The 144179-nt window shown below is 43.3% G+C and overlaps 3 protein-coding genes and 1 long non-coding RNA gene across 5 annotated transcripts; 1 reads left to right on the top strand and 3 right to left on the bottom strand.

Annotated features, from left to right (window-relative positions):
• Positions 1 to 74976: 74976 nt before the first annotated feature.
• Positions 74977 to 78755, bottom strand: LOC115173808 (ADP-ribosylation factor-like protein 4A). Its single transcript, XM_029732232.1, has 2 exons — positions 78532 to 78755; positions 74977 to 77664 (listed from the first exon to the last, which is right to left on the bottom strand). The coding sequence occupies exon 2, from the start codon at positions 77540 to 77542 to the stop codon at positions 76931 to 76933; it is 612 nt and encodes a 203-aa protein (XP_029588092.1). The 5' UTR covers positions 77543 to 77664; positions 78532 to 78755; the 3' UTR covers positions 74977 to 76930.
• A 1092-nt stretch (positions 78756 to 79847) lies between these two features.
• On the bottom strand, positions 79848 to 90608 carry LOC115173807 (adseverin). Its single transcript, XM_029732231.1, has 16 exons — positions 90286 to 90608; positions 87905 to 88059; positions 86994 to 87155; positions 86318 to 86467; positions 85963 to 86055; positions 85758 to 85890; positions 85546 to 85634; positions 83991 to 84206; positions 83615 to 83736; positions 83404 to 83494; positions 81973 to 82143; positions 81556 to 81733; positions 80894 to 81015; positions 80741 to 80818; positions 80585 to 80645; positions 79848 to 80400 (listed from the first exon to the last, which is right to left on the bottom strand). Exons 1-16 carry the CDS (start codon positions 90476 to 90478, stop codon positions 80231 to 80233), a joined length of 2184 nt encoding a protein of 727 aa, XP_029588091.1. The 5' UTR covers positions 90479 to 90608; the 3' UTR covers positions 79848 to 80230.
• Positions 90609 to 95540: 4932 nt separating this feature from the next.
• Positions 95541 to 116356, bottom strand: LOC115173805 (transmembrane protein 106B). Of its 2 annotated transcripts, none has more exons than XM_029732229.1 (8): positions 116228 to 116356; positions 111121 to 111303; positions 103994 to 104057; positions 103680 to 103839; positions 103214 to 103354; positions 101401 to 101450; positions 97748 to 97801; positions 95541 to 97611 (listed from the first exon to the last, which is right to left on the bottom strand). In XM_029732229.1, the coding sequence occupies exons 2-8, from the start codon at positions 111293 to 111295 to the stop codon at positions 97470 to 97472; spliced, it is 786 nt and encodes a 261-aa protein (XP_029588089.1). In that variant the 5' UTR covers positions 111296 to 111303; positions 116228 to 116356; the 3' UTR covers positions 95541 to 97469. The 2 variants fall into 2 exon arrangements, with proteins under 2 accessions (XP_029588089.1, XP_029588090.1); XM_029732230.1 differs by lacking the exon at positions 116228 to 116356 and adding an exon at positions 111439 to 111508.
• On the top strand, positions 115143 to 119966 carry LOC115173806 (uncharacterized). Its single transcript, XR_003871667.1, has 3 exons — positions 115143 to 115430; positions 119346 to 119620; positions 119776 to 119966. It is a non-coding gene; the product is annotated as an uncharacterized LOC115173806 (long non-coding RNA).
• The last annotated feature ends 24213 nt before the right edge of the window (positions 119967 to 144179 follow it).

Raw genomic sequence — 144179 nt, 5'->3', positions numbered from 1 at the left:
ACCTGCTGTTTTCAACTCGCTAGAGACAGCAGGAGCGGTAGAGATACTCTCAATGATCGGCTATGAAAAGCCAGCTGACATTTACTCTTGAGGTGCTGACTTGTTGCACCCTCGACAACTGTGATTATTATTATTTGACCATGCTGGTCATTTATGAACATTTGAACATCCTGGCCATGTTCTGTTATAATCTCCACCCGGCACAGCCAGAAGAGGACTGGCCACCCCTCATAACCTGGTTCCTCTCTAGGTTTCTTCCTAGGTTTTGGCCTTTCTAGGGAGTTTTTCCTAGCCACCATTCTTCTACACCTGTATTGCTTGCTGTTTGGGGTTTTAGGCTGGGTTTCTGTACAGCACTTTGAGATATCAGCTGATGTAAATACAAATACATTTGATTTGATTTGATTAACTGTTTCTGCCTGGGACCAAGGACTTAGGGACCAAGCAACTTCATCAAAACGGGTTGAATTGAGCCCCAGGTTACTACCTTTGAAGTTAGGTATTTCTGAACAGACAGGGGAGAAGGACCACCTTGTTTGTTACTATACCAACCGCTTTCCCTACAGGCCTTGTGGGGACGCCCATAGAGATCCTTGGGGTCCTAGATGCTGTGAATGTCCATTTAGCTGAAAGAGGAAGTGGTCACAGAGAGCCGGGTGTGTCGGTGTTGATTTATTCATTTATGTTTGATTTATCCACACCCCTCTGTCAGTGTGTGTGTACTGTGTGTATGTCAGTCCCTCCAGGATTTCACAGAGATTATTTGTGATACTTGCGAGCAAAAATGTTTGACTTTGCTGGGACAATTCTGATATTTTGCCGATTTTGTCGAATTTGTAGAGAAAGTGTGCTGAAGAGGGAAAACGTTTGTTGACGCGTGGCTTGATTGAACCAAATTATGCGATAAATGTGCTGTGATTGGTTGAAATTAGGAGCCCTCTATTTGTACTATGGCGATGGGTCAGTTTTGTGTGATAAAACTGCAATGATTTTACTGTTTAATGCAGAAGTGCAGTGATTGGTCAAATGTACAAGACCTTGCATAATATGCAGGGAATTGTTGATTTTGCAAAAAAATGTGTGATTGCAGAATCCTGGAGGAACTGGTTTGTGTATTCTGTCTGCATCCGTGACTGTGTGTGTGTGTGTCTACCAGATGTGCAGCAGTGAGAATCTCCAGCTCTGTAGGCGGTGAGTGTTGCTGAACATGTCAGCAGCAATGTGGAAGGAGGGATTTGGAAACATCCCATTACAAGTCATACAGCAGAAGCCTGACACACACACACACACACACAGTACAAGTTGTACATCAGAGGGTTGACAGGCCTCATTCCGGCCTGTTTTCATTTCAGTCAGGAGTGCAGCTGCTTCTCCAGAGTCCCAGACTGACCCAGGTTAACATTTCACCCTCTGGACCTGGACCCCACCTCTCTGTAATGTACAATAGGTAGTGTCTATTGTCTAAGCTGTTGGTCTATTGTGGAGGAGGAGGAAGAGGAAGAAGAAGTGATGGGATTGATGATACCTCGATGTAGAGGTGTTGTTCAAACTATAGCATACACTTTTAAAGGTGTGGAGTTTCTGAAAAGACCATCACCACATGTCCACAGTCTATTGTCCACAGTCTATTGTCCACAGTCTACTGTCCACAGTCTACTGTCCACAGTCTACTGTCCACAGTCTACTGTCCACAGTCTATTTCTATGTGGATTTTAGATCAGTTCCAGTCAGTTCTCCCCTTTTCCCAAGTCCAATTCTGAATGGTCTGGCCAGGGGAACGTTTTACAGTATCCACTGGAAACTTGGTCAGACTATACACCAGGATGTGCACCATGTGGTCCAACTTTTACAATCCCACAATGCATGTGGAAACAAACACAAAAGATCCCCTGAATTAGACTCCATCAGTTCCGGCTCACGTACAGTGGGACGGTAGAACGAATCAGGACAAAGTTCAGAAATGCAGCACGCCACATAAAAGATGTCAGATTACACCTTTCTCTGGACATACTAAACCATCCTTATCTCACTCAGGGGACTGTCTCAGTCCAAACTGAATAGGATTTCTGTTTTTCCTCCCAGAAATATGAAGATGTTGAAAACTCCAGGCTATCGGAGCTTATCTAAACCAACTTTTTTTAATGTTATTTTCTGAACTCCATTTCTCCTGTTCTGTGATCTGTTTCAAACAGCACAGCTCGCCTCCCTACAGGCCTTGCTTTTCCGACCAATGCCACACCTTGTAACGCAGCTCTAAGTCATCCTCTAGTCTTGTGAGAAAGAGTTGACGGCTTTGGTAAACACACACACAGTCACTCATGCACACACACACGCACACACGCACGCCCTTTGCTGATGTCTTGATCCCAGATTACACCTGGCAGCTTGAGGAGAAGAGAAACACAGTGAGAAAACCCAGAGAGCACCACTGTTCTTCATCTGCGTGCGCGTGCGTGTGTGTGCGTGCGTGCGTGCGTGCGCATCCATAGGCTGGCTGGGCTATCTAGGGGATTTCTTCTAAACTTTAACGTCTGGGGAGTTTTGTTATGCTTGGTAGGAAAACTGACAGGACAGAAGTGAACTGTGAGAAAAGTACATTTCAATCTTAATACAATAATATACACCTTCAATTATAAAATAAAGTTGACCCTCAATTAAATTAGATTATTTTAAGAAAAATCCTATTTATTAGAAAAATAGAATAGTGGTAATGTATTTGCTCCCCGTGACAAAAAAAAAGAAACGTTTTTGTGATTTATTTAGAGGAACTTTGTAAGTAGCTGTGAACTTTGAGAAGCAGCTGGTTAACTGGTTCATCAGTGTCACTATTAGTTAAGAAATCCTCATTGAGCCTAACAAAACCTTAAACATTATTAGACTGATTAATAGACAGCACCCTCATCTGGGAAACCTTGGAACAGAATGTCTGTACCGTTAGGTTTCAGTCAGATTATCTTAGTTTCCCCCACTAGATGGCAGCACAGTCTTTGCACTAAAACAGAGATGTTCACTTTGCGATAGCTACCTCAAATTTTAATATGGACCATGAAGCCAGTTCCACAGTTTTTTTCATTATTTTATTCTTTCATTTTAATCAGGGACTGATTTAGACCTGGGACACCAGGGGGTGCAATTAATTATCAGGTAGAAGAGAAAACAGTCATCCGGACCTCGTAGGGTAATACCTCGTAGGTATTCTCTGTTATAGCTGGCCTTTACTATATTAGTTTGAGAGGAGGAAGAATCCATCTTTATGCTCTAGTTTTAATGAGCTCTCACTTACAGCTCCAGAGAAGAAGAGAAAGGTCTTCAAAGCTGTATTACTGTGTTGATATTCTAATTTGAAGCATTCTCTCTGTCCGCCTCTCAGATAGCTGGCTACCCTCTCTGAGAGCTGCTCGTAGAACCTACTGCTGAGATTACTCAATCAGTCCTGTCCACTCCTTTTACATCTTCATAAAAGCTCTTCCTCGTAAATGTCCACCAGTGAGAATAAAAAGTCATCATTTTTATATAATCACTGTATCCACCATTGAAGTAGAGCAGAGGGCTTTCAAACTGGTGGTGGTCGTGGGTCAAACAAAATAGTATTTTTGGTCCTAAGGCTCTACAGTAGTTAGAGGATGGTTTGTATGGGTCTCAAACTTGGTTCACTTGGCTCATTCCATTCTACGCCCCTTTTATCCACTCTTATGAAAAAGAGGACATCCATTTTTATTAAAAAGGACATTGTGTTTCATTTTATAACAAGCGTCCTTCGACAGAAGAAAACACCTTCCTGAGACAAAATGAAGGGATCATCTCCAACCTTGTTTGTCTACCTAGTAGTTTGACCTCAGGGAGAAATTCCTGACTTCTGAGCAGCATGTGGAGGAAATGTCAGAGGAAGACTGGAGCGTTTTGAAAAGAACGTCCTGCACAATGCACTAGCAAGGTATTAGTAGTTTGGCCAAATGACTTTTGTCACACATTTTGAATTACATTTAGTTAATTTAGCACACACTCTTCTGCAGAGCAACTTACAGTCAGTGTATTCAACTAAGGTAGATAAAACAACCACATCACAGTCATGGAAGTAAAAACCATCCACAATAGCTAGGCTCTTCATATTACCTACCTACAATGCTCCTTCTAGATGTGTGAGTAGGGTGTGAACGGTATGAATGTGTATTTATTTAACTAGGCAAGCCAGATGACGGCCTACCCGTCCAAACCCTAACCCGGGCGACGCTGGGCCAATTGTGCACCACCCTATGGGACTCCCAATCACGGCCAGTTGTGATACAGCCTAGAATTGAACCAGGTGCTGTAGTGACGCCTATAGCACTGAAATACAGTGCCTTAGACCGCTGCGCCACTCAGGAGATTCTGAATATGCTGTGATGAGAGTTCACCTGGAACTAAAATAAAGAAAGAGATTCTCATCATATATCATAATATGTTACATGATACATAGTGTCTAGAGGAATTATTCACACCCCTTGACTTTTTCCACATTGTGTTATGTTACAGCCTGAATTTAAAATTGAGATTATGTGTCAATGGCCTACACACTATACACCATAATGTCAAAGTGGAATTATGTCTTTCAAAATGTTTACAAATAAATAAAAAATGAAGAGCTGAAATGTCATGAGTCATTAAGTATTATATCACTTTGTTACGGCAAGCCTAAATACATTCAGGAGTAAAGATTTGCTTAACAAGTCACAATATAAGTTGCATGGACAACACTCTGAGTGCAATAATAGTGATTAACAGGATTGATTTTTGAATGACTACCATAACTCTGTACCCCACACATACAATTACTGTATCTGTAAGGTTGAGCAGTGAATTTTAAACACAGATTCAACCACCAAGACCAGGGAGGTTTTCCAATGCCTCGCAAAGAAGGGCACCTATTGGTAGATGGGGAAAAAAATCATATTGAATATCCCTTTGAATATGGTGAAGTTATTAATTACACTTTAGATGATGTATCAATACACCCAGTCACTACAAAGAGAGGCGTCCTTCCTAACTCAGTTGTCATAGAGGAAGGAAACCGCTCAGGGATTTCACCATCAGGCCAATGGTTACTTTAAAATGGTTACAGAGTACAATGGATGTGATAGGAGAAAACTGAGGATGGATCAACAACATTGTATTTACTCCAGATCAACAACATTGTATTTACTCCACAATACTAACTTAAATGAAAAGAAGGAAGCAAGTACAGAATAAAAATATTCCAAAACATGCATCCTGTTTGCAATAAGGTACTACAGTAAAACAAAAAACAAACTTGGCAAAGAAATTAACTTCATGTTCTGAATACAAAAGTGTTATGTTTGGGGCAAATCCAACACAACACATCACTGAGTACCAATCTTCATATTTTCAAGCATGGGGGTGGCTGTGCCATGTTATGGGTATGCGTGTCATCGGCAAGGAATAGGGAGTTTTTTAGGATAAAAACAAACGTAATAGAGCTAAGCACAGGCAAAATTCTTGATTCAGTCTGCTTTCCAACTGACACTGGGACAAATTCACCTTTCAGCAGGACAATAACCTAAAACACAAGGCCAAATACACTGGAGTTGATTACCAAGATCACATTGAATGTTCCTGAGTGGCCTAGTTACAGATTTTAATTAAATCGTCTTGAAAATGTATTGTCCAGCAATGATCAACAACCAACTTGACAGAGCTTGAAGAATTTTTCAAACAATAAAATGCAAGTATCATACAATCCAGACGTACAAAGCTCTTAGAGACTTACCCAGAAAGACTCACAGCTGTAATCGCTGCCAAAGGTGATTCTAACTGTAAGGCGTGGGTGTAAGCTGACGAGGAATCAAGTGCAGGAAGCAGCGATGCAGGGTATTGGCTTTAATAGGCACAATGGCTTAAAACGACAAGCCAACCCAAACAGCGCACAGAGCGCACTACAAAACAAAGTGCCCCAAACACAAGGGACAAAACACAGCTTGCGCAAAACACACACACCACTGAAAATGTACAACAACAGCGTGTCACCACGCACAGCATACAATGAAATAATCCCGCACAAAGAGCAGGCGGGCCTACTGGCTAATAAAGCCCACTAATCTGCCCAACTCACAACAGGTGCACCTAATAATGAAAAGGGGGAAAACGAAAAGGGAATCAGTGGCAGCTAGTAGGCCGGTGACGACGACCGCCGAGTGCCACCCGAGCAGGAGGGGGCGCCACCTTCGGTAGGAGTCGTGACACTAACGTATTGACTCAGGGGTGTGAATACTAATGTAAATTTCATATTTCCGTATTTAATTTGAAATAAATTAGCTAACATTTCTAAAAATGTGTTTTCACTTTGTCATTATGGGGCATTGTGTGTAGATGGTTGAGAAAAATAAATGTAATTCATTTTGAATTCAGGATGTAAAACAGCAGAATGTGGAATAAGTCATGAGGTATGAATGCTTTCTGAAGGCTCTGTTTCAAAGCAGAGCCGCACCAATATTCAATTCAAAGGGCTTTATTGGTATGGGAAACATATGTTTACATTGCCGAAGCAAGTGAAAGAGACAAGAAACAAAAGGGAAATAAACAATCAACAATTAACAGTAAACATGACACTCACAGTTTTAAAAGAATATAGGCATTTCACATGTTATATTATTGGCAATGTTGTAGCAATGTGCAAATATCTGAGAGATAATCTGTCCTTTTTTATAGGTTGTTTTCCAGTCGATGTGGCTGTTCTACACCAGTTTCCCGGCACTCTGAGTCAGGGCTCTACATGACATATGAACGTAATTATGATTATTCCATGCGGTTCAACCTTAGTTGTTCTGATTTATTTACAACCTGTGTGAAATGTTACGGCAGGATGCCAGGAGAGAGTAGGAGAGAGACGGGGGGAGAGAAAGAGGGGGGGTGAGAGAGATAATTGAATTTAATGAAGAGAGAGCAAGCGAGGGAGAGAAAGAGAGAGATAGAGAGGTCTGGGAAGGGAATGTACCACAGGCTCCTGTTAAGGAGAGATGTAAGATGAGCTCACAGAGGAGTGAAAGGTGAATATTCCAGAGGTGTAGGGTTAAGGTAAATATTTTAGCTCTTTTAAGCTCTTTTTAAGAGTGTGGGAGAACACCACACTAGGTAGTGGTAAAGGGCTTTGCTCTCATCTTTTACTTCCATTTCACTTAATTTCGGACCCCAGGAAGACTAGCTGTCGCCATTGGCATCGGCTAATGGGGATCCTAATAAAATCATAAATATAGGGGAGGGAATTAAGAGGAGGGTTATTCTGGGTTACACACATCTCTTGACATGATGGTGAAGTAGTGAGTTCAGCTGGAGAGGCTGCGAAAAGAGAGGGTTTGCTTGTTTTGGCTTGGGAAGTACTTCCACAGCTTCTAAATTCCACTCTCATCTGAGTGGGAAGCCAACATAGAGTGGGTAGGAAGTACTGTGGCCTGAGAAAAGGGCGAAAAGTAGAATGTGGTTGTAATGTAAAAGTCAGTAAGTACCCATATAAAAAAATACTATATTATACTATGGTGTAAATACTGTAGTATTACTATATTTATATACTATACAATTCACTGTAGTGTTTTTGCAGACAAACACCACAGTGAATACTGTAGTATTTACTGTAGTAGAATGTAGTATACTGTAGTATTTACAGTTAACTATACTATAATACTGTAGTGAAAGAAAACTGTAGTATATACTATAGTTATTAATGCTGTGTTTTTGCGGATTGTAGTATACTGTAGTATTTAATGTAGTGTTTGTGCGTACTGTAATGTACTGTAGTATTTAATGTATTATTTTGCAGACATACTTTGGTGCGTACTTTGGTGCGAAAAGTGCAAATCAATCCCAGAACAACAGCAAAGGACCTTGTGAAGATGCTGGAGGAAACAGGTACAAAAGTATCTATATCCACAGTAAAACGAGTCCTATATCGACATATCCTGAACGGCCGCTCAGCAAGGAAGCAGCCACTGCTCCAACACCACCATAAAAAGCCAGACTACAGTTTGCAACTGGACATGGGGACAAAGATCATACTTTTTGGAGAAATGTCCTCTGGTCTGATGAAACAAAAATAGAACTGTTTGGCCATAATGACCATCGTTATGTTTTGAGGAAAAAGGGGGCAAGCCGAAGAACACCATCCCAAACGTGAAGCACGGGGGTGGCAGCATCCTGTTATGGGGGTGCTTTGCTGCAGGAGGGACTGGTGCACTTCACAAAATAGATGGCATCATGAGGAAATAAAATTCTGTGGATATATTGAAGCAACATCTCAAGACATCAGTCAGGAAGTTAAAGCTTGGTCGCAAATGGGTCTTCCAAATGGACAATGACCCTAATCATACTTCCAAAGTTGTGGCAAAATGGCTTAAGGACAACAAAGTCAAGTTATTGGAGTGGCCATCACAAAGCCCTGACCTCAATCCCATAGAAAATTTGTGGGCAGAACTGAAAAAGCGTGTGCGAGCAAGGAGGCCTACAAACCTGACTCAGTTACACCAGCTCTGTCAGGAGGAATGGGCCAAAATTCACCCAACTTATTGTGGGAAGCTTGTGGAAGGCTACCCGAAACGTTTGACCAAGTTATACAGTGAAAGGCAATGCTACCAAATACTAATTGAGTGTATGTATTACTTCTGACCCACTGGGAATGTGATGAAAGAAATAACAGCTGAAATTAATCATTCTTTCTACTATTATTCTGACATTTCACATTCTTAAAATAAAGTGGTGATCCTAACTGACCTAAAACAGGGAATCTTTACAAGGATTAAATGTCAGGAATTGTGAAAAGCTGAGTTTAAATTTATTTGGCTAAGGTGTATGTAAACTTCCAACTTCAACTGTACATACATACATACATACATACATACATACATACATACATACATACATACATACATACATACATACATACATACATACATACATACATACATATGGGGCGCTAAACTGATTGTTCAGTGTTCTGCTGTTTTCTATAATCTGTAGGTAACACAATATGGTCTATACTTGGCATGTAGGTTTCTCACTTATGGGTGGCACAAATTGGGATATGGGGGAGGAGAATGGGCAGGGTATATGCTATTAAATACTTCAGTATTTACTATAGTATGTAGTGTAGTTTTCCACATTACATCCACATCTACAAAACTGAAAGCACGTACCACTGCATTTAACCATGGCAAGGTGACTGGAAACATGACCAAATACAAACAGTGTAGTTATTCACTCCGTAAGGCAATCAAACAAGCAAAGCGTCAGTATAGAGACAAACTGGAGTCGCAATTCAATGGCTCAAACAGGAGACGTATGTGGCAGGGTCTACAGACAATCACAGATTACAAAAAGAAAATCAGCCACGTCGCAGACATTGACGTCTTGCTCCCAGATAAATTAAAAAACTTCTTTGTGCGCTTTGAGGACAATACAGTGCCACCGAAGACTGTGGGTTCTTCTTCTCTGTAGCCGACGTGAGCAAAACATTTAAAAGTGATAACCCTCACAAGGCTACCGGCCCAAAAGACATCCCTAGCCGCGTCCTCAGAGCATGCTCTGACCAGCTGGCTGGTGTGTTGTCGGACATACTCAATCAATCCCTATCCCAGTCTGCTGTCCCCACATGCTTCAAGACGGCCACCATTGTTCCTGTTCCCAAGAAAGCTAAGGTAACTGAACTAAATGACTATCGCCCCGTAGCACTCACTTCTGTCATCATGAAGTGCTTTGAGAGACTAGTCAAGGATCATATAACCTCCACCCTACCTGTTATCCTAGACCCACTTCAATTTGCTTATCGCCCCAATAGGTCCACAGACGACGCAATCGCCATCACACTGCACACTGCCCTAACCCATCTGAACAAGAGGAATACCTATGTAAGAATGTTGTTCATTGACTACAGCTCAGCATTTAACACCATAATATCCTCCAAACTCATCATTAAGCTTGAGACCCTTGGTCTCGACTCCGCTCTGTGCAACTGGGTCCTGGACTTTCTGACGGGCCGCCCCCAGGTGGTGAGGGTAGGAAGCAACATCTCCACCCCGCTGATCCTCAACACTAGGGCCCCACAAGGGTGTGTTCTCAGCCCTCTCTTGTAATCCCTGTTCACTCACGACTGTGTGGCCATGCAAGCTTCCAACTCAATCATCAAGTTTGCAGACGACACTACAGTGAAAGGCTTGATTACCAACAACGACGAGACAGCCTACATGGAGGAGGTTATGGCCCTTGGAGTGTGGTGTCAGGAAAATAACCTCTCACTCAATATCAGCAAAACAAAAGAGATGATCGTGGACTTCAGGAAACAGCAAAGGGAGCACCCCCCTATCCACATCGACGGGACAGCAGTGGAGAAGGTGGAAAGTTTTAAGTTCCTCGGTGTACATATCACCGACAAACTAAAATGGTCCATTCACACAGACAGTGTGGTGAAGAAGGCGCAACAGCGCTTCTTCAACCTCAGGAGGCTGAAAAAATGTGGCTTGTCACTTTTACAGGTGCACAATTGAGAGCATCCTGTCGGGCTGCATCACCGCCTGGTACGGCAACTGCACTGCCTACAACTGCAGTGCTCTCCAGAGGGTGGTGCAGTCTGCACAACGCATCACCGGGGGCAAACTACCTGTCCTCCAGGACACCAACAACACCCGATGTCACTTTAAGGCAAAAAAGATCATCAAGGACAATAACCACCATAACAATAACCACAATAACCACTACCTGTTCACCACGCTACCATCCAGAAGGCGAGGTCAGTACAGGTGCATCAAAGCTGGGACAGAGAGACTGAAAAACTGTTTATATCTCAAGGCCATCATATTGTTAAACAGAAATCACTAACACAGAGAGGCTGCTGCCTACATACAGACTTGATATCATTGGCCACTTTAATAAATGGAACACTAGTCACTTTAATAATGCCACTTTAAGAATGTTAACATATCTAGCATTACTCATCTCATATGTATATAATGTATACTGTATCCTTCACTATCTATTCTTTACTATCTATTGCGTCTTAGCCGCTCTGTCACTGCTCATCCATATATTTTATTCTTATTTATTCTCATCCCATTCCTTTACTAGATTGTGTATATTAGGTTTTGTTTGATATTAAGTTTTGCTGTGGAATTGTTAGATATTACCTGTTAAATACTGCTGCACTGTCGGATCTAGAAGCATAAGCATTTCGCTGTACTCGCTACACTCGCAATAACATCTGCTAACCATATGTATGTGACCAATACAATTTGATTTGATTTGATTTACACAACATCCCCTAATGCACTAATGCAGGGTTGCATTATTGAAGATGAGCAGGTGAAAATAAGTATCGTCTCTTTGGGGGGTTGAAAGATAATGAATAAGAGTGTTGAAGGATAACACCATGTTAGAGTCATGTTAGAAGTGGATCTAAAAGGGAAGGGGAAACATCATGGATTACCATACACTCTCCTCTCCCCACCTATCCCCACCCCTCCTCTCCTCTCCCCATCTCTCCTCTCCCCTTCCCCCCTCTTCTCTCCTCTCCCCACCCCTCCTCTCCTCTCCCCACCTCTCCTCTCCCCATCTCTCCTCTCCCCTTCCCCCCTCTTCTCTCCTCTCCGCACTCCTCCTCTCCTCTCCCCTCCTCTTCTCTCTTCTCCCCTCTCCTCTCCAGAAATACAGCAGCCCTATCTTTGATATCTGCTTGTCTGTCATTCCAGAACTGGGCCCATGCTTTATTATGGAATGGGGAGGGGGTTATATTTCAGCGCTGAAGATAGAGGGGTGTGCAGATCTGCTTCAGACGGAGGGAGGAATGGAGGAAGGGAGCAAGGGAAGGAGGAAGCGCAGTAACAAAAATCCACAAACAACCTTGAACCAGTCTAGGCAGGTGAAAAACAACCAACCAACATGGAGAGAGAAACAAACACAGATTCCTTGAAGTTTCCACGGTGTATGAAGCAAGCGGCTGTTTTTCTGATTTTATCTCAGGTGCAGCTGGTTATCATATGGTATGGATGACATGGTGGAATGATAACACGCCATCAAGGGACTCACTCCATATCTCCCCCATACCTCCCCTACTACCTCCCCTAATACCTCCCCGATACCTCCCCTAATACCTCCCCTAATACCTCCCCCATACCTCCCCCCATACCTCCCCTAATACCTCCCCCATATCTCCCCCATACCTCCCCTCATACCTCCCCTCATACCTCCCCCATACCTCCCCTAATACCTCCCCCATACCTCCCCTAACACCTCCCCTAATACCTCCCTCATACCTCCCCTCATACCTCCCCTAATACCTCCACCATACCTCCCCTACTACCTCCCCTAATACCTCCCCCATACTTCCCCTAATACCTCCCCTAATACCTCCCCCATACCTCCCCTAATATCTCCCCCATATCTCCCCCATACCTCCCCTCATACCTCCCCTCATACCTCCCCTCATACCTCCCCCCATACCTCCCCTAATACCTCCCCCATACCTCCCCTAATACCTCCCCTAATACCTCCCCTAATACCTCCCCCATACCTCTCCCCATACCTCCCCTAATAGCTCCCCCATACCTCCCCCATATCTCCCCTCATACCTCCCCCCATACCTCCCCCATACCTCCCCTAATACCTCCCCCATACCTCCCCCATATCTCCCCTCCTACCTCCCCCATATCTCCCCTCATACCTCCCCCATACCTCCCCTAATACCTCCCCCATACCTCCCCCATATCTCCCCTCCTACCTCCCCCATATCTCCCCTCATACCTCCCCCCATACCTCCCCTAATACCTCCCCTAATACCTCCCCCATACCTCCCCCATATCTCCCCTCTTACCTCCCCCATATCTCCCCTCATACCTCCCCCCATACCTCCCCTAACACCTCCCCAATACGTCCCCCATACCTCCCCTACACCTCCCCTCATACCTCCCCCATACCTCCCCTAATACCTCCCCCCATACCTCCCCTAATACCTCCCCCATACCTCCCCTCATACCTCCCCCCATATCTTCCTTCTCACCTCCCCCCATACCTCCCCTCTCACCTCCCCTCATACCTCCCCCATACCTCCCCCATATCTCCCCTCATACCTCCCCTCATACCTCCCCCCATACCTCCCCTAATACCTCCCCCATACCTCCCCCCATACCTCCCCTAATACCTCCCCCATACCTCCCCCATATCTCCCCTCATACCTCCCCTCATACCTCCCCCCATACCTGCCCTAATACCTCCCCCATACCTCCCCTCATACCTCCCCTCATACCTCCCCCCATATCTTCCCTCTCACCTCCTCCCACACCTCCCCTCTTACCTCCCCTCATACCTCCCCCATACCTCCCCCATATCTCCCCTCATACCTCCCCTCATACCTTCCCCCATACCTCCCCTAATACCTCCCCCATACCTCGCCCCATACCTCCCCTAATACCTCCCCCATATCTCCCCTCATACCTCCCTCTCATACCTCCCCTAATACCTCCCCCATACCTCCCCTCATACCTCCCCTCATACCTCCCCCCATATCTTCCCTCTCACCTCCCCCCATACCTCCCCTCATACCTCCCCCATACCTCCCCTCCTACCTCCCCCACATTCCTCCCCTCATACCTCCCCCATATCTCCCCCCATACCTCCCCTCATATCTCCCCTCATATCTCCCCCATACCTCCCCCCATACCTCCCCTCATACACCTCCACCCATACCTCCCCTCATACCTCCCCCCATACCTCCCCTCATACCTCTCCCCAATACTCCCCCCATATCTCCCCATACCTCCCCTCATACCTCCCCCATAACTCCTCCCATACCTCCCTTCATACCTCCCCCATATCTCCCCCATACCACCCCTCCACTTCTATTCTTCTTTCATACCTTCCCTCCTGATACATTTGAAGTCGGAAGTTTACATACACCTTAGCCAAATACATTTAAACTCAGCTTTTCACAATTCCTGACATTTAATCCTAGTAAAAATTCCCTGTCTTAGGTCAGTTAGGATCACCACTTTATTTTAAGAATATGAAATCTCAGAATAATAGTAGAGAGAATGATTAATTTCAGCTGTTATTTCTTTCATCACATTCCCAGTGGGTCAGAAGTTTTACATACACTCAATTAGTATTTGGTAGCATTGCCTTTCACTGTATAACTTGGTCAAACGTTTCGGGTAGCCTTCCACAAGCTTCCCACAATAAGTTGGGTGAATTTTGGGCCATTCCTCCTGACAGAGCTGGTGTAACTGAGTCAGGTTTGTAGGCCTCCTTGCTCACACATGCTTTTTCAGTTCTGCCCACAAATTTTCTATGGGACTGAGGTCAGGGCTTTATGATGGCCACTCCAATAACTTGACTTTGTCTTGAGATGTTGCTTCAATATATCAACATAATTTTCTTGCCTCATGATGCTATCTATTTTGTGAAGTGCACCAGTCCCTCCTGCAGCAAAGCACCCCCATAACATGATGCTGCCACCCCCGTGCTTCACGGTTGGGATGGTGTTCTTCGGCTTGCAAGCCTCCCCCTTTTTCCTCCAAAAATAACGATGGTCATTATGGCCAAACAGTTCTACTTTTGTTTCATCAGACCAGAGGACATTTCTCCAAAAAGTACTATCTTTGTCCCCATGTGCAGTTGCAAACCATAGTCTGACTTTATGCCGATTTTGGAGCAGTGACTTCTTTCTTGCTGAGCGGCCTTTCAGGTTATGTCGATATAGGACTCGTTTTACTGTGGATATAGATACTTTTGTACCTGTTTCCTCCAGCATCTTCACAGGGTCCTTTGCTGTTGTTCTGGGATTGATTTGCACTTTTCGCGCCAAATTACATTTATCTCTAGGAGACAGAACGTGTCTCCTTCCTGAGCGGTATGACGGCTGCGTGGTCCCATGGTGTTTATACTTGCGTACTATTGTTTGTAGAGATGAACGTGGTACCTTTAGGCATTTGGAAATTGCTCCCAAGGATGAACCAGACTAGTGGAGGTCTACAATTGTTTTTCTGAGGTCTTGGCTGATTTCTTTTGATTTTCCCATGATGTCAAGCAAAGAGGTACTGAGTTCAAATCAAATCAAATCAAATTTTATTTGTCACATACACATGGTTAGCAGATGTTAATGCAAGCGTAGCGAAATGCTTGTGCTTCTAGTTCCGACCATGCAGTAATATCTAACAAGTAAACTAACAGTTTGAAAGTAGGCCTTGAAATACATCCACAGGATACCCCTCCTGTTTAAAGGCACAGTCAGCTTAGTGTATTTAAACTTCTGACCCACTGGAATTGTGATACAGTGAATTAAGTGAAATCATGTCTGTAAACAATTGTTAGAAAAATTACTTGTGTCATGCACAAAGTAGATGTCCTAACTGACTTGCCAAAACTTGTTTGTTAACAAGACATTTGTGGAGTGGTTGAAAAATGAGTTTTAATGACTCCAACCTAAGTGTATGTAAACTTCCAACTTCAACTGTATCTCTCTCACTCTCTTTCTCTCTCTGTTTGTCTTCCTGTATCTCTCTTAGTACTATATAGATGAATGTATAGTATAGTACAGTCTGTCATGCTGGTATGCTCTGGGCCTCCCTGTGCTTTTCTTCAATGAGGCTTAACCTTATAACCATAACTAAGTCCATAACATGTAAAGCAGGTTATACAACATAGGCTCTGGCTGTAACTGTGTGGCTTCTTAATTTGTGTCCCAAATGGCACCCTATTCCCTAATTAGTGCAATGCTTTTACAAAGGGACATACGAAATGGGGCGCCATTTGGGACGCAGACCTAATGGCAGCAGAAAGATAATCATTACAGAGCAGTTTCCCAGACTTTACCAAAGTGATTTTGCATTTGATCAATGGGTGGATTTGGAATGGATTTTATATTGGATGATCTTTTCCAATCACTATATTATGGAAATAGAATGTTTCTGAGAAAAGCATGCCAGGTGATCCAACCTCTATGTGTCCCTAATATGTGAATGAGACTTACTCTAATCTGGCCATATTGTCCTGGTAGTGGGGTTGAGGTCAATATGCTGCTGCAGTTAGCAAAGTCTGCCTTTGGGCTTGCCTCACAGTCCATGTTGTTTGGAGTACTGATGGACTTTGTAGACAACAGGTGTAGACTAATTGTAAAATACTTACAAGTCCTTTTCCAACAATGCACAGATAAAGATAAAACATTTAAAAATATATATAAATAGTGACACAATGAGTAAATACAGAGTGAACAACAAACACAAATTACAAGTGAAAATAACATGGCTACATATAGTGTCACAGAATATGTCGTACATGAGAGAGAAGGACCAAGGCGCAGCGGAAGTGTGGACACTCATTCTTTTAATTGGAAAAAGGCAAAGCATCCACCGGAAAACAAAACAATAAATTATACTCACAATATGGACAGTCTCACAGGCTATGCAAACGCAGTGCAAGAACAACCACCCACAACCCCAAAGAAAAACACACACACACACACACACACACCTATATAGGACTTCCAATCAAAGGCAACTATACACACCTGCCTTCAATTGGAAGTCCCAATCATCCACACAAACATTCCCAACACAAACATGCCACGTCCTGACCCCAAAACTAAAACACTAGCTCCATCTGCTGGTCAGGACGTGACAGTACCCCCCCCCCCCCCCCCTCAAGGTGCAGTCCCCGGAATGCACCTACCAACAGAAAAACACCAACAAAAAACCCATAAACAATAACCCCTAAACAATAAGGGAGGGAAGGGAGGGTGGCTGCCGTCACCGACGGCACTGTGCTACACCCTCCCTCCCCAACCCACCTATCCTGGAGGTGGCTCAGGTGCAGGCCGTTCCTGGCTGTCGGGGCAGTCTGGCAGCTCGGGGCGGTCTGGCAGCTCAGGGCAGTCTGGCAGCTCAGGGCAGTCTGGCCACTCCGGCAGTCCAGCGCAGTCTGGCGGGCAGCTCCGACGACTTGACTGGCGGGCAGCTCCGACGACTGTTGACTGGCGGGCAGCTCCGACGACTGTTGACTGGCGGGCAGCTCTGACGACTGTTGACTGGCGGGCAGCTCTGACGACTGTTGACTGGCGGGCAGCTCTGGCGACTGTTGACTGGCGGGCAGCTCCTGCCCCGTCACACAGCCCTTGTGCCCCCCCCTAAAAATTTCTTGGGGGTGCCTCTCGGTCTCCCAGTCCTCGCCAGCCTTCTTCCGCTGCTTGGTCCTGTGTAGGTGGGTGGTTCTGTCACAGAATATGTCGTACATGAGAGAGAAGGACCAAGGCGCAGCGGAAGTGTGGACACTCATTCTTTTAATTGGAAAAAGGCAAAGCACCCACCGGAAAACAAAACAATAAATGATACTCACAATATGGCCAGTCTCACAGACTATGCAAACGCAGTGCAAGAACAACCACCCACAGCCCCAAAGAAAAACACACACACACCTATATAGGACTTCCAATCAAAGGCAACTATACACACCTGCCTTCAATTGGAAGTCCCAATCATCCACACAAACATTCCCAACACAAACATGCCACGTCCTGACCCCAAAACTAAAACACTAGCTCCATCTGCTGGTCAGGACGTGACATATAGAGAATAGAAAACAACATGGCTATATATAGGGAGTAGAAAATAACATGGCTATATATAGGGAGTAGAAAATAACATGGCTATATATAGGGAGTAGAAAATAACATGGCTATATATAGGGAATAGAAAATAACATGGCTATATATAGGGAGTAGAAAATAACATGGCTATATATAGGGAGTAGAAAATAACATGGCTATAGATAGGGAATAGAAAATAACATGGCTATATATAGAGAATAGAAAATAACATGGCTATATATAGGGAATAGAAAGTAACATGGCTATATATAGGGAATAGAAAATAACATGGCTATATATAGAGAATAGAAAATAACATGGCTATGTAAAGGGAGTAGAAAATAACATGGTGTCAATGGTGTGCGTACTGGGAGTGGAGTCAGGTGTGTGTACTGGGAGCGGAGTCAGGTGCAGGAGAGCAGAGAGTTGTGAACAGGCGCACACTTTATTTAGGCAGGAGAAACCAATAGACGGACACCACTGTGTCGAAACCTCCATCCAATATGCCAAAGTGCAAAAACGCGCAAACAGTCACAATAATAAAGTAGAAACAAATAAACATACCTCGTTATATAAGGGGTGTAGAAAATTATATGACTATATATAGGGAATAGAAATGAACATGGCTATATAAAGAGAGTAGAAAATAACATGGCTATATACAGGGAGTAGAAAATAACATGACTATACTGTCATGTCCTGACCCTTGTAAGAGGTCATTTGCCATAGTAGAGTGGTCAGGGCGTGACAGGTGGTTGTTTTGGGTGGTTTTGGGTTTTCTGTTTATATGTGGGGTTTTTCTAGATTTCTATTTCTATGTTTTGTTTTCTATGTTTTGGCCGGGTATGGTTTCCAATCAGAGACAGGTGTCTTTCGCTGTCTCTGATTGGAAGCCATACTTAGGCCGCCTGTTTTTCCTTTGGGTTTTGTGGGTAGTTGTTTTCCGTTTTGTCGATGTACCTGACGGAACTGTTGGCTGTCGTGTTTGTTATTTTGTTTAAGTGTCATCATAAATAAAGGAAATATGAGCACTTTACACGCTGCACCTTGGTCCCCTTTCGACGACCCATGGGACATATACACAGGAAGTAGAAAATAACATGGCTATATACAGGGAGTAGGAAAGAACATGGCTTTATATAGGGAATAGAAAATAACATGGCAATATATAGGGAATGGAAAATAACATGGCTATATATAGGGCGTAGAAAATAACATGGCTATATATAGGGAATAGAAAATAACATGGCTATGTACTGCCAGTAGAAAATAACATGGCTATGTACAGGGAGTAGAAAATAACATGGCTATATACAGGGAGTATCAGTACTGAGTCAACGTGCAGGGGTACTAGGTATTTGAGGGGGCAGAAAATATTTGGCATGGGCCTTCAGATCTTCAAAAAGTTCAACAGCTGCACCATTGAGAGCATCTTGACTGGCTGCATCAAATCAAATCACATTTTATTCACCTTACAGTGAATTGCTTACTTACGAGCCCCTAACCAACAATGCAGTTTAAAAATAAAAAAGACGGATAAGAATAAGAAATAAAAGAAACAAGTAATTAAAGAGCAGCAGTAAAATAACAATAGCGAGACTATATACAGGGGGTAATGGTACAGAGTCAATTTGCGGGTGTGGGTAGAGTAATTAAAGTGACTATGTATAGATGATAACAACAGAGAGTAGCAGCAATGTAAAAGAGGAGGGGCAATACAAATAGTCTGGGTAGCCATTTGATTAGGTGTTCAGGACTCTTCTGGCTTGGGGGTAGAAACTGTTTAGAAGCTTCATGGGCCTAGACTTGGTGCTCCAGTACCGCTTGCCGTAGCAGAGAGAACAGTCTATGACTAGGGTGGCTGGAGTCTTTGACAATTTTTACGGCCTTCCTCTGACTCCGCCTGGTATAGAGGTCCTGGATGGCAGGGAGCTTTGCCTCAGTGATGTACTGGGCCGTTCACACTATTTTCTGTAGTGCCTTGCGGTCGGAGGCCGAGCAGTTGCCACACCAGGCAGTGATGCAACCAGTCAGAATGCTCTCGATGGTGCCGCTGTAGAACCTTTTGAGGATCTGAGGACCCATGCCAAGACGTCTCCTGAGGAGGAATAGGTTTTGTCATGCGCTCTTCACGACTGTCTTGGTGTGCTTGGACCATGTTAGTTTGTTGGTGGACACCAAGGAACTTGAAGCTCTCAACCTGCTTCACTCCAGCCCCGTTGATGAGAATGGGGGGGGGGGGGGGGGGGTGCTCGGTCCTCTTTCTCCTATAGTCCACAATCATCTCCTTTGTCTTGATCACATTGAGGGTGAGGTTGTCCTGGCACCACCCGGCCAGATCTCTGACCTCCTCCCTATAGATGTCTCGTCATTGTCGGTGATCAGGCCTACCACTGTTGTGTCATTGGCAAACTTAATGATGGTGTTGGAGTCGTGCCTGGCCGTGCAGTCATGAGTGAACAGGGAGTACAGGAGGGGACTGAGCACGCACCCCTGAGGGTCCCCTGTGTTGAGGATCAGCGTGGCAGATGTGTTGTTACCTACCCTTACAACCTGGGGGCGGCCCGTCAGGAAGTCCAGGATCCAGTTGCTGAGGGAGGTGTCTAGTCCCAGGGTCCTTAGCTTAGTGATGAACTTTGAGGGCACTATGGTGTTGAACGTTGAGCTCCAGTAAATGAATAGCATTCTCACATAGATGTTCCTTTTGTCCAGGTGGGAAAGGGCAGTGTGGAATGCAATAGAGATTGCATCATTTGTGGATCTGTTGGGGCGATATGCAAATTGGGGTGGGTCTAGGGTTTCTGGGATAATGGTGTTGATGTGAGCCATGACCAGCCTTTCAAAGCACTTCATGGCTACAGACGTGAGTGCTACGGGTTGATAGTCATTTAGGCAGGTTACCTTAGTATTCTTGGGCACAGGTCTGCTTGAAACATGTTGGTATTACAGACTCAGACAGGGAGAGTTAGAAAATGTCAGTGAAGACACTTGCCAGTTGGTCAGCGCATGCTCTTAGTACATGTCCTTGTAATCCGTCTGGCCCTGCGGCCTTGTGAATGTTGACCTGTTTAAAGGTCTTACTCACATTGGCTTCGGAGTCCATGATCACACAGTCTTCCGGAACAGCTGGTGATCTTAATGCACGTTTCAGTGCCATTTGCCTCGAATCGAGCATAGAAGTAGTTTAGGTAGTCTGGTAGGCTCGTGTCACTAGGCAGCTCTCGACTGTGCTTCCCTTTGTAGTCTGTATTGTTTACAAGTCCTGCCACATCCGACGAGCGTCAGAGCCGGTATAGTTCGATTCGATCTTAGTCCTGTAAGTGACAAATACAATTTGATGTGATTTGATTTGTACGTGTGGAGTAAAGGTGGTCCAGAGTTTTTTTCCCTCTGGTTGCACATTTAACATGCTGATAGAAATTTGGTGAAACAGATTTAAGTTTCCCTGCAATAAAGTCCCCGGCTACTAGGAGCGCCACCTCTGGGTGAGCGTTTTCTTGTTTGCTTTTGGTGGAATACAACTCATTCAATGCTGTCTTAGTGCCATCCTATTGTGGTATGTAAACAGATACGAAAAATACAGATGAAAACTCTCTAGGTAGATAGTGTGGTCTACAGCTTATCATTAGATACTCTACCTCAGGTGAGCAATAGCTTGAGACTTCCTTAGATATCGTGCACCAGCTGTTATTTACAAAAATACATAGTCTGCTTGGTATGGCAACTGCTTGGCATCTGACCGCAAGGCGCTACAGAGAGTGCGTACGGCCGAGTACATCACTGGGACAGAGCTCCCCGCCATCAAGGACCTCTATACCAGGTGGTGTCAGAGGAAGGCCCCAAAAAAACTCCAGCCACCCAAGCCACAGACTGTTCTCTCTGATACCACATGGCAAGCAGTACCAATGCACCAAGTCTGGAACCAAAAGGACCATGAACAGCTTCTACACTCACACACACAGACACGCACAGATACAAACACACACATACGTGCACGTACACACACACACACACATACAAACACACACACACACTATGTTGTGTGTTGCTTCTGTTCTGTCTCTTCTCCTCTGGGCTTTGTCAGTTCACTATAGCTCTCTTCACCATAATATTACACAACATACAGACTTTCCTCATGGCCCGAGTGTCCTGTAGTAAGACAGCACATTCACACAGAGATATACCCACCCCCTTAAAGGCTACGGCTGGCTGACTGTCTGCTGTGACTGAGACACATTGCTGCCAGGGGCGAAAATCTGATATCAACTTTGGAGGGGACAATTACATTAAATTTTCTCAAGAGCAATTCCTGAGGGGGACACCAAAAGTAGTGCTGTAACACATAGCCTACATTGTAATATGGTAAATGTATATTGAGGAACCAAAGAAATAAGGTGTTTGCCGTACTCCTAACTACCGGTACCCAAAACTACACAACTAATCACAACAGCAATACCATTGCCTTTAACAAATCTTAGTTCAGTCACCAGTTTAAGTTGAGAGTGGGGGTATCCATGGCATTTTCCAATTATGTTCCTATTTTACAAGTCCAAAAAATGGAGAACCTTTCATAATGTTGCCAAACAAAGACTCAACAAACTTACCTGAGACTCCCTGTCTCTGCCAGTCTGTCCCTGCATATCTGTCCCCAACTCTGCTGTCTGTGTGCCATCTGTTGCCTGCTCTGCCTAATGACATCATTGTGAAACATTTCCATTAGAATTTCATTTCTTTCTTATGAACATTTTATCAACTAGTCTTTGAGATATTAGGCTACTAGGGTTCTTACTTTGTGTTTTGGTGTACTGAAAAATACTGATACTGATGTCTGTCTTTTATTTTTCTGCCATTTTTCTACCTGGCTGGCTGGCTGGCTACACACACACACAGTTATTTACAGTAGGAGATGGGCTTCTATCATCTTATCTTTTATCATTCTATTTGGGCTTCGATCTAAAAGGTAGCTAGCAAATGTGAAATGGATTAAAATGACAAGAGTTGACAGCTGTATGAGTTCACCATTTACACAACATATGCTGCAATCTTTTGTAATTTTAATAGTTTGTTTCATATTGGCTGGCTTCCAACAATAGCTGAATTTGCAAAGCTAGCGAGCACCAATTCCGTTTCAGTGGTGTTTGCTATAATCTTTGCTACCAGGGTTAAATAAAGGTGAAATAAAATAAATAAATAAGAGTTCCCTTGCGATAATTTATCCTTTGCAACGAGACCATTAAATATATTTAAGACAATGGTAGAAGAGAGTGTAGTTCTGTTCAGTTTGGACTTCAGTTTATCGCTAACCTTATCGCAGGGACTTTGAAGCACTAACTTACATCATCTGCATGCTGATCTTGGAATAAATTGACGATAGCAAAGATTCCATCTTTTACGAGGCCACATAAATGGAATAGGTACTAACTAGCTTAATAGTTAATATTTGCGCGCTAGCTCTGCATATTCAGCTAGTGTGTGTGCGCGATTGACTGGATTAACCTCACTTCAGTTACGTTCATTGAGTGCCTTTCAGACAGTAGATACGACCCCTCTGTTACCTTGCCAACTAAGGAACTGGCAGTGGATCAAAACATTGTGAGGCAAAGGGTGGGAGGTCACAATCTTTTGAAACTTAAAAACGCGCTATTAAGTGTCTATAATCAGCACAATTGCTTTCATTGCATATTATTAATATTATTTAAATTACATAGTTATGTTTCAGTGATATATTGGGGGGGACAAATCATATTTTTCCAAGGATGGAGGGGTCGTGTCCCCCCCGTCCCCCCCGGGATTTCCGCCCCTGAGTGCTGCTGTAGGGCAGCATTTATTTGTCTGCTCCTGTAAATGGGCCCTCAAAAACACTGCTCTCTCACAAACATTGTAAACCAACAGCTAAATATAATTATAGTTCCAGGTATAATACTGTTTTTCATGTGTATGTTGCGGGTGGGGGGGGGTTCTGTCAGTGTTGTTTTGGAGACTGAAAATATTGTCAGTGGCATTCACATGCCTCTACTGGCTTATGGCTGCGGTCACTGGCCAATCTGTTACAGTACTCTGTCTCATAATCAAAAACCATGAACACAATCCCTGGAGATTTCTTTTCAAGGACGATGATGTAACATCATATACAAACACAAACATGTTAGGAAATCAAAGACCACAATATCTCGATCTGGCTGTTGATGTCTTGGTGGTGCTAAATCTTTGATCCCGGTTTTAGTCTCGGGGGAGAACTAACCTCAGCATCAAATAGACCAAGTGGATGTACTGTACTGTAGGCCCACTAGGTACGCTGCAACACCATCTCTGTGTCAATACCTTGCTTTCGCTGACTCACTTCCTGTTTGGCACTGGCCCTTAGCTTTTCCCTGGGCACACGCTCAGTCTGGACCCTACATTGGCTGCCTGATGCTGTGCCTCGTTAAAACTCTGACTCAGCCATGACCCTATACCGGGGAGGATGCACACCATACGGTTGCCATTGGAAGAGAGTAAACAACAGACAGGAGGGGTGTTTATGTTTTTGTTTATGTCTGAATCGCCATCCGTCCATCTGTCTCTCGTCAGGGCTGTCTGTTTCCTCTGAGGAACCCACGCTAACAACACAGTTAATGATATAACAAGTCTGCCGTCCAAAAATATCTCAGCACAAATAGTTTGACTTTGCAGTGACATCTATGTATACACACACGTTCCCTCAGAACGCTACGTTTGGGTCTTAAAAACCCACTTCAAAATCTTTTGGAGTCATTCACATTTTCTGTGACTTATTTTTCACTTAAAGTTGGTTTCTTGCCTTCTCTTCTGCGAGTGTCCTGCATTCCAAATTTTTAGGTATGACAAGAGAGAATCTATGACGACTTTGAAGATCTCTCTCTCTCTCTCTCTCTCTCTCTCTCTCTCTCTCTCTCTCTCTCTCTCTCTCTCTCTCTCGTATACTGCCTCTTGGCTAGGAGTGGATCTGTAGAAGGAATAGAGATGGAGAGGGAGCGAGGGACACAAGGAGAGAGAGAAAACGAGATGGGATGAGAGAAGAGAGAAGAGAGAGGGTGGGCCAAACTGATCTCAAAACCATGTAGCTACATCAAAGCTAAACTTCTAGGATCAACATGAGTTCTACCGTCCTTCCTCACGTAATTGAAATTCTTCTGTCATTGCTCCAGGCCATGTATGATCCTCATCCAAGTCTGTTTTTGTTTTCATAGTTCTACATGGCTCATTCCACTTAGTTTTCTAATCTAACTGTCTGTTTGTGTGGTGGTGGTGGAGGAGGGTACACAGGGAAGACTTTGTGGTCACGGAGGCAGTAGAACCCGGGAGATATTTTCACAAGTAAATTAAATGGGTTCCAGTAAAGCGACTAGTGGCTGGCAGTCTGTTCTCCATATCTCCTTCAGATGTTTGGAGAGTGTTTACATAAAATGTGTTCCCGATAGAGGTGATGAGGCTGTATTCTCTTGGCTCTGCGGTTAATCTGTTGCTGTTAGAAGTGTTACGTAGAGAAACATTTTAGATACAAACAACAATTTCCAGTAGCTTCAATAATCCTCCTCTCCTCTCCTCTCCTCTCCTCTCCTCTCCTCTCCTCTCCTCTCCTCTCCTCTCCTCTCCTCTCCTCTCCCCTCTCCTCTCCCCTCCCCTCCCCTCTCCTCCAATGAGTGATTCCAGAGGTTATACTGTTTTTTTTTTTAAAGTATGAAATGTATGCATTCACTACTGTAAGTCGCTCTGGATAAGAGCGTCTGCTCAATGACTAAAATGTAAATGTAAACACAGAACCACAGCAAGCTGTCTGGATGTCTATCAGGGGCTAAAGGGGCAGTGACATCACCAGGTCATTAGGTCAGGGACCCCCGCTGTGGACATGGACCCTTGAACTTTACAACTGTCGTCATTCAGAACCAAGGTGGTTGAAGTCTGATTAGAGTTTAAAGTTAATCTGACAGCTATTTTGCATTGTTTCCCAATGGCTTTAGTCATCAATCTAGCAAGAGGGCAACATTTTATTGTCTCCCTGCCCCCCCCCCCCCACCGTATAAGAAAAAAACACTTTTCAAACCAAACTATCTAGTACACAATAAAAGTAAAAAAGAACATATACAAATATGATATGATTTAACAAAACAATTGGAATAGATAAGCTTTTTCATACTTTAGAATATGTCCATATATAGTTATAATATGTTTAGGAACATCTACCCAAAATATTTCACCTTCTTGTTTACTTCACCAAACATATCATGACATTTAGTGATAGTCAAAATATGTTAACATCTAAATCAACATTTGGGCCATTTAAACAGTGTGTGTCTCTCCTATAGACAAGGGGAGAAGGGCTATGTAAAGGGATTGATTTTGTCATCAACAGTGAAGAGGCGACTCCGGGATGCTGGCCTTCTAGGCAGAGTTGCAAAGACAAAGACATCTCAGACTGGCGAATAAAAATAAAATATTAATATGGGCAAAAGAACACAGACACTGGACAACTCTGCCTAGAAGGCCAGCATCCCGGAGTCGCCTCTTCACTGTTGACATTGAGACTGGTGTTTTGCGGGTAATATTTAATGAAGCTGTCAGTTGAGGACTTGTGAGGCGTCTGTTTCTCAAACTAGACACTCCAATGTACTTGTCCTCTTTCTCAATTGTGCACCGGGGCCTCCCACTCCTCTTTCTATTCTGGTTAGGGCCAGTTTGCGCTGTTCTGTGAAGGGAGTAGTACACAGCGTTATACCAGATCTTCAGTTTCTTAGCAATTTCTCGCATGGAATAGCCTTCATTTCTCAGAACAAGAATAGAATGATGAGTTTCAGAAGAAAGTTCTTTGTTTCGAGACATTTTGAGCCTGTAATCGAACCCACAAATGCTGATGGTCCAGGTACTCAACTAGTCTAAAGAAGACCAGTTTTCAGCTGTGCTAACATAATTGCAAAAGGGTTTTCTTATGATAAATTAGCCTTTTAAAACGATAAACTTGGATTAGCTAACACAACATGCCATTGGAACACAAGAGTGATGGTTGCTGATAACGGGCCTCTGTAGATATTCCACAAAAAATCAGCCGTTTCCAGCTACAATAGTCATTTACAACATTAACAATGTCTACGCTGTATTTCTGATCAATTTGATGTTATTTTAAATGGACAAAAAATGTGCTTTTCTTTCAAAAACAAGGACATTTCTAAGTGACCCCAAACTTTTGAACGGTAGTGTACATATTTTTTTAATGAGGTTATAATAAGATATTATAACTGCATAGTAAGAGGTTACAACTGCTGTGAAGAGAGAGAGACAGATGGAATATGTCACAGGCATCAAAATGAGTAGACCAAGGTGCAGCGTGGAATATGTTCATCTTTATGTTTAATGAAAAAATGAACACTTACAAATTAAACAAAAAATGACAGCAGACAGTCCCGTCAGGTACTTTACAACTAAACGGAAAACAACTACCCACAAAACACAAAGGAAAAACAGGCTGCCTAAGTATGGTTCCTAACCAGAGACAACGATAGACAGCTGCCTCTGGTTAGGAACCATTCTCGGCCCAACACAAAGAAATACAAAACATAGAATGCCCACCACACACCTTGACCTAACCACATAGAGAAACAAACCTTCTCTCTCAGGTCAGGCCGTGACAGAATAGGCTTTTTTCTTTATTTTCCTTTACTTTTTACTCCTTTTTTTCTGTGTATTTCATGCTGCCCTCAGTCTAAGTAGGCTAGGCTTTATTTTCTCACTTCTGATTAATTTTAAACCCTTATTCATCACAAGATAGAAGTTCAAGCGCCTGTAGATACACTGCTCAAAAAAATAAAGGGAACACTTAAACAACACATCCTAGATCTGAATGAATGAAATAATCTTATTAAATACCTTTTTCTTTACATAGTTGAATGTGCTGACAACAAAATCACACAAAAATAATCAATGGAAATCCAATTTATCAACCCATGGAGGTCTGGATTTGGAGTCACACTCAAAATTAAAGTGGAAAACCACACTACAGGCTGATCCAACTTTGATGTAATGTCCTTAAAACTAGTCAAAATGAGGCTCAGTAGTGTGTGTGGCCTCCACGTGCCTGTATGACCTCCCTGCAACGCCTGGGCATGCTCCTGATGAGGTGGCGGATGGTCTCCTGAGGGATCTCCTCCCAGACCTGGACTAAAGCATCCGCCAACTCCTGGACAGTCTGTGGTGCAACGTGGCGTTGGTGGAAGGAGCGAGACATGATGTCCCAGATGTGCTCAATTGGATTCAGGTCTGGGGGAATGGGCGGGCCAGTCCATAGCATCAATGCCTTCCTCTTGCAGGAACTGCTGACACACTCCAGCCACATGAGGTCTAGCATTGTCTTGCATTAGGAGGAACCCAGGGCCAACTGCACCAGCATATGGTCTCACAAGGGGTCTGAGGATCTCATCTCGGTACCTAATGGCAGTCAGGCTACCTCTGGCGAGCACATGGAGGGCTGTGCGGCCCCCCAAAGAAATGCCACCCCACACCATGACTGACCCACCGCCAAACCGGTCATGTTGGAGGATGTTGGAGGCAGCAGAACGTTCTCCACGGCGTCTCCAGACTCTGTCACGTCTGTCACGTGCTCAGTGTGAACCTGCTTTCATCTGTGAAGAGCACAGGGCGCCAGTGGCGAATTTGCCAATCTTGGTGTTCTCTGGCAAATGCCAAACGTCCTGCATGGTGTTGGGCTGTAAGCACAACCCCCACCTGTGGACGTTGGGCCCTCATACCACCCTCATGGAGTCTGTTTCTGACCGTTTGAGCAGACACATGCACATTTGTGGCCTGCTGGAGGTCATTTTGCAGGGCTCTGGCAGTGCTCCTCCTGCTCCTACTTGCACTAAGGCGGAGGTAGCGGTCCTGCTGCTGGGTTGTTGCCCTCCTACGGCCTCCTCCACGTCTCCTGATGTACTGGCCTGTCTCCTGGTAGCGCCTCCATGCTCTGGACACTACGCTGACAGACACAGCAAACCTTCTTGCCACAGCTCGCATTGATGTGCCATCCTGGATGAGCTGCACTACCTGAGCCACTTGTGTGGGTTGTAGACTCTGTCTCATGCTACCACTAGAGTGAAAGCACCGCCAGCATTCAAAAGTAACCAAAGCATCAGCCAGGAAGCATAGGAACTGAGAAGTGGTCTGTGGTCGCCACCTGCAGAACCACTCCTTTATTGGGGGTGTCTTGCTTATTGCCTATAATTTCCACCTGTTGTCTATTCCATTTGCACAACAGCATGTGACATTTATTGTCAATCAGTGTTGCTTCCTAAGTGGACAGTTTGATTTCACAGAAGTGTGATTGACTTGGAGTTACATTGTGTTGTTTAAGTGTTCCCTTTATTTTTTTGAGCAGTATATATACAGATTGAAAATATAAAGTGTGGTTTGTGGCTATACAGTTATTTAACTCAACCTCTCAATCATTTTAATCTGATTATGGTCAGGCTGTTTGTCAATGATGCTTTTTCTGTACTATATTAGAATATAATAGCATGGTGTGTGTGTGTGTGTGTGTGTGTGTGTGTGTGTGTGTGTGTGTGTGTGTCTTTGCACCTGTGTATGTGTTTGTGTGTGTTTGTGCAGGCGCGCATGCATGAGTGTGTACCTGCACGTGTGCAGTGTGTGTGTGTGTGACTGTAACAACTAAAGACCAATTCTTCTCGGTTCCTAAACAAGTTTATTTTATCCTCTTCTTGATCTACGTATGATAGAGAGAACACATGACATTATTGTTGTTGCCTAAAGCCTGTGTGAAATGCTGGGAATGAGGCCAGGTCAAAGGGCAAATGGGGACGTGTGGTTCCAGATGGTAGTAAAGGATCATTCGCATTGTTGCTATCTCAGTCCTCTCTGAAATATACTAACTAGCTCCCTCCTACTAGACAGTGTAATGACCATTGTTGTTATATTTCAGCTGACATATGTTATTAGGTTGCATAATGTGAGCCCGGGTAGTGTATAATAATACAATGTGCCAGTATACACTCAGTGACCAGTTTGTTAGGTACACCCATCTAGCACCGGGTCGGACCTCTCTTTACCTCCAGAACTGCATGGAAACAGTGCTTAATTGGTGTCAAGGGACCTAACATGTTCCAGGAAGACATTCCCCACACCATTACACCACAGCCAACAGCCTGTACTGTTGACATCAGCCAGGATGGGGCCATGGACTCATGCTGCTTATGTCAAATCCTGACTCTGCCACCAGCTTGACGCAACAGGAACCGAGATTCGTCGGACCAGGCAATGTGTTTCCACTCCTCAATTGTCCAGTGTTGGTGATGGCGTGCCCACTGGAGCCTCTTCTTCTTGTTTTTAGCTGATAGGAGTGGAACCCGGTGTGGTCGTCTGCTGCAATAGCCCATCCTGGACAAGGACCGACGAGTTGTGAGTTCAGATATGCCGTTCTGCACCCCACTGTTGTACTGTTAGCTTGCACAATTCTTGCCCTTCTCCTTCGACATATCATTAAAAAGCTGTTTTCGCCCACAGGTCTGCCACTGACTGGATGTTTTAGTTTGTCACATCAATCTCGGTAAACCCTCAACAGTGTTGTGTGTGAAAATCCCAGGCGGCGAGCCATTTATGAGATGCTGGAACCGTGGCTCCTGGCACAGACAATCAAACCACGCTCAAAGTCGCTTAGGTCACTCGTTTTGCCCAGTCTAACGTTCAATCCAACAGTGACTGAATGCCTCGATGCCTGTCTGTCTGCTTTACATAGCATGCCACGCTGTAAAACCTGTCTGTAGGAGCGAACCATTTTTGTGAACGGGGTGTTGTACTTAATAAACTGTCCACTTGTGAATATGCCGCTAAGTAGAAGCTTTTAGCCCAAATAGTTACCTTACTACCTTCACATCCTGATCTGATTATCAGAAATGCACAGCACACTGAATTAACCTGAAATTTGATTTACACTTATTTTGATCAACTGAATTTGCTGGAGGCTTTAGAAAACAGAGTTCATGGTTGTAAAGGTCGTGGAAACTTGACAGGGTATAAGCGTGTATTTGTGCTACATCAAATTCTATATATGTTTTTTGATGCCAAATGCTTGTGTTCATGCACTTCTAGAGCCATCTGTGATTTTACACTGTGAGCTCCAAAAGTATTGGGACAGTGACATACTACACATGTAAGTGAATTTGTCCCAATACCTTTTCTCCCCTAAAATGGGTGGAACTATGTACAAAAAGGGCTGTAATTTCTAAACGGTTCACCTGACATGGGATGAAAATACCATCAAATTAAAGCTGACAGTCTGCCCCATAGTCATTGTATAATTTCAAATCCTTTCTCTGTGTTTTCACTCCCTCTCTCTTCCTGTCTCATCTCTCTTTCTCTTTTTCTTTCTCTCTCTCTAGCTCCTCTCTCTCCCTTTCTCTTTCCCTTGCTCTTTTTCTCTCTGTTTCTCTCTCTGCTCCTCTGTCCCTTTCTCCTCTCTGTCTCTCTCTCTCTCTCTCTCGCTCTCTCAGTGTAAACACATTCTGGCCAGGCCACAGCTCCCCACAGCTCCCCACATGCTCTCACATAACGCTCCCCCTACAAGTCTCTGCTAACATTCTCACTCTATGATTAGAGAGATACACTTCCAGGGCCACCCACGCTCAACTAAGACCACACTCCATCCCCTACACAGAGTGTGATGTCTGCCCCCCTCCACACATTCAGTTTAAAACCATACTTTACAAAACCACATTGAATCCCACACAGTGTGCTCTCAGGCCTTAAACTAATGTGTAACCACGTAGCTAGCTGTCGAGTCCACCTGGGAAACCAGACTGGGTTAGGGTAGATTTTGTGGGTTTTATTCCCTTCAGTCTGTGCATGGTTCTCATCACTCTATGATAGGTTGTGTATCTATGATCGTACAGACTGGGCTGAATCGGAGGCAGATAGATCATGTTTCCGACCAAACAGAATTTGGGTTAGGTTGGATATACTAAACAGTGTCAGAGTAGAGACCAACAGCACATTCAAGTTGAGTAACATGTAATGAGCATAACTGTTGCGCGTATAATTACTTATAGTCTATTTTATTTCCATTGGCGTAAATGAAAGACAAAAATACATGAAATAAACATATGATGACCCAGACAATGATCCATAAATAAATAATGTGAAATGTTTTATAAGCGCCTGGACCCAGGTTAAGTCCCCAACTGAAACGACACTCAGAGCAGAGTACAGTGTTGTAGTTTTAATGTGTTTGTCATGTCTGCACAGAGTGGTCAAAGAGGAGGAGGGTCACAATTATGGGAAGTATGCTCCCACTATGACTATCTCCTTCCCTCTCAGCCAGGACTGCTGAACTTCTTAGCAACTGACTGTCAGTGGTGGAAAGTAAAAATACTTTTAAGAACCACTTCAGTATTTTGGGGGGGGGGTTTCAATACTTTACTATTTATATTTTTGACAACATTTACTTTTACTGCACCGCTTTCCTAAAGAAAATGTGTACTTTTCTTTGACACTCAAAAAGTTCTTGTTACATTTCCAATGCTTTAAGCGGGACAGGAAAAGGACTTATTAAGAGAACATGTGGTCATCCTTACTGCCTCGGTTCTAAATACACGCTCTTCGTTTGTAAAGGATGTGTGGGGGTTGTAGTGTGCCCCCGGCTATCTGTAAGAAAATTGTGCCATCTGGTTTGCGTAGTATAAGGAATTCATCAATCTCCTCTTTCTTTCTCTCCCTCTCTTTCTCTCAATCTAACTGTCCATCCTCTCATCTCCTCTATGATTGAAGAATCAACAGGGGATAGTCTGTCTTGTTTGCTCAGATTGATTGCATGGGTGCATATTTCTATATTTGTCCATATCTTTGTGGATGTTTGGCTTAGCCAGAACAACAGCACCTCATATGTTTGGATATGGTTTTGTCTTGGTATCCAATATTGGTCAGGATAATATCCCTTTACATCACAGTGGTTTAGTCTGTAGGGAATCTGGGGAATATGTTTGTGCTGTATCAGTATGTACTGTATCTCTCTCTCTTAGATTTGACCTAGTTCCTCTGCCCACACGTCTCAGAGAGAGAGAGAGAGAGAGAGAGAGAGAGAGAGAGAGAGAGAGAGAGAGAGAGAGAGAGAGAGAGAGAGAGAGAGAGAAATACACACACAACCAGGTGTAGGATAATTTCTGTTGCATGCAGACCTCTGGCAGAAGGCCATAGAGCGGAAAAATACAAAAATACATTTCTTTTTTCACATTATTTACAAGGGTGTAGACCTTATGCACTTTCTATTTTCCACTACTGATCATTTAAGGTGTAGAATCCATGTACCAGTGCCCACCCAGGGCTTTCACTTGCTTCAGAAGGCCATATAAAGTCATAGATAGCTACTGTATGTGGGCCATGTTAGTACATGATGGATCTGCATCTCAAATGAGCTCATGTCTGTTACCAGGCTGTTTACCCAGGCAGGTGGGCAGGCGGGCAGACTGACAGGCAGGCATGCGGGCAGGTGGGCAGGCGGGCAGGAAGGCGGGCAGACAGACAGGCAGGCGGACGGAGGTAAATAAAGTTCCATGGAGAATCAGATTACAGTATGTATTTACTGTATGTAGTCCTCCTCTTGATTTCACTCTCACATGCCACCCGCAGACGAGCTACATTAACACCCCTCATGCGCGCACACACACACACACACACACACACACACACACACACACACACACACACACACACACACACACACACACACACACACACACACACATCCAAATAGGATCATCAACATTCAGACATATAAATGCCACTAGTTTCGTAACTTTGCAACTTTCCCTATTAACAGCCACTGTCAGAGAATATACTGTATGTTGACATGTATTAGTAGCTAAAAGAGAAAAGTCAACATTACAGTTTTGGACAATTGCTTCCAAATGATTTCTGAAACTATGGCTCCTTTTCTCTAGACTCTACACACAAAACCCCAAAACACACACACAACATGCAAAATGTCACACATCTCTTGCAAAACCAAACACTTCATTCAAAACTATTTTAACTCTTCTCAAAATTGTGTTTTTGGGTCAAAACATACACACAAACCATAAAATGATTAGGTCTTATACACGCCAACTACACACGTATGTGACAAACGTAAAACACCACTATCTCGTGTCTTTTGCATGTTCAGTGTGCAGTGGAGTCCCCGGCAGTTTGTCATAGCACTCACACGTACATGTATGTGCACAAATATATACATTATGTATGTATATTCAGTATATATTTACACTATAAACAGAAATGTTCTTTCTCAAAACATTGTATTTTCATCCAGATTTCGGGATGAACAGTAGCAGACAAAACAAATACAGTAGAAGATAAACAAATAGGCTTGTTACTATAAGGAAAACAACTATTAGGGTGCATCCTGTCTCCTATTTGGGTCTGGCCACAGCACCTCATCAACGTCACAAGTGATGTTCTCTCTGGCTAAACAGCGGGGGAAGTATCGTCTGGAGTGGCGTATCCAGCCCTCTCTCCAAAATTGGCCTCCATTGTTGTCCAAACCAAGAAAGCCAACCTGAAGCCTAAGTGAAGAAATTACACGCTGGGTGTAGGTCATCGGTAAATGAGTGTGGCATTTTGAATTGCAGTGTTTTCCAAACCAAACACAAGACCTGTTCATTTTGAATGACGTGTCTAATGTAGAGAACTGTGTTTAGTGTTTTGCAAAAAGTGTGTTTTACATTTGCAAACTGAGTGTAAAGCAGATGTGTAAAGCAGATGTGCTTGCAGTTTTGCAGACTTGGTCTGAAGATTAGGTACATGAGTTAATGGTTTCACTGAGTGTGCCTCAAGTACCACTTTTAGTGTGTAAGAGATTGTAAAAAACTCTAAAATACTCACTGTGTAGCATTGTGTCTGTGGACATAAAAATGTGTTGGAAATACAACATGCTGTGACTTTCTAACAACAAATGCAATTGAACCATTGCCAGACAAATATGCCTGTTGGTATATTATTGTATGCTTTGTTCTAGATATTTCTCTGTCAGAAACTGTACTGAGATTTAATGAGTGCTGTGTTGTGCTGCAGGGTTCATCCTATCCTTGTTGTCGTTATTGCTATTTATATCTGGATTGTGACTTGTTTGTGAGGTTTGTGAGGTGGCATCAGCACTCACGACCCGTCAGACAGACAGCCAGCTGCTGTCACTCAAACACTGATCACTAGACCTCCAGACCTGGAGCAAATACATACCTAAAATACGAGAGCTGCACGCGGAACCATTGGAATAGTCCTAAAAGTGCAAAATAAGATTAATGAAGCGTATGTCAAAATATTTGCTACATCTTTGATTACATTAAACTTCATAGGTGATTACTGTGTAGCTACCATGTCAATATGTACTTTCTAAGTAAATATATACTAATTTCTGTACCATTAGATGAACCGTGTTGCTACTCTAATGTATGATACTGGTCCTTTTGATATTCCGAAATATGAACACAGTTTTTTGCGATTGCTTGCACACTTGCTACAGAATTTGGCTCATTGTGTCAAAACTCTACACACAAGCCAAATATGACACAACACATGGAGATGAACATCTCACTTCTATGTCAAAATGAAACTCTGCAATCAAAACCTAACAATCCTTTTTCAAAATGGCATTTTTGCAACGAAATGATACACACATGCACCATTTGAATTACTCTTTCAAAGCAGCAACACACTGCTGTTTTCAGTACACCTTTTTCATTTTATCATACAGGCTTCTGTGAAAGATTGTTCCAGTACAGTACATCTACTCACATTTAATGAACACAAAAATAGAAAAGCTTCAGAAAAAAAATATGAAGCTTATTTTTTTTGCCATTGCAGGTTTTTACAACAACAAAAAAACACAAAGAAAAATAGAATTACAGTACAGTAATCAATACAATATGTTACTGTAAACTCAGTGAAACAAAAATAATTTGAGTAAAATTACAGTGCAATGGTAAACAAAAAAAATCAATTGTAAGGGATTGTAAGGGAGGGGGTGGATGGTTTATGGATCCCGCCTTCTGTTAGGGTCTGGCCACATCACCTCATCCACATCACAGGCAAAATCATCCCTGGCTAGGCAACGGGGAAAATATCGCCTTGCGTGCCATAGCCAACCCTGGACTGACCCCACCTCAATGTCTCTGCATGCCTCTTCCATGTGATTGGCGGTCATACACTTTCCAACGCCAAGCCGAAAATAATTCCTCAATCGGATTGAGAAGGGGTGTAAGGGGGCAAGTATACAACTGTGAAGTTATTGTGGTTGGTGAACCAGTCCCTGACCAGAGCAGCCCGGTGGAAACTAACATTATCCCAGATGACAACAAACCTGGGCTGCTCCGGTCCGTCCTGTACAACTGCATTATGTAGTGCATCCAGAAATATGATTATGTTTGCAGTATTGCAGGGACCTAGGGTGGCATGGTGATGGAGAACTCCTTGCAGACTAATGGGGGCATACAAGGTGATATTTCCCCCCACGTTGCCCAGGGACATTCACAACGGCTCTTTGTCCTATAGCATTTCGGCCCCGTCGCCTGGTTTTGGCTAGATTGAATCCAGCTTCATCAATGAAAACAAACTCATGAGGCTGTGCAGCTGTATCAAAGTCCAGGACTCTCTGTAACAGAAAATGCATACACTGTACGGTGAATATGGTGTAACTCAAAACACAGGACTACAATGTCTACATTTTCACACAAGGATGGGGGTGGGGGTAGGTGGTGGGTTGGGATGCCCCCACCAGGTGCCCCCAACCCCCCCACCCCCAGGTACCCCCACCCCCCACCCCCAGAATGGGGGCACCTGCCTAGGTCACATACTGCTTTGTCTGAATGTATCTATGCAGTGCCAATAGGACACAATCTACTGCCATTACTGTATTACAGTATAGTACAGTGACACTTACTTGCACATAGTCATAGCGAAGGTCTTTGACTCTAACGCTGTTCCTCTCAAATGGAACTCTGTACAGCTGCTTCATCGTAAGTTGGTGCTGATTCAAGACGCGGCAGAGTGTCGACATACTGACATGGTTGATATTATGGAATGTTGTGTGATCTGCAATGATTTGCTCACGTAGTTGATGTAGGCAGATGGTGTTGTTTGCCAACACTAGATTGACAATAGCCAGTTCCTGTTCATGGTGAACAGACGTGGCCTTTGACCCTCAGGAGGTCGTCTGGCAGTTCTGTAGAAAATGCAAGAATATCATGTCATTGGTTAGGTTATTTTTTACATCGTGTACTGTCATACTGTACACAGTAACATCAAAACTGTATTACTTCACAGCACTATACCTCGTTTTTTTTATTCACTGAGGAGCATAGAACTAATATTGTAGGACTACATTGTATTGTACTGTGATGCAGAATGATGTGCATGTAACGCCCTGGCCATAGAGAGGGTTTTTTGTTCTCTATTTTTGGTTAGGCCAGGGTGTGACATGGGTGGGCGTTCTAGGTTTCTTTTTCTATGTTGGTGGTTTTCTTTGTTTCGGCAGTGTATGGCTCTCAATCAGGAACAGGTGTAGATCGTTGTTGCTGATTGAGAGTCATACATAGGCAGCCTGTTTTTCCTTTGGGGTTTGTGGGTGAATGCTTTCTCTTTAGTTGTAAGCACCTGACGGAACTGCCGGCTGTCATTTTTGTTTAATTTGTAAAGTGTTCATTTTTGCATTACATTTCAAGATGAACACATCCTCCGCTGCACCTTGGTCTCATTCTGACGACAGCCGTTACAGTGCAACAATTACATAGGTACAGTCTAGTGTAGAAAGTTGAAGACATACCTGTTCTCCAGTCTAAATGTCTGTGTCATGGATGATGTCGTGTAGCGACTCAGGTTGGGCTGGACTCTCTGCCCAGCCTCCCTCATCGTCAGGCCATGATTTATGACATGTTCCAACAACGTGACCCTAATGTCGTCGGAAACATGTCTCCATCTATTGCCTGGTCCCCTTCTTTGTTCTTGTCCTCGTCCTCCTCCTACTCCTGTCTCTCTTCCTCTACCTCTTCCTCTTCCTCTCGCTCTCACTGCCTCCATTTTTGCAAAGTTCTCACAAAAGAGATGAGCTTACCTGAGGTCTATTTGTAGTGCTAAGGCTCAGACTAATTGGTGTTCAATTACTGTAGAGGTGTTTTCATGTGTGTGGATGTTGCCAATTTCAGATATGTTTTGCATTTTGAATAGAAGTGTTTTACCAATGATTGCAAGAGATTTAATTCTTGAACGTGTCTAATGTAAGAAACAGTGTGCAGTGTTTTGCAAGCGTGTTGCAGAATTGCAAAAAAAGTGCAAAGCAGAAAATGTGTTTGTACTTTTGGTGCCTTTGTTTAAGGCATGGTTGCAAAAGTTAAGGTGTTGATGCTTTTGTTTAAGCATCGACTTTCAGTGTGTAATCGGCAAAAGCTGTAATACTTCCAGTAGCTACACATTATCCCTCTGACCACAGGACCGACTGTGAATTCTGATTGGAGGTTTTGACCTAATTTGTACTCTGGTAGAGTGTGCTGTAATCCCAGTGTGAGTGTGTGTGTGTGTGTGTGTGTGTGTGTGTGTGTGTGTGTGTGTGTGCGTGTGCGTGTCATTGAAAATCCTGCCTCTCTGCCATCTTCACAGTCTGGGTGATGGGTGTGACATGTTGACGTGCCAGGCAGTCGCTGCCACACACACACACACACACACACGCGCACACACACACACACACACACACACACACACGCACACACACGCACACACACACACACACACTGCCATCTGGTATTTCAGTGAGGACCAATGTTCCCTCTAAGCTGCGCCCATGCACGGCCGCACACCTCCTCCAGGACTGCAGAGGAAATGCCAGGCCGCGCACAGAGACACGAGATTGAACTTCACTGAGTTCAACCCATGAGTTTGCACTACATACAGTTGAAGTGGGAAGTTTACGTACACTTAGGTTGGAGTCATTAAAACTCATTTTTCAACCAGTTGTTTTGTTTAGAGACTTACAACTCACTGTATCAAGGCCTATCTTCAAACTCAGTGCCTCTTTGCTTGACATCATGGAAAAATCTAAAGAAATCAGCCAAGACCTCAGAAAAAAATTGTAGACCTCCACAAGTCTGGTTCATCCTTGGGAGCAATTTCCAAACGCCTGAAGGTACAACATTCATCTGTACAAACAATAGTATGCAAGTATAAACACCATGGGTGTAACGTTTGTCGTCGGGAGACGAGGAAGCGGACCAAAACGCAGCTGGGAGCGAATACATGTTTATTTAACACACTAGAATTAAACATGTACACAAAATCAAGGAAAAACTGCCAATACGTTGCGTGCTCAAATAACGAGACAACAACCCACAAACATCGTGGGGGAAAAGGAACTTAAATGTGATTCCCAATCAGACTTCACAAGCGACAGCTGTCTGATTGGGAAATCACCCCCGAGCCCAACATAGAAATAAAACACAAAGAAAGGCTATAACCAAAACATAGAAAATAAAGCATAGAAATGCCACACCCTGACCAAAATAGCAGAGTTCACCTGGTCAGGGCGTGACAGTACCCCCCCTCCAACGGTGCGTACTCCCGGCGCACCAAACTAAAGTCTATTAGGGGGGGACCCGGGTGGGCGCCTCACCCTCGGTGGAGGCTCTGGCCCCGGGCGTGTTTCTCCCCCTGCCTCCACCCTAGCCCTACCCCTCTGGCCCGGACTGGACCACTGTGGAGCGGCATGCTCCGGCTCCGGAGCGGAGCCGTCGACCGGAACAGGATTGGGCACCGGTGGACCAGACACGGGCCGTGCCGGACTGTGGACACGCACCGTGGGCTTGGTGCGGGGAACAGGAACGGGCCGGACAGGACTGTGGACACGCACCGTGGGCTTGATGCGGGGAACAGGGACGGGCCGGACAGGACTGTGGACACGCACCGTGGGCTTGGTGCGGGGAACAGGGACGGGCCGGACAGGACTGTGGACACGCACCGTGGGCTTGGTGCGGGGAACAGGGATGGGCCGGACAGGACTGGGGACACGCACCACTAACCTGGTGCGGGGAGCAGGGACGGGCCGGGCCGGACTGGGGACACGCACCACTAACCTGGTGCGGGGAGCAGGGACGGGCCGGACAGGACTGGGGACACGCACCACTAACCTGGTGCGGGGAGCAGGGACGGGCCGGACCGGACTGGGGACACGCACCACTGACTTGGTGCGGGGAGCAGGGACGGGCCGGACCGGACTGGGGACACGCACCACTGACTTGGTGCGGGGAGCAGGGACGGGCCGGACAGGACTGGGGACACGCACCACTAACCTGGTGCGGGGAGCAGGGACGGGCCGGACAGGACTGGGGACACGCACCACTAACCTGGTGCGGGGAGCAGGGACGGGCCGGACAGGACTGGGGACACGCACCACTAACCTGGTGCGGGGAGCAGGGACGGGCCAGACAGGACTGTGAACCCGTACTGGTGACCTGAAGCGTGGAGCCGGTTTAGCCACTCGTCCTGGCTGGATGCCCATCCTAGCACGGCATGTGCTGGGCATGTCCACCGGACGCACTGGGCTGTGCGGGCGCACTGGCGACACAGCGCGCAACTCTGCATACCATGGCTTGGTGCGGGGAGCAGGGACGGGCCGGACAGGACTGGGTACACGCACCGTGGGCTTGGTGCGGGGAACAGGAACGGGCCAGACAGGACTGTGAACACGCACTGGTGACCTGAAGCGTGGAGCCGGTTTAGCCACTCGTCCTGGCTGGATGCCCATCCTAGCACGGCATGTGCTGGGCATGTCCACCGGACGCACCGGGCTGTGCAGGCGCACTGGCGACACAGCGCGCAACTCAGCATACCATGGCTCCTCCTCCAGATCTTCCCTCTGCAGGTCCTCAATCAAACGCCTCATCTCCTTCTCTTCCTCCGCCGTCATCCCCCACGAGAGCAGTGGTCTGGGCTCTTCCTCTGCCCTTCCGGACCACCCCATTAGCCCCCCCAAAAAAAAATTATTGGGGGTGTTTTCCGGGCCTCCTCGACCGCCGCCTGCGACTCCGTCTACCGGCTGGCTTTACCTCCTCGACCTGGGAATCCTTCCGCCAGGGTCCTCTCCCCGACATGATCTCCTCCCAGGTCCAGAACTCCTTCCCCTCGCGAGCCCATCTCTCGCGCTCCTTTTCCTCCCGCTGCTTGGTCCTGGTTCGGTGGGTTGTTCTGTAACGTTTGTCGTCGGGAGACGAGGAAGCGGACCAAAACGCAGCTGGGAGCGAATACATGTTTATTTAACACACTAGAATTAAACATGTACACAAAATCAAGGAAAAACTGCCAATACGTTACGTGCTCAAATAACGAGACAACAACCCACAAACATCGTGGGGGAAAAGGAACTTAAATGTGATTCCCAATCAGACTTCACAAGCGACAGCTGTCTGATTGGGAAATCACCCCCGAGCCCAACATAGAAATAAAACACATAGAAAGGCTATAACCAAAACACAGAAAATAAAGCATAGAAATGCCACACCCTGACCAAAATAGCAGAGTTCACCTGGTCAGGGTGTGACAATGGGACCATTCAGCCGTCATACCGCTCAGGAAGGAGACGCGTTCTGTCTCCTAGAGATTAATGTACTTTGGTGCAAAAAGTGCAAATCAATCCCAGAACAACAGCAAAGGATCTTGTGAAGATGCTGGAGGAAACAGGTACAAAAGTATCTATATCCACAGTAAAACGAGTCCTACATCAACATAACCTGAAAGGCCGCTCAGCAAGGAAGCAGCCACTGCTCCAAAACTGCCATAAAAAAGCCAGACTACGGTTTGCAACTGCACATGGGGACAAAGATCATACACCATCCCACCCGTGAAGCACGGGGGTGGTAGCATCATGTTGTGGGGGTGCTTTTGCTGCAGGAGGGACTGATGCACTTCACAAAATAGATGGCATCATGAGGAAATAAAATTATGTGGATATATTGAAGCAACATCTGAAGACATCAGTGAGGAAGTTAAAGCTTGGTTGCAAATATGTCTTTCAAATAGACAATGACCCCAAGCATACTTCCAAAGTTGTGGCAAAATGGCTTAAGGACAACGAAGTCAAGGTATTGGAGTGGTCATCACAAAGCCCTGACCTCAATCCTATAGAACATTTCTGGGCAGAACTGAAAAAGCATGTGCAAGCAAGGAGGCCTACAAACCTGACTCAGTTACACCAACTCTGTCAGGAGGAATGCGCCAACATTCACCCAACTTTTTGTGGGAAGGTTGTGGAAGGCTACCCGAAACGTTTGACAATTTAGTTAAACAATTGAAATGCAATGCTACCAAATACTAATTGAGTGTATATAAACTTCTGACCCACTGGGAATGTGATGAAAGAAATAAAAGCTGAACTAAATCATTTTCTCTACTATTATTCTGACATTTCATGTTCTTCAAATAAAGTGTTGATCCTAACTGACCTAAGACAGGGAATTTTTACTAGGATTAATTGTCAGGAATTGTGAATAACTGAGTTTAAATGTATTTGGCTAATGTGTATGTAAACTTCCGACATCAACTGTACGGGTAGATCAACAAACATTTACATTTAAGTCATCTAGCAGACACTCTTATCCAGAGCGACTTACAAATTGGTGCATTCACCTTATGATATCCAGTGGAACAACCACTTTACAATAGTGCGGGGGGGGGGGGGGGGGGGTAGGATTACTTTATCCTATCCCAGGTATTCCTTAAAAAGGTGGGGTTTCAGGTGTCTTCGGAAGGTGGTGATTGACTCCGCTGTCCTGGCGTCGTGAGGGAGCTTGTTCCACCATAGGGGTGCCAGAGCAGCGAACAGTTTTGACTGGGCTGAGCGGGAACTGTGCTTCCTCAGAGGTAGGGGGGCCAGCAGGCCAGAGGTGGATGAGCGCAGTGCCCTCATTTGGGTGTAGGGACTGATCAGAGCCTGAAGGTACGGAGGTGCCGTTCCCCTCACGGCTCCGTAGGCAAGCACCATGGTCTTGTAGCGGATGCGAGCTTCAACTGGAAGCCAGTGGAGAGAGCGGAGGAGCGGGGTGACATGAGAGAACTTTGGAAGGTTGAACACCAGACGGGCACTTTTTCCGTGATCTAATCAACATTATATCAGCCCCTTTTCAACGTAACAAGCCAAAACAAATCTGACTTTGTAAGATTGAGTCTGTGATATTGTTGTAGGCAGAGCCAGAGCACAACTGAGTAGAATTCAGGGTGGGTAGCATATGAGGGGTCTTTTCATCACCAGTGAGTGAATGAATGCGCTTTTCAGATCAGTTCATAGCATGTGTTGATATTCTTTGCTAGTTTTCGAGTTATTAGCCCAGTTATAGATAAGTCTAGCAGTGGGGAGTTACTGCTTCCTACAAGAGCATAAAAACATGTCGGCTACATTTCAAGCTCTCTTTGAGTAGGCTACATTTTAAGCTCTCTTTGTGTAGGCTACATTTCAAGCTGTCTTTGTGTAGGCTACATTTCAAGCTGTCTTTGTGTAGGCTACATTTCAAGCTGTCTTTGTGTAGGCTACATTTCAAGCTGTCTGTGTAGGCTACATTTCAAGCTGTCTTTGTGTAGACAACATTTCAAGCTGTCTGTGTAGGCTACATTTCAAGCTGTCTTTGTGTAGGCTACATTTCAAGCTGTCTGTGTAGGCTACATTTCAAGCTGTCTTTGTGTAGACAACATTTCAAGCTGTCTGTGTAGGCTACATTTCAAGCTGTCTGTGTAGGCTACATTTCAAGCTGTCTTTGTGTAGGCTACATTTCAAGCTGTCTGTGTAGGCTACATTTCAAGCTGTCTTTGTGTAGGCTACATTTCAAGCTGTCTTTGAGTAGACTGCATTTCAAGCTGTGTTTGTGTAGACTGCATTTCAAGCTATCTTTGAGTAGGCTACATTTCAAGCTGTCTTTGAAAAGCGAGTCAGGTAAAACGCTTATGTATTAATTAAAGGGGCAGTGTTGTATTTTGAGACAGCCTTGAATATGCAAATAAGCCAGTAGGCAAAAGGGGTAGGCTACATTGTCTAATTCTCTATATGGTAATAATAATTAATTGTATTTTGTAAAGTAGTTTCTTGCATGATACAACACAATACAATGGAATTTACATTCAGCTATTTGGCTCATGGTCTTAAAGACAAAGTAAAAAATCATTAATTGACGTCAAGCCCTTCATAATGTAAAAACATTTTTAAAAGTCTCATGCAAAGTAGTCCTGCATTGAACACCACATATAGGCTATTATAGGCTATATCATAGAAATCAAAAGCTATTTCCATGTGAAAATGTCATAGGATTTGCTCCATTGGTTTTGTTGGTAGACCTACATTATGCTCAAACAGCCACAATAGCCTATTGGCTACTGCCTAAAACGGTAAGGGTAAAGTCTCAGTGTTCACAGTAAACACAAAACATGTAAGTGAACATTGGTGAGGACCCAGGTACAGACTCAGACAGACAAAGCCTGCAGGTGTGTTTGTGTTATACAACCATCCAGTGTCAACAGCAACCTCTGTGTGTGTGTGTGTGTGTGTGTGTGTGTGTGTGTGTGTGTGTGTGTGTGTGTGTGTGTGTGTGTGTGTGTGTGTGTGTGTGTGTGTGTGTGTGTGTGTGTGTGTGTGTGTGTGTGTGTGTGTGTGGAGATGGTGGATACAGTGGAAGAGGGGGCAAGAGAGAATCATAGCATTTCAGATTCCGATTTTTTATTTTTATAAAAATAATTTTTTCTCCCCAATTGGTAGTAGTTACAGTCTTGTCTCATCGCTGCAACTCCTGTACGGACTTGGGAGAGGCAAAAGTCAAGAGTCCTCCGAAACACAAACCAACCAAGCTGCACTGCTTCTTGACACAATGCACATCCAAGCCAGCCACACCAACGTGTCAGAGGAAACACCGTACTCCTGGTCAGCATGCACTGCACCCAGCTCACCACAGGTGTCACTAGTGCACAATGAGACAAGGATATCCCTGCCAGCCAAACCCTCCCTAACCCAGACAACGCTGGGCCAATTGTGCGCTGCCCCATGGGCATCCCAGTCGTTGCCGGCTGCAACAGAGCCTGGGCTCGAACCCAGAATCTTTGGTGGCACAGCTAGCACTGTGATGCAGTGCCTTAGACCACTGCCCCACCTGGGAGGCCCTCAAATTCTGATTTTTTCACTGAAAAAGGCCAAGAGTTCAGAGCTGGAGAGCAGATCATAACATCCACATGTAAGATTTAGTACCCAGTTCAACAGTATGACGGGCATCAGGTAGGTGCGAAGGAAGTAAAGTGAAGGAGTGTAGTGGCTTGGGTATGCTCAGATGTGTGAAAAGGTTACTATCGTCCATAAACAGCTTTCGCCACTGGAAGCCTCTGTCTGTGTCCAAATGGCACCCTATTCCCCATATAGTGCACTACTTTTGACCAGAGCCCTATGGACTACATAGGGAATAGGATGCCATTCGGGGCGCAGCCTCTGTGTGTGTCAGGAGTGAGAAGAACGCTGCAGCACATTTCCTCTGGTCTGATTGGCTTCCTGTCTCTGCGCCACTCTCCTTCCTCCCATTCAACCCTTTCTTTATTTTCAGGTCAGGTCATTGTGTTCCAGAGAACAGTCTGACTGCAGTTTTCAGACACTCGGTAGAGTAGTGGATTGGACAGGACAGTGGCCAGTGTAGTGGACAGGGCAGTGGGTTGGTGTTAAGTTGGAGTAGAGATCCATATTGTGACATAGAGGTCCTTGAAGGGCTGGGGATTTTATTGTGGAGTAAAGGTCCAGGCAGTGGCGTTGTGCTTTGAACACCAGTTGAAATGGTAGGAGAGTAAAGTTGAGTGGAGGGCTATATTGGCCAGTTGAGTGGAGGGCTATATTGGTCAGTTGAGGAGAGGCCTATATCGGCCAGTTGAGTAGAGGCCTATATCGGCCAGTTGAGTAGAGGCCTATATTGGTCAGTTGAGTGGAGGGCTATATTGGCCAGTTGAGTGGAGGGCTATATTGGTCAGTTGAGGAGAGGCCTATATTGGCCAGTTGAGTAGAGGCCTATATCGGCCAGTTGAGTAGAGGCCTATATTGGTCAGTTGAGTGGAGGGCTATATTGGCCAGTTGAGTGGAGGGCTATATTGGCCAGTTGAGTGGAGGGCTATATTGGCCAGTTGAGTGGAGGGCTATATTGGTCAGTTGAGGAGAGGCCTATATCGGCCAGTTGAGTGGAGGGCTATATCAGCCAGTTGAGTAGAGGCCTATATCGGCCAGTTGAGTGGAGGGCTATATCGGCCAGTTGAGTGGAGGGCTATATCGGCCAGTTGAGTAGAGGCCTATATTGGCCAGTTGAGTGGAGGGCTATATCGGCCAGTTGAGTAGAGGCCTATATTGGCCAGTTGAGTGGAGGGCTATATCGGCCAGTTGAGTAGAGGCCTATATCAGCCAGTTGAGTGGAGGGCTATATTGGCCAGTTGAGTAGAGGCCTATATTGGCCAGTTGAGTGGAGGGCTATATTGGCCAGTTGAGTGGAGGGCTATATTGGCCAGTTGAGTAGAGGCCTATATTGGCCAGTTGAGTAGAGGCCTATATCGGCCAGTTGAGTGGAGGGCTATATTGGCCCGTTGAGTAGAGGCCTATATTGGCCAGTTGAGTGGAGGCCTATATCGGTCAGTTGAGTAGAGGCCTATATTGGCCAGTTGAGTAGAGGCCTATATTGGTCAGTTGAGTAGAGGCCTATATTGGCCAGTTGAGTAGAGGCCTATATTGGCCAGTTGAGTAGAGGCCTATATTGGCCAGTTGAGTGGAGGGCTATATTGGCCAGTTGAGTAGAGGCCTATATTGGCCAGTTGAGTGGAGGGCTATATTGGCCAGTTGAGTAGAGGCCTATATCGGCCAGTTGAGTGGAGGGCTATATTGGCCAGTTGAGTGGAGGGCTATATTGGTCAGTTGAGGAGAGGCCTATATCGGCCAGTTGAGTGGAGGGCTATATCGGCCAGTTGAGTAGAGGCCTATATTGGCCAGTTGAGTAGAGGCCTATATCGGCCAGTTGAGTGGAGGGCTATATTGGCCCGTTGAGTAGAGGCCTATATCGGTCAGTTGAGTGGAGGCCTATATTGGCCAGTTGAGTAGAGGCCTATATCGGCCAGTTGAGTGGAGGGCTATATTGGCCAGTTGAGTAGAGGCCTATATTAGCCAGTTGAGTGGAGGGCTATATTAGCCAGTTGAGTGGAGGGCTATATTGGCCAGTTGAGTAGAGGCCTATATCGGCCAGTTGAGTGGAGGGCTATATTGGCCCGTGGAGTAGAGGCCTATATCGGCCAGTTGAGTGGAGGGCTATATTGGCCAGTTGAGTAGAGGCCTATATTAGCTTGTGAGGTCCCTGAAGAGCACGGATTTGGAACAGCATAGTGTAGTAGAGGAGGTGGGTTCACCCAGAGGATATTTCTAGGGTAAAGACATGCTCTGTATGTGGGTGGTAACTGCCACCTTTTTGGAAGGGAAAAGTATAAATGGTATCTTTGGGATGTCCCAACTCGACCTCACCCCATTGAAGTTGAAATTTAAAATGGCTCGGTACGTGTTAAGGTTACGGTTAGGGTAAGGGTAGGAGTTAAGTTTAAAGTTAGGGTTTAGGGTAGAGAAGTCCCAAGGATCCCAGATACCACTAAGCTTTTTGGAAGCCGGTTGTCTGACTGGAGATATTAATGTCTGCATCTTAGTTCCACCTGGAGAAATTGATCCTCAGACAGACATGCTTTAATAAGGCAATGAGGCCAGGGTGAAGGCCTGTAGGTGAAAGGTCAGTGTGTAGAGATAGATAGTTTATCTATTTATTTACAGTTTACCTTGTTTTTGTTTTGTTTCATCTGTATAATTTAATAGTCTCATTCAAATAATTAACTAAACAACAAACAAACAATTTGCTTTATTTCGACTTCGGTTCTCTTCGGTGGAAAAAGTGCATTGTTGTTATCTCAAACACAAGGCCCCAGACTGGGCTAATGAGCTTGGTGAGGTACGATATGAGACGATACACTTGGCTTTGAGAATCTGATGATTTCAAACAGGTTTCCTCCCCATCCCAATAGTTTCCCTCCCCTCTCTCTCAGAGTATGGACAGCTCAGATGCACCACCGTGTTTGATCTATAAATGGATGACACAGTTAATGCAACAGTGATCACAGATAACAGGGGAGAGCCTCATTTCCTTAATGAGTTTATTATCTGTATTATTATCCCTGCGTCACACAGAGACAGTGCTGATTAATAATGATCCCCTTTAGGCTTCACATGATCCAGTATACAGTGCATTCAGAAAGTATACAGACCCCTTGTCTTTTTCCACATTTTGTTACGTTACAGTCTTATTCTAAAATTGATTAAATGAATTAACAATACCCCTTAATGTCAAAGCAAAAACAGGTTTTTAGAAATGTTTGCAAATATATTACAAATAAAAAAACTGAAAAAATGTATTTACATAAGTATTCAGACCCTTTGCTATGAGACTCGAAATTGAGCTCAGGTGCATCCTGTTTACATTGATCATCCTTGAGATGTTTTTACAACTTGATTGGAGTCCACCTGTGGTAAATTCAATTGATTGGACATGATTTGGAAAGGCACACACCTGTCTATATAAGGTCCCACAGTTGACAGTGCATGTCAAAGCAAAAACCAAGCCAAGAGGTCAAAGGAATTGTCCGCAGAGCTCCGAGGCAGGATTGTGTCGAGGCACAGGTCTGTGGAAGGGTACCAAAACATTTCTGCAGCCTTGAAGGTCCCCAAGAACACAGTGGCCTCCATCATTCTTAAATTGAAGAATTTTGGTACCACCAAGACTCTTCCTAGTGCTGGCCACCTGGCCAAACTGAGTAATCGGAGGAGAAGGGCCTTGGTCAGGAAGGTGGCCAAAAACCTGATGGTCACTCCAACAGAGCTCCAGAGTACCTCTATGGAGATGGGAGAACCTTCCAGAAGGACAATCATCTCTGCAGCACTCCACCAGTCAGGTCTTTATGGTAGAGTGGCCAGACGGAAGCCACTCCTCAGTAAAAGGCACATGACAGCCCACTTGGAGTTTGCCAAAAGGCACCCAAAGGACTCTTAGACCATGAGATGCAAGATTCTCTGGTCTGATGAAACCAAGATTGTACTCTTTGGCTTGAATGCCAAGTGTCATGTCTGGAGGAAACCTGGCACCATCCTTAAGGTGAAGCATGGTGATGGCAGCATCATGCTATGGGGATGTTTTTCAGCGGCAGGGACTGGGAGACTAGTCAGGATCGAGGGAAAGATGAACGGAGCAAAGTACAGAGAGATCCTTGATGAAAACCTGCTCCAGAGCGCTCAGGACCTCAGGTTGGGGCGATGGTTCACCTTCCAACAGGACAACGACCCTAAGCACACAGCCAGGAGTGGCTTCGGGACAAGTCTCTGAATATCCTTGAGTGTCCCAGCCAGAGCCCGGACTTGAACCCGATCGAACATCTCTGGAGAAGCCTGAAAATAGCTGTGTAGTGACGTTCCCCATCCAACCTGACAGAGCTTGAGTGGATCTGCAGAGAAGAATGGGATAAACTCCCCAAATACAAGTGTGCCATGTTTGTAGTGTCATACCCAAGAAGACTCGAGGCTGTAATCGCTGCCAAAGGTGCTTCAACAAACTACTGAATAAGGGTCTGAGTACTTATGTAAATGTGAAATGTACGTTTTTTGTTGTTGTTTTTTTTCCAAAAATGTATAAAAGCCTGTTTTTGCTTTGTCATTATGGGGTATTGTGTGAAGACTGAAGAGGGGAAAAAACAATTCAATCCATTTTAGAATAAGGTTGTAACGTAACAAAATGTGGAAAAAGTCAAGGGGTCAGAATTTTTTCCAAAGGCGCTGTATGTTGATAGAAGTCAGAAAATGCTATTGTGTGAGGTGTTTGTAATAAGATTAAAATTAAATTAGATTTCATCCTTGACTCTCTGTCATCATCTGTAATGGAACATGCACGTTCCTCCCTCTCTCTATCATTTCTTTACTTACATGCTCACTCAATTGGTTTCCTGACCTGATTCTCTTTCACTTGCTATTATCCAGGTACACTATATATACAAAAGTATGTGGACACCCTTCAAATTAGTGGATTTGGCTATTTCAGCCAAACACGTTGCTGACAGGTGTATAAAATCGTGCACACAGCCATGTAATATCCATAGACAAACATTGGCACTAGAATGACCTTCCTGAAGAGCTAAATGACTTTCAACGTGGCACTATCATAGGATGCCACCTTTCCAACAAGTCAATTTGTCAAATTTCTGTCCTGCTAGAGCTGCCCCGGTCAACTGTGCTGTTATGTATGAATTGGAAATGTCTAGGAGCAACAACGGCTCAGCCGTGAAGTGGTAGGCTCACAAGCTCACAGAACGGGACTGCTGCGTGCTGAGCAGTGTAAAGCTCACCGCAATTGGACTCTGGAGCAGTGGAAACTCGTTTTCTGGAGTGATGAATCACACTTCACCATTTGGCAGTCCAATGGACAAATCAGGGTTTGGCGAATGCTACATGCCCCAATGCATAGTGCCAACTGTAAAGTTTGGTGGAGGAGGAATAATGATATTGGGCTGTTTTTCCATGGTTGGGCTTGGCCCCTTAGTTCCAGTGAAGGGAAATCTTAATGCTACAGCATACAATGACATTCTAGACGATTCTGTGCTTCCAACATGGTGGAAATTGTTTGGGGAAGGCCCTTTCCTGTTTCAGCATGACAATGCCCCTGTGCACAAAGTGAGGCCCATACAGAAATGGTTTGTCAAGATCGGTGTGGAAGAGCTTGACTGGCCTGCATAGAGCCCTGACCTCAAAAAATCTCTTCTTTGAGAAAGACCTGATTTAGACTAAATAAAAGGGGTGGATGTGAAATAAAACAAAAACAAAACAGGATCAGAGTAAAATCACATTTTAAATAAAACATGTAAAGACAAAGAGAAGAAAATTATGTGAAGTGGAAGACTTGCTAATGTGAGAAAATGGAACTTTCCTACATATTCCTACAGCATGGTTGTAGGATGGAACTTTCCTACATATTCCTACAGCATGGTTGTAGGATGGAACTTTCCTACATATTCCTACAGCATGGTTGTAGGATGGAACTTTATTAAGACATTCTTAATAGCTGACTTGGGGAGAAGCTGTAAAAAGACATGTATAAGGGGAAATACAGTATTAATCAGGTTAGATTAATGACCTGGTGATAAGCTAATAAGAGCCTGGACAGGAAGTGAAGGGGAGGAATGGTGTTTCCATGAATAGATGAACAGATGAAGCCGTTTCCTAGGTGTATTTATGGAGGAGTAGTTCTGGGCACCATGCCTCTAGCTCCTACTTAATCCCATTGCTCCCGTCTTGTTTGTTTGTGTGTGTGTGTGTGTGTGTGTGTGTGTGTGTGTGTGTGTGTGTGTGTGTGTGTGTGTGTGTGTGTGTGTGTGTGTGTGTGTGTGTGTGTGTGTGTGTGTGTGTGTGTTTTAAAAACAAGTTTCTCTGAGAAAAACAACTTCCAACATCAAAGGCTTTAATCATGGACTTTTCCAGGGAACACCGTCTTTGTTATCAATTTTGGCCAACAAAACTACACTCAAGTAGACTGCCCATGACTTTTTTGTATTTGTTAGGAAGATCATTAAAGAGAACAGAACAGGGACACTTGTTTAAATCAGTTAGGTGGGGCTTGATGTGAGAGAGCAGATGGTTGGTTCAATAGATTCCAGAGCTTAATGGAAAGTTGGTTTGGGATTTGGGCCACTGGTCTCTCCCTATGTGTCGGATGGCTGGGGGCCTGTGGTGGTTGATGAGTCACGGATGGGCACAGATAAGGATTTTTCTGCCCAGTCACTGAGGGGGTTATTGGCTGTTCAGTGCCAGACCTTAAAACAAGCCTCCCCTCCTCTGCAGCTGCCATCCAGCTCTCCATGGTGGCAGGGCATGGGTGTGTGTTGAATAATGAATAACAGGGTAGTGATTTGGAGTGTTGAGGTAATTAGAGATGGATCTGTACTAGGGAGGAGAGATGACCAGACACAGGTTCGAACACACACACACACACACACACACACACACACACACACACACACACACACACACACACACACACACACACACACACACACACACACACACACACACACACACACACACACACACATACACACACTACAGAGTGCTAAGGGATAGAGAGTAAAATGCACTTAATGTTTTGTTATCTATGAACATATGTTTGGGAGTTATTTTGGGGTGATTCTTTTGGGGTGATTATTTTAGGGGCTTGCCTGCATTCTTTGAATAATTTACAAGAGGATTTAGATTCACCCTACTGAAGTTTGATCTCTTCATTGCACACACAACTTCATGGTGTCACAGAAATGATTATCTTCTCTCTTGGTTCAGTCAGATTGCTTCCCTCTGTAGATAGAACATGGTGGTAATCTGAGTATTACAGATACAGAGCACGTTGTGAAGACGTGGGCTCAGACAGCCTCAGCCTCGGAGACATCTGTAAGGATGTGATACAGAATTATTCAGCAGGGGTAGAAAGCAGAGAGACAGAGACAGACAGGTCTTACTGCTCTACCTAGACCCTGTCATCATCTCAAACCCTGTTCATGGGAGAAGGAAGGGTGGAGGGAGAAGGGAGTGATGTGGAGAGGGAGACAGGAACAGATATCTCTCTGCTCTACATCGACCCTGTCATCATCTCAAACCGTGTGTATGGGAGAAGGAAAGGTGGAGGGGGGGTCTGTTGTTTTCTCTCTGACAATTCAGGTGTGGTCCGAGCGAAACAGTCCTCTTTAAGCAAACTAACCTTTGAGCCTTGAGCTCTTCACTATCTCCCTGTGAAGCCATCCCTTCCCTGCTCTAGATCTCTCTAAGATATCCTGTCAATAAACTGACAACACAGGGCAAAACTATAGTCTCTCTCCACCTCATCACACCACTATCTGTATCATTCCCTGCCTTGCATCTCTCTAATCTAACAGATATCCAGTTCAAGATATTGATAATATGGGCCATGCCTGGCTCTCCTCACTAAATCACATCACTATTTCATTTAATGGTTCATCTCTAAAGGAAAAAACCCATCGCACCGAATGACGGTGCCGTTCATTTGCAGTTTGTTCGCTGTTCGTTTGGCACAGTGTGTTTTAGGTGTCTGACTGCTTACATTTTCATTGTTTCTAGGTGTAGAATTGGTTTGTACTCGGTTAACACACTCTGTTCAGAGGTGCTAAGTACTCTCAGCCGGCAAACGCTGCCGGTGTGTCCGTGCCTTTATGACAGACTTCTGGGTTCCAAGATGACTTAATGGTTAATCAGGGGTTGGGCCAAATACCGTAGGGATCGGAAAATGTAGAACTCATCTGCTTATGTGTAAATAGAAAACAGGATAAAGACTCTTGGTTTGATCAAATCAAACGTGATGACTCATGAAGAGAAGAAATGCACAGTATGACATGTATGTTCATGAACCAGGACCCATATCAAAGTCAACGTAATGGTAATAAACAAAACAAACTCTCCAAGGTAATAGCTTTCACTGCTTTGGATGACTAACGAGACCTTTGTACTGTTGAACATTTCTGCATTGTGTTTCTGTAATCTACCAGGGATGTCCTCTACTCTCTCTGAGTGTGAAGACTCAGTGACTCACAGATGCAGTGCCTTCAGAAAGTATTCATACCCCTTGGCTTATTACACATTTTGTTGTGTTGCCTGAATTCAAAATGGATTAAATAGATTTTTTTTCTCTCTACACACAATACCCCATAATGACAATGTGAAACCATGATTTTAGACATTTTATCACATTTATTGACCATGAAATACAGAAAAATCTCATTTACATAAATAAGTATTCGCATCCATGAGTCAATACTTTGTAGAAGATCCTTTGGCGGCGATTACAGCCGTATTTTGGGGGTACATGCTTAGTCTAAATGACTAAAGTCTAAGAGCTTTGCAAACCTGGATTGTACAGTACTTGCCCTGTCAAGTTGATTGTTGATCATTGCCAGACAGCCATTTTCAGGTCTTGCCATAGATTATCAAGCCGATTTAAGGTAAAACTGTAACCAGGCCTCCCAGGAACATTCAATGTAGTCGTGGTAAGCAACTCCTAAGTAGATTTGGCATTATGGTTTAGGTCATTGTCCTGCTGAAAGGTGAATTCATCTACAAGTGCCTGGTGGAAAGCACACTTAAGCAGGTTTTCTTCTAGGATTTTGCCTGTGCTTATAGCTTATAGTATTCTGTTTCTTTTTGTCCTAAAAACTCCTTAGTCCTTGCCGTTGACAAGCATAGCCATAACATGAAGCAGCCACCACCATGCTTCAAAATATGAAGAGTGGTACTCAGTGAAATGTTGGATAGGCCCCAAACATTACACATTGTATTCAGGTCAACAAATAAATGTATTTTACAAATGTTTTGCAGTATTACTTTAGTGTCTTGTTGTGAACAGGATGCATGTTCTGGAATAATTTTTTATTCTGTACACGCTTCCTTCTTTTCACTCTGTCATTTAGGTTAGTATTGTGGAGTAACTACAATGTTGTTGATCCATTTTTCTCCTATCACAACCATTAAACTCTGTAAAATCACCATTGGCCTAATGGTGAAATCCCTGAGCAGTTTCTTTCCTCTCCGGCAACTGAGTTAGGAAGGACACCTGCATCTTTGTAGTGACTAGATGTATTGATACACCATCGAAAGCCTAATTAATAACTTCACCATGCTCAAAGGGATATTTAGCGTCTGTATTATATATATTTTTTAAACATCTACCAATGAATTGAAAAACCTCCCTGGTCTTTGTTGTTGAATCTGTGCTTGAAATTCACTAGTCAATTGAGGAACCTTACAGATAATTGTATGTGTTGGTTACAGAGATGGGGTAGTCATTCAAAAACCATTGAACACAGAATGGGTCCATGCTACTTATTACGTGATTTGTTAAGCACATTTTAACTACTGAACTTATTTAGGCTTGCCATAACAAAGTGGTTGAACAAAGTGGTTGAATACTTAGCGACTTAAGACATTTCAGCTTTTAATTTTGTATTAATTTCAAAAAAGTTTCTACAAACAAAATTACACTTTGATATTATTGGGTTATTCTGTGCAGATCAGTGACACAAAATCTCAATTTAATCTATTTTAAATTCAGGCTGTAACACAACAGAATGTGGAAAAAGTCAAAGGGTGTGAATACTTTCTGAAGGCACTGTACACACTTAGTCATGCAGTTGGAGCAAACTGTGGTGCAATTGCAGGAAACAACACATCCAGATACTCTCTGTTTCTGTGAACAGGCCTCATTTATCCCCAAGGCTCCCTCCGCTGAGACAACACGCTCTAATTCAGTGGTTCCCAACCTTTTTCGGTTACTGTCCTACCAAATTAATTTTGCTCTACCCGGAGTACTCCTGAAGTACCGCCTGTGTGCATTTTACCAGTAAGCCGACGGTTTCAAGTCTTCTCAAGTACCTCCTGTGGATAGGCCAAGTATCCCCAGGGGTCCTAGTAAGGGTAAGATATTATCATAAGTGTTCATTCATTAAACACTGCATCATTAATTTCACATAACTCTTGGCAAGGTTTTAGATCTCAGGTCGGCTGTAACACACACACACACACATACACACACACACACACACCAACACACACACACAAACACACGGCCCCTGTGTGAACCCAGGGCAGCTCACAGGGGTATTGATGTGATGTCAGTGATTGATGAGGGTCTTATCATGTTCCCAGAAGGCTTTTTCTACTTCTTCCTGCGAGCAGCAGGCCACTCTGACGCACCCATCACACGCCTCTAGTGTAAGGGCTAGCAGAGGACGGATTATACAAAACATTAAGAACACCTGCTCTTTCCATGACATAGACTGACCAGGTGAATCCAGGTGAAATATATGATCCCTTATTGTTTTCACTTGTTAAAGATGAAGATGAATTGGAGGAGACAGATTAAAGAAGGATTTTTAAGCCTTGAGACAATGGAGACATGGATTGTGTATGTTTTTCGTGCTCAACAGTTTCCTGTGTGCATCAAGAATGGTCCACCACCCAAAGGACATCCAGCCAACATGGACCAGCACCAATGAGGAACACTATCGACACCTTGTAGAGTCCATGCCCTGATGAAATGAGGCTGTTCTGAGGAATAATAGTAAAGCATTCTTAATGTTTTGTACACTCAGTGTACATGAGTTCAAATCAAAGAGATGACACTGATGAATGGGTCTCCCTCCCTCCTTCTCTTTCTCCTTCTCCCTCTCCTTCTACTTCTTCTTCTCCTTCTCCTTGTCCTTTTCCTTCTCCCATCTCAAAACTCTTTCAGTTACCCAACAACCCCAGGGCCCTGCAGGCAACATTAGCTCCACACTCTAAAATAAAACATGAAAATGAAGGGAACATATTAGCACCTCCTAGTTTTATACATTGACACTGATGCATCAGACTGATTTCAGAAGCAGTTCTGTGAGCCATTACCACTTACAGCATCTAGGAACATCACATGAACAATGGTTTAGCTCCTCTAAAATTGGGGGAGATGGACCAGTTATACTGTGCTCTACTGTACTGTTAAGTGTTATTTTACACTAAGAGTTGACTGTGATAACTTACACTACCGGTCAAAAGTTTGGACACACCTACTCATTCAAGGGGTTTTCTTTATTTTTTACTATTTTCTACATTGTAGAATAATAGTGAAGACATCACAACTATGAAATAACACATATGGAATCATGTAGTAACAAAAAAAAGTGTTTAAACCAATCAAAATATATTTGAGATTTGAGATTTGAGATTCTTCAAATAGCCACCACTTGCCTTGATGACAGCTTTACACACTGTTGGCATTCTCTCAACCAGCTTCACGAGGTAGTCACCAGGTCTGCCTTGTTAAAAGTTAATTTGTGGAATTTCTTTCCTTCTTAATGTGTTTGAGCCAATCAGTTGTGTTTTGACAAGGTATACAGAAGATAGTCCTATTTGGTAAATGACCAAGTCCATATTATGGCAAGAACAGCTCAAATAAGAAAAGAGAAACGACAGTCCGTCATTACTTTAAGACATGAAGGTCAGTCAATACGGAACATTTCAAGAACTTTGAAAGTTTTTTCAAGAGCAGTCGCAAAAACCATCAAGCGCTATGATGAAACTGGCTCTCATGAGGACCGCCACAGGAATGGAAGACCCAGAGTTACCTTTGCTGCAGAGGATAAGTTCATTAGTTACCAGCCTCAGAAATGTTTGCCCAAATAAATGCTTTATAGAGTAACAAACACATCTCAACATCAACTGTTCAGAGGAGACTGTGAATCAGGTCTTCATGGTCGAATTGCTGCAAAGAAACCACTACTAAAGGACACCAATAATAAGAAGAGACTTGCTTGGGCAAAGAAACACGAGCAATGGACATTAGACTGGTGGAAATTTGTCCTTTGGTCTGTCGTCCAAATTGGAGATTTTTAGTTCCAACCGCCATGTCTTTGTGAGACGCGGTGAGCATGATCTCTGCATGTCTATTTCCCACCATAAAGCATGGAGGAGGAGGTGTTATGGTGTGGGGGGGCTTTACAGGTGACACTGTCGGGATTTATTTAGAATTCAAGGCACACTTAAACAGCATGGCTACCACAGTATTCTGCAGTGATACGCCATCCCATCTGGTTTGCACTTAGTGGGACTATCATTTGTTTTCAACAGGACAAAGACCCAACACACCTCCAGGGTCTGTAAGGGCTATTTTACCAAGAAGGAGAGTGATGGAGTGCTGCATCAGATGACTTGGTCTCCACAATCCCCTGACCTCAACTAAATTGAGGTGGTTTGGGATGAGTCGGACCGTAGCGTGAAGGAAAAGCAGCCAACAAGTGCTCAGCATATCTGAGAACTCCTTCAAGACTGTTGGAAAAACATTCCTCATGAAGCTGGTTGAGAGAATGCCAAGAGTGTGCAAAGCTGTCATCAAGGCGGCAACTAGCCTAGTGGTTAGAGTGTTGGACTAGTAAACAGAAGGTTGCAAGATCAAATCCCGAGCTGACAAGGTAAAAATCTGTTGTTCTACTCCTAGGCCGTCAACTGACTTTCCTAGTTAAATAAAGGCAAGGGGAATCTCAAATGTATTTTGATTTGTTTAACACTTTTTTGGTTACTGCATGATTCCATATGCGTTATTTATAGTTTTGATGTCTTCACTATTATTCTACAATGCAGAAAATAGTAAAAATAAAGAAAAACCCTTGAATGAGTAGGTGTTCTAAAACTTTTTTACGTTACCGTAGCAAGAGAAGGTATTGACAGGAAAGTCTCAAGGTGATATAACATGATTTAACCAACCGTGGAGGGGTTCAGGAGGGCTGACCAGGGGCGGACTGGCCATCAGGCATTTTTAGCCCAGATGGCCTGTGTAACAAAATGATCATTATCTGACTAATAATGTCGGCCTCAAGGGGAAAAAATGGGCCGGGATGGGGGCTTTGAGGAAAAAACATGTCCATTATGGGGGCATCAAAGAAAAAAAATAGAAATGCCAGGGCTGAATTCTGGTCCCAATCCGCCCCTGGGGTTGACCCTCAAATAGCAACCCCTTTGTGTTTGTAAAACAGCTGATTGAGATGACAGGGGAGCCCCAGCTTGACCCCCAGCTCCTGCCCAGTAACGACTGTGGGCTATGCTTGGGCCCCTGACTGTGTCCCTGGCTCCCTGGCAGCACCCCCCTCCTGCTGCTCCCCGCTTTACAGAGTCAGAAGAATACACTTCCCTCCTCTCAGTCCCCTGCCATTGTTATCTGAGCTCTCAGGTCAATAACATTAATACAGTATCAACACACTGGGCTGACAAGGGGGGGGTGAGGGGAGGGAGGGGAAGTGAGGGACAGGGGAAAGAGGAGTAAAGCGGGAAAAAGGTTTTGTTTTCATAAAAGTCAGCTTCAGGGTGGCTTAACTATTCACTTTTGTTTGCAAACATTTACAGTGGACAGTGCTACTGTATATTGTAGTGTGGTAATGTTGGAGAAGTCAGAGTTTCCACATTAAATACTTTTGAGGATATTTGTGGCCTGTGTTAATACTGGATTTACAACTCAGTTGTCCCATTGTAAAAGAATAGGGGTGTGACGCCCACTGTTAAAACATATGCAGGGATTCAGTGGTGGAAAAAGTATTCAACTGTCATACATGAGTAAAAGTAAAGATACCTTAATAGAAAATGACTCAAGTAAAAGTGAGAGTCACCCAGTAAAATACTACTTGAGCAAAAGTCTAAAAGTATTTGGTTTTAAATATACTTAAGTATCAAAAGTAAATGGAATTGCTAAAATGTACTTAAGTATCAAAAGTAAATGGAATTGCTAAAATGTACTTAAGTATCAAAAGTAAAAGTAAAAGCATAAATAATTTCAAATTCCTTATATTCAGCAATCCAGACGGCACCATCTTTTATCATTTTTTTATTGACGGATAGCCAGGGGCACACTCCAACACTCAGACATAATTTACAAACAAAGTATTTGTGTTTAATGAGTCTGGCAGATTGGAGGCAGTAGGGATGACCAGGGATGTTCCCTTGAATTGGACCATTTTCCTGTCAAAATGTAACGAGTACTTTTGGGTGTCAGGGAAAATGAACGGAGTAAAAAGTACATTATTTTCTTTAGGAATGTAGTGAAGTAAAAGTTGGCTAAAATATAAATAGTAAAGTAAAGTACAGACACCTTAAAAAGCTACTTAAGTTACTCTCCAGTACTTCACAACACTGCAGGGATTACTTGCCTATCATAAATAAAGGCCCAATGCAGCAGTTGTTATGTCAATATTAAATAATTACTGGGTACAATTAAGTACCTTACCATGATTGTTTTGAATTCAAATGGTCAAAAATAAACAAAAATAGCTTCTTAGCAAAGAGCAATTTCTCAAGCTAGATTGTCTGGGAGTGGTTTGAGTGAGGAGGGGAAAACCGAAAACTAGCTGTTATTGGCAGTGACATTTGGAACTCGCTTTCTTATTTGTCTATTAACTAATTTACCATCTGGTGATGTCACCAGGCAGATCAAAATTCCATCCCAATTAAACAAGCTGTAATTTCAGGCGGTCTTTTCAAACCGCTCTTACACTAAAAGGGTTTTATCATCATTTTCACAATTTCACAGTATTATTCCAATCTCATAGTGTGGAAATATATATAAAACACAGGAAAATCTCATTAGTGACTGCACTGGGCCTTTAAAGCATATTGTTTAGTAAACTAAACTGATTTAAAACTAAGTCTATGTGTGTTTTCAGCATCAAAAATCAACATATAACTGTTATGAATATTAACAATCTGAAATGACAGAGAGGACTGTTCGAACAGGCAAAAGTAATTAAACATGGCATGAGAATCAGCCGTTACTCAACTCAGCCCTTCCAAAATATTATTCCTCTGAGCCAGACAGTGTGCTGAAGGCTCAGTCTGTGATTGGTGAGTTGGTGCCAGAAGCACACTGGGAAAGAGTTGTGGTCTATCTTACAACAACACCCACACACACAGATGCACGCACCCATTCACACACACACACACACGGATTCATGCACGCACCCATTCACACACACGCACACGCATCCATTCACTCAGACACTTTTTGGACAGAAAAAATGTTTGACCATTAAAAATCTAATTTTCCCTAACTTCTAAACCTTAACCCTAACCCTACCCCTAAACTAACTCCAACCCACAAAACCCTATCCCTAACCTTAACCACAAAACCCTAAACATAACCCTTAAGATTAAAATAGCATTTGAACAAATTTAGGACATGAAAAAAGTCCTTTCCTACCTTGTCATGACTTTTGGGTGAATTGTAAGGACATTGGGGTACTGATAAGGTAGGAAAACAAGTACATACACACACACACACACACACACACACACACACACACACACACACACACACACACACACACACACACACACACACATACACACACACACACACACACACACACACACACACACACACACACACACACACACACACACACACACACACACAGGTGTCTCCTGCTGGAGCATGTTCCAGAGCCTCATGTGGACATACCACAGCAAACTACACCAGCGTTACATAACAGTAAACGGCCCTGGACAGACACTGTTGTGTTGTGTTTTGTCATCTTAGGGACTCCTGATATGTGTACACTATCACAGTTCTACCCTGTTTGATGTCCTCAAACATACACACTCACGTGTACGCATGCGCACATGCACACTCTCTCTCTCGCACTCTCTCTCACACACACACACACACACACACACACACACACACACACACACACACACACACACACACACACACACACACACACACACACACACACACACACACACACACACACACACACATGCACACATGCACACTCACTCGCACACAGACACACACACACACTGTATTGTATAAGACTTAGAAAGGACAAGCATTTAATTTCAAGGAGATGTGAGGAGGAACTGAATGTTCTTAAGCTGCTGTGGGATGTAATCCATTCCAGGTGGGATTTGTTTGTGTCAAATACTTGGCAACAGGAAGTCGTATATCTGAATGCCTTTAAACATGTGGGGCTTTTTGAAGGATACCTCATTGTCTTTGAGTAAACACAGAGTCTATTTGAGGATTATATGTGTCTGTTTGAAGGTGTGTGAGCTGTTGCTCCTCCTGTCGATGTATCAATCAAAGATGATAATGAGGTGTCAGTCAGTGGCTCTCTGCATGTCCTATCCTGGAACTATATCTGTTACTTGCCGAGAGGTAATCCTGTTGGTTCACCTCCGTAAACAGCCTTCCCATGGGCGTGTGTATGAGTGTGTGTATGGGTGTGTGTGTGGATGTGTGTGTTTGTGTGTGATTCCAGATAAAATATGGCTCTCCCAGCAGTACACGTGACACCTGTCCATCACCCTCCAGCAGGCCCAGTTGGGGTGTCCCTCGTTGGGATGTACCAATAGATATACACTAAATTCAACACAGAGCTTCTACCTAGGAAGTCTACTGTGAGTCTGCTGGGAGGCATCTCTCTGCGTGTTTTCACAGTGGTCTGACTACCTGTGGTTTCCCTGATCATCGTGCCAACAAGTGTTGCATAACCCAAGCCACGCCATTTCCCTTCACTCTCCAATACCCATAAACCACACAATCTCTCTACATGGTATAGAATGGTACCACAGGAAGTTGGTGGCAGCTTAATTGGTAATGGATGGAGCAGAAAAGTGGAATGGTATCAATTACATCAATCACATGGTTTAGAAAAAGGGTGTGAAAAATAAATCCTCTCTGGCTTTATCATTGTGGGTTTGAATCATTTTGATTTCAAGGCCCAAGCTAACATACTTTTTGAGTCACACCATCACAACTTGAGAAAAGTTGGAAGGTGTGAGATGTATCGGTGGTTGTGAATGGAGGAGAGGAAACATTAAAAATCACTTTATTAGAGTGCCTTTTATACCCTGCAATTTTTTAAATGTTTGTTTAAGTGACTGAAAGTTGAATAAAGGGCTAACAGGGCACACAATACTGTCCACATACCTTGAATACTTTAAAACAGCAAGCATGCACAGGGAGTGATAATCATTACATTATATAAGGTTCCAACACTGGTTGAATCAAAATCAAATAAAAATAAAAATGTATTTGTCACATGCGCCGAATACAACAGGTATTAATACAACACACACACCCACCTTACAGTGAAATACTTACTTACAAGCCCTCATCCAACAATGCAGTTTTAAGAAAATAAGAATAACAATATCGGGCTATATACAGGGGGTACTGGTGTCAAGGTAATTGAGGTAATTATGTACTTGTAGGTAAAGCTTTTAAAGTGGCTATGCCACTACCGTCTGTAGTGCCTTGCGGTCGGAGGCCGAGCAGTTGCCATACCAGGCAGTGATGCAACCCGTCAGGATGCTCTCGATGGTGCAGCTGTAAAACCTTTTGAGGATCTGAGGACCCATGCCAAATCTTTTCAGTCTCCTCAGGGGGAATAGGTTTTGTCGTGCCCACTTCACGACTGTCTGGGTGTGCTTGGACCATGTTAGTTTGTTGGTGATGTGGACACCAAGGAACTTGAAGCTCTCAACCTGCTCCACTACAGCCCCATCGATGAGAATGGGGGCGTGCTCGGCCCTCCTTTTCCTGTAGTTCACAATCATCTCCTTTGTCTTGATCACATTGAGGGAGAGGTTGTTGTCCTGGCACCACACTGCCAGGTCTCTGACCTCCTCCCTATAGGCTGTCTCATCATTGTCGGTGATCAGGCCTATTACTGTTGTGTCATCGGCAAACTTAATGATGGTGTTGGAGTTGTGCCTGGCCGTGCAGTCATGAGAGAACAGGGAGTACAGGAGGGGACTGACCACGCACCCTTGAGGGGTCCCCGTGTTGAGGATCAGCATGGCGGATGTGTTGTTACCTACCCTTACAACCCGTGGGTGGCCCGTCAGGAAGTCCAGGATCCAGTTGCAGAGGGAGGTGTTTAGTCCCAGGGTCCTTAGCTTAGTGATGAGCTTTGAGGGCACTATGGTGTTGTCACGGCTTCCACCGAAGTTGGTGCCTCTCCTTGTTCGGGCGGCGTTCGGCGGTCATCGTCACCGGCTTTCTAGCTACCACCGATCCATGTTTCTTTTTCCATTTGTTATGTCTTGATTGTTCACACCTGGTTCGCATCTTGTTATGATTATTTTTCCTATTTAACCCTCTGGTTCTCATGATGTTTTGTGCGTTATTGTTTTCTTGTTCGTCATGTTAGTTGTGCATTGTCAAGATTGTTTATCCCTGCGTGGATTTTGACTTTTCTTGAGTAAATTACGTTATTTTACTCAGTTCGGTGTCCTGCGCTTGACTCTATCCTCACCTCCACTATACTAACACTGACAGGTGTTGATCGCTGAGCTGTAGTCAGTGATTAGCATTCTCACATAGGTGTTCCTTTTGTCCAGGTGGGAAAGGACATTGTTGAGTGCAAAATAGATTGCATCATCTGTTGATCTGTTGGTGCGGTATGCAAATTGGAGTGGGTCTAGGGTTTCTGGAATAATGGTGTTGATGTGAGCCATGACCAGCCTTTCAAAGCATTTCATGGCTACAGACGTGAGTGCTACAGGTCGGTAGTCATTTAGGTAGGTTATCTTGGTGTTCTTGGGCACAGGGACTCAGACAGGGAGAGTTTGACAATGTCAGTGAAGACACTTGCCAGTTGGTCAGCGCATGTACGGCGTACACGTCCTGGTTATCCGTCTGGCCCTGCGGCCTTGTGAATGTTGACCTGTTTAAAAGTCTTACTCACATCGGCTGCGAGGAGCGTGATCACACAGTCGTCCGGAACAGCTGATGCTCTCGTGCATGTTTCAGTGTTACTTGCCTCGAAGCGAGCATAGAAGTAGTTTAGTTCGTCTGGTAGGCTCGTGTCACTGGGCAGCTCTCAGCTGTGCTTCCCTTTGTTGTCTGTAATAGTTTGCAAGCCCTGTCACATCCGACGATTGTCGGAGCTGGTGTAGTACGATTCAATCTTAGTCCTGTATTGACGCTTTGCCTGTTTGATGGTTCATAGGAGGGCATATCGTGATTTCTTAGAGTCCCACTCCTTGAAAGCGGTAGCTCTACCCTTTAGCTCAGTGCGAATGTTGCATATAATCCATGGCTTCTGGTTGGGGAATGTACGTACAGTCACTGTGGGGATGACGTCCTTGATGCACTTGTCAATAAAGCCAGTGACATGTGGTGTATTCCTCAATGCCATTGGAAGAATCCCGGAACATATTCCAGTCTGTTCTAGCAAAACAGTCCTGTATTTTAGCATCTGCTTCATTTGACCACTTTTTTATAGACTGAGTCAATGGTGCTTCCTGCTTAAATTTTTGCTTGTAAGCAGGAATCAGGAGGATAGAGTTATGGTCAGATTTGCCAAATAGAGGGTGAGGGAGAGCTTTGTGCGCGTCTCTGTGTGTGGCGTAATGGTGGTCTCAATTTTTTTCTCCATCTGGTTGCACATGTAACATGCTGATAGAAATTCGGTAAAACTGATTAAAGTTTCACTGCATTAAAGTCCCCGGCCACTAGGAGCGCCGCCTCTGGATGAGCGTTTTCCTGTCATTGAGTTCGGTTTTAGTGCCAGCTTCGGTTTGTGGTGGTATGTAGACAGCTACGAAAAATACAGATGAAAACTCTCTAGGTAGATAGTGTGGGCTACAGCTGATCATGAGATACTTTACCTCAGGCGAGCAAAACCTTGAGACTTCCTTAGATATTGTGCACCAGCTATTGTTTACAAGTATGCATAGGCCCCCGCCCCGTGTCTTACCAGAGGCTGCAGTTCTGTCCTACTGTATTTTCTTAATGTCGTTGTTCAGCCACGACTCGGTGAAACATAAGATTTTACAGTTTTTAATGTCCCGTTGGTAGGATATATGTGCTTTCAGTTCGTCCCATTAATTTTCCAGCGATTGAACTATAGCTAGCAGAATGGAAGGCATGGGCAGATTAGCCACTCGTCGCCTGATCCTCACAAAGCATCCTGATCTCTTTATGCAAAACCTACTTCTACATTTCCTTTTCCAGCGAATCACGGGGATCTGGGCCTGGTCGAGTGTCCGTAGTATATCCCTCGCGTCCGACTCATTGAAGAAGAACTCCTCGTCCAATTTGAGGTGAGTAATCCTAGTTCTAATGTCCAGAAGCTCTTTTCGGTCATAAGAGATGGTAGGAGCAACATTATGTTCAAAACAAGTTATGAACAACGCAAAAAAACTAACAAAATAGCATGGTTGGCTAAGAGCCGATACGACAGCAGCCCTACCCTCCAGTGCCATCTTCTACAATAAAATTATTTTGATCCAACGTGGAGTAGACGTTGAATAGACGTCTGTGCCCAGTGGGTTTGGTGGAGAGAGGTGGAGGAAGGTACAACAGTACAAGTCATAGCATGTACGCTTCATCTTATGAAGCCATCACACCTTCAATTAGATTTGAGATCAGTATTATTAGTCAGTTTTGCTATTCAAGGTTTAGGGATACACTATACTGTAGATAGAATGATATAGGGCTCAGTATACAGATAGGGCACTGTATAGAAAGACAAACATTTGAGCCTCTTCCTCAGAGTTGAACAGAGTTGCATTTGAGGAAATCTTAAATCCTGTCCTCTCAGTGGGCTACCTCTTTCTGAGGAACACGTCAAAGACATCACCTCCTAACCCCAGTGTTACCCAGTGTGCTGTGTGTTGAGGCCGGGGTCGGGACAGAGAGCAGGAATCTCAGGACATCCCCACCCTGTAAATGAACAAAAACCCTACAAATTCCTTGACTGATTCAGCAAGCTCCTGTTATATTGATCTCCTCTGCCCCTACTTCCATACTGTTCTACCCCTCTGCTCCTCTCACGTTCCCCTCTAGTTCTTCTCACCCCTCCTCACCCTTCCCAACCTATCCTTCTACCACCCCCTTCTTCTACCTCCTCCCCACCCGTCTTAGTTCTCATCACTCTTCCTCATCCCTCCCTCTACCCCTCCTTATCCACCCCTTTTCAGTTATTGCTTCCACCAGTATTAGTTTACTCTAATAATGTTCATAAATACTCTGACCCTAAGAGTCTGGAGCCATTAAAGACAAACAGCCAATCAACGTCTTGACTGGCCCGCCACATTAAGACATGGAACACTCATATTGTATATTATTACTACATGCATTATACTTCTGGAAATCATGTTGGATCCTGAACATGGTGGTGAACAATTTAGAAACATTTTCAACAAAATATCACTTTACTAATGTTGAATTTATTGATTTAACCAGAAATACCTGTTGGGGTCACATGACCTCTTTCCAAAGGGTATTGGTATCTTATGTTTTGGATTTTCCCCTACTACAAAGAGAATTGATAAAAGGGCCCAATGTACTGTACCCATTTTAGAACATGCTCTTTTATCACAGGAACAGGACAAGATGGTGTGTGACCTCACTTCCTGACTGGTGTGAATTTGCAGAACTTGTGCTCCCAGAGCCGCCAAAGTGCCAACTGCCAACTGCCAACCCTCCAGCTTTCATGTTTGTTTTATTTAACCCTAAACTTACTATGGAAATTGACTGATAAGAGAACACATTCTCATTCACAGCAACTTCTTTGAGGTTTTGTGGTGGTGTGCAAACTAATAAAAGGTGCATTCACAGCACCAATCTTGAGTAGAAAGGAGAGGAGATGGGTTGAATGAGCCAATTGGAAGGTGAACATGATTAAGTGACCAATGATGGCCATAATAGTATGAGGGCCAGGTTGGCAATGTAGCCAGACCACCAGGTTTAACACTCCTACTACTACATGTTGTTTATTTAGTCAGAACACCAGGTTTAACACTCCTACTACTACATGTTGTTTATTTAGTCAGAACACCAGGTTTAACACTCCTACTACTACATGTTGTTTATTTAGTCAGAACACCAGGTTTAACACTCCTACTACTACATGTTGTTTATTTAGTCAGAACACCAGGTTTAACACTCCTACTACTACATGTTGTTTATTTAGCCAGAACACCAGGTTTAACACTCCTACTACTACATGTTGTTTATTTAGTCAGAACACCAGGTTTAACACTCCTACTACTACATGTTGTTTATTTAGTCAGAACACCACGTTTAACACTCCTACTACTACATGTTGTTTATTTAGTCAGAACACCAGGTTTAACACTCCTACTACTACATGTTGTTTATTTAGTCAGAACACCAGGTTTAACACTCCTACTACTACATGTTGTTTATTTAGTCAGAACACCAGGTTTAACACTCCTACTACTACATGTTGTTTATTTAGTCAGAACACCAGGTTTAACACTCCTACTACTACATGTTGTTTATTTAGTCAGAACACCAGGTTTAACACTCCTACTACTACATGTTGTTTATTTAGTCAGAACACCAGGTTTAACACTCCTACTACTACATGTTGTTTATTTAGTCAGAACACCAGGTTTAACACTCCTACTACTACATGTTGTTTATTTAGTCAGAACACCAGGTTTAACACTCCTACTACTACATGTTGTTTATTTAGTCAGAACACCAGGTTTAACACTCATACTACTACATGTTGTTTATTTAGCCAGGACACCAGAGTTAACACTCATACAGGGTTAACACTCATGTTGTCACAGTGACTCGGTTAGAGTAGGAGGACAACCTTTGAAGGCTGTGAAGTTCAGGATTTATGGAATAACAAATCCACAGGACTCTCCAGCCACAAAGCACTTCATGGCCACAGATCTGAGTGCTACGGGTTGGTAGTCATTTAGGCAGGTTACCTTGGTGTTCCTGGGCACAGAGACTATGGTGGTCTGCTTGAAACATGTTGGTATTACAGACTCGGTCAGGGACAGATTGAAAATGTCAGTGAATACACTTGCCAGTTGGTCAGCCCATGCTTTGAGTACACGTCCTGGTAATCAGTCTGTCCTTGTGAATGTTGACCTGCTACGGAGAGCGTGATCACACAGTCGTCCGGAACAGCTGATACTCTCATGCATGCTTCAGTGTTGCTTGCCTCGATGCGAGCATAGAAGTTATTTAGCTCGTCTGGTAGGCTTGTGTCACTGGGCAGCTCTCGGCTGTGCTTCCCTTTGAAGTCCATAATAGTTTGCTAGCCCTGCCACATCCGACGAGCGTCAGAGACAGTGTAGTACGATTCAATCTTAGTCCTGTATTGACGCTTCGCATATATGATGTTTCGTCGGATGGCATAGCAGGATATCTTATAAGCATCCGGGTTAAAGTCCCACGCCTTGAAAGTGGCAGCTCTACCCTTTAGCTCAGTGCAGATGTTGCCTGTAATCCATGGCTTCTAGTTGGGGTATGTACCTACGGTCACTGTGGGGACAACGTCATCGATGCATTTATTGATGAAGACAGCGACTGATGTGGTGTACTCCTCAATGCCGTTGGAAGAATCCCGGAACATATTCCAGGCTGAGCTAGCAAAACAGTCCTGTAGCTTAGCATCTGACCACTTCCTTATTGAGCGAGTCTCTGGTACTTCCTGCTTTAGTTTTTGCTTGTAAGCAGGAATCAGGAGGATAGAGTTATGGTCAGATTTGCCAAATGGAGGGCGAGGGAGTTTTGCGTCTCTGTCTGTGGTGTAAAGGTGGTCTAAAGTGTTTTTCCCCTTGTCTTACCAGAGGCAGCTGTTCTATCTTGCCGACGGACCGAAAACCCCGGCATCTGTATGTTATCCAAGGTTGTCGTTCAGCCATGACTTGGTGAAACATAAGATATTACAGTTTTTAATGTCCAGTTGGTAGGATAGGCTTGATCGGAGCTCATCCATTTTGTTATCCAATGATTGGATTATGCCGGAGGAGGTTATCCAAATTGTAATTACAGTTGAAGTCAGAAGTTTACATACACCTTAGCCAAATATATTTAAACTCAGTTTTACAATTCCTGACATTTAATCCTTGTAAAAATTCCCTGTCTTAGGTCAGTTAGGTTCACCACTTCATTTTAAGAATGTGAAATGTCAGAATAATAGTAGAGAGAATGATTTATTTCAGCTTTTATTTCTTTCATCACATTCCCAGTGGGTCAGAAGTTTACATTAACTCAATTAATATTTGGTAGCATTGCCTTTAAATTGTTTAACTTGGGGCAAACGTTTCGGGTAGCCTTCCACAAGCTTCCCACAATAAGTTGGGTGAATTTTGGCCCATTCCTCCTGACAGAGCTGCTGTAACTGAGTCAGGTTTGTAGGCCTCCTTGCTCGCACACGCTTTTTCAGTTCTGCCCACAAATTTTCTATGGGATTGAGGTCAGGGCTTTGTGATGGCCACTCCAATAACTTGACTTTGTTGTCCTTAAGCCATTTTGCCACAACTTTGGAAGTATGCTTGGGGTCATTGTTCATTCATTTGGAAGACCCATTTGCGACCAAGCTTTAACTTCCTGACTGATGTCTTGAGATGTTGCTTCAATATATCCACATCATTTTATTTCCTCATGATGCCATCTATTTTGTGAAGTGTACCAGTCCCTCCTGCAGCAAAGGACCCCCACAACATGATGTTGCCAGCCCCGTGCTTCACGGTTGGGATGGTGTTCTTCGGTTTGCAAGCCTCCCCCTTTTTTCCTCCAAACATAACAATGATCATTTTGGCCAAACAGTTCAATTTTTGTTTCTTCAGACCAGAAGACATTTCTCCAAAAAGTACGATCTTTGTCCCCATGTGCAGTTGCAAACTGTAGTCTGGCTTTTTTATGGCGGTTTTGGAACAGTGGCTTCTTCCTTGCTGAGCGGCCTTTCGGGTTATGACAATATAGGACTCGTTTTACTGTGGATATAGATACTTTTGTACCTGTTTCCTCCAGCATCTTCACAAGGTCCTTTGCTGTTGTTCTGTGATTGATTTGCACTTTTCGCACCAAAGTACGTTCATCTCTAGGAGACAGAATGCGTCTCTTTCCAGAGCGGTATGACGGCTGCGTGGTCACTTCCAGACTTGTGGAGTTCTACAATTTTTTTGGCTGATTTCTTTCAATTTTCTCATGATGTCAAGCAAATAGGCACTGAGTTTGAAGGTAGGCCTTTAAATACATCCACAAGTACACCTCAAATTCACTCAAATGATGTCAATTAGCCTATCAGAAGCTTCTAAAGCCATGACATCATTTTCTGGAGTTTTCTATGCAGTTTAAAGGCACTGTCAACTTAGCCTATGTAAACTTTTGACCCACTGGATTTATGATACAGTGAATTATAAGTGAAATAATCTGTCTGTGAACAATTGTTGTAAAAATGACTTGTGTCATGCACAAAGTAGATTTCCTAACCGACTTGCCAAAAATATAGTTTGTTAACAAGAATTTTGTGGAGTGGTTTGAAAACAAGTTCTAATGACTCAACATAAGTGTATGTAAACTTCCTACTTCAACTGTATTTCGCCTCCCTAATCTTACTTTATTTGCACACACTGTATATAGACTTCTCTATTGTGATATTGTGTTATTGACTGTACGTTTGTTTATTCCATATGTAACTGTCACGTCCTGACCATAGAAAGATGTTATTTTCTATGGTAGAGTAGGTCAGGGCGTGACAGGTTTTCTTTTTCTATGTTTTCTATTTCTATGTTCAGGCTCTAGTTTTGTATTTCTATGTTGAGGTTTTGTTTGGGATGATCTCCAATTAGAGGCGGCTGGTCCTCGTTGTCTCTAATTGGAGATCATACTTAAGTAGGGTTTTTTCCACCTGGGGTGGGAGAAGATTATCTTTGAGTCAGTGTATGTTTCACCTCTGCGTCACGGTTTGTTGTTTTAGTCATTCAGTTTATTTATGTATTGCATAGTTTCACAGTGTAAATAAAATGTGGAACGACACACACGCTGCACTTTGGTCCGTTCCTCCTTTCGACAACCGTGACAGTAACTCTATGTTGTCTGTGTCACACTGCTTTGCTTTATCTTGTCCAAGTCGCAGTTGTAAATTAGAACTTGCTCTCAACTGGCCTACCTGGTTAAATACCTGGTTAAATTTTAAGTTGCATGTTGCCTAATAGGACTGATCGTAGAGGGGGATTACTCACTTGCCGTCGGATCCTTGCAATTCATCCCGACCTAGGTCCCCGATATCTCATTCTCTTCTTCTTGTGAATGATGGGGATTTGGGCCTTGTCGGGTATCTGAAGTAAATCCTTCACGTCCGACTTGTTAAATAAAAAATATTATCCAGTACGAGGTGAGTAATCACTGTCCTGATATAGAGAAGCTCTTTTCGGTAATAAGAGATGGTTTCAGAAACATTATGTACAAAATAAGTTACAAATAACGTGAAAAAACACACACAATAACACAATTGGTTAGGAGCCCGTAAAACGGCAGCCATCTCCTCCGGCATCATCTCAATCACCCATTCATTTCCTGTTATTATGAAAAATAAATTAAAACGGTTCATTGGGCCTTATTATGCAATTTTGCACAGCCGTTAGTTGTTATTAAGGAGTATTTAGGCACAGAAATCATTTTTAATCTGATGTTTGTTTACCTTTACACAAAAAAGGTGGAAATAATTGACGTTTCACAAGATTACACTGCGCTTTTCCAAAATTCATTATATCATTATTATTGATGCCAATAAAAAATTGCTGATACATGAGAAATAAACTGACGGGGAAAGGGTGAGACAATAGGCCATGCTTGTAAAGCGGGAAAAATGAAGATCCCCCCCCCCACACTTTGCAAAGTGTGAAAAGCTCTGCTGTAGTAATGTCCTGTCTCTCACTCTGAGTGTTAGCGAGGTCAGGCCGCTCTAGGCCTCTTCTCAGGAAAGCCATGCTGTAGAGAGTGGTAACTCTGGTTCCTCTCTTATCAATGACGGCCTCACCATCCACACCCTGGCTACCACAGTTTACACACCCTGCCCCACAGCTCACACACGTTGGAGGTGAGGGATGATCGGCGCTTCACACACACACCCATCCAACATGAATGATTCCACTCCCACATTCACACCTCTGGAGTACTGACGGTGCTAGACCTCTGAGGCAGACAGGCTTCAAATGAATGGTAATAGTGATAGAGAAGCAGTAATATAGAGCTTGTTCTGATAATACCTGTCCATCTCCTCAACCACAGGAAGCCATCAGATCAGACTAACCTCTTAGTGGTCTACACAAAATGAACTCAACACAGAGTTGAGTGTGTTCACTTTCACATAATAGTGCTAAGTGTGACTGAGTGGACTATCCTGGTTAAATAAATACAAATGGCATGACATTAAATGAGGAAGAAAAGAGTAGACAGAGATGCCATCAGCGTGTGAGTTTGGCTCTCATAATTTAGGGCACTGCCCTGCGTCACGTCACAGCAGCGAGGGCAGAAGGTACAGTAAAACATCTGGTGTAGATGAAAACATGTACAGTCCAAATCTGGCTCCACACTACATCCCTCCATGGAAACCCTTAATGACCATGTGCACAGTGATTTTTTATGGTTGTGAGCTTCTCTTTTATGACCCTAGAGCAGGCCTAGTTCAGTGTCACATAGGAGGAGTGGAGGGTGTGGGGGGAGTGGGACATGGCGGGTGTGTGACTTGAACAGGGTTGGACTGGAACAGGGTGTGGTTTGACATATAGCTTCTGAATCAGCTAGTTCTGAGGGCAGGGAGGAATCCCATGATGCTGGTCAGCAGGTGCGCTTGATTTTGCTCAGTTTGCACTTTAAGGACATTTCCATTGGTTTAATTATACAGGACAAATTAAGTCAAGCAAAGCTCAATTTGAAGGGGCTTGTAGTCCATGTGTTTAGCCCCTTAACACAGTAATACCATGTTACTTACATCAAAAGATCAGAGGGCAGGGGCCCAGGCAGGGCTTGTAATGGTACAGGAAAGGAGGAAGAGAGGGAGAATGATAGGAGGGTATGGGAACGACTGAACCCTACACCCCAATTAAACTGTGTGTGTGTGTGTGTGTGTGTGTGTGTGTGTGTGTGTGTGTGTGTGTGTGTGTGTGTGTGTGTGTGTGTGTGTGTGTGTTCCCCCTGGCCTTAACCTCTGGTGCCACACACATCTGTCTGACGTCACTATGATGGAAAAATTGACATGGGCAAATAGCCATTTAGCCCCAGAGAAGGGATGTCACAGAAACAATGTGCCACCGTTTACATGGCAGGACCCTGGACGATCATTCAGTCATATCCACATGTGGTAGGAAAGTAACACTTGGTTAGGTGTAGTATTGAAATGTTTCATCCAAATGTTTACAGCAGAGCGAAGAGTAGTTTGAAAAAGTAGTGTGAAGCTTTACGAAGTCAAATTCATATTATTTCTGTTTTCTGCTGTTTATTTAGTTGCAACAATGTCTATGTTGCTCCTCCATTCATAAATAAATAGTAAATTCTTAAAATGTTTGAAAACACATTTGAAATTCTCTTTGACGTTTTTGGTGCAGGACCAGGCTTTCTGTAGGTGCACATGCAGAGAGAGAACATGAATATGCAGAGAATATTTTGCATATTTCATTATCTCTGAAACAATTAACTGTGTGCCAGTTTCACCTCCATTATCCATCCCTATCAGATACCTGGGTGACCTGGATACCTGGTTGACCACGTTGTGTGTGTGTGTGTGTGTGTGTGTGTGTGTGTGTGTGTGTGTGTGTGTGTGTGTGTGTGTGTGTGTGGGGGGGGGGGGGGGGTTATGTGTGTGTGTGTGTGGGGGGGGGGGGGTTATGTGTGTGTGTGTGTGTGTGGGGGGGGGGGGGGGGGGGGGGGGTTATGTGTGTGTGCGCGCGCGCATGTGTTTGTACGTGTGAGCATGTGTGTGTGTATTTGTACGCGTGTGTGTGCGTGTCAGTGTGCGTGCGCATGTGTGTGCCTTCCCCTCACATGACTGTGCCTTCCCCTCCATCCAGCCAACAACCAGGAAAGGGCTTAACAGGGGAAACAAGTCCAGAAAAATAACTCCTTACTGGATCACCTCCTCTGACCGATTGCCCCTCTCCTCCCTTTTTCTCTCCCTCTCTCTGTTAGTATCTGTTATTGTTCTGAGGGTGGGTCTTCCTGGGCTAGGACTGGCTGTGACCGCTCATCTCTTCTCCAAACACCAACTTCCCAACACCACTGAAACCAGCCCCAGATAATAAACAAGATAATACATAGTTTCAACAGCTGGTAATGGTGTGAACATGTTATACTGCTGTAATGGAGGTAGCCTATATCCCAAGGCCACCTGATCAGCACCACTATCAGAGTTGTAATTCTGTGCCCAGCTCCAAATCCCACTGCTATGACCCTGTTCCCTGTTCCATTATGCATATCATGCTTTTCCCTCAGTGTTTCTCAGGAATATTCATGAGCCTCATTAGAACACCAGCCTCACTTCTAGCTAACAGTGAGAGTAGCTGTTGAACCTGAATTAGTTTCACCGCAGAATTCAGGGGGTTTGGGGCGTAGCCAGTGAATTCAGGTCGGTGTGTCTGTGTGTGAGTAGAGTAAAGTACACTGTGTAATGAAAGCACATCTCTCCAGTTTGTTATTCTCCGTTTCCACTGACAGGAGGGCGGGAACCTATTTCATGAGCAAATATCAGTGATTTACTATTTTTTTCCCCCAGAATCCAATGCAGTGTGTAAATGCCATATAACTACTGATAAGCTATGATAGAAGTGTAACTTAAATATTCTTCTTCTTCCTCTGAAGTTAGTATTCATAACACTGTTGCCCAATGTCTAACGTTATCTATGAAATTATTTTCACCACTTTTGACATGGGAGAGAAAAAAAAACACTGTGTGCGATGTCATGTTATTGCGTTTCATTGTTGCTTTATTCGAGTTGAACAAATTCCTACAAACAAACACATACATATGATCACCCCTCCCCCCTCACACACAGACAGTAAACAGGGGGACAATACCGACGGTCCAATGTGGTAACAGTGTAACAACTTTTTTTAAATGCTTCCTCCGAAGCAATATCAATATTTGACTTCTTTTAAGTATCATAATAAACGTCATACAAAAATCTGATGACGCAAGGCCAGAAAACGGACCAATAAAGTGCATTTACTTGACTGTCCCTATGGAATATGGAAGTCCATGGGTGCGTTCCAGGTACACAAACTCTGCACAGGTCTGAGATCAGATGATCAGATCTTTACATCATTTGGAGAACTATTTAACATCTCAGGAAGCACATCAACATGATATAACGATCCTATAAACTGCAAGGACCTGAGTAGAATGAGTGTATCCGGAACGCACCTAAAGTCTTAGGTAGGGCTGGATCTGACAGCAGAAAAGGTGTATCTGGAATGCACCCAAAGTCTTAGGTAGATAGTGAAGTAGGGCTGGATCTACACTCTGGAACGCACCCAAAGTCTTAGGCAGGTACTCGGCCTGGATCTGACAGATGCCTGACACTTTTGGAGTACAGGGTCCAGATCAGGCCGCTAGCCAAGCCAGGAAGGAATATTCAGGGATTGCTTAGCCAACTGAGCCTGACAATCAACAGAATTACACAAGACGCAACTACAACCACTGACACCAATAGTGCTGAGCTGAACTGAGTTTATACCCCACCTTGACCTCACTTCCCCCAAGTGATAGTAACATTAAATAGCTTAACTGCTGTAGATCCTAATCATTTATCACTGATGAAACACTAACGTTGTTACACTTACGTTTAAAAATGTCCATCTCTGTATTCTCTTCTCAGTGAATCATCATCATTGAGCTTATTGTGAACTATTCTCTCTAAACTTGTATACAGAGGCGCAACTTTGGTTTTAGAAGAGGGGGGGGCATCATTTTTTATTTTATTTTATCCAGTCGGACAAACACTCTAAACAGTTTACCCGACCGCTCGGAGGCGTCCGCATGGTCCTAAAGCACACAGTTGCCTCGTTTTGTATCACATTCCAATGATTAAACGTTCTCAAAAATGCAATTTCAGAATGTGGGGGTGGACATGTCCCCGTTCCCAGTGAAAGTTGCGCCCCTGCTTCTAATACTGACTGATTGTAAGACTAAATTTCAGAGGTCACACTAACATGACTCCTACTGCAACTTGATAGTCCTTTGTGTTTTCGACATGTAATCTCATTGTCAACAAAAGCTTTGGTAAACCTATAATTTCATTGTGTTTTCATGCTTCAAACTGATTGAACAATAGGCTACATACACTTGTAACACTTGACAGTAATGACAGCATACAATCAAGTGTGCATTTGACTTCTCTGACACTTCAACGTTTTGATTGTTTTGTCTCTCTGGGAACTCTTTTGTGCCTCATGGTATGACGAAATACTTCCTATAAAAATACATTAGTGTCTACTGTCCCGTGTTGCTGTGCCAGCCAGGACTGTTACCATCCAAAGTCCATGGCATGGTGAAAAAAATCTATTCCATCAGTTCCAGTGAGGACATAGTGACAACCCCCCGAGACAGACCTGAACAAACTCAGTCCCATTCCATTTGACTGATACAACTGAGCCAAGACAGACTTATAGGCAGGCAGGCAGGCAAGCAGCTGACCCATCACTGAGTGCTCCACATCACCTGGTCAATGTATTGATAAGGAGACACCTAGCATTATTGGTACACCATACTAGTCAACACCACATGTCCAGCTCATGGTTAACAGGTTAACACCCCGACAGGTGGGTCACCGTCCATCACCATTGGTATCTCACATTAAGTCCTTGTGTAACTCCACCAACTCCGCCATGATGGCGGTTGTGTGTCTGACCAATCCGATCATCTCTTCTTCTTCTGTTGAGCTTTCTGCGTCTTCCTCCTTTTGATGATCATGGTGTGGAGCTTCTCGAGACCTTCCTGCAGCCCCTCCCCTATGATGGCGCAGGCGGACTGCAGGTGCCAGGGCGTTCCATTACCCAGCTCTGCTAGAGCCAGAGAGCGCTCCATCTCGTGAAGCGGCAGGGAGTTCCTCAGGTCCTGCTTGTTGGCCACCACTAGAACAGGCACCCCCTGGTTCTCCGCTAACCTCGTGATCTTATGGAGCTCCGTCTTGGCCTCCTCCAGACGCTCGGTGTCGACGGAATCCACCACAAACACGATCCCGTCGGCGCACCGCGTGTATGAGCGCCACAGGGGGCGGAGCTTCTCCTGACCGCCCACATCCCAGAAGTGGAACGCCGCCTTCCGCCAGGACTTTCCGCTAGCACTCAGGGACACTTTGATCTTCTCCGTGTTGAATCCCTTAGTGGGGACCGTGTTCACAAACTCATTGAAACGAAGGCGGTAGAGGACAGTGGTCTTCCCGGCGCAGTCCAGACCCAGGATGACAATATGGAGAGCCTGGAAGGAAGGAAGGCTGGGCAAGATCTGGTCTGATAATCCATTGCCCATCTTGTTACTCACACTTTGAGGGAGACTCAGACAGGGGAGAAGCGTGCCGCTGCTGCTTCAACAAATAATCACAAGACTTCTTTGCTCATTCCTTTTCCAGGGGGCTGTGCTGCAGCATTCACCTAGACATAAAAGAGAGAGGACACAATGTAAGCAGCTGTAAAAAGCACTCAACAACCAACAAGAACAGCCATCTATTGCTTTACAATTGGAGCTATGCACTGTAAGTGAATATAGCCTAGGCCTATACAGTCTCTCTCTTTTTTCCTTTTCTCATTGTAAGTGAATATGCTCTCTCTCTCTTTCTTATTCTTAAGCATTTTACATCTGTAATATTTCGGGCCATGAGAAGAATGAGCGATAAACCAGCCGGGTGTGAAAAGAGCCTATTTGCACATGTAGCGTCTAGAGCAGCGCTCGGAGGTCGGTGGATTTCATATGTTAATTCCCATTCAGAGACAGTAGACTATCAATACTGAACGACAAGGACGCCGGCGTGCTCCCAACGAAATCCGCCTTTAACTGTCTTCAGGTTGATGATCATTGCCGTTGGCACAAGGAATAACATTATTCTGCTCGTTGCCTGACAAATCGTAAATTGAGATAATAATCTAAATAGGCTACAGAAGATTGACTGGCTGGCCATCAAGAAACTGTTGCGCGGCAACGTCAGTCTTCTACCACTAACGGCAAAACAAATGGGTTGACAGGCAGACAGAGGGGTTATGCCAACATGTGCTATGAAAAAACAAAACAATGAATCGAATGCTCTTATATATGTTAGTAGGCTATTGCTAGTTTGCTATTCAATCATCTTGCACTCAATATTAGGCGGTCTAGGCAGACATTCAATGCAAACTGTCATGAAAAATTGGCGACGATGGTTTGGGTATAATCTTTTTCATTCCACATATTGTACTAAACGTAATCTCTATGCATAATCTCCAGGCATGGGAAAAAATGATATAATTTGTAGAATGCACACCTACCTTTGTGATGTAGGCCTATGGACTTTCCAAAACATGAACGCGAAATCGTTGCAACAGGGTATCCTTTATGATCTCCTGTCTCTTGCTCACACTTTCAGGTCCACACGACTACTGAGCGATAAACGTGGACGGACTCCCTCTCCATTCCATTCCCGCACCACGGGTTCAACCCAGAATGTTTCTAGCGAGAGCTCTGTTTGGTTGAAGTCCCAGAGCGCTCCGTTTTCTCCTTGTCCGATTGGTGATGAGCGGTGTCTGTTTGCGTCGTCGTCCTCACGCGACACACCTCCACGCACCACCTGTTTCTGTCACTCCGTGTCGTTGAACTCTGAAATTACATTGTACTGGTTGCAATGAAAAGGGCGTGTTATATATTCTAGATGTATTTGTACTTGATATGATGTTTTCTGTGTAAAATGTGTACCTTATCTTATAGGCTACGCTTGTGTGGCTTGTGATTGAAATGTTTCAAGTTTCATTGATTGCAACAAACGCCAAGAATATGACAAATATTAAGATCTAGATATTTTTAAAAGACGTGTCCTGCCTAAATGTGTATGTTCAAATACAAATAGGGCTAATGTTTGCCGATTGAAAAAAATTATTCTATAATTAGATCAGAAAGGGAAAAAAGCAATAATGTAAGATCAAAGCACGGTGATTTCCTTCACCAAGATGAGGGCCATCAAGAGCACATTTACTGAGTGACTTGGGTGGTCTCTCAGATCTGGTCTCTCGGATCTGCTCTGATCGCTCAACAGTTTCAAGTGTAGGATCTGAAAGTGGGTGGAGTCCCCAGACATTGTGATGGCGGGAAATGTACATTTGAAATAACATTGCAGTGCAATCACACTGGGCACACACTGGGCAACGTTGTTTCCACGTTACTTCAATAAAATTTACGTTGAATTGATGTCTGTGCCCAATCTCACACTCAAATTACTATGTCTCTCATTGGAAAGCCTAGATCTTTCTTTTGATATTCTAAAGTGACCAAAAGGACTTTTTCAGGTACTGAATATTGTAGGATATGAATTACAAGTTAATTTTACAGGCTACACAGTAGGCCAAGGTTTGAGATGAAGACAAGACACTGGAGCTAATAAATGTTTAATAATGTATTAGCCCATCTTGAATTCATTTGATTGTCCATCGTGGTTAGACTTTTAGCCTGGTAATTACCAGACTGATTTGCGAACCATTCATGTAAGCTCGCGAGATCAGGCGGCTTTCGAGGCTAGGTTAGACTCGAGGACAAAAAAACGATGAAATTCTCTTTCTCAGTGTGAGTTCATGCAAATAACTCTCAGAAGGCGTTATGCATTTTCTATCAGAGTTTTTAATGACAAAAGCATTCAATCTTCCATACTCGCCAACACACAAATTACAAACTTCTTATTTTTGTTTTTACAGAGCAAATAGCAATATTTATTTCCAGACGTAGTCCAAATGTAAAGATCCGCATTCAAATTAACATCATATATCATACTTTTTGGTCTTTTGTCTTTGGAACAAAACAACAAAGATGTCCAAGCAGTACACATCATCTGGGGTTAACACCAGTCCCTGAAGAGATAGCTAACCCTCCTTTCACACTAGTATTTGTAAACCCTCTACTGAATACAGAGTGAATGTTATAACTGTTATAACGGTCTAAACTGTGTTCTAATGGTGTTATAACTTTTGGGATTCATTGATGCTAAATCTGCAGTGTCTTCATGGTCCTGGCCATGGTGTCTGAGTCCCAGCGTGCCGCGTCCCACCCCAGGAACCACCCTGTGAAGGTGGGGGGTTCATGACCCTGCTTCACCATCACTATGGAGGTCCTCTTATCCCGACCGCCCGGATCCGTCTCTATGTATGTCTTGGCTGTAAGGAAGGGAGCACATAGATGTTATCAATGGGATAAACCATAGAAAAGAGGGTGTTCACACCCCTTATATTTTAAAGGTATATACACACATATTTATGGATTATAGTAAACTATATCTTAAACGTACTACGAAAAATAAACTACCCTATATACACACACAAGGCAAAGACCAAAACTCACCTGATTTTACAGATTCAGTTCTCTCAACTTCATTGGCATCTTTGCCAATCCAGATAAACACCTATCACAAAAAATGAACATCAATGTAGTTCAACCTCCATAGAGTTAGAAATGGGCTGAAAATTGTAATTTGAGGATATGTAACAAGCTCCATACCTGATCCCAGACATCCAACAGCATCACGTCATCCTCTGCCAGGTCCTCCTGACTAAACTCCCCTGGAACCTCCTCAATCTGCAAACACTATTTGTCATCTATCTATGTGTGTGTGTGAGTGAGTGTGTGAGTGTGTGAGTGTGCGGTACTCACTATGAACCTGCCAGTCTTGTTGGAGCAGGCGAACAGGCGAGGTTGTTGAGTGAGGCTCTTACTCGCCAGTCTCTCTGATGTTTGGTAGTCCTTCTTTCCCCCTAACGCTGCCCAGAAGTTCGCTACAACCAAACAAAACAAATCTGCTTGGGTTTCTTTGCATCTTGAACTTGTGATATACATTTTTAGGACTAAAAAACCTCAAACTTGTCAATCTGTCTCAAGACTTTCCTTGTGTCAGTCTGCCCCCTGGTGACTTTCCTGAGTAATACATCACATCACATCAATTTTTTTAAATGTAATTTGACCTTTATTTAACTAGGCAAGTCAGCTAAGAAAAAAAAATCTTATTTTCAATGATGGCCTAGGAACAGTGGGTTAACTGCCTTGTTCAGGGGCAGAACAACAGATTTTTACTTTGTCAGCTCAGGGATTCAATCTTGCAACCTTCCGGTTACTAGTCCAACGCTCTAACCACTAGGCTACCTGCCGCCCCTCATAAAGCTTCTCGGAGTAGAACTTCTGATCTAATATCAGGAACCCGTCCATATATTGTTATTCATTATGAACTAAAAAGGAAAACTAATACTACATTAGCACTCCTCCTCTGAGATGTTTTATGAACATGAGCCCAGGCCAAGGAATCTGTATGATATTCTCACCTGGTTCCTGTCCCTCTACGATGCGTTGTGTTTGACACTTCAGCACCTGACTCAGGTACTGGGCACCCCGCTCTTCGTCCTCGCTGGCGCCTTTACCCACCCACAGGTAGCTCCCCCCCGAGGGCAGTTTCAGCAGGTATGCATCGTTAGAGTTCAGGCTGCCAGCCTCTGCATCCACCTGCCATAACACACAACAGACAATGCAACTGGGATCTAGTGGTGAGGAAACACTGACCTCCAGTCTAGATGATAGGAAATTACAAATGAGCATCGTAAATGCCAATGCAAAAAAACTCAAATTTAGCATAATCAGTGCCTATTAACAATATAGTGTGAAAACTGCATTCATGTGTGTTTACCTTCCATCTCTGCCAATCAAACAACCATAGGTGTGTGTCTGTAAGAGAATATCCTAACCTCTGCGATGCGTGTGATGGTGCCCAGGTTCCGTCGGACCTGGAACAGGCGTGTGGGGGCCGCAGGTGCCTGGCCTCCGATGCGTGAGGTACCACTCTTATACACGATGAGGGGCTTGGCTTTGAACAGACTCAGGAGATGGGCAGGCTCTTTTCCTTGGGATACTCTCACCTAGGAAACCAAACGAGAGTAGTAACGCATATCAAATTTGATACAGGAGCTTAAGGATAGCAAAGCCATAGCTGGAGGGCCAGGTAGAAAACTATGCTGTAGTCAACCACTAGGGGGCACTATAACATGGCATACACAGTGGGGGATTCTCATTTGGGCAAACTGCCGTTATCTATCCTCCGTGACCCAGAAACCGATAAGTTGTCGAGTGGTCGAGGAAAGTGTCAATTCGTTAGTAGGCGAACAAAGGAGTCTGCTCCCTCTTCGATGACCTACGTCAGCAGAGGATGCACAAGAGTGTCCTCGCGGCAGGTAGCGCAGAAGTGTTTGATAATCCGCCACACCCACTTTGAATCAGATGTGGGTTTTTTCGATGGAGAAAAACAAGTGCACATTTAAAAACTATACTCTACTTATCTATAAAATGTCTGCCACAACTAGCTCCATTTGTTTTCATCACTTTACACATTTATTTGGGTATTCCACCCCTGCAAACGCATTTCGAGAGTTTGGGACTATAAGATTGTATCTGCATTTTTGTCTAAATGTTGTTATTGACATAGCCTTGTTCTGTTCAATGTTCTCTACCTATATAGTAGTCTAAATACCCCAAATCATGTTGTTCATTTGAAAAGAATACAAGATAAACATCGCTGACACCATTCAAACCGTTGAGGGATCAGAACCATCAGAATCATCTTTTTCCACATTGAACCTTATAGTCCCAAGCTCTCCATTTGCCTGATGAGGCACGAGTGGAGAAGGAGATTCTCATTTCATACAAGTGCATTTGTTTCCACATTTCCTCTCCTCAATTACCTTTGACCTTTTTAAAAAAAGAGGTGAGGAGAGGACGGAGGAGTTAGTAAAACCAATTGAGAATCTCCCAGCGGCACCCTGTGCTAACAGTTGATCATAAAACATTGAATCAGATTATGAGATACCAACTTCACATCCAGAGAAAAGATTACATCATGCCCCGTAGACATGGAAAGTAAACCCTGATAAAACAATCAAATTAGGGAATTTAATACACTATGGGCTGGAGAGAATAACCTCTAGTATCACACTTTACAACTGTGATCTAAAAAAAAAAGGTTTAAATCTTTCTACAGCTTTTACACATTTCCACCGAGGGCCTTCGCTCCAACAGCAGTGTTTGTGTCTTTTGGAGGGGTTGGGATAAAGCACATCCACTGGACATCTATGGACATTGGACAATAAGAGATCCTCAACTTAATTTGGGTTAGTTAGACTTACCTGAACTGCATTCCCACCCAGTGAGCGATCGAGCTCCACAGTCAGGAAGGCAGAAGCTGTGAGCTCATCTAGAGTGCTGCTAGCCCCCTGCCTGCCACAGGAAGTATAGGGATCAATCAATTAATTCATCAATCCATCCAACCAACCAACCAACCAACCAACCAACCAACCAATCTAATTGAATATATGAGCACAGGTCTACCAGACTCACCAGGTGTAGATGATCTGTCCTCTCTTATATGTATAGAGGATGATGTAACAGTCTCCTCCATAGAACTGGCCATAGGTCTTTGGGTCGATTGGGACTCGACCACTGCTCTCCACTCTGAAGATCTGGAACATGAAACATGCATCTGGCTTGCTATTCTACTATCATTTGTTTACAATCCATGTGATTGGAATTGTCAGTTGAATAAAACACCTGACTCATTTTTAGATTAGCACATTTGTTTATCCACTGCTCGTAATGCTTGCGTAATGACGAACCTTGCCTGATACCAGAAGGCCTGTGTTAGCTCCCTGATCTATTGCTTAGACCTTAGGTCAGCGGGCTAACAGTCTTGTGGCAGTAACACATGGTCCTGTACCTGAGTGTCTCCTGTGCCGTCATCCACCATGTTATAATGGGCTGCCATGCTCTGGGACTCATGGAGTTTGGAGGCATCGAACTCCACCTGACGTATCTTTGCGATCCTCTCGGTCACAAAGACCTTCCCAAACCCCTCGCTCTGGTTTTTATCCCTCCACCCCTGGAAGAAATGCTTGAAGATGGGAGTCTCCCCACCCTCTGGAAGTACCTGGATCTGGAGATAGAGAAGAGGAGTTGTTTCTATGAATGTCAGCGTTGGGGATCAACTCTCCTTCAGTCCTGATTAAGATGGCGCCGAAGAGGATGGCTGACGTTTTACATGCTCCTAGCCAATTGTGCTATTTAGTATTTTTTTTGCCTTGTTCGTAACTTATTTTGTAACTAATTTTGTACATAATGTTGCTGCTACCGTCTCTTGCGACCGAAAATAACTTCTAGACATTAGAACAGCGATTACTCACCACGAACTGGAAGAATCTTTTTTCTTTACCCTGTCTGGACTAGGGGGCAGTTTCACGGCCGGATGAAAAACGTACCCAATTTAAACAGGTTACTACTCTGGCCCAGAAACTAGAATATGCATATTATTAGTAGATTTGGATAGAAAACACTCTGAAGGTTCTAAAACTGTTTGAATGGTGTCTGTGAGTATAACAGAACTCATATGGCAGGCAAAAACCTGAGAAAAGGCTGGTCATGGCTCACATCAACACCATCCTCCCGGATACCCTAGACCCACTCCAATTCGCATACCGCCCCAAAAGATCCACAGATGACGCAATCTCAATCGCACTTCACACTGCCCTTTCCCACCTAGACAAAAGGAACACCTATGAGAATTATTCTGTTCACTGACTACAACTCAGCGTTCAACACCATAGTGCCCAAGAAGCTCATCACTAAGCTAAGGACCCTGGAACTAAACACCTCCCGCTGCAACTGGATCCTGGACTTCCTGACGGGCTGCCCCCAGGTGGTAAGGGTAGGTAACAACACATCTGCCATGCTGGTCCTCAACACTGGGGCCCCTCAGGGATGTTTACTTAGTCCACTCCTGTACTCCCTGGTCACCCACGACTGCTTGGCCAAACACGACTCCAACACCATCATTAAGTTTGCTGATGACACAACAATGGTAGGCCTGATCACCGACAACAATGAGACAGCCTATAGGGAGGAGGTCAGAGAACTGGCAGTGTAGTCAGTGAGGTCAGAGTACTGCCCCCCCCCCCCCCCCCCATTTGTTTTGTACACTGCTGCTACTCGCTGTTTATTATCTATGCATAGCCACTTCACCCCTACCTACATGTACAAATTATTATTTACTTTAGTTAATTTGGTAAATATTGTTGGTTAAGGGCTTGTAAGTAAGCATTTCACGGTAAGATTTAGACTTGTGGAATTCGATGCATGTGACAAATAAAGTTTGATTTGATCAGTTTAGCAGGTCATGAACTGACATAGACTGATATTTGAGTCACGAGTTGATCCAATCAAATGATCCAACCAAAGCAATTATGACTGACGCTATATGGATGATAATGAGCATAAACCTGTGTGTTAGCTGGGTAGCCCATCTGCTTGATGAAGCCCTCAGCAGTCTTCATGGCAGTCTTCCTCTCGCTGGGGTTGGCGTTACGGCCTTTATGGGTGATGATGGAAGATTCATGCAGAAGAAGAGGTACAAAAAGATGGGAGGTACTAAAGGATGAGGGGATGAATTTAGACGGTCAAGATAAGCATGTGTAGCAGTTTAAATACGTACCTTTCCAGACAAAGATCATCTTGCTCTTCCCGTGGTCCAGGATGAAGCACTCGTCAGACAGCAGATGGCTCTGAGAGAACGGGTTCTCCTCTGAGACCAGGGTCACCTGCATTTCTCCGGACGCATCAGATACCTGAAAGGAACAACAGCGAGATGAGTGTGTGTGTGTGAGTGTGTGTTAGTGTGTATAGACTGTGTCCCATACCATGTAGAGTTTGGCCATCTTCCTGTTGGAGATATCTGCCATCATATCGTCATTGTCATCACCTTCTGGTAGATCTGGCTTGTTGCCAAGTACCTGTTAAGGTTGACCGGTAAAAACACAAAGACAAAAAAGACTAAGATAATATTGACAATATTAATAATATTAATATTGATAATAATGTGTTAATGGAGATAGCAAAATGATAGTGTACATAAGTGGATTATTTAACTGTCATACAGTTAGGTGCCTGCAGTAATTCGCGATAAATGTCCATTCAAGAGCGCAAACTCTAGACTAGGGAATGAAAGTTCAATATTGTGGTTGTAAAAATACATATTGAATTAGCATCTGTCACCTCAGTTAACTCAGATGGCTCGCTTCCCTCTTCCACGACAACCAGCTTTGCTCGGCCATTCCTCTCATTGTCACGGATACTGGCAGCCACCTGTGCTGCCTTCAGGCGCTCAAACTTGTTGCACTCTGAACCACACCACTGGTAGATAACCTATAGACGGGTAACAGGTACGGTTCATTTGAAAAAGGTTGTTGCTCACTTTATCAAGTTCCAGGTGCATCAGGAAATATTAAAATTAGAGAACAGTACAGCTTTTAGACTTAGTTTGGTAAACATTAGGATACCTTGTATATCAAATGATCTGATACATAAACCCACCTCAAGTCAACATACCGTAGGCCTGCATATATTTAAGAAGAACTCAAGCCGAACAGTTAATATTTGACTTTCAACAGAATTTGAAGTTTGTCTGGACAATGTGTCTGTTTTCTCAGGAAGGTGACAGTCAAACAAATGAACTGTTGTTACAGGGTCTCTGAGTGCACTACCATCTGTGCCATACAAGTGGCAGAGGCAGTGTTCCCAACATAGACACTATATCATTGATACATGTTCTATATCTATATGGTATACTCTCACATAGAGGGAGGCTAAATTACAATCTACCGATCCGTCGATCCATCGATGAGTCAATTAGTCAATCAGTAGATCAATCAATCAATCAATCAAAACTTACTGCACCAAGGTCCACGATGAAACCGTCCCCTCTGTTGAAGCTGGACCAGTTGAGGGTGACCTCGGTTGCCCTGACGACGCGGCGACCTTTGATATGGAATAGTCTCAGAGCTGACAGGTCGTTGGTGACCACGTGATGGAACCCAGAGGCCACGCCTCCGGCCTAGAATAGAACAGGATATAATAGAAAGAAAATGGAGTACATAAGGATAAAATTGAATACTTCATTGCCCTCAAGAGGGAATTTGTCTTGCTCAGTTTAAAAGCAATACAAGATGTAGATGTACATAGCATACATCACATACAAAACAAGATACACAGTTACATAGGCTGGGTTTTAGGCTGGGTTTCTGGACAGGACTTTGAGATATCAGCTGATGTAAGAAAGGCTATATACATTTTTTTGATTTGATTTGATGACATAGTACCTAACACAAACATCCCTGAAACAACATATAAAAGTCAATGTCAGAGCCTATGAGTACCCTGTGAGGTTGAACAAGGTTAGAATGTCCAGTAGTTCCTTCTAGTGATTGGGTAATATTAAGGAAAATCAAGAAAGGTTCCGAACCAAGAAAAACAAACAACGTGAGGATCACGCATAACTGTTTTTCCTTTTCATCTGCACACCAGGTTCCTTTACCATCCCATGAGTCAGATTGCTGCCCATGGTCAGGGCCAAACAAAATGTTACACCAAGTGTTTATTTAATAGCAGACCTCCAGCGTATGATGCCCAGGTCTGAAATGTGGCAAATGGAATGAATGTTCACTGCTAAAAATAAGGGTACTTTTTTGGTTCAATATAACACCATATCTTCTAGTAGTAAATAGCAGTAAGACAGATACAGGAACAAATCTAATATTAGTGACATAAACTGAAATAAAATGCATCAGTAAGACAATACTGTACTTTATATGTGATGCCTCCCTTGAAGTATCGTGTGAAGGCAGTGGACTCGAACCCCTGCAGTTCTCTGTACTGGACAGGCTTCCCTCCTAGGAAATCATCCAGCTGAACAGTAAAGATGGCCGCCGCCGTGCTCTCATCCTGGCTGCACTCCTTACCTAAGGAGAGAACATGAGTGGTACAGTACTTAAATACAATATGATAAATGTTGGCATGAAATGAGAGAGTATTCAAGTTTAGACAAAGGAACTTAAGCACAATGTTCATTCTTATGAGTCAAACTGCCTAGCTGATGTTATCACTGTGATGTCCATAGTATGCTTTATTTTCACACTGTGTGGCGTGGGCCTGTTTGTTCACATCTTTTTTGTCACCCTTGCAGACAGATGGCTTGGCAACAATAATCACACTGGTGATGCGGTTTTCATATTTTCACTCTCAAACAGAATCTAACAGCCTTGCGTGTTGCCATTGTATATTTCTGAGTGACTGCTGCTGCTGCACAACACAACCGTGGTTTATCACCTATCTCAAGGCCATCAGAGGCCATCAGACTGTTAAACAGCCATTTCTAACACAGAGATGCTGCTGCCTGGGTATAGACTTGAAATCATTGGCCACTTGAATAAATGGATCACTAGTCACTTTCATAATGCCACTTTAATAATGTTTACATATCTTGCATTAGTCATCTCATATACTATACTATACTATACTATACTATATTTTATACCATCTATTGCATCTTGCCTATGCCGCTCTGTCATTGCTCATCCCTATATTTATATGTATATATTCTTATTCCATTCATTTACTTAGATTTGTTTTAATTAGGTAGTTGTTGTGGAATTGTGAGAATACATGTTAGATATTGCTTCACTGTCGGAACTAAAAGCACAATCATTTCACTACACTCGCAATAACATCTGCAAACCATGTGTATGTAACCAATACAATTGGACTTGATTTGAGGAGCTGGAACCCTGTAAGTGGTACCTTGTAGGCCTGATGAGGTAGGTAAACAGTCCAAGTCATACCTACTATTTTGGTGTGACTAACATAGTTAAACATTAGCTACCAGTCTATAACATGTTGCCATTCTAATTTAGTGAGTGACTAAATGAAGGAACTGAGGGAAAAATGAAAGCCCATAGCATCAAGCATAATGTGAAGGAAACCCTTTGGAGGTCCATTAGTGTGTTTAGAGGTTAATGATTAATGATGGGAGGGGGGGGGGGGGCATGAGGGAGGAGAGGAAAGAGGAAGGGTGGGAGAGAGAGAGAAGGTGGGAGAGTGAGAGAGAGAGAGAGAGAGAGAGCGGGAGAAAGAGAGAGAGACATACAAATATATGATTTTGTGTCTAGGAAGGAAGCTGGAGTTAAAGATCAGTAGCCTTGACTTGCGTGGTTCAGTAGTTCCACCACAAAACTGACAGCTCTTTCATGTACAATGTGTATACTCTGAGACAGCTGAACAGAGAAGTTACTCAAAGGTTAATGAAAAGGCTTGATTGTTTTCCAGTGGCTATAGTCCTGATAGGAAGGGAAAACATCCCCGTCCCACTACGTGTGGAACGAAGACTGATATAGTTTATGACCTCTGCTGAGAATGACCTTATCTTATCCAGGAAGATTCATGATAGTCAATCACCCCACCCAGATAGTCACTTTCATGTTTTACTTCAGGCAAAAAAACTGTATTCAGCTCAGCTGATGACAAGATCGGCTGACTTGCTTCTGCTTTAATTCTCTGTACACTAAGACAACAGCACCTCACAGACCTCACAATTTCCATCCACAGGGATGAAGAGTGCCTTTTGAATTTTTAGACTGCTTGAATTTTTAGATGGCTAGCCTGGCTGTCCAGGTGCCCAAAATCCTTATGTTCCATCCCTGCTCACACACGATCATCCACAAAGAGCGGGGAGGTGCAGGCCAGCAATGCCAAATAATAGTGATTATTAAATCAATTTCTAAACTATCTTTCTCAACATTATCAGCATCTCATATCTGTATTCGTGGTGTCAAGCCAAACCATCTATCTTGTTCTGTCTTGTATGTACAACCTGCTCTTCTCTTATATGAATACATCTACTCAGATATGATCCTATGATGAAGGGAATGTGTTATAACACTGTTAGTATATTATGTCCTTTGATGTTAAGTTATTTTAGCTATTGCCAATGTATTTATTCATGTTAATGAGAAGGTTCTGAGAATATTATGCCATGGATTTCAGCCTGTAGCTATAAAACTTGAACGTCTATGAAGCACTCCCCAAATGTATTCACGTTAATCTCCAAGGATTCATAACCCTCCATCAGTAAACAAATCATCTAGTGTGGGAAGAGCCTGAAACACACTCGCTCATTCACTCCAACTCACCCAGCCAGTAGTGCAGGTCGTAGAAGCAGCTATCCCGCTGTTTGACGGTGTGGAGGACCACGTACGCGTCCCCAACATAGAAGTTCCCGTGCAGGTTCTCAGGCACAGGGACCAGGTCAATCTTCTCTATCCTCCATATCTGGAGACCGGCTGCCTTGCCTGCCTTGTCAAACTCCCTGTGGTAGAGCACCATGGTTCCTCTGGTTGTCTGGTAGCAGAACGGCGACGGCTGGACGTGGATCCCTGGTGTGGTGAGAAGAGTATGGTGTGAGAGCGAGGCACAGACTGCTGCTCTGTTCTCTGTCTGGTCCAGGAGAGGAGTGAGTCAATAGCAGCAGTGTGCAGGGATATAAGGCTGAGGTTGAGGCTGAGAGGGGGTGGGTGTGTCTTAGAGGCTGCCAAAGTACACACAATGCATGCGCGCACATACACACACACACACACGTTTTCACTACACTTACATATTACTGTCTCTATCCATGCTCAATATTTCCAATATGCCCTTGGAAAAGCGCTCAGAGTAAAGGTTCTGCTATAATAACTTTATTACATCATAATATTAGGCTTCAAATATCTTGCATTCAGATCAGGTCAACAGAGATGTTTATCTTGTAGTTTCAACAGAGCTCAGTAAATCAAATCAAATTATATTTATCACATGCTCCGAATACAACATGTGTAGACCTTACCGTGAAATGCTTACTTACAAACCCTTAACCAACAATGCAGTTTAAGAAATAGAGTTAAGTAAATATTTACTAAATAAACTAAGTAAAACATTTCATAAAAAGTAACACAATAAAATGACATAACAATAACGAGGCCATATATACAGGGGGTACCGGTACAGAGTCAATGTCGATGCCGAGCAGTTGCCATACCAGGCGGGGATGCAATTGGTCAGGATGCTCTCAATGGTGCAGCTCTATAACTTTTTTAGGGTCTGGAGACCCATTCCAAATCTTTTCAATCGCCCGAGGGGGAAAAGGTTTTGTTGTGCCCTCTTCACGACTGTTTTGGTGTGTTTGGACCATGATATCAGTGTGTGGTTATTTGTCTCTGCACTTATAAACATAGAGAACCAGAAACAATTCCCCACAATTGCATCAGTTCAGAATTGATCTCTACTCTGGTTTAAAGAAATATTACCATTTGACCAAGAAACTAAATATAAACCAGACATTACAGAATGGTTCCCTTTCAAGTTCCCTATTTCTTGTTTCGTATTAGACTGGTCTCTAATGGTTATGGCTTAGGGGAGAGTCCTAGTCCAAGGTCTTTGTGATGGTATTCAAAACTTGTAGATTTACCAGCCGTAGCTGCTCAATTCCAACACATTGCACAGCTTGGGGCCAAATCTTTGGAAAATGTCAAGCATTTTCCTCATAAGTCTAGAAATACAATGACAGTCTGTAGTACAACTACTTACTACTAACTAATACATAAGTGTTTTTTTACAAGACCAATCTGATAATGTTGTGCAACTAATCTGTTTTGAGTACTGTAGAGTTTTAACCCCCTCAAAAATAAGGTTAAAGTTGGTGACGCCAGTGACCAGTTTCCACTTAGTGTCAGTTAATGTGAGCAATAGAAGAGGAGGAACCAGACCAGCGATGGAAGCTTTATAATGGTGATTCCTCATGAAACCAGGACAAAAAAAGACCATGATTTCGGGACTTTCACAACGTTTAATAAATAGAATGGTCCTTTGGAGGAAGTATTGTTGACATATCTTTGACATTTGTATCAAAAAGCATAATTGAGAAATAATCAAAGTTGGCATATTTATGACATTTTTGGACTTACCCAGACCTCCTCCTTTAAGACTCCATAATAGTTAATACGTAGGTGCTACAAAGCAAAAACTGGAGTCAAATGAAGCTTTACCGCTTGTTCTGAAATATGAGTAGTATTTTGAGTTCAATAACAATTTCCATACATTCATTTGTTAATGTAAAAAAAAAAAAGTACAGTCATTTTTTTAATATACATTTTTGGATTTGGGTATTTTTTCTATATATTGCTGAACATAATATAATCTATGGGCATATGAAAGATAGACAAGGAAAAAAATGATCAATGTCAGAAATGAAATGGAGCAAAACAGTGCTGTTGCTTAGCACTGTAAACATATCAAAACACAGTGTCATGTGATATCCTGTTTTTGGTGCGGAACTGATATTAAAGTGCAAGCTATGGGTGTCAATTCCCTTTATCTGCAATATATCTGCAATATACACCCACACTTCAGCATCACTTAAAGTTACTATGTTCAGCTTTACATTGCCTGTGTTATTTCCTCGTAGTATTTTCTTTACAATGGTGAGGTAGGCAACATATTTTACGGTAAGATAGGCAATTTAAGGGAAGTTTACAGGCAGTGGTACTATGTAATTAGTGCAATAAAAGTGTGTGTGTGTTAGATTCAAAGACAGGCTGTGACCTCTCCACCAGTAAGTGATTGCATGCAGTTAAGCAAACAAGTTCTGTCATGTGTCATCTATTACAAGTTTATTACATGGCTCATAATTAAATCAATAGTTTACTGGAATTCAACAACTTTACTGGAATTCAAAGTGAAAAGGTACCACCTGCTGGGAATTGAATCTTTGAGAGGTTTAATTCATTATTTTGTAAAGAACAGCTATGATGTCATAAATACCATATAAATTCCAAATATCACCATACTGAATCTGGCCCATTGAATAGGCACAGCACTCAGTGCTTGACTTGGGCAGGCAGGATCTTACCGGAGCTGAGTACCGGCACCTCACATTTTCTACTGCTTGAGCCCCTGTTCATCTTAAAGAATATTAGCTCAAAGGTATTGTGGAGCTCCTACACCTAAATAAAAACAATACTGACACCCAAAATGAGAACCGGAACCTATTTCAGTCCAAGTTAAGCACTGATAACACTACATTACTAGCTATGATGTAATAGCCTACAGTATCACTGTATTAACTGACTCCTGTAGCAAACTGTCATAACACAAGCACAGACAATATTTCAATCTGTCTGCCTCTAGACAGCAGTGTAGTCCATTTCATTAAGGCAATTTTTCACTGAGTGCTTTCTTCTGGGTCAGCATGTTTCACAAGACGAATCATCTGCTTGATTGGGTCAGATATGTGTTCATATTGGGTCTCCATGTGAACAGAAGTCTTGCCCTGTTCTGTTGTGTCCTTTGGGGCGCTCAGCCTTGAGAGGATAAGGCCTACACACATAGCCCTTAAAATCAGGCAACTGCTTCGAACGACAGCCACAGTTCCAACAGCAGAAAACAAGTGCTGAAAAAAATAAAGCACCTTGTCTTCCTTCCTCGTCTTGATATGTTATCGTCCTGTTTGTCATCATTGCTGCCTGATATCAATCAATATCGTAAATCCACCAACTACATTTAATTTCCCAGAGACATGGAGATATCAAAATGACTAGTTCATTAACTAGCTAATAGTGTGACGGTATTCACACTTGCTAATCAATAATGAAGGCATTCTATTTCCGACGACTGATTATAGTGTAAACAAATGCACATTACATTAGAATAAACAACAGCAGAGCATTGTCTTTATTCCAAATGTTTATTGGTTATTTTTCCATAGTCACAGTCACTGTGTTTCAGTCAGTGAACATGTCAAGGTAGCGCTCTAGCGTGAAGTCCTCCCTGTCAGCCAGCGGGTCGCGGTCCAGGCCATATAATGTGACCCTGGCTGTAGTCGGCATCACCTGGCTGCTGGACTTCTCGGGAGGCAGGATACTGGTCCTCAAAACGGCCAGCTGTATTGGTGTAGCTGGCATCACTGGGTTTGCCATGGGTGACTCAGTCGCTGTGGGTAGATGGTGTGAGTAGGTCTGGAGTCTCTCCATAGACTGGGCCGAGGTGAGGTTGCAGAGGGAGGGAGGAGGGTACGGGTAAGGGAGGAAGCTGCGGATGTGGGAACATGTTCATGAGAGTGGCATATTGTGAAAGGATAATGTTACTCAAAGCGTCCTCGGAGAAGTCTGGGTATCTTGGAACCGCTGAAGCATTTGTGTTTAATGAGTCTGCCAGATCAGAGGCAGGGGATGACCAGGGATGTTCTCTTGATAAGTGTGTGAATTCAACAATTTTCCTGTCCTGCTAAGCATTCAAAATGTAACGAGTACTTTTGGGTGTCAGGAAAAATTATTTTCTTTAGGAATGTAGTGGAGTAAAAGTAAAAGTTGTCAAAAATATAAATAGTACAGCACGGATACCCAAAAAAACTACGTAAGTAGTACTTAAGTCAAAATACTTATAAGTACTTTACACCACTGGAACAGTGCCCCTTTGTATCTCTGAAGAGGTCAAGGCCAGCTGGTGAGGTGGGGGACCCTGGAACACAGGAAGACCGTGCCAGGATGCGGATGGGCTGCGTGGTACACCTGGTATACCCCCCCATGCACTGTTAGGAGCAGCATTGTTCACAAGTAATGTCACTGCTGGTCCTGCATACACAAAATGCAAAAATAAACAAGTTATACAATATGTGTAATATACAATACTATTTGCAGAGACATTATTTTCATATTTGCTGGTGGTAAGTGCTTTGCCCAAGGGCACAATGGTACTGGGTATAGAACATAGGAAATTGAAGCCAGCAACTCTTCGGCTGCAACTTCCTCCAGATTTCCCTGTCCGTCCTGGGACTCAAACTTTGGTTACTAGCCTGTTCCAGGATCTATTGGTGCTCTTGCTCCATTGTCAAGTCAAACAACTTTGAGGCTACAACCATGTTAATTAAGGCTCATCTGACAAGTCACTAAGCATACAAGCTTGCATCAACATGTCAGTGATATCAACTTACCATTATTTTGCTGTAAGGCAAAAGGAAGATCACCTTCCAAAAGGGCCTGAAAGTGTATAGATAACAGACCGTCAGCCACCTAAGGAAATTAAATAATGTGCCAAATGCCACCAAAAGGGGCTATTTATGCAGACAGGCGTTTGTCAAATATGGGGTTTATGATGTAAAAACTGTTCCCACTGGCTATTCACTGTCCCCATGGCAACATTGTGCAAGTTCAGTTTTGCTCAGGAGACAACTGTTTTGCAAACATCCATCGAATCAGAATTACCAGTATGATTCCAATTCTGGTTCATGAACTCATTGTGATGTCACACTGATTCATGTGCTAAAGCATGCGAGTGTTCCATTTCTTACCAGTTCCTCTGTGGTTTGTTATAAAAAAAGGTATGAACAAAGACTGAAGAAAATACAAGATAACAGACAAATGTGGTGACAACTTTATTCATGCTATTACATTTCTTCCTGAAAGCATGACAACATACCTAGGTAGGACAAACAATTTAATATATGATGAAAAGCAAATAAATAAAAACAACATTTATACTCTTTAAAAACAGCTTGTACTTACATCTAGTCAAATAGTTGTTAATCAGAATAATGTATCTACCCCACAGAAGTAGGCATTCAGAAAGAACAACTTCGTCAGATCATCAAACCACTCTTCTTCTTGATGTACCAATAGTATTTCAAGTCTTCACTCGATCCTAACATTCAATCAAAAGCTGAACCAGTCTTCCATACACAATTAAGGTGCTTGATTAGGAACAAAAACAAAATTAATTGTGCTCTACGATAACCTAGGAAACGGCTAATTACATCAATGGCAAACTACAGTGATTATTTATTAAGAAAATCAAGGTATATTTATATCTATGAAAGAGGGTAGTTTATATTAATTTGAGTTCATATTTCAAAAAGGTTCTCTAAAATGTAGGTAGGAATCATATTACAAAAGTTGTATTAAAAACAGGTTTTCATTAAATCTAGGTAGTTCTACAAACTCTTCAACTGAGTTTGATAGGCAGGGAAGTAAATTATCAAAACGCAGTGCCTTGCAGGTTATTAATAAATCCTCTATGTATATCATGAAAATGGATCAGATGGAATGTAAAAATTCAGTTGGTCAAATACAAATCAGCAGTAGGTAGGGATCACAAAACATTACACAACTCCCTCGTAGGCACAAACTGAGAGGAGTAAATTACTGATAAGGAATCACTATCAATCAATCAATATTTTACCAATTGGGAACAGAGTGGTGGAAGGAACTTAATATCTTAAAAATTACTACATTTCAGGGATATAAGCCTTTCAATTCACGTCAACGGATCACACACAACGGATCACAGTAAACTGGTCCAAATTCACAGATTGTACAGACTGCCCTCTAAAGGAGAACCTGGTCATTACAAGCTGGAAAATCCTGGAAACGCCACATTCTGGCTTCATCTCAAATGGCACCTTATTTCCTATATCAGGGGGATTCAACTCTTACCCGACAAGGTCCAGAGCCTGCTGGTTTCCTGTTCTACCTGATAATTTCACCCCACCTGTTGTCCCAGGTCTAAATCAGTCCATGACTAGAGGGGAACAATGAAACAAAACACAGTGGAACTGGCTTTGAGGTCCAGAGTTGAGTTTGAGGGCCCTATATAGCGCACTACCTTTGGACAGAGCCCTAGTAGTGCTATATAGGGGATTGTGATTAATCAGCAGATTTAAATGGACTAGATTCATGTCATAATAATACACACTATAGTGTTACAACAGGTCTAACTTTGAGAATAGAAGACTGGTCCCAGATCTGTTGGTTCAACTTCTCTGACTATCATAATTATTTGAGATCAGATTACTGAGAGAACTCTTTCAGAGGTTATCCTCATCCATAGACAGGAAAGTGCTATTACTTCATATACATTTACAGTTAAAAGTGGTTTGGAGGAGTCTGGAGTGGCATCGTGAAATGTTACATTGTCACAGTGACAGGTTGAATTCTTCCCCTCAACTGCACATTTGGCATATACTCCCAACAAAATGGTAAGCTAACACAGAAATGCATGACAGTGGGGTCTTCATCAGTAGATGGATGGTGAAGAGGAAGGAGAAACAGTACCATCTTCGGCTGGGGTGGCTAACCCTCCTCCTGGAGAGCTACTGGGTGGACACGTTTATCCCTGGTCTAACATTCTATATCCAACTGATCAGCTGTGTTAGAGAAGGGCTGGAACAAAAGCCTACACACACAGTAGCTCTCCAGATTTGGCAGGTTTCCTAGAGCCCTGATGAAAGACTAGCATCCAAGGACCCTCACCAGGACCGGGCTCAGGTAGGGCAGGGGGGCAAGTATGGGAGTTACTCTGGGGGTATTGGGGCATTAGACACCTTGGGCTGCACCCCCCTCACAGTGGTGGTGTTACCTCCACAGTCTACATACTGGTACATCTCATGAGTGACCTGCTCCATGTGGCCAAAGTACACTGTGGTCACCGTCACCCTGGAAACAGGATTATTCAATATATATTATTGACAAGTATTACAAGTGCATTAACAAGTATTACATGGGAGAATGGGAACCAGGCTTCTGTGGTCCTGTGTGAATATTTAAAGAGAGATGTGCAGACAGTACTTACTGCATCATAACCACAATGTTGTGCACCTTTATGGTCTGTAGGGTGCAGTAATCACTGGGAAATAGAAGAACAGACGCTTCAGTCAGATTGGCTGTTTCATGTGATAAGAAAAAAAACAAATCTTGTTCTCTGTCAAACAGTCTGGTTTCACAGAGTTTCAGAAAGGGACTTGAATGGAGCCTATTTGCTGATCTTTCAGTCCATCAGCATAACCGTTGAACCACCCCTCTACGTTGTGGATTTCATAGCAGGAGCAGCACAAGTGAAAGGCTAAACAAGAAATGAAGTAAGTTCGAGAAATCGGAAAGTATGAATTTAAGACAGGGGTCTTCAACCTTTTCTTGCCCAGGGACCCCTCCCAGGAAAACTGGTGAACCCAAAAATGTATTTTGACTTGCCCACATTATAATTGGAAGAGGAAGTGTAAACTCTGTTCACTAAGAGCAGCTGTTTAAAACAAAGGTTAGCCATGTGTTGCAAAAATGTATGTCCAAGTCAAAAAAGCTTACCGGCAGCACTTTTCACAGGTGCTTTTTTAAAGCCTACAGTTGAAGTCAGAAGTTTACATACACCTTAGCCAAATACATTTAAACTCAGTTTCACAATTCCTGACATTTATTCCTAGTAAAAAAATCCCTGTATTAGGTCAGTTAGGATCACCACTTTATTTTAAGAATGTGAAATAATAGGAGAGAATTATTTATTTCAGCTTTTATTTCTTTCATCACATTCCCAGTGGGTCAGAAGTTTACATACACTCAATTAGTATTGGTGGCGTTGCCTTTAAACTGTTTAAGTTGAGTCAAACGTTTTGGGTAGCGTTCCACAATAAGTTGGGTGAATTTTGGCCCATTCCTCCTGACAGAGCTGCTGTAACTGAGTCAGGTTCGTAGGCCTCCTTGCTCGCACGCACTTTTTCAGTTCTGCCCACACATTTTCTATAGGATTGAGGTCAGGGCTTTGTGATGGCCACTCCAATACCTTGACTTTGTTGTCCTTAAGCCACAACTCTGGAAGTATGCTTGGGGTCATTGTCCATTTGGAAGACCCATTTGCGACCAAGCTTTAACTTCCTGACTGATGTCTTGAGATGTTTCAATATATCCACATAATTTTCCTGCTCATGACGCCATCTATTTTGTGAAGTGCACCAGTCCCTCCGGGTGCAAAGCACCCCCACAACAAGATACTGCCACCCCTGTGCTTCACGCTTGGGATGGTGTTCTTCGGCTTGCAAGCCTCCCCCTTTTCCTCCAAACATAACGATGGTCATTATGGCCAAACAGTTCTGTGTTTGTTTCATCAGACCAGAAGATATTAAAAAGTTAAAAAATATATATATTTGTCCCCATGTGCAGTTGCAAACCGTAGTCTGGCTTTTTTTAATGGCGGTTTTGGAGCAGTGGCTTCTTCCTTGCTGAGCGGCCTTTCAGGTTATGTCGATATAGGACTCGTTTTACTGTGGATATACATAATTTTGTATTTGTTTCCTCCAGCATCTTCACGAGGTCCTTTGCTGTTGTTCTGGGATTGATTTGCACTTTTCGCACCAAAGTACGTTCATCTCTAGGAGACAGAACGCGTCTCCTTCCTGAGCGGTATGACACCTGCGTGGTTCCATGGTGTTTATACTTGCGTACTATTGTTTGTACAAATGAACATGGTACCTTCAGGCGTTTGGAAAATGCTCCCAAGGATGAACCAAACTTGTGGAGGTCTACAATTTCTTTGAGGTCTTGCCTGATATCTTTTGATTTTCCAATGATGTCAAGCAAAGAGGCACTGAGTTTGAAGGTAGGCCTTGAAATACATCCACAGGTACACCTCCAATTGACTCAAATGATGTCCAAATTAAATCTAGAATAGGCTTCCTATTTCGCAACAAAGCAGCCTTCACTCATGCTGCCAAACATACCCTAGTAAAACTGACTATCCTACCGATCCTTGACTTCGGCGATGTCATTTACAAAATAGCCTCCAACACTCTACTCAGCAAATTGGATGCAGTCCATCACTGTGCCATCCGTTTTGTCACCAAAGCCCCATATACTACCCACCACTGCGACCTGTATGCTCTTGTTGGCTGGCCCTAGCTTCATATTCGTCATCAAACCACTGGCTTCAGGTCATCTATAAGTCTTTGCTAGGTAAAACCCCACCTTATCTGAGCTCACTGGTCACCATAGCAGCACCCACCCATAGCACGAACTCCAGCAGGTATATCCTATTGTTCACCTCCAAAGCCAATTCCTCCTTTGGCCGCCTTTCTTTCCAGTTCTCTGCTGCCAATGACTGGAACGAAATGCAAAAATCACTGAAGCTCGAGACTCATATCTCCCTCACTAACTATAAGCACCAGCTGTCAAAGTAGCTCACCGATCACTGCACATAGCCCATCTGTAAATAGCCCATCCAACTACCTCATCCCCCATACTGTTATTTATTTTGCTCCTTTGCACCCCAGTATCTCTACTTGTACACTCATCTTCTGCACATCTATCACTCCAGTGTTTAATTGCTATATTGTAATTATTTCGCCACTATGGCCTATTTATTGACTTACCGCCCTTATTTTCACACGCTGTATATAGACCTTTTCTATTGTATTATTGACTGCAAATTTGTTTATTCCATGTGTAACTCTGTTGTTGTTTGTGTCGCACTGCTTTGCTTTATCTTGGCCAGGTCGCAGTTGTAAATGAAAACTTGTTCTCAACTAGCCTACCTGGTTAAATAAAGGTGAAACATTTTTTTTTTTGCTTATCAGAAGCTTCTAATGCCATGACATAATTTTCTGGAAATGTCCAAGCTGTTTAAAGGCACAGTCAACTTAGTGTATGTTAACTTTTGACCAACTGGAATTGTAATACAGTGAATTAGAAGTGAAATAATCTGTAAACAATTGTTGGAAAAATTACTTGTGTCATGCACAAAGTTGATGTCCTAACCCACTTGCCAAAACTATAGTTTGTTAACAAGAAATTTGTGGAGTGGTTGAAAAACAAGTTAATGACTCCAACCTAAGTGAATGTAAACTTCCGACTTCAACTGTATGTCAGATATTCCATTGAGTGTAACTGGCTCAATATATGAAGTTTACGTAATAAAGTTGACATCAGAATATATTATCCTCTTTTCTATTGTAGGTACGTAATAATAAATAAAAATCGGTTGCTAGCGATACATGCATACAAAAATAATATAAAAAAATGTTTCATGGACCCTCTGCAGTATCTCCGCGGACCCCTGGTTGAATACCCTTGATCTAAAAATACGTCTTCACATAAACATTATATGCTGAAGATCAGAATCAATTGGGCTTCCAAAAAACAATATGGTTCGGTGTGATCCAACATTGCAATTTATTGCATATTTTTCAAAGTCCCAACTAATCCAGCTATGACAGGCTCTCTGTCCCTCCCCAGCCTTTAGCATGTGCCCCTTTCAAGTCCCACTTTAGTGTCATGTGGTTTCCAGGCTCTATATGCGGTAACAAATGAGCCTGGGGACGAGGTTAAGCAAGAACTGAAAGGACTCCACACTGCAATCTGTACTCCCATAGGATTTATTTTAAACAACATCGACCATTAGGCTCCCAGTGTTATCATTATGCTAGTGCTGTAACGTGCTGTACTGGGTTGCGCTGTACTTACTACATGTAGCTCATCTCATCTGCTATAATGGTGGGAACCATGTAGTCAACCTGGGAACAACACAACACACAGGGTTGTGATCAAAAAGGTGACATGGGGAAAGAGTGCTCTAAGAACCAAAATAGGAAATTGACCCGAAATCCTCACTGTGACGAGGGATGCAGGACAAGGAAAAGGTGTCTGAATCTAGTACAAAAAAAACAAAAAAACAGCTAGGGGTTGTTGAATCTTGAATTTAGTGAAACTGGAGTTTCTGCTGCACGTCCAATAATGATCGTTGTGTATAAACCACACTACAGTGCAGTTAGCGTGTTATTACCAGTCATCGTTGTGTAATAACCACACTATTACAGTGCAGTTAGCGTGTTATTACCAGTCATCGTTGTGTATAAACCACACTACAGTGCAGTTAGCGTGCTATTACCAGTCATCGTTGTGTAATAACCACACTACAGTGCAGTTAGCGTGTTATTACCAGTCATCGTTGTGTAATAACCACACTAGTGCAGTTAGCGTGCTATTACCAGTCATCATTGGGTAATAACCACACTACAGTGCAGTTAGTGTGTTATTACCAGTCATCGTTGTGTAATAACCACACTATTACAGTGCAGTTAGCGTGCTATTACCAGTCACCGTTGTGTAATAACACTATTACAGTGCAGTTAGTGTTATTACCAGTCATCGTTGTGTAATAACCACACTATTACAGTGCAGTTAGTGTTATTACCAGTCATCGTTGTGTAATAACCACACTACAGTGCAGTTAGCGTGCTATTACCAGTCATCGTTGTGTAATAACTACACTATTACAGTGCAGTTAGTGTTATTACCAGTCTTCGTTGTGTAATAACCACACTACAGTGCAGTTAGCGTGCTATTACCAGTCATCGTTGTGTAATAACCACACTATTACAGTGCAGTTAGCGTGTTATTACCAGTCACCGTTGTGTAATAACCACACTATTACAGTGCAGTTAGTGTTATTACCAGTGGTGAAAGTAGAATTTTCAGGGCCTAATAATAGAATTACATATAGAATCCTTATTAATTGAATAGGATCTCCGTGTGCCTCTGTAACCGATGTGAAATGGCTAGTTAGTTAGCGGTGGTGCGCGCTAATAGCGTTTCAAATCGGTGACGTCACTCTCTGAGACTTGAAGTAGGGTTTCCCCTTGCGTTGCAAGGGCCGTGGCTTTTGTGGCGCGATGGGTAACGTTGCTTCGGTGGGTGTCAGTTGTTGATGTGTGCAAGGGTCCCTGGTTCGAGCCCGGGTTGGGGCGGAGAGAGGGACGGAACCTACACTGTTACACCTCGTCGTAAAGATGTCATTTAACTTGTAAAATGTATTACCTATTACTGTAGCATAAACACAACCAGTCCTGTTTTCATCCGATTGTCAAAATCCCTTCAAAGTGCTCCTATACTAGCTACCCGCCCACGTTCATCCACTGGCAACATATTACCAGCCTCCAAACAGTGGTGAATGGAAAGAGTCATCTGTTAGTGTAATGACATTTAGGCCAAAATGTATGCGTCCACTGCTGCCTGCGCGTCTCGGTGATGGCCACGGATCTCTGCCTTGGCAAAATGTCAGTGTTCTCGTCAAACCACATCACATTTTGCGGCACCTGTTTTCATGCCGCTGACATGCAGTAATGATAAAAAGTGGTGTAATAGCTTACAGTTGTCTTGACATTTTGTTACAATTATTGTGATAGGCTCATGCACCCCCGCTATATATTTTGCCTGGACGCTGTACTCCCCCCTGGTTATTGCAGAGTTGTTACCATGTTATTACAGAGTTGTGTACCTGCTCCATGCCCAGAGGACTGATAGCAGTGCTGTTATTGATGCGGGACTTCCCAATCACCGTGTTGAAGAACTGGACCTGGGCTGTGATGTTAGACACCTCTACACTGTAGTAGTTGTTATTGGTGATGTTCAGTGTGTTCTGGAATGAAGAAGAATATTTTTTAATTTTATGATCACAGAAATTCATCTTTTCACACAAACACACAGGAAACCAGAGTTAGCCAGTGCAGCAACCCTGGTGCAGTTTAGGAGTTAGGTGCCTTGCTCAAGGGCTCAATCGCCAGGGATGGCAGGATACCTAGAATCCCACTATATTTGTGACCCAACACATCTGCCCGAACATGGGCAACCTTTGGAGTAAAGAATATTTGAAGGAATTGATAAGGAAAAGCAGTCTCCTCCTGTGACTGTCCTACTTGATCCAAATCATCATGGTGTGGTTAGAACAGAGGAGAGAGGCTTACTGTCACGTTGAGATAGACAATCCTCTTATCCTCATCGTAGGTGACGAAGACAGACTTCACGCCCCCGTAAGAGACGTCTATGGTACGAGGGAATAGGAAGAAAACAGCCAGGCTGGACAGCAGCAGACACACAGCCACTGAGGCCGTCACATACAGCTTCCTGTGAAAGAGAGCCAAAGGCAGGGTCAGAAGTAGCAGGATACAAAGAATATTGCAAGAAAGGAATAGTTACTTGCAAAGTTGCAGTCACATGGGAAAACATTATTGTGACGTTTAGCCTATAGCTACCAACCCAACAACAACATTCCACTTACGTTCTCCTGGGCCTGAGTCTCTGGTCACTGTATGGAATCAATGCCACCAGCTGGTTCTCTTGGCCTGTGTAATGCAAGGAAATATTTAAACTAATCATCTGACATAACTACAACATTACAGCAATACTAGGAATGTAACGATTCACCAACAGGCATCAGTCCCTGGTTCAACTGTTTAAGATAGGAGTGCATCGATTCGCGGGAGCCCAAACCGATCCAAATATGGCATGAATCGGTCAGAATATAATTTTTTTTTTTTAAATTGCAGACCGCCGGTTCACTAATGATTTTTAAAATGTATTCGTAATTGTATGCCCCCCATCCAAAAATAGCTCTAAATCTTGTGACTGAAATGATGCTTCCTCTCCTTCAGCAGCCTATCATTGATCTCCAAGTCAGATAACAACTGTGCACACAGAGCGCCGCAACTCAAGGCAACGAGAGCCTATCCCTGATCTAATTTTTGTATATCTGCGTGGCACCTTCAGCACTTAAACAATTGTAAAATGGCTTTCGCAATGTCAAATCATAAGCTGTATTAGTTAGGTGACAAATGTAATTTGGGTAATTGTTAACAAATGCGCTGTATGGTGTTTTACTGGCAGAGTGAAGGCTACTGGAGTGGACACAACTCACATCTTGCTGATTGAACATTTTAATGCTAATTAGGGCTTTTCAATTGCCAGGTTCACCATAAGATATACTGTACCAGTCAAAAGTTGACAACCCTACTCATTCAAGGGTTGTTCTTTATTTTTACTATTTTCTACATTGTAGAATAATAGTGAAGACATCAAAACTATGAAATAACACATATGGAATCATGTAGCAACCAAAAAAAGTGTTCAACAAATCAAAATATATTTATAGTTCAGATTCTTCAAAGTAGCCACACTTTGCCTTGATGACAGCTTTGCACACTCTTGGCATTCTCTCAACCAACTGCATGTGGTAGTCACCTGGAATGCATTTAAATTAACAGGTGTGCCTTAAAAATATATTTGTGGAATTTATTTCCTTCTTAATGCGTTGTAACAAGGTAGGGGTGGTATTCAGCAGATGGTATTTTACCAAATAGGACTAAGTCTATATTTTGTCAAAAACAGCTCAAATAAGAAAAGAGAAATGACAGTCCATCATTACTTTAAGACATGAAGGTCAGTCAATACGGAAAATTTCAAGAACTTTGAAAGTACAGTTGCAAAAACCATCAAGCGCTATGATGAAACTGGCTCTCATGTGGACCGCCACAGGAAAGGAAGACCCAGAGTTACCTCTGCTGCAGAGGATAAGTTAATTAGATTTACCAGCCTCAGAAATTGAAGCCCAAATAAATGCTTCAGAGTTCAAGTAATGGACACATCTCATTATCAACTGTTCCGATGAGACCGTGTCGAATTGCTGCAAAGAAACCACTACTAAAGGACACCAATAAGAATAAGAGACTTGCTTGGGCCAAGAAACATGAGCAATGGACATTAGACCGGTGGAAATGTGTCCTTTGGTCTGATGAGTCCAAATTTGAGATTTTTGGTACCAACCCCGTGTCTTTGTGAGATGCAGAGTAGGTAAACGGATGATCTGTGCAAGTGTGGTTCCCACCGTGAAGCATGAAGGAGGAGGTGTGATCATGTGGGGGTGCTTTGCTGGTGACACTGTCAGTGATTTATTTAGAATTCAAGGCACACTTAACCAGCATGGCTACCACAGCAATACGCCTGGTTTGCACTTAGTGGGACTATCATTTGTTTTTCAACAGGACAATGACCCAAAACACACCTCCAGGCTGTGTAAGGGCTATTTGACCAAGGAGAGTGATGGAGTGCTGCATCAGATGACTGGCCTCCACAATCACCTGAGCTCAACCCAACTGAGCTGGTTTGGGATGAGTTGGACCGCAGAATGATGGAAAAGCAGCCAACAAGTGCTCAGCATATGTGGGAACTCCTTCAAGACTGTCAGAAAAGCATTCCTCATGAAGCTGGTTGAGAGAATTCCAAGAAGGTGTAAAGCTGTCATCAAGGCAATGGGTGGCTACTTTGAAGAAACCATTTTTTTTACATGTTTTTTTTTAGGGATGCACGATATATTGGTCGAGCAGTCATATGAAAGAGTAAGAAAGTTTCAGCGAGACAACTCAAAAGGCAAAATCCATTAAAGCCAAGATAATGGAATCAATTTCCCTTGATAATCAACCGTTCTCTGTCGTGGGTGATGTTGCCTTTCGCCGACTGGTCGAGCACCGGTACACACAACCAAGTGCGCTATTTTTCAAATGTTGCCCTATCGGAGTTACACAGTAATAGCGTCACTGCTATTGGCTTCACGACATACATACTAACGTAAACTCACTCACTTTTGTACATCGCCTTGGTCCGTACAATTGACCTTATTTTAGCGCTACAAAAACGTAATACTTCCTAGATCAACTGTAATGTCAATACCATTGTAAAGCACAATTTCTCCCCTTTCCAACAAAATCAATGACATGAGCTCCACGCTGCCTGTTTCTGCATAATTCAACAAGGCAATGAGCTCGTCGGGTCTTTTTAAAAATGGCGGGTGGGAAGCAAAACTAATGCGTGATAGTGAGAAGGACAGATGTCGTGTGTGAAAACTTATTTTCCACTCGATCTGTCCAACTTACCACCTTATCGCCTCTAAAATGTAAATAAAACACTATAAAGAGTTTATATAATGTGTCATTACATACCTATTTCAAGGTTTGTGTCGAATTTCAGTCAGGTTTTTAGGGCGGTGCTAAAGTGATCTTCAGAAGTAAACAGCGGCTTTGAGAGTCATGATCGCATGCAGTGATGACGCAAAAAATGACTAGGTATCCCTCCCTTACCCCTGTCACTGTTCATTTCTTGTTTTTAAACAATGAGAGAAGTGCTACACCTGGTGGAGAGAGATTGTAATACAGAAATAGTTGCTTTACGCGTGCTGTATGTTACGGCATGATACGTCACGATGTAACGGAGGGTCAGTTTTTTCAACTTTTCTCCAATACTATAGAGCCATTACCATGTCGATCAACACTTGAATAGAAACGTAGTTCACACCCCAGATTTTGAAGTCAACACAGTCGCTACAGTCCCATTAGTATTCCTTGCAGCCTCGTTTGAATGTCGCGGTTGCGCACATTTGTACGGAATGGGGTGAGTTTACGTTATTGAATGCCGATTGGGTCTTTGCTGGTCAAAAAAGATACAGTAGCACTGTCAAATCTGAACAAAAAAGTCTGCAAACAAGTAAACACCGGCCACGAACGATGTGTTTTCAATACCGCTTTGGTAATAAAGTAATCTCATATCATTGCTATGCAGACGACACACAATTAATCTTCTCCTTTCCCCCTTCTGATAACCAGGTGGCGAATCGCATCTCTGCATGTCTGGCAGACATATCAGTGTGGATGACGGATCACCACCTCAAGCTGAACCTCGGCAAGACGGAGCTGCTTTTCCTCCTGGGGAAGGACTGTCCGTTCCATGATCTCGCCATCACGGTTGACAACTCCATTGTGTCCTCCTCCCAGAGTGCTAAGAACCTTGGCGTGACCCTGGACAACACCTTGTCGTTCTCCACTAACATCAAGGCGGTGACCCTCGTGAGGTGACCCTCATGACACTGCCTCACACAGGAAGCGGCGCAGGTCCCAATCCAGGCACATGTCATCTCCCGTCTGGATTACTGCAACGCGCTGTTGGCTGGGCTCCCTGCCTGTGCCATTAAACCCCTACAACTCATCCAGAACGCCGCAGCCCGTCTGGTGTTCAACCTTCAAGTTCTCTCACGTCACCCCGCTCCTCCACTCTCTACACTGGCTTCCAGTTGAAGCTCGCATCCGCTACAAGACCATGGTGCTTGCCTACGGAGCCGTGAGGGGAACGGCACCTCCGTACCTTCAGGCTCTGATCAGTCCCTACACCCAAACGAGGGCACTGCGTTCATCCACCTCTGGCCTGCTGGCCCCCCTACCTCTGAGGAAGCACAGTTCCCGCTCAGCCCAGTCAAAACTGTTCGCTGCTCTGGCACCCCTATGGTGGAACAAGCTCCCTCACGACGCCAGGACAGCGGAGTCAATCACCACCTTCCGGAGACACCTGAAACCCCACCTCTAAGGAATACCTAGGATAGGATAAAGTAATCCTTCTAACACCCCCCCCTAAAAGATTTAGATGCACTATTGTAAAGTGGTTGTTCCACTGGATATCATAAGGTGAATGCACCAATTTGTAAGTCGCTCTGGATAAGAGCGTCTGCTAAATGACTTAAATGTAAATGTAATAATTTGGTCAACCACAACTTCTGGGCTAGCTAACTTTAGCTTGGTACCTAGCAAGCACCAATACAACCAGCCTGAAAACAATAACCAGTAGAAACTGCAGTCATTTTCATTATTCTTAGCAATGATTTAGGAATATTAGCTAGGCAGCCACTTGTTGAACTTCAGTTCATGAAAATGTTATAAGCAGCCAGCTAGCTTCATCTGGCTAGTGAGGCTCGACAGGACCGAGTTACGTGTTGTGAAGCTAGCCATAATAAGGATTAGGCACACTAGTGGAATTTGTGGTTTGCCTTCAAATAAAAGTATGTAATTGACAGTGATGCAAATTAATACAAATAGTAGAATTAAGTCATACCTATATTTTGAAGGCTACCCGCAAAGTCCGCTGTTGTGGCTAATCCTCATTGTGGCTAGCATCACATAGATGGGTCTGACCACCATTAATCAAATATGAAGTGTCTTATGAATTAGGGTTATTTTAGATGACACCTAGCTATATAGTTAGCTAGCTAACTATAGCTACTGAAACAGATTGTCGTTTTGCTATGTTTTTGGGGAAGAACATTGTTTGCATCCATGAGCTAGATAGCTTATTTTTTTTATGACCAGCACTGTAGGTGCACGAGACAACTTTACCAGCATCATAGCATAAGTATCGATGAATCGTTGTGACATGAAATACGAGTGATAGCGTAATCAATGTGTAATAACTACGTTAAATTAGTGAGGTGTTAAATTAGTGAGGTGCAGTCATATTCAGGTCCTGATTGGTCAACAAGCTTAATTGACACGTCAAATAGTGTTATTTGACACATAAAATAGTGTTAAATAGTATATTTTTTGGCACGCAAAGACCCAAAAGGAGTTCCATAGAAATCCTGGTTGAGAATGAAACGACTGAAAAAAATGAACAATGAAACAGAACAGCAAGTAAGTGAAAGAAATACGTTTTGATTATGTTTTACTGGTAATGGGAACATACGTAAATGCCAACAAAATAACTTCTTGGTCAGTGCGGTGTTTGTGTGTGTGTGTGTGTGTGTGTGTGTAACCTTTATTTAACTAGGCAAGTCAGTTAAGAACAAATTCTTATTTACAATGACGGCCTACCCCGGCCAAACCTGGACGACGCTGGGCCAATTGTGCGCCGCCCTATGGGACTCCCAAACACGGCCGGATGCGATACAGCCTGGATTCGAACCAGGGACTGTAGTGATGCCTCTTGCACTGAGATGCAGTGCCTTAACACACACACACACACACACACGGTCGCAGCGGTCTATTTAACTGTACTAGAATGCTTAAAAGGAGGCTAAAATATTAAATACCGGTTATCGGTATCAGGGTTTTTGGCAAGGAAAATATTGGCTATTGGTATCAGCCAAAATATGTCATTTCGGAGCATCACTACTTTTTTGGTTACTCAACTGCATGATTCCATATGTGTCATTTTATAGTTCTGATGTCTTCACTATTATTCTACAATGTAGAAAATAGTCAAAATAAAGTAACATTTGTAGGTGTGTCCAAACTTTTGACTGGTACTGTAGTTTTGATTTAAACTATCAGTGCATTTGGTCATTTTTACATGAACAGGGTGAACAACAATCAATTTGGCGAGTTGCACTGTAGGCCTACGGTCAAACGGTCAAAACCATTCACTTTTGAGACGGGTGAAATCCAAAACTGTTCTATATTAACTGGCTGTGTCATAGCTAGAGCCTGACCGATAAATAATTTCACCGATTTCATTGGCCAATATGGTATTTTACCGATTTGACGATAATTCCACAGATATTTGAAAAATAGGATGAAAAAGGCAAATATATATTTAAAAACTTTATAATTATGTTAGGAGGCTCAAACAATAGTGGTAAGTCACTTTCTCAGCAAAAGCTCTCACAGTGCTATCCTGGTTCCAAATACATGTGCTTCAGGGAAGCAAACAGAGCTGTGAAGTAGCACCACCTAAAACCAACTTGGGCACAGAGGATGGGAAAAACAACTAGAGCAGGCTCTCACCACTGGTGGGTGTGATGACATGATGTAACGTCATCAAACAAGTGTATGAACATCTAGTTCCAGAATTCAAATACTTTTCGGTTTTGTGTGCCAAAACTAAGACTACTGTGTGGCCTAGGGAAAAATCAAGGAAAATAGTCAGGTTATTTGTCAGAGCCATGAAGGAGTGACTGCACAGCTGCAGTGTTTTTCCCATGAAAAACAGGGGTTATTATTTGACTGCCTGTGCATGCATGTTTGTGTTCATGTGTCAGAATCTGTGCGTGCATTAGTGCGTGTTCAAACGTGGTGTTCCTAGTTGTGGATTGGTGCTGGCCCTCAGAACTTCTTCTCCAACGCTATTGACACCTATGCCGCCGCCTTGCGGAAAAACTCTTAGAAATATTTTTTTCTCCATAAGATTTGTTTCATTAAATTGTAAAATAATCAATAAAATGGATAGATTGGTATCGAATCAGGCTTGAAAGGAGAGATTCACATCACTAATCATTATAGTACATTATTATTCCTCAAAGGGGAAATTCACCAGGCTCTGGGGATAAAATCATAAACTACAAACACAGCTTTGATTATAGTCTACGGGCATAGCATGTGTCCTTCATATGCCAAATTCAGTCATTGGTCTCATTCCCTCAAGCCCACAGAGTGAGTTGGAGTCACACTATTCATTATCCACAAGAGAGCACCCACGTGGTTTTCCATACACATCAGCACTTCAACTGCCGTCTGACTATGATCCTGAGCTGATGGTATAGCAGCTTAACTAAGTTATCTGAGACCAGGCTTGTAGTACTCTACTCCTCCTGTTTACCTCTAGGTATCCTCCCAGTGCCCTGGCAGCTGGGACATGTGACGCTGTCCCGGCCTGTGAACTCTACGTAGGGGAACTGGGACACGTCCTCTCTCTTCCCATCATTGTCCTGTGTGGTGGTCAGGGGGTCATCGTAGCATGCCTGCTTGGACAGGAGGGAGAAGGCCGTCCCCATGGTCACACCTGGAGGAGGAGGGGGTCAAAGGTTACTTGTTGGCGTTTGACAAGTTTTAAAAAATATATATTTATATTGGAATGCTAAGACAATCAAGGCCTTTTAAATAATGACATTTATCCTTCTGTTTTCTTCAAGAGTACCTTGATGGGAGAACTACAGCAGCTTGCAAAAGTATTCACCCCCTGGCATTTTTCCTATTTTGTTGCCTTACAACCTGGAATTAAAATAGATTTTTGTGGGGGTTTGTATCATTTGATTTACATAACATGCCTACCACTTTAAGGATACTAAATATTTTTTGTGAAACTAACAAGAAATAAGACAAAAAAACAACTTGAGCGTGCATAACTATTCACCCCCCCAAAGTCGATACTTTGTAGAGCTACCTTTTGCAGCAATTACAGCAGCAAGTCTCTTGGGGTGTCTCTACAAGCTTGGCACATCTAGCCACTGGGATTTTTGCCCATTCAAGGCAAAACTGCTCCAGCTCCTTCAAGTTGGATGGGTTCCGCTGGTGTACAGCAATATTTAAGTCATACCACAGATTCTCAATTGGATTGAGGTCTGGGCTTTGACTAGGCCATTCCAAGACATGTAAATGTTTCCCCTTAAACCACTTGAGTATTGCTTTAGCAGTATGCTTAGGGTCATTGTCCTGCTGGAAGGTGAACCTCCGTCCCAGTCTAAAATCTCTGGAAGACAGACCAGGTTTCTCTCAAGCATTTCCCTGTATTTAGCGCCATCCATCATTCCTTCAATTCTGACCAGTTTCCAAGTCCCTGCCGATGAAAAACATGGTGATGGTGTTCTCGGGGTGATGAGAGGTGTTGGGTTTGCGCCAGACACAGCGTTTTCCTTGATGGCCAAAAAGCTCAATTTTAGTCTCATCTGACCAGAGCACCTTCTTCCATATTTTTGGGGAGTCTCCCACTTGCCTTTTGGCAAACACCAAACATCTCTTTGTTGCGCCTCTGATTAATGCCCTCCTTGCCTGGTCCGCGAGTTTTGGTGGGCGGCCCTCTCTTGGCAGGTTTTCTGTGGTGCCATATTCTTACCATTTTTTTAAATAATGGATTTAAAATGGTGCTCCGTGGGATGTTCAAAGTTTTGGAGATTTTTTTATAACCCAACCCTGATCTGTACTTCTTCACAACTTTGTCCCTGACCTGTTTGGAGAGCTCCTTGGTCTTTATGGTGTTGCTTGCTTGGTGGTGTCCCTTGCTTAGTGGTGTTGCAGACTCTGGGGCCTTTCAGAAAAGGTGTATATATACACTGAGATCATGTGACAGATTGCACGCAGTTGGACTTAATTTAACTAATTATGTGACTTCTGAAGGTAATTGGTTGCACCAGATCTTATTTAGGGGCTTCATAGCAAAGGGGGTGAATACATATGCACGCACCACTTTTCTGTTTTAAACAAGTACTTTTTTTCATTTCACTTCACTAATTTGTACTATTTTGTGTATGTCCATTACATGAAATCCAAATAAAAATCCATTTAAATTACAGGATGTAATGCAACAAAATAGGAAAAACACCAAGAGGGATGAACACTTTCACAATGCACTGTAAGTCCCACAAATGTTAATACATTTTTCGTTTAATAAGTGAGGGCCATCATCCCCTACATTTTCTTACTGGTTGCTTGTTAGAGCAGCGCTGGAGAAAACAACTTCTTTGCTCGCTTTGAGGACAATACAGTGCCACGGCCTGCTCCCAAAACCTGCAGGCTGTCCTTCACTGCAGCCAACGTGAGTAAAACATTTAAACGTGTTAACCCTCACAAGGCTGCAGGCCCAGACGGCATCCCCGGCCGCGTCCTCAGAGCATGCACAGACCAGCTGGCTGGTGTGTTTACGGACATATTCAATCAATCCTTATCCCAGTCTGCTGTTCCCACATGCTTCAAGAGGGCCACCATTGTTCCTGTTCCCAAGAAAACAAAGGTAACTGAGCTAAATGACTATCGCCCCGTAGCACTCACTTCCATCATCATGAAGTGCTTTGAGAGACTAGTCAAGGACCATATCACCTCCACTCTACCTTACACCCACTCCAATTTGCTTACCGCCCCAATAGGTCCACAGACGACGCAGTCGCAATCACACTGCCCTAACCCATCTGGACAAGAGGAATACCTATGTAAGAATGCTGTTCATCGACTACAGCTCAGCATTTAACACCATAGTACCCTCCAAACTCGTCATTAAGCTAGAGACCCTGGGTCTTGACCCCGCCCTGTGCAACTGGGTCCTGGACTTCCTGACGGGCCGCCCCCAGGTGGTGAGGGTAGGTAACAACATCTCCACCCCGCTGATCCTCAACACTGGGGCCCCACAAGGGTGCGTTCTCAGCCCTCTCCTGTACTCCCTGTTCACCCTTGACTGCGTGGCCATGCACGCCTCCAACTCAATCATCAAGTTTGCAGACGATACTACAGTGATAAGCTTGAATACCAACAACGACGAGACGGCCTACAGGGAGGAGGTGAGGGCCCTCGGAGTGTGGTGTCAGGAAAATAACCTCACTCAATGTCAACAAAACAAAGGAGATGATCGTGGACTTCAGGAAACAGCAGAGGGAGCAGACCCCTATCCACATCGACGGGATAATAGTGGAGAAGGTGGAAAGTTAAGTTCCTCTGCGTACACATCACGAAAAAACTGAAATGGTCCACCCACACAGACAGCGTGGTGAAGAAGGCGCAGCGGCGCCTCTTCACCCTCAGGAGGCTGAAGAAATTTGGCTTGTCACCAAAAACACAAACTTTTACAGATGCACAATCGAGAGCATCCTGTATCACCGCCTGGTACAGCAACTGCTCCGCCCACAACCGTAAGGCTCTCTAGAGGGTATTGAGGTCTGCACAACACATCACCGGGGGCAAACTTCCTGCCCTTCAGGACACCTACAGCACCCGATGTCACAGGAAGGCCAAAAAGATAAATCAAGGACAACAACCACCCGAGCCACTGCCTGTTCACCCCGCTATCATCCAGAAGGCGAGGTCAGTACAGGTGCATCAAAGCTGGGACCGAGAGACTGAAAAACAGCTTCTATCTCAAGGCCATCAGACTGTTAAACAGCCATCACTAACATTAAGTGGCTGCTGCCAACATACAGACTCAAATCTCTAGCCACTTTAATAAAGGAAAAAAATTGATGTAATAAATGTATCACTAGCCACTTTATATAATGTTTACATACCCTACATTACTCATCACATATGTATATACTGTACTCTATACCATCTACTGCATCTTGTCTATGCCGTTCGGCCATCAGTCATTCATATATTTTTATGTACATATTCTTATTCATTCCCTTACACTTGTGTGTATAAGGTAGTTGTGAAATTGTTAGGTTAGATTACTTGTTAGATATTACTGCATGGTCGAAACTAGAAGCACAAGCATTTCGCTACACTCGCATTAACATCTGCTAGCCATGTGTATGTGACAAATAAAAATTGATTTGACTTGACCAGCTCTGAAACCGGATTGCATAGCAGATAAGGTACGGTGGGATTCGAGATGGTCGATGATCTGTTTGTTCACTTGGGTTTCGAAGACTTTAGAAAGGCAGGGCAGGATAGATATAGGTCTGTAACACTGAGTCTAGAGTGTCTCCCCCTTTGAAGAGGGGGATAACCGCGGCCGCTTTCCAATCTTTAGGAATCTCAGACGATACGAAAGATAAGTTGAACAGACTAGTAAAGTAAATTCACCCCATTCCGTACAAATGTGCGCAACCGCAACATTCAAACGAGGCTGCAAGGAATACTAATGGGACTGTAGCGACTGTTGACTTCAAGATCTGGGGTGTGAACTACGTTTCTATTCAAGTGTTGATCGACATGGTAATGGCTCTATAGTATTGGAGAAAAGATGAAAAAAACTGACCCTCCGTTACATCGATGTACAGCACGCATAAAGCAACTATTTCTGTCTTCCAATCTCTCTCCACCAGGTGTAGCACTTCTCTCATCGTTTAAAACAAAAAAATGGACAGTGACGGGGTAAGGGATACCTAGTCATTTTTTGAGTCATCACTGCAAGCATCATGACTCTCAAAGCAGCTGTTTACTTCTGAAGATCACTTTAGCACCGACCTAAAAACCTTCAACTAGGTATGTAATGACACATTATATAAACTCTTTATAGTGTTTTATTTACATTTTAGAGGCGATAAGGTGGTAAGTTGGACAGATCGAGTGAAAAAAAAAAAGCCGTTTTGCCACACACATCTCTCCTCACTACCACGCATTAGATTCGCTTCCCCACCCGCCATTTTTAAAAAGACCCGACGGATCTTATTGCCTACTTGAATCATGCAGAAACGGGCAGCGTGGAGGTATCGGCATTAATTCTGTTGGAAAGGGGAGAAATGGTGCTTTACAATGGTATTGACATTACAGTTGATCTGGAAGTATTATGTTTTTGGGCGCTAAAATAAGGTCATTTTTACGGACCAAGGCGATGTACAAAAGTGAGTGAGTTTACGTTAATAGGGGTCGCGACAATGGCGGCGGATAATTTTAGGAAGAGGGTCGAAATTGTCTAGCCCAGCTGATTTGTAGGGATCCAGATTCTGCAGCTCTTTCAGGACATCAGCAGTCTAGATTCGTGTGATTGCTAAATAACGTTAGCCAATTAAGCTCAATTGCGTGTCCTCATTCGGTTAGCAAGAGTCATTTGACTGTCGACTGGTTTGTAAACTAGCTAGCTGGTTTGTAAATAAACTATCATAAAATAAGCTGGCTAACGTTAGCTAGATAGCGAAAATGGCAGCAACAGGATAACGTTAGCAGGTTAGCTAACGATATTAACAACAGCGCAGCAGTTTGATTTGCACTGGAATTAAATGACACGACATATATTTAACTGCATGCTATTCATAACGGTAAATTAGTATTGTCCATCTTACCAGAATACGAGTTATGTTTTTCCTTGCAATCGTTTAAGGTTATGCAGTTCTTGTTTATCTATCAAACAAACTGACACTCTCAGTGCATTTCAGATGATGACGCAACTGTCTTTTTCTTAGATGTTTAACGGCGGTGTGCATCCAACAAATGTTGCATTACCGCCACCTACTAGACTGGAGTACAACTCCCTCATACTCTGTTTGAAAAAATAAATAAAATACAATCTACCACAACTCTGACATTTTTTTTAAATAAAAATAAAATAATTATAAATAAAACTACCCTACTCCAATATTTACATCTACTTAATCCTACTTCAGGCCAACAACCTGAAAGGATGTGACACCACCACTTAACACACACTGCAACTCCTCTGATCTCAAGTCTTGCACACCCATATACCTCTCTGCAGCTGCCACCACAACCTAAATTTTCTGCGACTTATGTTCCATCCCTGCAGTACAGTTGATAACCATTGCAATAAAGGCTAAAAATCCAATCTTACTGAAACGCATATCACTTGTTGGCCTATCCCTCTGTACTGGTACAGATCTACAACTCACACCACTCCTCTCAGGATCCCTCCCCCTTGACCCATCTTCCTCTACTTTCTTCACTGCCTCAGCATATGACAACTTCTGCACTACTCTAACCCTGGAAACCTCAACCTGTCTCTCTCGCTCCGGACATTTCTGATCCCCAGCCCCATGGGCACCCCTACAATTAACATATATCACTACTTTCCCAAATTCTACACATTCCTTATGTCTCATGCCCTTCTGCACACTTCTCACACCTAGGAATGTCCTTCCTACACACCGCTGCCACATGCCCATAAGCTTGACACCTGTAGCAACGTAATGTAATTGGCACAAAAGCTCGTACTGGATAACTTATATATCCTAATATCACTTTGTCAGGCAAAGACTCAACATCAAAACTCAAAAGAACAGACAATGACTCAACTGTTTCACCACTCACACCACCCTGTCTGCGTCGCTCCAAACGACATCACAAACACCGGGAATCTTCCCCTTCAGTTGGTCAACTTTACAGCTACCCCAGTAATTACTCCTTCAATGGCGGTCTTTTCTTGAGATCAAAACAATTCACATTGCTTGCCCCCATTCGTTTAACATGGAGCGCCTGCTCCCTCTTACCAGCAGAAACACTTCTGGTTACCCTCACTGATTCCACAGCACCCAACTCTGTTTTCACCCACCCTGAAACCACAAATGAATCAGCCAAAAGGCAAGGGTCCACTTTTTTCAAAAACTTCACTCCTACTGTCACAGATTCATCTTTATCCTGACCTTCGGTGCAAGCCTCGGGCTCTGAGAACTTCAACAAACCTACGACCTCCGATACTAAGCCCTCATTCACTTCCATTTCTCCTTCTGTCTTCAGATCACTCTGCTTACACTTTCTACCGTTTTTCTTTAACAAACCATCTCCCTTTTTTCTGCCATTTTTAACCAACTCAAGCTCACCCTCCTCCTCCCTCTCTCTTATACCTCCCCTGCCTCTCTTTTTCCCTCCATTCCTCCTCTGCATTCCAAGTATACGTCTCCTTATGATAATACTGCACTTCTCCTGACATCTTGTTCTCGCCTTCTCAAGGGACGCCATTTAACCGTCTGTCACAATCTCCGTACAATCAGCACGAACCCCTCGGAATGTAGCGCTCAACAGTGCATCCCACTTGTAAAGCAGCTGCTTCGTCTTGATGTACTGCTTTTTCGATGTAACTGTCAGCTGAGGAGTGGTCAGAAAAGTTGTAATCACAAAAATAAACAAATTCATAAATCATTATTATTATTATTATTATTATTATCACCACCTCGGTCAACGCCTACAGTGAGTCCTTGGTCAATGTAAATCCTTGGTCTTTATTCCAGTTTAAAGATTACATGAGTAACTTTTCCACCTGCTCCGCTAAAAGTTTTGCGATTATGCTGCGGGATTTAGAGGTAATTTGCGGTTTAATACGGTACCCTGCGTCACTACTTCATTGCTCCAGACCAACACAAGGGGGAGTTAGAGCACTAATTATGCTTTTGGGTCCTACTGTGTCTCAACCTGATAATGAATGGGCGACATAAACCTAAATAGAAACTGATAATTGTGCACGACTTCAGTATTACTTACTAATACTGTTGTTACACTAAGGTTTTAATTATTTTATTTTGTTAGGATTATTTGGCTCTTACTGTAGTACTGTAGCCCACTCCCGACCAGTCATGTTGTACAGCGCCTGAGTGGCACAATGGTCTAAGACACTGTGTTGCTACAGATGCTGGATCAATACCTGTGCCGGCCTCGACTGGGAGACCCATGAGATGACTGTAGGTTTTTGCTTTCTTTCCCTCTAAAAACAGAAATAAATCATTCTAAATGACACTGGCTTTATTTACGAATTAGAAACAATGTCTCACCCCATGTTTAAGAATGACCTTTTAAATCGATAATTTTACATTATTTGAAAATGAAATCATCCCCAAAATATTATTTTTTAAACAAAGCGATTATTATTAATTTAGAATTATATAAAAGCCCCTTGGATATTCTCACAGATATATTATTAACCCTGTTATTAGCAGGACAATATTTATTGGTCATATTGGTCATGGCTCCCGAGTGGCGCACAATGGGATTGCCTTGCAGTTCACCAGCTGTATCCAATGAAACAGTGGTGGGCGCGCGAGGTTCAAGCCACGAGGGCAGGGGACCCCCACCCCACCCCACTGGGTAGCACAGAGCAACACTTTAAGGGGCATTGCACTAATAACGGCGCTGACTAGGGAAATGTTCCCGCTGTTCTTAGTGCCAGTCTGCACGTTCAAACTAAAACAATGTAACTAATAATGGCGCGAAAAATGCCCCTTTGATATGAATTTGGAGGGCAGATCTTATTAAATATTAGAGCATTAAACCTCACTAAAGGCATCACTCAAAAGTTTTACTCAAATCCAAACTGGATTTAACTAAAAATTACATGAAAAGCACACATTTGTAAATCCCAAACTCTAAAAGTAATTGGAAAGGTACATACAGATTATTTGTGACATTGTGGTTACAATAAAGAATGTAAACAATATGCTGTGTTTTTATTTACAGTAGTGACAGACAGCTGGTGGCATTTTGAAAACAGGTTTTCAAACACTTGTAGCCCGATTATAAGGACAACAGACTCTTTATAACCCGGCTACTGTAGTTGTGAACATCCCCCCCACCTGCAAAAAATGACATTGCGCCCGAAGAGAAGAGATGAAATGCACATTGTTTTCATGAAGCCAGCTTCTTTCTATGGTGCTACCCGTTCCAGGGTTAGGACCGTAACCACGAGAGGACTTGAGAATGAGCCGGTGCTGAGACGATCACCAAAACTAAAGGTATTTTGGTTTCAGTGCATTTTCTTAAAACCAAAATGTATATAGCCTATCAATGTGTAGTCATACTGTGTAATAAAATCGATAAATAAAGGTTAAATAAAAAAATATATATTTTTTTTTATTGTGCACTAAAAACGCGAATGTGTTTTTTGCAGAGCATACAAAATGCCGACAATCATCCGTGGAGATCAGTGGACAAACGGCTGGACAACGGGCCGCACCGAAAAAACACATGGTTGCCAAGAAAGCAGTTAGTTTTACTACATTCTTAAAATGTGTACGCAGCATTTGTGTGTTGGAGTCACTTTTAATTCTTAATTGATCTACCATTTCTATCATAGGCCACTGTAACCAATGGGGGCTCAGGGCGGTACCATTCTGCTCATCTGATTTGATTTAGATTTTATTAGGATCTCTTTTAGTTCTCATTTGGAATAATCTTCCAAGAGTCCTTAAACATTAAAATACAATTTTTAATACGATCACATTTTCACATATAACACGCTGTTACAAACAGACATAATACACTAACATATTGACCAGATAAATACTCTAACAGTCTAAAAATATAGATTGATTCTTCACCTATCATAGTCCACCACAACATTCCTATGGTTTTAAAGTATTGTTTAAATGTATATATATTGAAAGGTTTCTGGTTTGCTCAGTTAAATTATTTATTGCTCTAAATCGAAATGTTATTTTGCCTATTTGTCTTTTCTGTCTGGACAATATATTCCTAGCATTTACTGAATGTCTGTCTCTTACCAACTGAATACCGTTGTGAATAGAGTTTGGCCATTTTAAAATTATGTATATTATGAAATAAAATAACCATGTTTTTTTTCAATTCTCTTGTTGATTGATGACCAACCAAGAGCATTGCGCATGACTACAACAGAAGAACCATATCTCCACCTTAAAACAATCCTTGCTGCTTTGCTCTGTAGCCTCCTAATTTCACTTGCTTATGCATTTCCCCAGACCACAGAACAGTAGTTCATCTGACTCTCAATTAATGCTTGTATTATTTGCTTAAGAATCTTTACTGGTAAAAATGTACCTATCCTTCTGATCGTGCATGCAGTTAATTTTTTTTTTTTACATAGATTAGCTATTTGAGACGACCATGACAAGCAGTTCTCTAGCTGCACTCCCAGTTGTTTTGTTTCTGCCACTTCCTCAATTTGTACTCCTTCCATACTTAATTGTATCCCCATGCGGTGTTGGCCTTTTCCTGGTGGAACAGACCAATATAACTTTGGTTTTCTTTGTGTACATCTACACGTTCCGCTAGCGGAACGTCTGCTCCAATATCCAATGATGGGCGGGGCGCGAAATACAAACTCCTCTAAAATCCGAAAACTTCAATTTTTCAAACATATGACTATTTTACAGCTATTTAAAGACAAGACTCTCCTTTATCTAACCACACTGTCCGATTTCAAAAAGGCTTTACAGCGAAAGCAAAACATTAGATTATGTCAGCAGAGTACCCAGCCAGAAATAATCAGACACCCATTTTTCAAGCTAGCATATCATGTCACATAAACCCAAACCATAGCTAAATGCAGCACTAACCTTTTATGATCTTCATCAGATGACACACCTAGGACATTATGTTATACAATACATGCATGTCTGTTCAATCAAGTTCATATTTATATCAAAAACCAGCTTTTTACATTAGCATGTGACGTTCAGAACTAGCATTCCCACCGAACACTTCCGGTGATTTTACTAAATTACTCACGATAAACGTTCACAAAAAGCATAACAATTATTTTAAGAATTATAGATACAGAACTCCTCTATGCACTCGATATGTCCGATTTTAAAATAGCTTTTCGGATGAAGCACATTTTGCAATAATCTAAGTACATAGCCCGGCATCACAGGGCTAGCTATTTAGACACCCAAACAGTTTAGCCTTCACCAAAATCACATTTCCTATAAGAAAAATGTTCTTACCTTGCTTGTTCTTCGTCAGAATACACTGCCAGGACTTCTACTTCAATAACAAATGTAGGTTTGGTCCCAAATAATCCATCGTTATGTTCCATCAACAACGTTTTGTTCGTGCGTTCTAGACACTATCCCAATGCTAAATCTCGGCCACGAGCATGACGCAGAATTTGACAAAAAAATTCTAAATATTCCATTACCGTACTTCCAAGCATGTCAACCGCTGTTTAAAACCAATTTTTATGCAATTTATCTCGTAGAGAAGCGATAATATTCCGACCGGGAATCTGCCTGTCTGTATACTGAGGGAAAAACCGAAAGCCGGGGGCGGGGCGGGTCGCGAGCGTAAGGCTTAGTCCATTGAGTGACCACTCAGCTTTTGCTCTCGTGTGCTTCAGCCAGGGCTTTGAATTACGTCATTCCTGTTTTTCCCGGGCTCTGAGACTTCATTGGAGACGTGGGAAGTGTCACGTAACAGCAGAGATCCCTTGTAATAGATAGAGAGAATCAACAAGGGCAAGAAATGTTCAAACAGGGTACTTCCTGAACAGAAGCATCTCAGGTTTTTGCCTGCCATAGGAGTTCTGTTATACTCACAGACACCATTCAAACAGTTTCAGAAACTGTGGAGTGTTTTCTCTCCAAAGCTAATAATTATATGCATATTCTAGTTTCTGGGCAGGACTAATAATCAGATTAAATCGGGTACGTTTTTTATCCAGCCGTGAAAATACTGCCCCCTGGCCATAAGAGGTTAACCTCTTACCTCTTAACAAGTTTGTTCCAGCAAACCCACTCTCTACAAGTAGATTTTCCAAATCTACTTGTAGAGCTTGCTGTACCGGTTGAACCGATTGTCTTGCTGTATAAATTGCAGTATCATCTGCAAATATAGTAGCTTGAGTTTCAGATAAGGCATAAGGAAGGTTGTTGGTATATATTGAGTAAAGAAGTGGCCCAAGGCAGCTGCCCTGCGGTATTCCACAGTTTAAAGCATAAGGGGAAGAAAATGAACCACTGATTATAGGTGGACTGTTTCCTGTCAGTTAGATACCTCCTTAAAACCAGAATGCATGAATTTTGTCAAAATTATTTCATGATCCACTAAATCAAATGCTGCACTAAAATCTAAAAATAGTACACCCACAAACCTGCCATTATCCATAGCATTGAGCCACTGGTCAGTCATGTCAATCAATGCAGTGGTAGTGGAATGTTTTTTGTGATAAGCATGCTGATTGGCTGTAATCAGAATTATTTTCCATGTACTCCCATATTTGTCTACTCACAATACCCTCCAATATCTTACTGAGTGAAGGGAGTAGACTAATTGGTTGACTATTGGCAGGAGTAATGGGTTCTTTGCTGTCTCTCGGAATAGGACACAGTTTAGCAGGCTTCCATACATTTGCAAACATCCCCTTTTCCAGGGATCAATTAAATATATATTTCAGTGGAGCTGCTATCTGGGGAGCAGCATAGCAAAATAAAAATTGTCCATAAGATCATAACCTGTGGATTTACCATTAGGTAATGACTTCAATAGGTTCAACACCTCCTCTACTGACACCATTTGTAGACTAAAAGAGCAGGTTTTGTTGCTCATAATATGATCATCAATCCATTGGACAATAGCTTGTTTGGAAGAATGGGTGTTTACATTATTGCTCAGTAAATTCATTTTCTTTGTAAAAAAATCTTCAAAATGATTGGCAATATCAGCTGGTTTTGATATCGTTCTCCCGCCAACCTCCACACTCGATGGGCATGATGAGATAGATGTACCAAGTAAGCCCTTAACTGTGTTCCAAACCTTTTTAGAATCATTTTTACAATCAATAAAAACATTTTTTCTTACATTTCAATTTAACTGCTTAATTATGTAGTGTTCTATAATTCTATTTATCAATGTCTAGTTTAGATTTGGCTGCTAAGACTTTTGCCATATGTCTTTGAGAAAAAGCCTCACCCAGTTCATCATCAATCCATGGAGATGGACGAGCCCTAACTGTACTCTTTCTTACTGGGGCATGATGGTCCATTACCTCAGTCAACAAATCAATAAAACATTCTGTAACGTGATTTAAATCATCCTCTAGATAAATCAGCTCCCAGGGTACAGCGGCCAAATCATTTTGAAATAGCTCATGATTAAATATTTTTAAATGTCTCTTGACCACAATCCTTAGGGGTTTCTTTGGAACTTTGGTGTTCATGGTTATGGTCACAATATTATGGTCTGTCCAGCCCACTGGCATTGATCTGGCTTTTAAGCATTGCAATGGTATATTACAGAAGATCAGATCAATGCATGTGTCTGAACGGTGACCCAACTCAATTGATGATCTAGTAGTATCATTAACCATTTGTTTCAAACCACAGTTCTCGGCACATCTCATCAATTTAGTTCTATTTGAATGATTATGATCCTTACAATTTATATTAAAATCACCCAAGATAAATACATCTATGTTACTATCTGTGGCCTGGTCCAACCCAGGTCATAAGTCATCCAGATAGGACACCTTAGAGCTAGGAGGTCTATACACACATTCTAACAATATGGCTGCCTGGTGAGGCAGATGTACTTGAGCCCATAGTACCTCTATTTGTCATCCCTCCTCTTAAAAGTTATATTATTCTGAATGTACAGTGCTACACCCCCACCATTCCTATCCCTTCCTTCTAAGTAGACTATATCCTTGAATGTTCAGTAGCCCATAATTTACAGATGCATTTAAATGCGTTTCGGTCAAGCCAAAATATGAATATTATTTATGTTGACCAAGTTAAAAACCTCATGTATTTTGCTAGGAAGGCTACATACATTAACCTTAGCTATATGCAGCCCTTTCCTTGTCAAGTGGAGATCAATAGAGCATGTATTCGTTATAGTTGAAGTTGTCATGATACACTACAACACACAAACTCAGATTTGAAGATTGGATTAAAATAGCCAGGGAGTTACTATAGAGTCCTGATACAGTTTCCAGTTGATGTAAAGTTTATGCAGTTTGGGTATTGGTTAGACTACATTTCTTAAAATCAGTCCCATAAACTATGTTCTTACAAAAAAAGGTTTTAAATTCTCTAGTACAGCCACTATTGAAGGCTATCAAATGCTTCTCAAAGAAGCTTCCTGGTGGTCAAACTAGCACTAACTAGCATTAATGGTACCTGTGGTTGACACTTAAATAACGCGCCATAGAATTCTGCAGCACCATACAAGCTGTGCCGCAGTACACGGCAACTTTTAAAGGATGAACCACTGTAAGCTAATGGTGATGAAGGAATAAAGGACTTGCACCTCTCGCAAGTTTGAAACTGACAAGGGAGGGAGTACAGGGCTTAGCATGTCCGTCGAGGAGGCAAAAAATTGATTTCGACTTGGAAAAGTTGAATATTTTCAGAAGTAGGCGGGTAATTGGTTAAGGGAGGAGGATTGGAGGGAAAGAGAGAGGAGGTTGAAAAGATTGAGGGAGGCAGAGGATGGGCTGTTGAAGCTAGCAATAACAAGAGAGAGGGTATGTCGAGGAAGATTGGTGTCAAGTTCAAACAGAGTGGGCCGGACTCCAGTTAGCGTTCTGGAGGTGAAATGGAAGGGGGAGAAGGTGTTGTGAGGAGGTCGGAGACCGAGCCTAGTATTGATGGAAATGGTTATCATAAAGATACTTTTGGTCCAGTGGGAGTGACATTTTTGCAGAGAGTGGAACCAGGCCTTTTGGCTGATCCATGGGTGGTTTCGGGGTTGAGAGGAAAATATAGTGGGTGCTGTTGAGTCAGTGAAGGTGGACTTGTGATGTTTGTTTGTGTTTCTTCAGATCAGAGGGAGCAGGCACTCCGTGCAACGTAACTTGGGGAAAGACCTGTATCTTTGCACGTAGGTACAGGGCATTTCTGGGGTAGCATTAAGTGTGGAGGTGAAGCAATTTAAGTTGAAGATTGCTGGTGTTTGTAACGCCCACCGTTTGGTGCGACGCAGACCCGGTGGGGACCATGGTGAAACAGAGATGACACAGTCTGTTCTTTTGAACTTTGATTCGGAGTCTTTACCTGACAAAGTAATGTTAGGATATACTGTATTGGATGCCAACCGCCGTTAAAGCTGCTGCTTCTTCTTCTTCTTCTTCTTCTTCTACTCTGAGGTTTATTGGCAGACTACACTCATAAGGTGTATTGCCGCCACCACTACTGTATGGGGTAGTAAAATAAAATACAACCCCCCCCCTCAATAAATGTTTTGGGTGAACAAATCATACTAATTACCAAAAATGTAAAAAAAAAAAAAAAAAACACAAACAAAATTCACGCTACAATGCTGAATTTCAAACAAAAACTGTACTATTCAGATCCCTACTCAGGCTCAGGAACCTGGGGGGGGGACCTCTTCATTCAGTACTCCTTGTAAAATTTTGGCTGTAAAGTTCTGGAGATCCAGAAATCTATTTGCCGCCTTCGCAATGACGTCTAACTGCTTTGATTTTTTATTAGTTTGACTATTGCAATTTATCACTTGCGCTATAAAGGCAATAAAGTCCACCTTCTTCACTATTACTATGTAGGGATCTTTCTCCTGCATGGCATTCACTGTAGACTGTTGGACAGCCACTGACATATCCTCTCTACTCACTCCTGCTATTTTCACTTCCATCACATAGGAGACCTGCTGGATGCCCCTGATCCTAGCTACTGCGACCTCCTTCATCCATACAGGGCACTCCGGAAACTCAGGAACATGATTCCCATCACAATAACAAACATTTTGCTACATCCACAATAACATCTGTTAAAGATGTGTATGTGACCAATAAAATTTGATTTGATTTAAAATTTGAATTACAACAACATGCTTCATCTGACAAATCCTTTGAAAAACACTTGCCACGTGAACAAACTTGTTACAATTGTGACACTGCAACAGCTTCTGTACATACGGTCTCACCGCATATCTCACATACCCAAGTTTGACATAAGTTGGGAGAACCACTTATAACCGATAGGCTTTGATCCTTCCTTCCTTCCTTCCTTCCTTCCTTCCTTCCGTCCGTCCGTCCGTCCGTCCGTCCGTCTATCATTCGATTCAATCGATGTGCGTCTACCACGTCCGTCTATCATTCGATTCAATCGATGTGTGTCTACCACTCTTGGAATGTCATCCCTAAACCACACAGCCTCTATGTCCAACGAAACACCAGAGATGACACCGATGCCCTACTCTGAAAATCATAGCTTTCCACATCATACGTTGACATTTTGTTGAGCCACAGTGCTTTCTCTTTTTGTGCTGTTGACACACACGAAATCAGCATCATACCATTCCTGGTTGCTTGAACAGATGTCAATTTACCCAATTTGTCCTTCACCATCTTTGAGACTGCAAACGGGTCACCCCAAAAAACATCATTGCTCGTGAATCGCACTCCAACCATAAACTGCCTTTTAATTTCCAACTTTAGCCCTTTTCCCTCCACTTTTCTTCACCATCATCACCATTCTCACCAACTATACTCGCGCCAAGAGAATCGCACAATACTTCCTCTTTCGCCATTGCTCCTCCTCGTCATCCCCCAGACTCCCTCGCTCTATGCTGTGAAAGATGCGAGAGTTGGTTTCTCAAATTATCTCCCATATTGTTGGCATTCCAGCACAGCTGTTGCTTCACTAACTTTTTCTCCATTTCCTCCATTTTGTCCGCGCTACTCGCCGCCATTTCCCTTCCTGAACCTCTACCAAGCTACCTGCCATTAAACCTCACAGAAGAAGAAGAGAATCCAAATCCACCAACTTTGCATGCGAAGCTGATTGAAACTGATTGTACATATCGATTGATCCTCGTGTTAAGTTGAAAACATAGCAAAACAAAACAGTACAAGAAAGTACTTCTTCACGTCCTTGCAACACATGTTTTTCGGAAGTAAGAATGTAAAAAAATGCATTTCTAAGACTTGGCCTCCAAACCATGAGCAAATTATCTTCAATTATCGCTACAATTTTAGGCCTACTACTTTGAAATGTTCATATTCTTGCAAACAAAATCTGTACGAATTCATGAGCCGCCGTTCTGTTTCTATCCACATGATGGCAGTAACATTTAGTGTTTGAAATCCACCAACCAACTCCGAACATGCTAACGTACCTACTGTGATCTGTGTTTTGACTCTGCTTATAGGCCCATGTCTTCTGAAACCGTGGCTATTCATTCCTGTTAAATCAATGTTTACCCAGCCCCCTTCCTCTGTTATCAGCAGGATATCACCCAGATAGTGCAGCTTTGATTACATACCACCCACCACACCCATGCATCAAATCAAGTTGAATGCTGTATAGTTGTCAAATGAGACACGTCATTTGTTTAATTATACTTGAGTTACAGAATTTACAATGTAAATTGTACAACAGACCCATGTTTGGAAAGTCTGTATAATAATATCCTTTAGACATTTTGTCTCTAATTTCCCCCATCATGACCAACCGCCTTTCTCCCGGCACAGTAAATTGAAATTTAATTGTATTTAACTTCTGGCTTCCCACAGTCTGTTTTTGTGCAACCCAATACAATTGGGAGCAAGTGTATGTAAATAAATCTGTGTTGCTAAAAGCTGCTATGTGCTATGGTGCAGTGCACTATACACACCAAATTCAATCATTTGACATGCAATTATGCACCAGTAAGAGGTTTTAATGGCCTTGCTAATAACAGTGTGTGTTGGATCACAATATTACAATTTCCCCATCTCTGTTTTCATGGCTGTCTCTGTCCTCATTTGTCCCACTCCCACCATAATAGATGGGTCTTTGTTGTGTGCGTGTGCTGTGATGGGGCTGAGCTCAGTTCACTGGCACACTTTCATCTCTGTCTCTCTCTATCTCTCTCTCGCTCTCTCTGTCTCTCTCTCTCTCTCTCTCTCGCTCTCTCTCGCTCTCTCTGTCTCTCTCTCTCCCTCTCTCTCTCTCTCTCTCTCTCTCTCTCCTCTCTCTCTCTCTCTCTCTCTCTCTCTCTCTCCTCTCCTCTCCCTCTCTCTCTCTCTCTCTCTCTCTCTCTCTCACTCTCTCTCTCTCTCTCTCTCACTCTCTCTCTCTCTCTCTCTCTCTCTCTCTCTCTCGCTCTCGCTCTCGCTCTCGCTCTCTTCCATCCTCAGCATTAGGAACAGCAGTGTATCTGTTGTCAGTCTGTCATGTTGCATTTTTTTATTTCATGTTTATCCTCCCTGTCCTTGCTTTCTCTTTTTATATAACAGCATGTTAATGGTTTTATTATCCATTACTGAGATGATACAAGGGGAATGTGACAAGATATTCAACCCTGGTTTCTCTAATCTGATTTGGCGTTGTTTTATGTGGGTCCTGTTCTGCTTTTATGTGGGTCCTGTCCTGCTTTTATGTGTGTCCTATCCTGCTTTTATGTAGGCCCTGTCCTGCTTTTATGTGTGTCCTATCCTGCTTTTATGTGTGTCCTATCCTGCTTTTATGTGTGTCCTATCCTGCTTTTATGTGTGTCCTATCCTGCTTTTATGTCGGTCCTGTCCTGCTTTTATGTGTGTCCTATCCTGCTTTTATGTGGGTCATATCCTACTTTTTTGTGGGTCCTATCCTGCTTTTATGTGGGTCCTATCCTGCTTTTATGTCGGTCCTGTCCTGCTTTTATGTGTGTCCTATCCTGCTTTTATGTGGGTCCTGTCCTGCTTTTATGTGGGTCATATCCTGCTTTTATGTGGGTCATATCCTGCTTTTATGTGGGTCATATCCTGCTTTTATGTAGGCCCTGTCCTGCTTTTATGTGTGTCCTATCCTGCTTTTATGTGGGTCATATCCTGCTTTTATGTGGGTCATATCCTGCTTTTTTGTGGGTCCTATCCTGCTTTTATGTGGGTCCTGTCCTGCTTTTATGTGGGTCATATCCTGCTTTTATGTGGGTCCTATCCTGCTTTTATGTGTGTCCTATCCTGCTTTTATGTGGGTCCTATCCTGCTTTTATGTGTGTCCTATCCTGCTTTTATGTGGGTCCTATCCTGCTTTTATGTGTGTCCTATCCTGCTTTTATGTGGGTCATATCCTGCTTTTATGTGGGTCATATCCTGCTTTTTTGTGGGTCCTATCCTGCTTTTATGTGGGTCCTGTCCTGCTTTTATGTGGGTCATATCCTGCTTTTATGTGTGTCCTATCCTGCTTTTATGTGGGTCATATCCTGCTTTTATGTGGGTCATATCCTGCTTTTTTGTGGGTCCTATCCTGCTTTTATGTGGGTCCTGTCCTGCTTTTATGTGGGTCATATCCTGCTTTTATGTGGGTCCTATCCTGCTTTTATGTGTGTCCTATCCTGCTTTTATGTGGGTCCTGTCCTGCTTTTATGTGGGTCATATCCTGCTTTTATGTAGGCCCTGTCCTGCTTTTATGTGGGTCCTATCCTGCTTTTATGTGGGTCCTATCCTGCTTTTATGTAGGCCCTGTCCTGCTTTTATGTGGGCCCTTTGCTCTTTTTCTCAGGTCAGGATTATTTTCTGATTTAAAATGTAACATTGAAGGCTGACATGTTTAACTCTAAACAAATGTAAACATATCCTATCAAAACCACAATACCTGGGACAAACTATACTTAGCCTCGATTTCCAGTCTGTCACATAGTTGTAGGTATATGTAATATTTCAGAAACAATTGATGATGAGAAAAAAAACAAGGTTAAATATTTATAAGATGGCTATAGATATCCTTGAGCTTGGCTTCAAAGAAAGCATTTAATTTATGTCAAAATACTAAATGAAGCCTTTAAGTGAACGTACAAAACACCCGTTACTATTACCTATATCGTGAATACTTAGCATGTAACTGCCATGAAATATTAAATTACATTTCCTCTTACAGAGGGGAAACAGTTTACATCAATCTGTAATTACGATCAAGTCAAAGTGATTGCACAACCTTTTGGAGCTCATAAATATGTATGTGGCTGATGTGGTACTGGTGTAATTATCTGTAATGATTAAAGAAATGCAGACCAAACCAAATTGTTATGTAGTCAATAACTTGTTTTCATCACGTTATCATACCTGGAAATGGATAGTGGGCTGAACGAAGAAAGCCCAAAGTCATATACAGTAAGTAGTACTGTAACCCACTCTACTATAACCCACAAGTAAGTGAGAAAGAATAGAAAACCCAAAGTCATAAGCAATGTTTAGTGAAATAATGAAATGTTAAAATGTCAGATACATATTTGAAATTGTTTATGTTTGAGATGGTTATTTAGTTCTGCTCCATGCCAGGCCCTACTGCTGCTCTAGTCCAAGCCAAAGGCCCTGGTCTTCGGCAGGACAGCCTGCCTGTTCTTAATGAGGGGAGTGACTCAGTTGTGTGTTAGAGGCTCATTAGTAGCTTATAGTCCATCAGGGCCTTGGTCTGACCCCTAAGGTCAAATCTGAAAGATATGGACCATAGGTTATATTTCTATGGTATGGGTGTACCCTCTGGCCAAGCCCAGAGCTCCCTCCACAAACGGTTCATGGCAATGTGGTTTATACAACGTACAGTGATTTTTTAGAGAATGCTTAAACAAATGAAAGGCCCTGTGAAGAGAATAGAGAAGGCCTGTCTAAGGCCCTATAATACAGCCCCTGGACAGTGTGATGCATGAATAGAAGAAGTGATGCAAGCTACTGTACCATAGAAATATAAGCTACTCTCACTCTCTCTCACTCTCTCTCTCTCTCCCTGCTTCTCTCTCTCTCTCTCTCTCTCCCTGCTTCTCTCTCTCTCCCTGCTTCTCTCTCTCTCTCTCTCTCTCTCTCTCTCTCTCTCCTGCTTCTCTCTCTCTCCCTGCTTCTCTCTCTCTCTCTCTCTCTCTCTCCCTGCTTCTCTCTCTCTCCCTGCTTCTCTCTCTCTCTCTCTCCCTGCTTCTCTCTCTCTCTCTCTCTCTCACTCTCTCCCTGCTTCTCTCTCTCTCTCCCTGCTTCTCTCTCTCTCTCTCGCTCTCTCTCTCTCTCCCTGCTTCTCTCTCTCTCTCCCTGCTTCTCTCTCTCTTTCTCTCTCTCTCTCTCTCTCTCTCTCTCTCTCTCTCTCTCTCTCTCTCTCTCCCTGCTTCTCTCTCTCTCTCTCTCTCTCTCTCTCTCTCTCTCTCTCTCTCCCTGCTTCTCTCTCTCTCTCTCCCTGCTTCTCTCTCTCCATACTTCTCTCTCTCACCCCCCCTCTCTCCCTACTTCTCTCTCGCCCCCCTCTCCCTGTCTCTCTCTCCCTGCTTCTGTCTCTCTCGCCTCCCTCTCTCCCCCTACTTCTCTCTCTCGCCCCCCCTCTCATTCCCTCCAATATGGTTGGCATAGGTGCAGTTTGGAATGAGCCCCATGTTGTCACTGGTTGGTTCCCCCTAAATCAGAGCATCAAGCAGAGAGGTGTATTTTATATTCACTGTGTGTGTGTTTCATGCTCTGTAGTAAAAAACAAGCTGTCATATGTCACAGTCAGACATGTGACAGGATGACTCACTCCTTATCAAATCAACACAAAGGGTACGACCTCCAACCACAGTGAGCTGTCATATAACATACACACACTTGGCACTTGTCAGGGGAGGAAAAGTCAGCTGACGCAGGCTAGGGTCTGCGTCATCGACTCTGTGTCTAGTCTACAGTAGCAGACCATTTCTGGACTGGTGTTTTTCTATGTACTGTACGTCATCTGTTTTGAACCGTGACGTTGGTCAAGTGAAACGCTGTCATGCGGTTTCTCCGTTGGTCGATCCTCCATATTCTGTATGACTATGATTAATTACTCTACTACTACGTGTGTGTGTGTGTGTGTGTGTGGTGTGTATTGTCCGTTTATTTTACATGTTGCGCGGAACACTGTATCTGATATAGCAAATAAAACAATGCATGGCTGATATTGCACAGTAATGTAGGGAACTGTGAACCATAAAGTGATCTGGGCTGAAGCTAATGTTAGACATGAAATTTGCTGGGTTTCTAACATGTTCAAGGTCTTTCTCTCTGAACCCTTGTCTGGCCGAGAGAGGAGTGGAGCATTAATCTATTTTTTTGCTGCGTCAAGACAAAGTTGGCTCTACGAGTGGATGGATTTCCCCCATCTCTCAGTCTCTCTCTCTCTCTCTCTCTCTCTCTGTCTCTCTCTCTCTCTCTCTCTCTCTCTCTCTCTCTCTGTTTACTGGCATCACTTCTCCTCCATGTGCAGTAGTGAGATAGGCAGGGCTCTACACTGACCTTTTTTACAAGGAGCACGTGTGCGTCTAAGTTGAATATTTTTAAGAGCACACAAAGAAATGTAGGAGCACAATGAAAAATATTTGCGGTGACAAGATGTTTTCTTTGTATTAATGGTGCAAGCACAACGGTCATGAATCTGTGCTCAGTGTATTCTCCATGGCTCTCAGGGGCTGTGATACAGTCAAGTAATCATTGCAACAATATTCATATGGGTGATTTTATTTTTAGGCAAACTGGTACACCTAAATGAAAATTAAATATTAAACAAAATATTTGCACGCATATGTGAATAAAATGATCGCACCATAGAGCCTTGATAGGGGAGTGAGCAGGAGTCCTGTCCAGCAGTTGATGGAGTCCTGTCCAGTTGATGGAGTCCTGTCCAGCAGTTGATGGAGTCCTGTCCAGCAGTTGATGGAGTCCTGTCCAGCAGTTGATGGAGTCCTGTCCAGCAGTTGATGTAGTCCTGTCCAGCAGTTGATGGAGTCCTGTCCAGCAGTGATGGAGTCCTGTCCAGCAGTTGATGGAGTCCTGTCCAGCAGTTGATGGAGTCCTGTCCAGCAGTTGATGGAGTCCTGTCCAGCAGTTGATGGAGTCCTGTCCAGCAGTTGATGGAGTCCTGTCCAGCAGTTGATGGAGTCCTGTCCAGAAGTTGATGGAGTCCTGTCCAGCAGTTGATGTAGTCCTGTCCAGCAGTTGATGGAGTCCTGTCCAGAAGTTGATGGAGTCCTGTCTAGCAGTTGATGGAGTCCTGTCCAGAAGTTGATGGAGTCCTGTCTAGCAGTTGATGGAGTCCTGTCCAGCAGTTGATGGAGTCCTGTCCAGCAGTTGATGGAGTCCTGTCCAGCAGTTGATGGAGTCCTGTCCAGCAGTTGATGGAGTCCTGTCCAGCAGTTGATGGAGTCCTGTCCAGCAGTTGATGGAGTCCTGTCCAGCAGTTGATGGAGTCCTGTCCAGCAGTTGATGGAGTCCTGTCCAGAAGTTGATGGAGTCCTGTCCAGCAGTTGATGGAGTCCTGTCTAGCAGTTGATGGAGTCCTGTCCAGCAGTTGATGGAGTCCTGTCCAGCAGTTGATGGAGTCCTGTCCAGAAGTTGATGGAGTCCTGTCCAGCAGTTGATGGAGTCCTGTCCAGCAGTTGATGGAGTCCTGTCCAGCAGTTGATGGAGTCCTGTCCAGCAGTTGATGGAGTCCTGTCCAGAAGTTGATGGAGTCCTGTCCAGCAGTTGATGGAGTCCTGTCCAGCAGTTGATGGAGTCCTGTCTAGCAGTTGATGGAGTCTAGTCTAGCAGTTGATGGAGTCCTGTCCAGAAGTTGATGGAGTCCTGTCCAGCAGTTGATGTAGTCCTGTCCAGCAGTTGATGGAGTCCTGTCTAGCAGTTGATGGAGTCCTGTCCAGCAGTTGATGGAGTCCTGTCCAGCAGTTGATGGAGTCCTGTCTAGCAGTTGATGGAGTCCTGTCTAGCAGTTGATGGAGTCCTGTCCAGCAGTTGATGGAGTCCTGTCCAGAAGTTGATGGAGTCCTGTCCAGCAGTTGATGTAGTCCTGTCCAGCAGTTGATGGAGTCCTGTCCAGCAGTTGATGGAGTCTTTTCCAGAAGTTGATGGAGTCTTTTCCAGAAGTTGATGGAGTCTTTTCCAGAAGTTGATGGAGTCCTGTCCAGAAGTTGATGGAGTCCTGTCCAGAAGTTGATGGAGTCCTGTCCAGCAGTTTATTCTGTGTTTGCTGGGTTGTTCCCAAAGCTCATTCTGTTTCTCTCTGTTATGACACAGTTGAAGAGTGTGTGTGTCCACCAGTGGTCAAACCAGGCCAGGTGAGATAAGAACAGTCTAATCACTAATCCCCCAGATTGGTGTGTGTGTGTGTGTGTGTGTGTGTGTGTGTGTGTGTGTGTGTGTGTGTGTGTGTGTGTGTGTGTGTGTGTGTGTGTGTGTGTGTAGGCTTATGTGCCAGCGGGTCCGTGTGATTTGTGTCCTACCGTGACATGGTGCAGTAGTGACAAGGCAGGGAGGACATCAATTTAGTGTAGTAATAATAATAATAGTAGGTTGATTACCACTACATCCTTGGTCACAACCCATGAAAAGCTATGTGCTCTTTTCTCTGTTTGACCGCAAGACACCATGATGTCATGAAGGATGTGCTAGGCTATTTCTGCTGAAAAGTGATTCTGAAGAGTTCCAATCAGAGACTGATGGATGGGTCCAACAGATTACAACTAATAAACACATCAATTGAATTGGCCTTAGACACATAACAAACAGACAAACAGACCCCTTCCAAAACTATAGTGGCTGTGTATTGGCTTAAGATGGAGAAAACAATGTTGTATAATGATGTTGCTGTTTCCTGTATAAACTGCAGTGACTGTGTAAAGATGGAGCAGGTTGGTACAATCAGTACCTTGGAGAGCGCGCGGTGGACCGGACATGAACGTGCAAACGGCAGCAGATATTTTCTCACCTTCACAAAGCTAGAGGAGAGGGACACAATGACCCTTCCCATGGTGGGGTGGGGGAGGGGAGAGAGGCAGAGGGAGGTGTGCCCGTGTGTCTGTGAGCGTGCATGTCTCACCGTGTGTTTGTGTCATTGTGTTCGAGTGTATAAGAGCGTACACATGTGTGTCTATGTTTGTCTCTGTTTGTGTAAGCTGTGCTTTTTGAGCTCAGGAGGGGAGAAGAGGGGAGACTAACTACCTACCCAAGCTCTCAGTTCTTCTTTGTCTGACTACACCTCTTCTCCCCTCCTCCTCTCCTCTCCTACTCTCCTTTTCTCCCCTCTTCTCCCTTCCTCACCTCCTCTCCTCTTCTCCCCTCTTCTCCGCTCCTCCCCTCTTCTCCTCTTCTTCTCTTCTCTCTTCCCCTCGCCTCCTCTTCTCTTCTCCTCTTGTCCTCTCCTCCTCTCTTCTCCTCTTCTCCCCTCCTCCTATAATGACTATATAGGGGTTGTGTTGTAATTAGCAGCTGGCTGAGGTTAATGATTGTCAGGCCTTCTCTCTCTATGTCATGCTTCATCAGAGTGTGTGTGTGTGCGTGTGTGCGTGTGTGTGTGCTCGTGCGTGTGCCATGCTGCTGTTAGTAAGATGGTTGCCATGGTGGCAGAGAGTGACATGCACTCCTTTTGTTGTCTACTTCCGTTGGGATGTGCAGTAATAGAGGGACTGAAGAAGAGACCAGGATGCCATTGTATGGCAGGCCATAATGACATCACCAGAGAGACAGACTCCAGTTGTTTCGCTCATCAACAAAGGTTGTAAAGGAGACAGACACAAAGGCAGACAGAAGCTGATAAAGACACAGACACATATATGTACACATGCCCTTTCCTTTTTGAGGATTCAATAGCTCCGCCATTGCTTTTGAGATAAGGGCCATGATTTGTTATGAGATTGAATATCAAAACAGAAAAACCTATTTGAAAATGGACGCAGTGAAGAGTAGGTTCTCTCACTCACTGCTTTGCCCTCTATTAAATCAGAAATGACAGGAAACATTTATCTGAATGACTCAGAATGATTTACGCCCCAAGCCAAATCACCCTGGAACTGTTGGTTATCAAGGACACCGCTCAGAACCGTAGTAGCCATACCTTATAGCCAATCAGAGAGTCATCGGGATATGCTGATAAGATATTTTTTTCAGTTGGAATTGAAATAAAAATAAAATAACTGCACAGATCGACCCTGTCTGGATGAATAATCGCTGTGCTTTAACGTGTTTCATTAAGACTAACATGAACTGATCTGATAGGGCCAGGCGCTCTCTCTCCCGACAGGGCCAATAAGAGAAAGAGAAGAAGAAGAAAGGAACAATGGGCAATTCCACTCCAGGACAGCCTGAAAATATTTAGGGTATCTCATATTGTTCTGGCAATTCTCACATATAAACTTAATTGGTAAGAAGGATGTTTGACATGCTTTTTACAAACAGTTTTTGAGAAAGTCGTGATGAAAGTGACAATTTTAGGATTTTTTTTTACAAAATTAATAAAATCACATATGTTTTAATTCTGAATAAATTCATGTAAAAAATCTAGACAAACTCCCTATTTTAGAGCACACTATAAGGAGTAGAATGAAACTAAGATGTTGTCTGTATCATGCAGGTTAGGGTCTTACAGAAGGCATCTATAGGTCTAAAAGGGCCTCAAATGGTTATTTTCATCATGATTTTCCCAAATCTAAAAAGCATGTCAAACATCCTTCATCCCAAGTTTACATGTGAAAATTCCTAGAACAATCTGAGATACCCCCGCAAAAATCTGGGCTGTCCTGGCGTGGAATCTCCCGAAAATGATTTTATGGAGAACCAGCAAGGAGCAGTGGCTTCTTTTCTTCCACCTTATTAGACCAGATAAAGAAAGAGAGAAAAGGAGTGACAGAGAAAGGAGTGAAGGAGAGCGAGAGAAGTCATTATCCCACATACCTTTTACATTAACCCTCATATCACACTGTTACAAAGGGAGAATGTGTAATACAGTTTTAATAATTTTAGGGCTTTTCAAGCTGATGATTTTGGATCAATTGATGACATTGTTAAACAGAAGACTAAACCCAACACGTCTAGTGCATTTCGTGGGAATTATACGATCAGGTATTACAAATTATGTTTCACAGTGCATTCGGAAAGTATTCAGACTGTCATGTCCTGACTAGTAAAAGGGTTATTTGTCATTATAGTTGGTCAGGGCGTGTTTGTTTTGTGTGTTTTGGTATTGTGGGTTTAGGTTCTAGTTTTCTTATTTCTATGTTTAAATCTAGCTTTTCTATTTCTATGTGAGTTTTGGCAATGACCTCCAATGACCTCCAATGACCTTCTATACACAATACCCCATAATAAAAAACTAAAATATATTTATAACATAAATATTCAGACCTTTTGCTATGAGACTCAAAATAAATTGAGCTCAGGTGCATCCTGTTTCCATTGATCATCCTTGAGATGTTTCTACAAATTCTACTTGGCGCCCAAAGGACTCTCAGACCACGAGAAACAAGTTTTTCTGGTCTGATGAAATCTATATGACAAGCGTCAAGTCTGGAGGAAACCTGGCATCATCCCTACGTTGAAGAATGGTGGTGGCAGCATCATGCTGTGGGGATGTTTTTCAGCGGCAGGGACTGGGAGACTAGTCGGGATTGAGGGAAAGATGAAAGGAGCAAAGTACAGAGAGATCCTTGATGAAAACCTGCTTCAGAGCACTTAGGATCTCAGACTGGGGCGAAGATTCACCTTCCAACAGGACAACGACCCTAAGCACACAGCCAAGACAATGCATGAGTGGCTTCGGCACAAATCTCTGAATGTCCTTGAGTGGCCCAGCCAGAGCCTGGACTTGAACCCGATCGAACATCTCTGGAGAGACCTGAAAATACCTGTGCAGCGACGCTCCTCATCCAACCTGACAGAGCTTGAGAGGGTCTACAGAGAAGAAAGGGGGAAACTCCCCAAATACAGGTGTGCCAAGCTTGTAGGGTCATAACCAATAAGACTCAAGGATGTAATCGCTGCCAAAAGCACCACAACAAAGTACAGAGCAAAGGATCTGAATACTTACGTAAATGTGATATTTCCATATTTTTTTATACATTTGAAAACATTTCTAAAAACCTGTTTTTGCTTTGTCATTATGAGGTATTGTGTAGATTGATGAGGGAGAAAAAAACTATTTGATACATTTTAGAATAAGACTGTAATGCAACAAAATGTTGAAAAAGTCAAGGGGTCTGAATACTTTCCGAATGCACTGTACTTAAACAGGACTGTACTTAAACATCTCCAAAACATCTTGTCTGTTACTTTAGGAAGATGACATCATAGATGACAATGAACGACCTGCAAAGGCTCATGGGAATAAGGTGGTTTTAATAATTGAGCGGCTGTTCACCGTCTATCCCATCAGCACCACAGGTCACATGGGAAATGGGCTGACCGTCCGGCACCCCACTACCCACAATTCCCAGCAAAATTCACATCACGGGAAAATCATTACCCCCCAAAGGTTGTGGTTGGCTAATGCAGCTGTATAATGTTAATGTGGTCCTATCAAAAAGAACTCCAAGGTTCCAAATGTGATGTAAATCTAATTAGCATCAGCCCCCACCTCTGACCGGGAAGACCTCATTTTACATTTCAATTGATCAGATTGCTGATATCTATCTGGACCCAAAGTAATTACCATAATTTGTCTTGGGCACTCTCTCCGTGCCATTAGACTGAACACAATCAATTTCCCTTTATGGTGAGTGGCTACATTCTCAGAAGTCCCTTTTCCTCTCTTCTCCTTACAGTGTCTTAAAGTCAAACCTTACAGTACGCTGAATACAACCCTACAGAGAACACTGCAGTCAGTGATGTGTGTGGGTTTAAACCTGCTCCTCCGGTGTTAGCCTGCTGAGCTAAAGCCTAGGCCCTAAGCCACCTCCGTTAACCTATTTGTTCCCAATTTTTCCCAGACATGCCACTATGCAAATATTGTGACCCTAATATGTAATCCAATTACACATTAATGCCAGATAGCATAAAATAATAAAAGAAAAACCTCAATGTAGCCTATAAAATTGCACAAAAATTAGATTCATGGATTTTTTTTTAAGCTATTTCTCTTTATTCAACCAATATTTTATTTCAACAATGCATTTGTTTTTTAAGCAGTTGAATACAGACTTCTGGTGTCAAATTTGTCTGTAAATGTACACCTTGGAGATTTATGCTTGTGATTTTCTGACCATTTTGAGAAATCATATGAAACTTCTCTGAATCATAATAGACACCTTAATAATGCATAATACAGTATATGACGTATTTGTTGATAAGTATCACTTTAACTTTAACTAAAGCACAAGCATTTTTTTTATCACTATTGTGACTAATGGGATTAAATGGATTATGTGACTTTCACAGTGGAAATACCATCAGTTACCCACACTTACCTCAAGCCTCAATTATATATCTCTCCAAATAATGACTAGTATTAGATTAGATACATCTCCGGTTAGAGCATGGCATACTGATATCTTACAGTAAGTGCTATATCTGAACAAACATTCAGCAGAGGTCTCCTCCGTTCTGTGCAGTCACTTTCTTGTTTAATACAGCCCTGATGGAGAACAGAGCGAGAGAGAGAGAAAGAGAGGGCTGCAGCTAATCTCTATTATAATGATTTATGGGGACCCGCTAGACCAGGACTTGAACCACCGACCCTGGTTACAGGGTAAGTGCTCTATCACAGGGTTTCTCAAACTCGGTCCTGAATGCAAGAGACAGTCCACTAATAAAGCAGGCAGTGGACCATGTTGTGGTGCTGAAACGTAAAGCAGCGCCATCAATAGGAGGTGAACATATAGCGAACTTGTTATGCAAGTGGCACAAAGCAACAGATGGAGAACAACTTAACCAGTCAAGTAATTCATTTCTACAGTAATCTTCATTTTAATTTGACTTTACAAACAACAGTAGGGCTTAATTGGAGTCTATTTCTTCCAAACAAAGGCCCATATAAAATAACTGGCTGAGGTAGGCTATGACGCTTAACAGCGTCTTTCACAAGAAAATAATATATGGCCTAACAGAAGTGTTTTTAATTTTTTATTAGGCCTACTTACAATTGCAAATGGAAAAAAATGTTGCGTCCTACATAAAACAATAATTTAAAGAAAAAAAGACAATGTCTGTGTCTGAATGTCTGTATCGGGGGTCTCTGGATTGCTTGCTCCTGTAACAGAAAAAAAAGAAAATACTGTCAGCTTTAGACCAAAATAGCCCTGGATAAGCACTCACAATAACGTTAGTAGCCTATATGACTAATTATTAAATACTAAGTTATTTACTCAATGGGAAAAGTTGCATTTCCCCTCGGACACGATCTTGTGGATCTCGGGTCAGGTGGATGTGATGTTGATGCGCAGGCAGTCAGATGGATGTGATGTTGATGCGCAGGCAGTCAGATGGATGTGATGTTGATGCGCAGGCAGTCCTCGATTGACTTATGTGAAAGCCGCTTCTTGTTGTGAATCTTGATTGCATTCATAAAGGAAAAGGAGGACTCGCAGGTGTAAGTTGATCCAAACATTGTTTGATCATTTGTAAAAATCCAAATAACTTCACAGATCTTAATTGTAAAGGGTTTAAACACTGTTTCACATGCTTGTTCAATGAACCATAAACAATTAATGAACATGCACCTGTGGAACGGTCGTTAAGACACTAACAGCTTACAGATGGTAGGCAATTAATGTCACAGCTATGAAAACTTAGGACACTCAAGAGACCTTTCTACTGACTCTGAAAAACACCAAAGGAAAGATGCCCAGGGTCCCTGCTCATCTGCGTGAACGTGCCTTAGGCATGCCCTTATCCAAGATGGCGTAACAGTTCAGACGTCCTTTACCCTCCTCTTGTCGTGTCCCGTGTATATATATATTTACATATTTTTCTTCGTATATCTTTTTACATTTTTTCTTCTAAAAACTCAACCTCAAAGCACTCTCCTGCAACCCGCCTCACCAATTTAAAAAAGAAAGTATTATTTACCTCAAATCTGAAATCCACAACAGAAGCTAGCCAGAGGTTAGCCATTTTCACTGGCTAACGTTGGAGTTCAGCTAGCCACGGTAAGCTGTCCTCAGCTATCCATTAGCTCGAAAAGCTATCGCCAGTTTTTGTACAGCGCGACTCAGACCAGAGCATACCGGACCTATTCTCTCTCCTTTCCCAGATTTCTACCGCAGGCTCTGGACATTTACACCTGGATCTTGCAGCTAACTAGCTGCTACCTGAGTGACTATTGGCAACGTCGGTCCCGGAATTAACACACATTATTCCGGAGCTAGCCAGCTGAAGAGTTCCGTCAGCCACTCGTGGGCTTTTCCTGAGCTAGCCAGCTGAAGTGTCTCCTGGGCTACAATCACCTATCCTGACCCGTTTTACTGCCGATGCGAAGCCCCATCGGGCCTTCACGACTGGACCACCGACGTCATCTGCCCGAGGGAGTTATCCAACTGGCCCCTCCGTCGCGACGTAATCTGATCGCCCATCTGCGGCCCACTAATCGTTAGCTGTCTTATCGGCTGCGATCTGAATAGGTCTATCGGACACTTTTCTTGGGCCACTATAACTAACTATTTTGCCAACTTGGACTGGTCCCCCCTTCCACACGGAACCCCACTAACCCACAGACGGAAACACACGAGGTGGCTAAAAACAGACCTCCCTCCATCTTCCACCAGCTTGCTACCTATGGCCCGGCTAGCTGTCTGAATCTCACTGGACCCTTTGATCACTCGGCTAAGCATGCCTCTCCTTAATGTCAATATGCAATGTCCATTGCTGTTCTGGTTAGTGTTTATTGGCTTATTTCACTGTAGAGCCTCTAGCCATGCTCATTTTACCTTATCCAACCTCTCAGTTCCTCCACCCACACATGCTATGACATCTTCTGGTTTCAATGATGTTTCTAGAGACAATATCTCTCTCATCATCACTAAATGCCTAGGTTTACCTCCTCTGTATTCACATCCCACCATACCTTTGTCTGTACATTATGCCTTGAAGCTATTTTATCGCCCCCAGAAACCTGCTCCTTTTTCTCTCTATTCTGGACGTCACAGACGACCAATTCTTATAGCTTTTAGCCGTACCCTCATACTCATTCTTCTCTGCTCCTCTGGGGATGTAGAGGTGAATCCAGGCCCTGCAGTGCCTGGCTCCACTCCTACTCCCCAGGCGCTCTCTTTTGATGACTTCTGTAACCGTAATAGCCTTGGTTTCATGCATGTTAACATTAGAAGCCTCCTCCCTAAGTTTGTTTTATTCACTGCTTTAGCACGCTCTGCCAACCCGGATGTCCTAGCTGTGTCTGAATCTTGGCTTAGGAAGTCCACCAAAAACTCAGAAATCTTCATCCCTAACTACAACGTTTTCAGACAAGATAGAACGACCAAAGGGGGCGGTGTTGCAATCTACTGCAGAGATAGCCTGCAGAGCTCTGTCCTGCTATCCAGGTCTGTACCCAAACAATTTGAACTTCTACTTTTAAAAATCCACCTCTCCAAAAACAAGTCTCTCACCGTCGCCGCCTGCTATAGACCCCCCTCGGCCCCTAGCTGTGCTCTGGACACCATATGTGAACTGATTGCCCCCCATCTATCTTCAGAGCTCGTGCTACTAGGTGACCTAAACTGGGACATGCTTAACACCCCAGCCATCCTACAATCCAAGCTTGATGCCCTCAATCTCACACAAATTATTAATGAACCCACCAGGTACAACCCCAAAGCCGCAAACACTGGCACCCTCATAGATATCATCCTAACCAACGTGTCCTCTAAATACACCTCTGCTGTTTTCAACCAAGATCTCAGCGATCACTGCCTCATTGCCTGCACCCGTAATGGGTCAGCGGTCAAACGACCTCCACTCATCACTGTCAAACGCTCCCTGAAACATTTCAACGAGCAAGCCTTTCTAATCGACCTGGCCCTGGTATCCTGGAAGGATATTGACCTCATCCCGTCAGTAGAGGATGCCTGGTTATTTTTTAACAATGCCTTCCTCACCATCTTAAATAAGCATGCCCCTTTCAAGAAATTTAGATCCAGGAACAGATATAGCCCTTGGTTCTCCCCAGACCTGACTGCCCTTAACCAACACAAAAATATCCTGTGGCGTTCTGCATTAGCATCGAACTGCCCCCACGATATGCAACTTTTCAGGGAAGTTAGAAACCAATACACACAGGCAGTTAGAAACGCCAAGGCTAGCTTTTTCAAACAGAAATTTGCTTCCTGCAACTCAAACTCTAAAAAGTTCTGGGACATTGTAAAGTCCATGGAGAATAAGAACACCTCCTCCCAACTGCCCACTGCACTGAGGATAGGAAACTCTGTCACCACCGATAAGCCCACTATAATTGAGATTTTCAATAAGCATTTTCTACGGCTGGCCATGCTTTCCACCTAACTACCCCTACTGCATTCAACAGCACTGCACCCCCCACAGCTACTCGCCCAAGCCTCCCCCATTTCTCCTTCTCCCAAATCCATTCAGCTGATGTTCTGAAAGAGCTGCAAAATCTGGACCCCTACAAATCAGCTGGGCTTGACAATCTGGACCCTTTCTTTCTAAAATTATCTGCCGAAATTATTGCAACCCCTATTACTAGCCTGTTCAACCTCTCTTTCGTGTCGTCTGAGATTCCCATAGATTGGAAAGCAGCTGCTGTCATCCCCCTCTTCAAAGGAGGTGACACTCTTGACCCAAATTGCTACAGACCTATATCCATCCTACCCTGCCTTTCTAAGGTCTTCGAAATCCAAGTCAACAAACAGATTACCGACCCTTTTCGAATCCCACCGCACCCTCTCCGCTATGCAATCTGGTTTCAGAGC

This window comes from Salmo trutta, chromosome 34 (genome assembly GCF_901001165.1).
Source record: "Salmo trutta chromosome 34, fSalTru1.1, whole genome shotgun sequence".
In the NCBI taxonomy this organism is placed as follows: domain Eukaryota; kingdom Metazoa; phylum Chordata; class Actinopteri; order Salmoniformes; family Salmonidae; genus Salmo; species Salmo trutta.
The sequence above is the reverse complement of the archived record's forward strand: the minus strand, read 5'-3'. Positions and strand labels throughout refer to the sequence as shown.

Excerpts from the sequence above, each read along its gene's own strand:
- LOC115173808 (XM_029732232.1), bottom strand. The coding sequence starts at position 77,542 with ATGGGCAATGGATTATCAGACCAGATCTTGCCCAGCCTTCCTTCCTTC.
- LOC115173807 (XM_029732231.1), bottom strand. The coding sequence starts at position 90,478 with ATGGTGCTCTACCACAGGGAGTTTGACAAGGCAGGCAAGGCAGCCGGT. Across the intron at positions 88,060-90,285 it reads CGACCTGCACTACTGGCTGG|GTAAGGAGTGCAGCCAGGAT; the intron begins GTGAGTTGGAGT and ends TTCTCTCCTTAG. Across the intron at positions 83,495-83,614 it reads GGACAGATCATCTACACCTG|GCAGGGGGCTAGCAGCACTC; the intron begins GTGAGTCTGGTA and ends TTCCTGTGGCAG.
- LOC115173805 (XM_029732229.1), bottom strand. The coding sequence starts at position 111,295 with ATGGGGACGGCCTTCTCCCTCCTGTCCAAGCAGGCATGCTACGATGAC. Across the intron at positions 103,840-103,993 it reads AGACTCAGGCCCAGGAGAAC|GAAGCTGTATGTGACGGCCT; the intron begins GTAAGTGGAATG and ends TCTCTTTCACAG. Across the intron at positions 97,612-97,747 it reads AACATTGTGGTTATGATGCA|GGTGACGGTGACCACAGTGT; the intron begins GTAAGTACTGTC and ends TCCTGTTTCCAG.